This window comes from Pseudorca crassidens, chromosome 8 (genome assembly GCF_039906515.1).
Source record: "Pseudorca crassidens isolate mPseCra1 chromosome 8, mPseCra1.hap1, whole genome shotgun sequence".
Lineage (NCBI taxonomy): Eukaryota > Metazoa > Chordata > Mammalia > Artiodactyla > Delphinidae > Pseudorca > Pseudorca crassidens.
This window is the reverse complement of record NC_090303.1, coordinates 33,582,976-33,689,994: the sequence shown is the minus strand read 5'-3', so window position 1 is coordinate 33,689,994 and position 107,019 is coordinate 33,582,976. Positions and strand designations below refer to the sequence as shown.

The window sequence follows — 107,019 nt, the reverse complement described above, 5'->3', positions numbered from 1 at the left end:
TTTTTGAGGAACCACCAAAATGTTTTTCACAGCAGCTGCTCCATTTTATATTCCTCATTTTTTTTTTGAGGATGAAGTGCAACAATGTGTTTATAGATGCTCCCTTGACTACAAAGAATTACTATATATGAATTATTAGATTCTGTTTAAGTGTAAAACTGTCTTTAGAACTGAAAATCCAGTTAGACATGGAGTGAGAGATGATGTGGATAGATAGATACATAACAAGAGTGAGACGTGAAATAGTCAACAGTAGAACATACTATAAATGTCTGTTTTTAGGAAGATTGGGATATTCTTTGAGTCAGACCTTGAACCTTAAAATTTTATGTCATATAGAGAAACCAGTCATAACACAAATAATTGATGGGAGATTATGGCCATGGCCTCCAGAATTTGTATTATAGAAGTTTGGCTCCCACTTCACTAAAGCTAGATTCCAGTCATTTCTGTTGTCTGTTTTTAGGTCTTTAACAAATTTTCCTGATACATATGGCACCTTATATACATTGTTCAACAGTAAGCTAATTAGGAGAGTGTAACGATGCAGACATGTTTGATCAGGTCACTTAGCTCTGACTGTCGTCTTAGTTGTTTATGAAAATGGAGGTGTATGTATTCAGTTTCAGTGCTGTGGTCAGGTGGAAGATTTAAAAAATCTTTTATGTGTTTCTTAGTTTATATGCTTTCTAATGGACTCTTTATGTTTCCAAGATGAATAAAAGCAAATGTGCTCTTCTGCCTTTTTTCTATAAAAATAAAAGTTTGGCTCACTAAGGTTTTTGCAGTATTGAAAATATTAGGCTTTTCAGTATTTCAGAAGTGAGCCACACTCTTAGCTCTGTGTGTGTCTCGATGTCGGTAATTCAGGCTGGTCAGCAGGAAAAATAAGATATACAGGCAGTTCAGGTTGCTCGTGGAGGATAACAACGTCCCAATTTTGTTTTAATTTAAGCAATTTGTCAGAGTTGCTGTTTCTCCTTCATAATCATTAGCAGTCATAACATTTCCCAAAACTTGCCTGTGCTTGGTTTGATGCTAAAAAAGCCCCTAGGCATGGCTGTGTCCCCACACCCTATCTTTAGTGTGCTCTGAAGCTAGATTACACTTCTGACCTATAGATTTTATCAAGTCCCTTCCCTGTTAAGAAACCTTCATTGACCACCTCTAGCCTCAGAATCCTGTCCAGTTTCTGTAGAGCCCACACGCTCACCCCGTCCTGCATTGGAAATCTTACCTCACAGGATGTTGAGGGGTCTCACCCTCATCTCTGCCTGCGGAAATCCAGTCATTGTTTTGCGCCTCTGATGCAGTGTTCGTTCATTGAGTGGATCAGTATCAGTTCAACTTTGGAGGTCATCTGATCTTTTGGTTTTCAATGAAAGTTTATTTTTATCCAGTGGAAGCTTCTTTGGAATCCCCAAATATAAAGCAGGTAACGGCAGGTCTAGTGTCATTGAAGAAGGTTAAGGTTAAGGAGCCTGAACCCACTGATGTGACCTCTTCATGTCTTCTCTCCCATGGCCCCGAAGGGACTCCCTGTGACATTTAGGTTCCATGGGGTCAATTGGAAATGCAAAGTGACACTCTGGACAGATGAGGATGCAGAGTTTTGATGAGAAGAAGGATGGAAGAGCAAGATGAAAAACAAGGAGCTTTAGAGCTCAAGTCTTTTAGTTCCTGGCCTGGTCGTGTATCGCCGTCGTGATACCACGTTGCCTCCCAAGCATTTTAATTCCATAACATATAAACCTTCTGATCGAAGTTAATACATTCTGTCATGTAGAATAGTTATTTTGTGTACCTCTCATTTACTCCGACAGATGATACAACAGTTTAAATCTCAAGAATGTGTTTTATCTTTGTAGCCCTCCTCCACCACTCAGATACGATTTATACTTAGCACAGCACACTCTTCATAATTGGCAGTTACGAAATCATTCATCAGATATTTATCAGGGCTACAAAATAGTCTTTAGAACCGATTTTTGTGCTTCAGCGACACAAGTAGAGTCCTATCACCATGGGTGGTTTTGTGTGACAAAACAATTTCAGTGTCCTGAGAGATGACACAGAGAAACAATGCTTTCTTAGTCTGGACACAAGGAATGCTTTTCAACAGCAGTTAAGCACAAGGGCTCTTCAAAGAAAGTAAGTTGCTCTTGTCCTAGTTGCATTGTAGTCAGGGACAGCAGAGTCGAGTTGCTACCTGAACAATTCATGGCTGCTTTTGTCCTCCATCAAGTAGGAATTAACCTTCCCTTTCCTCATCTTACTTCAGAAATCTTAGTCATTTAAAATTAACCCAAATGTTCAAACTCTCCATCCAGACCAAGTAAAAACACAGCTTTGGGAGCCAGAGGAAAACGAAGGATAAGATTGAGTCACATTTTCATCTCTGCCCACCAGGTTCAGAGCGTCCTTTTTTCGCTTGCTAAATTGCTAAACATGGCTCCACTTCTAGTTGTTAGATCAGCAAAGTCATTTTCAGAGCACTTTAATGTTATTCCCTTAATAGTAAAACAATTTGGAAATTTCTGTTTATTTTGAAAAGGTTTTCATTTATGCTGAGGTAGATCTTATACCAGAGGACAGCTTTGGTTTACGCTTGGAAGATGTGACTCCAAAGGTGCGAGTGGGATTCAGCCTGGCTCTAGGCCTTTTAGTCCCTTTAATCTTTTTGGGAATAAACTCTTTCTTTTAGACAAGAATGAAAGGATGTCATGAGTTAGTGGAAAGAGATTAGAAAAATTTAATCCTGTGGAGTACAGTTGTTTTAGGTATTGAAGTAACTTCCCATTTGCACCTTTGTGTTTGTAGGAATTACCTGAAAGATGGAAAACTACCAAAAAGATTGCAGCAACTGTCAGACATGAAATCTCACCTCTCCAAAATGCAGAAGTCATTCTTATAAGGAAAAAATGTATTTTGTTTGATGTAAGCTAGCTAACAAGCTTTGTGGTTTTCTGTTTTTTTGGTTTTTTTTTTAAAGAAGGGTTTTATAAGGCTAATTGAAGCTATTTGAGATTCACTTTCAGTTTTTTTTCTTCCTTGATCAGGAGAAGCAGGCAGAGTTCAGAGAGCGATTCAGACTCTATGCTCCTCTTCGTTTTAATGCAGAAAATCCATATGGAGTACTTGATAAGGTAATTCTGATTTCAGTTATCTTGTGTGTTATAATAGCTATTTCAAAAAATAAACTTGGACACTGAGATACTGCTATATTTTGCCTTAGCTTTGCAATTAGTTATGGGTTGAAAATGAACTATTTAAAACCCAGTTACAAACAATTTTCCCCAAGTAAAATATATTGTGATTTAAATGTCTCTCCAGAAATTATATTGTGATTTAAATGTCTCTCCAGAAATTATATTGTGATTTAAATCATGTCGTCATCAAAGTACACGTACTAGTGAAACTAACAAATACTATTATTCTTTATTTTACTTTTTTTTTTTAATTGGAGTAAAATTGGTTTACAGTGTTGTGTTAGTTTCTGCTGTTAGTTTTTTATCTAAGTAACAATCAAGTGAATCAGCTATATGTATAACATATATCCCCTCCCTCTTGGACCTCCCTCCCACCCTCCCCCCGTCCCACCGATCTAGGTCATCACAGAGCACTGAGCTGAGCTCCCTGTGCTGTACAGCAGGTTCCCACTAGCTATCTATTTTACACATGGTAGTGTATTTATGTCAAACCTAATCTCCCAGTTCATCCCACCCTCCCCTTCCCTGCCGTGTCCACATGTCCCTTCTCTACATCTGTGTCTCTATTCCTACCCTACAAATAGGTTCATCTGTACGATTTTTCTAGATTCCACATATATGCATTGATATACGATACTTGTTTTTCTCTTGACATATAAACACTTTATACGTCAAGAACTTTATTAAACATATTATTTACATTATTTCTTTCAGTTCTTGGAATATCTCTCTGATACAGCTTCTATTCGCCTTTTTTTAGATAAACAATCATGTATAATTGAGTAACTTGTTGGAGATAACAGTTAGTGACAGAATCAGTATTAAAATTCTAGCTGTTTACTTTCTTTTTTAGTGAGGAATACTAAGCATTATACTATTTCCCATGTGATACTTTGTTAGTAACTCTTACTCATGGTAAGGAAAGCCCGTAACTTTTTCGTTTTTTTCCTCTGATTTATGTTTACTGCCTCATCCTATACTTTCTCCTTAGGCCTGATTCCGTGTCCTCTCCCTGACCCCCGACGACACATTGCATGTGCCCCCACGCCCACTCCCCAAGTATGTGTTATGTGGTTTTCTGGAGGTGGCTAGTGTTTCAGGGAGTTTCAAATGAATGCCCATAACTTATTCTTAATTCTGGATACAAATATTATTGAGTCATTTAATCCTAGATTATAATGAACTACTTTATTATAATTGACTATAAGAATGACCGTAATAGGCAAATAATCCGAAAATGGTGAATAATTCATGAGGATTGAAAAAATGCTTTAAACTTTTATTAGAAGAATAATATCTTTGTTTCTCTAAGAATTCTTAAGCTAGCAGCCAAAATGAGAAAGTGACTTTGAAGTTTGCATTGGGGGCTGGGAATTTTTCTGAGTTCATCTAGGCTGCCATCCTGATTTGACTTCATGCTGGAGATAGCCTTTCCTCCTTAGACTGCTGTAAAACTTGGAACTGACAGTTTTTACTTCTCTTTCCAAATTTTGGATTGAATTTAGTTTTAACTGCTTTCAGCCATTCAATAGCATGAGGTCTTCTCTTTCACTTGGCTAAAGAAAAGTAGTTAATATATTCACTGAAAAGGGAGTTGGTTAGAGTATGCGAATAGAGTTGGTTTTTTTAAAAAGATTATATCTAAACTGCAGGTGGTCTGAACAGATTGTGGATATGGAGACATTTTTACTTGACTAGCCAATGTGCTGTGTGTAAACATTTACTGCAGTTATCGTTTATTGACTCCTACCATTTGCATGCTATACTACAACACCATATAGTTACATATTTAAAAGGCAGATATTTATCATACCTACAAAATGTGTTGAGGATGTTTTGAATATAGTAGGACTCGGTTACCTTTATCTTGAAGTCATTTTCTTGTGTGTTTGTTCAGCAAGCATATCTAGTGTTTATCTAACTAGATTCAACCAAAGTCATGTATGTGTTTGTTCTGGGCTGGTATGGTAGGTCCTAGCACTCAAGGCACCTCACTCCAAAAGATGGAAACCATTGACCCTCCAGGAACAGGGGAGTGGTGTAAATCTCTCCTCTTATAACTGATACCTTGGTAAATTTATATTATGTGCTATTGTTTCTTCATAGCCAAAGATACAGTGAACAGTTGAATGAAAATAACTGGATCTATATTTCTAGGAATAATTGAATTAGTATAACTAATAGGAAAAATAATTTAAAATAAATAAAAGGGCTGTTGGCTCTGGGGAGCATGGTTGACTAGACATTTTGAAAATCCATCTTGTAAAACAGATGCTGAAACATGTTCACAAATATGTAACTTTAAATCTATTGCTGATCTCCCAAGAAAGCAAGAGGCAGGGAAATAGAGTAGCTGAAACCAGGATGGAAAGCAGCGGGAAACATAAAAGCCTGTGCTGCTGTAGGGGCAAATCAAAGTACCAGAACGCTAGAGCTTTGTGATTAACCCTTTCAGGGCAAACTAGGAGATGCTTTTAAGAGGTTACACCCTTAGTGAATGGGTGGGCTGGGAAAAATCTGCAGCCTGCACAGGGAGCCTATGAGATGACCCATCAGACCTTGCTCTGTATAGGGCGAAAAAAATAGAAAAGGATCCTCTGGGAATTGGTAAACATAGGTCTGTTCTCCCAAGGGTTATGGTGTAATTTTATACTACCCCTATGGTTAAGGAATTTCCAAGCCAGGAAACTGATATGGTTACAAGCAGCTCTTCTTAGCACCTAGTAGAAGCAAATCCAAATCTTCTCTGGGTAGAAGAGAATAAGGTGCTCTTATTCTAATCTCCTCAGGGGTCCAACAGATTAAATTCAGTTAAATTTGAGTTTACAATAAAACAAACACACCATCATGCATAAGGGCCAACAGAAAGAGCAAACCACAGATACAGACCCATATGAAATGTCAGATATTAGAAGACATTTATTGGGACTTCCCTGGTGGTCCAGTGGTTAGGACGCCGTACTTCCACTGCACAGGGCATGGGTTTGATCCCTGGTCAGGGAACTAAGATCCTTCATGTGGCACAGCCAAAAAAAAAAAGAAGAAGAAGAAGACATGTATTCAGGAAATAAAAGTTAACATTGAAAAAAATGAGCAAGTTCTCAGTTTTGAGACTATCAAAAATGATCAACTGAGTTTGAAAAAGGGTCAGAAACTTATGGAAATGAAAAATAAAAGATACAGCTCAGCAGGGGTTAAAGAACTAATTGAAAAAAGGATTAGTGAAATGCAAATGACATTGGAAGAACTCACTTAGAAGGCAGCACATAGGTGAAAGGAGATGCAAAATACAAAAGAGATTAAGAGACACAGAGTAAGAAGTTAGAATGATGTCTAACTGTTTTACTCAGACTTCCTAGAAGAGAGAATACACAGAATATTAGGCAAGCAATAGAGATGTAGCAGCTGAGATTTTTCTAGAACTGGTCAAAGCATGAATCAATAGATTGAGGAAATTCACTGACCGCCAACCAGGATAAATACAAAGCCAACATCTAGCCATATCACAATGAACTACAGAATACCAAAGGCAAAGAGAAGACCTTTAAAGCAACCAGATAGAAAAGAAAGATTACCTGTTAGAAATGATGACTGGACTAAGAGCATATTTGTCATCAGCAACAATGGAAGCCAAAAGGTAGTGGATGATTTTTTCCCAATTCTCCTGTGTAAAATTATATTTCATTAACAAGAGTATATTTTCAGATAAACAAAAATAGTGCATTAACCACCAATAAATCATCACTGAAATAAGTTCCAGTGTGTATATTATAAGAAAAGAGAGGACAAACAAAGCCAAATTTGATTCTCAATATAATTAGAAAAGGCTAGTTATACTGAGAAATCTCTGTTGGAAAATCAACGATCTTAGGAATAAATAGGGAATGATAGTACAGAAAGAGCAGAAATTCAAAAGATCATAGAATACAATCAATAAGAAATTTAAAATTTAAGCAAAATGGATATATTTCTGGAAAAATATAATTCACTAAAACTATCTCAAGAAGTAACACAGGGACTTCCCTGGTGGCTCAGTGGTTAAGAATCTGCCTGCCAATGAAGGGGACACGGGTTCGAGCCCTGGATCGGGAAGATCTCACATGCCACACAGTGACTAACCCCATGCGCCACAAGTACGGAGCCTGCACTCTAGAGCCCGCAAGCCACAGCTACTGAGCCTGCACGCCTAGAGCTGGTGCTCCACAACAAGAGAAGCCACCACAATGAGCAGCCCGCGCACCTCAATGAAAAGTAGCCCCTGCTCGCCGCAACTAGAGAAAGCCTGCGCACAGCAACGAAGACCCAATGCAGCCAAAAATAAACTAATTAATTAAAAAAAGAAAGACCACAGCTGAATAGTCCTATAACTATGAAAAATTAACCAGTAGGAAAATGAAAAGATAAACCATTAATTTAAAACAGAAAGAACAGCAGGCCGTGATAGCATTACAGGTTAATTCCAAGAAGCTTTCAAGAAACAGATATCATTCATATGATTCCAGAGACCGGAAGAAGAATGAACACTCAAAAATTACTCTATGAAGCACGTCTTATTTTTGTGAAAAGACAGTATGAGAAAGGAAAAATAAGCCATTCTTTTTTTCTTTTTATAAATTTATTTATTTATTTTTGGTTGCACTGGGTCTTCATTGCTGCATGCAGGCTTTGTCTCTAGTTGCTGCGAGCGGGGGCTGCTCTTTTTTGCTGTGCACTGGCTTCTCATTTCAGTGGCTTCTCTTGTTGCGGAGCACGGGCTCCAGGCACGTGGGCTCTAGAGAGCAGGCTCAGTAGTTGTGGCGCATGGGCTTAGTCGCTCCGCGGCATGTGGGATCTTCCCACACCAGCGATCGAGCCGATGTTCCCTGCATTGGCAGGTGGATTCTCAACCACTGCACCACCAGGGAAGTCCTGATAAGCCACTCTTTTTGGTACACATAGATGCAAACTAAGCAAAAAGTAATCAAATAATCCAATTTATAAATAGTTTGGGTTCATTCCAGGGAAATGTTTAACATTAGGAAATGAATATAATTTGTCATATTAACAGATTAAGAGAAAAGTCTGTGTATTGATAATCTCTAGGGTATGTTTTAAATCTGAAAGTTCTTTTTTTTAAAGAAGTGATTTATTCTTAAGTGGAAGTTTCTAGAACCTTGTCTTTTGCTCCCCAGCAAAGTCGTCCCCAGCTGTATGATGAAAATCAAGAGGAAAATTTGTATTCATAGCAATTTGATACCAGAGCAGATTTTGCTGAAATAATGTATAGGGAGGGTATTGATAACATTACTGTGTTTCCTGATAGTCTACTCTAACTTTTTTGAGTAGTTGTGAGTTTGTTCCTCTAAAGCCCCCATTTTACCAATAATTACACTTCAGATTTCTTTCTATTTTCTTTTAAAAATCGAAGTTGTACAAGTTGACATAACCAGAGCTACACAACGCTGTGGCTCTTCTTCTCTGGCAGTGCGTTGGATATTAAGTGTGTTTGTGTGCGTGTGTATGTGTTTTCTCCTTAGGCAAATCAAGAGCTTGAGGCGTTAGAAGAAGAACTGTTGCAGATGCAAGAATCTACTCATCTTTTTGAAGTGGCTCTTCCAGAGTACAAACAAATGAAGCAGTGTCGCAGAGAGATAACATTGCTCAAGGGGCTCTGGGATGTCATTATTTATGTTAAGGTAAGACACTGCTTTTTGAAACCATGCTTTTTTTCTTTTAGTATTTCTTTTGTATAAGTATGCGATTTTTAGTGTCTCTGTCATTCTATTTGTGTTTTATAATGTCTTAAAATACGTGGGTATTAGACTTTTTCCCCAGAATTAGAGTTCAGATATCTCTGAATTATCAGTGCTTTTTGTTTGCCATTCTGAATGAAACTTGGTATTATGAGTTGACTGCTTCAAATCCTTCTTGAGAGTTATGTAGGATATAAACAAAAATTAATATGTACCACACACATGTGGTCACTTGTGCATACAAACCGATGTGTATACCCATGGTTATACTTCCATACGTGTGCATATATAAACAGGCCTAACTAAAAGTTACTTTGTCTGTGTTAATTAAGTTGCAAACTTAAGTGCAAAAATAAGTTCTAGAGGCTTCCCTGGTGGCGCAGTGGTTGAGAGTCCACCTGCTGATGCAGGGGACAGGCGTTCGTGGCCCGGTCCGGGAAGATCCCACATGCCACGGAGCGGCTGGGCCCGTGAGCCATGGCCGCTGGGCCTGCGCGTCCGGAGCCTGTGCTCTGCAATGGGATCAACAGTGAGAGGCCCGCGTACCACAAAAAAAAATAATAATAAGTTCTAGGAACTAGGCGTATTGCAATATGTGTTATACATTATTTTCTTTGAAGTTAGTTGAAAGCCAGTAAAGAAATATATTAACAAGGCATAGAATATGGTCAAGAAACTCATGAGAGTTTTGTCTATAACGGATGAAGGTTTTCTTATGAAAGCTTATCTTATATGTAGAATTATAAAAATATGGTATTTAATGGTAACATTATTTATCAATTCATTCAGAGTATTCAGGATTAAATGATAATGATGGTATGTGTATGGAATTTGTCATTGCTTCTAGAAATTATCATCTCACAATGTTTTAGCCTTAGGTTTGACGTGTTCTGACAACTTTTTTGTTTTTGTGGTGGGGAAGTTTTGACAGGTGCAGTTAATGCTTAAATAATTGACTTTCCCCTGGATGATGGAGTTGCTGTGTATCATCAGTTTAGATATTTTGCTGCGGAGACTTGCTTTCACCAAATGTTGTTGACACTTTTATCTGCTTGTGCGTTTTCAGAGAAGCATTGATAATTGGACTAAAACCCAGTGGAGACAGATTAATGTGGAACAGATGGATGTGGAACTCAGAAGGTTTGCCAAGGCAAGTTCCATAACTGTCTGTGACGACGATTTATCTTCCTCAGCACCACCTTCTTCCATCTTCCCTAACCTAGCGTCTGCTGTGCTGGACCGCATGTCCTTATTTACTTCAAACAGGATGATTTGAAACAGGATTTTGTTTTTCAGTCTCAGCCAGTTGCCCTTGTAATCAAGCCTACCTTTCTGTGAATGAGTGGATAAGAGCATATTAGGGCTAATGAATTGATGAGCAGTGGCTATCATCACGCGCTCCCTATGGCTGTCTAGAACGGAGGCTGGGAGGTGAAGCGCAGGGCTGAGGGAGGGGTTAGGCTTACGAAAGCTGTCGAATTCTTTCTCTAGCAGCTGTAAGCATGCTGTATCTTCAAAGGTACCTTTCGGTTGTGGCCTTTGGGGCAACTAGTTGGGGTAACTTGTGGATGTGTATGGAATACTGTGACCTTCGTTCTTATTACTGCCCACTCCAACATCGCAAGGGGGCTCAATGTAACAGAACTGAGCTTTTTTGAATTTCGTGCTTTGATAGCTAGTCCCCACGGCCCTGTGCCCTCTGAAGAGAGTAAAGCCGCTTTGGATAAAGCCAAGTGCATGTTTGGATGAAGCCAAGTGCGTAGCCACGAAAGGCAGTTCAGAAGTAGCGAGGCCTTTTGCTTTCTTCTTGCCCCAGAACATCCTCACCCCGACTCAGTCCTGTGCTCCGCTCCAGCCAATCTTCCCATTTTTTTCTTCCCTTTTTATCCTGGTCCCAAGAACCCGAACTAGAACAGCCCATCATTCTTTTGCATGCCCTGGGGTCACTGTGCCTCTTTTCTGTACTCACTCCCTGTCCGTCTCCTTGCCCAGTGGACTGTCTCACTTCAGAGTGACAGTTTGACCCCCACTCTCAGCTGAAGATATTTTGCCTTTTTCTTTCTTTTTTTTTTTTTTTTTTTTAAAGAAGTAGCGCTGTCCTTTTGTGCTGTGCTGGGATTGTTGTTTTATTAGGGGTTTTCTCATTCACAATTGTTAATGTTGTTCCGTGACCCAAGAAGACAGCCAAGTCAAAGGCCCTATTTGACACGTCTTAAAATCATGACTATTTAGTTCCAAGGAGCAAACACTCAAAGGTAACCAGCATTTCAGGGCTACCATTTAAACAAGCCAGGTCTTCCGAGGAAGGTGTTAGTAATCCAGGTAACAATCTCAGTTTCCTGCTTATTTATGTTTCTAGAGGAAGCACTCTTCATTGCACATGTCCCGTAAACTCTATTAATTCTCTACATTTAATGACCCTTGGGTTTCCTCATGGGACATCAAGTTAGAGCCTGTGAATAGGAAACCAATGTATCCAAGTGGCTTGTACACAGTGGACTCGTAATATATGAGTGAGTGGATCCTTTTCTGTTTCTCTAGTTTTAGTCTTTAACCTGGGGACTTAAATGTTTTTACTTTCTTCCTATCCAGGGAAGTGTAAATTTATTCTTTCAAAGGAGGAAAATGATAAAACATATTATTATTTTGGGGGACCCAGTTTTTTGTCACTTTTCTCTAGGAAATTTGGTCTCTCGATAAGGAAGTCCACGTGTGGGACGCTTACTCAGGCCTGGAAGGCACAGTGAAGGACACGATGACCTCCCTGAGGGCCATTGCGGAGTTACAGAGCCCTGCCCTCAGAGACAGGCATTGGCACCAGCTGATGAAGGCCACTGGGGTCAGTTTCCTGAGTCTCACTAATTGAATATTTTTGTGACTGAAGTGTGATTCCTCGGCTTACATCATTCAACTGGGAAGAAGTGGGATTTGGGAAAAGGTTTCTGGTCAGATGCAAGAGGTCCAGCTCTTTCAGATTGTGACCAAGGGATAGACCTGCAGATATTCTAGTTTTAGCCCCTGCTATGGACGAAATGTTTCCCCCTCCAATGCCACCAATTCATATGTTGAAGGCTGAGTTCCTAATGTGGTGGTGTTTGGAGATGGGACCTTTGGGAGATAGTTTGGTCATGAGGGTAGAATTCTCATGTATGGGGTCAGTGCCCTTGTAAGGGGATGAAGACCCCAGAGCTTTCTACTGTCTACCATATGAAAATAAAACAGGAAGACAGACATCTGTTAACCAAGAACAGAGCCTTCACCGACAACCAAACCAGGCTGGCACCCTGATCTTGGACTTCCAGCCTCTAGAACTGTGAGAAATAAATGTTTGTTGTTTAAGCCTCCCAGTCTATGGTGTTCTGTTAGAGCAGACAGAAGTGACTAAGACACCCCCTGCCCCCGCCAACCTTTTATCTCTTACTGGCCTATATGACCTGAAATAAGACACTTAACTATTCTGTTTTGAGTTTTTTATTTATAAAGTGAGAGTGATGCTATCTACTCTCATAATCAGAGGGATCTTGTAAGGATCAAGTAAGATAATGTGAAGGCATTTTATAGAGCATGACATGGCTGCAAAGAATCTTATATTTTGTGGAGAGGATCAGAGGGTATTAGAAGTGAATTTAGGGGGAGAGAGAATTCAGAAATAGTGATTTTTTTTCTCCCCACAATTCATTTAATAATGACATCCCTCTTTGATGGTCTTTTGATGGTTTTTTTTTCTAATTTTTTTTAAAGATGCATTTTTTTGATTTTTTTTCTGATGTAGACCATTTTTAAAGTCTTTATTGAATTTGTTAAAGTATTGCTTCTGTTTTATGTTTTGATTTTTTGGCTGCAAGGCATGTGGGATCTTAGTTCCCCGACCAGGCATCGAACCTGCACCCCTGCATTGGAAGGTGAAGTCTTAACCACTGGACCACCAGAGAAATCCCAAATGGTTTTTTATTTTATTGCAAAATATAGAGTTATTTCTCATGTGTCTGTACCATTTGAGGTTATATTTTCTTGCCTCTCTACATCTATTTAGGAGCAAATATACCAAACTTACACTTTATTTTTCAGGGAAGGTGACCTTCATGAGTTTAAAATGCATAAAATGCAGCCTGATGTGCGTGTTTTCTGCTAGGCACACATCATGAAGAAGGGCTGTCATGATTTGAAGACAAAGTTTGTAGGGTGGGGAAACTGAGGAAAGGGGCAGCCTGGTGAAGTGGGGGTGGCCTAAGCTTTATCGGTCCAACTCTAACACCTAGTATCTCTTAGATCTTGGGCCAGTTACTTGCTCTCTGTACCTCAGTTGCCCCTTCTATGAAATACAAGTAATGCTATAATGCTGCCATGCAGACTTGGTGAGATGAGATTATATATAGACCCTAGCACATAGCAAATCCTCAATAAATGGTCCCTGAAGTTTTTATTATAATACTTTCCATAGAGTCTTTTAGGCATTGCATATTTAGGCTTTATAGTTGATTAATTTATTCTTTCAGAAAATCTTTATTGAGTCTCCCAACATGGAAGGTATACTTGTGTCCCACTCCCCGCCCCCTTCTCACATTAGCCCCAGTGAGCTTTCTTCTCACCACAGTGTCTTGCCTGTGTCATGCCCTTCTGCAAGCTAGGAAAAGGTAGTTCTCTGGCAATTTAGAAAAAGGCACCTTCCTCCAGGCTGATCTGGGGCATCAGAGCAGTGACTAGATCCAACCTCCAGTTGTCACCTGGGCAGGGGGTCCATATTCACTGCACAAACTATGCAGCTAATCAGGGGGGCCTTGTTATGCATCCCTGCTCATTCCTTCTCTAAGACAGACCTGACTCCCATCAGCTCTGGAGTGAGGTCAAAAGTGATGCAGAGATAGGGTGACCAACTCATCTGGTTTGCTCAGGACTTCCCAGGTTTTAGCCCAGGAAACCCCCCAGTCCTGGGCAAACAGGGAGGTTTAGTCGTCCTGTGCAGAGCCGTGCATGGTGACGAGCAACATGACTGATTGAGGAGAGCCAGAGAGGACTGCACCTTCCGAGAAGCAGGGACTGGATATTCTTAGCAGGGCAGGAAAGGAAATGGCTTCCTTGCAACTGTGTGGTGGGATCAGCTATTCATTTGTGAGGGACATGGGTGAGTCTGGGCACTTAGGAAGAGCTGAGAGCTTCTTAGCAAATATGGAGGTGGGGAAAGTGGGGAGTCAATAAGGTGATGAGGAAATGTGAGTGACTTTTTCACATGGTAAATATCAATAATGACAGTATAAGAATAATTATTTTTTGCCAAGGAACTAAGATTAAGTCAATGATGAAACTAGGTTAAAGCACGGAAGCAACTGGGAATTATGTTCAGTGAATAGAGTACCTAAGGAAGAGAAGACAAATGAGCTATTACCTGATTCCTGGGATTTCAACCAAATTATAATAAATGAACAATGTGATTCTCTTTAAAAATGGGTTTTGTGGGCAAAGGAGGTAAGAAATGAGCTGACAGGGGAGGGTTATGAAACTAAAGAAAGTACTGTAGTATGAACGCGGCCTAAACCTCAGCCCTCGCTTCGATGGGTGATGCCTCAGTGACTGTGAGTGAAAAAGCAACGTCTTTGGTTGTCTGCACATTTCAGAACTCGAAATGTACTCAGCAGCTGACTTGAGTATATTTAGCTGTGTTTCATTCCTCTGGCCATTAGGTAGAAGGAACCATTAATATATGTGGAATATAAATTCTGCCTTTTTTTTGTTCCTAATCAGGTCAAGTTTTCTATAAACGAAGCCACAACTTTGGCAGATTTGTTAGCCTTGCGATTACACCAAATGGAAGAGGATGTCCGAAGCATCGTGGACAAAGCAGTGAAAGAGCTGGGGACTGAGAAGGTGTTGTCCTTGGGCTGTTCCTTTTTACCCTGAGCTAATTCTGTGCACTGGCACGTAAGCAGACTCAGGGAGAAGTCCTCCTGCCATAGTTGTGTGGAGACATGTTTCCCTGGGCAGGAAACAGCTTTCTTCTAGGCCACAGTAAATTTGTAAAACGAGAGAGCTGACCCAGTTGATGATGACGATTATAGCAGAAAACATTTATATATCGTTTACTTGGTAGCAAACACTGCTCTCAGTGCTTTATATTCATTTAATTCTCTGAGGATTATCTCTATTGTACAGATGAGGAAACTGAGGTATAGAGAAGTAATTAACTTACCCAGGTTCAACAAGGGACCTGGGATTCACATTCTGGCACTCAGAGCACTATCCAAAAAGTAAATAATATCTATCAGACCTTTTTTTTTTTTACATCTTTATTGGAGTATAATTGCTTTACAATGGTGCATTACTTTCTGCTTTAAAAAAAGGGAATCAGTTATACATATACATATGTTCCCATATCTCTTCCCTCTTGCATCTCCCTCCCTCCCACCCTCCCTATCCCACCCATCTAGGTGGTCACAAAGCACAGAGCTGATGTCCCTGTGCTATGCGGCTGCTTCCCACTAGCTAGCTATTTTACGTTTGGTAGTGTATATATGTCCATGACACTCTCTCACTTTGTCACAGCTTACCCTTCCCCCTCCCCATATCCTCAAGTCCATTCTCTAGTAGGTCTCTGTCTTTATTCCTGTCTTACCCCTAGGTTCTTCATGACATTTTTTTTTCTTACATTCCATATATATGTGTTAGCATACGGTATTTGTCTTTCTCCTTCTGACTTACTTCCCTCTGTATGGCAGACTCTAGGTCCATCCACCTCACTACAAATAACTCAATTTCGTTTCTTTTTATGGCTGAGTAGTATTCCATTGTATATATGTGCCACATCTTCTTTATCCATTCATCTGTCAGTGGACACTTAGGTTGTTTCCATCTCCTGGCTATTGTAAATAGTGCTGCAATGAACATTGTGGTACATGTCTCTTTCTGAATTATGATTTTCTCAGGGTATATGCACAGCAGTAGGATTCCTGGGTCGTATGGTAGTTCTATTTATAGTTTTTTAAGGAACCTCCATACTGTTCTCCATAGTGGCTGTATAAGTTTACATTCCCACCAACGGTGCAGGAGGGTTCCCTTTTCTCCACACCCTCTCTAGCCTTTATTGTTTGTAGATTTTTGATGATGGCCATTCTGACTGGTGTGAGGTTATACCTCATTGTGGTTTTGATTTGCACTTCTCTAATGGTTAATGACATTGAGCATCCTTTCATGTGTTTGTTGGCAGTCTGTATATCTTCTTTGGAGAAATGTCTGTTTAGGTCTTCCACCCATTTTTGGATTAGGTTGTTTGCTTTTTTGATATTTAGCTAGATGAGCTGCTTGTATATTTAGGAGATTAATCCTCTGTCAGTTGCTTCATTTGTAAATATTTTCTTCCATTCTGAGGGTTGTCTTTTCATCTTCTTTATAGTTTCCTTTGCTATGCAAAAGCTTTTAGTTTCATTAGGTCCCATTGATTAATTTTTGTTTTTATTTCCATTTCTCTAGGAGGTGGGTCCAAAAGGATCTTGCTGTGATGTATGTCATAGAGTGTTCTGCCTATGTTTTCCTCTAAGAGTGTGATAGTGTCTAGCCTTACATTTAGGTCTTTAATCCATTTTGAGCTTATATCTCTTATATCTCTCGTATATGGTGTTAGGGAGTGTTCTAATCTCATACCTTTACATGTACCTGTCCAGTTTTCCCAGCACCACTTATTGAAGAGACTGTCCTTTCTCCACTGTACATTCCTGCCTCCTTTATCAAAGATAAGGTGACCATATGTGCGTGGGTTTATCTCTGGGCTTTCTATCCTGTTCCATTGATCTATATCTCTGTTTTTGTTCTAGTACCGTACTGTCTTGATTACTGTAGCTTTGTAGTATAGTCTGAAGTCAGGGAGCCTGATTTCTCCAGCTCCATTTTTCGTTCTCAAGATTGCTTTGGCTATTCGGGGTCTTTAGTGTTTCCATACGAATTGTGAAATTTTTTGTTCTAGTTCTGTGAAAACTGCCAATGGTAGTTTGATAGGGATTGCATTGAATCTGTAGATTGCTTTGGGTAGTAGAGTCATTTTCACAATGTTGATTCTTCCAATCCAAGAACATGGTATCTCTCTCCATCTATTTGTATCATCTTTAATTTCTTTCATCAGTGTCTTATAATTTTCTTCATACAGGTCTTTTGTCTCCTTAGGTAGGTTTATTCCTAGATATTTTATTCTTTTTGTTGCAATGGTAAATGGGAGTGTTTTCTTGATTTCACTTTCAGCTTTTTCATCATTAGTGTTATAGGAATGCCAGAGATTTCTGTGCATTAATTTTGTATCCTGCTACTTTACCAAATTCATTGATTAGCTCTAGTAGTTTTCTGGTAGCACCTTTCGGATTCTCTATGTATAGTATCATGTCATCTACAAACAGTGACAGCTTTACTTCTTCTTTTCCGATTTGGATTCCTTTTATTTCCTTTTCTTCTCTGATTGCTCTGGCTAAAACTTCCAAAACTATGTTGAATAAGAGTTGTGAGAGTGGACAACCTTGTCTTGTTCCTGCTCTTAGTGGAAATGGTTTCACTTTTTCACCATTGAGGACGATGTTGGCTGTGGGTTTGTCATATATGGCCTTTATTATGTTGAGGAAAGTTCCCTCTGTGCCTACTTTCTGCAGGGTTTTTTATCATAAATGGGTGTTGAATTTTGTCAAAAGCTTTCTCTGCATCTATTGAGATGACCATATGGTTTTTCTCCTTCCATTTGTTAACATGGTGTATCATGTTGATTCATTTGCATATATTGAAGAATCCTTGCTTTCCTGGAATAAACCCCACTTGATCATGGTGTATGATCCTTTTAATGTGCTGTTGGATTCTGTTTGCTAGTATTTTGTTGATGATTTTTGCATCTGTGTTCATCAGTGATATTGGCTTGTAGTTTTCTTTCTTTGTGACATCCTTGTCTGGTTTTGGTATCAGGGTGATGGTGGCCTCATAGAATGAGTTTGGGAGTGTTCCTCCCTCTGCTATATTTCGGAAGAGTTTGAGAAGGATAGGTGTTAGTTCTTCTCTAAATGTTTGATAGAATTCGCCTGTGAAGCCATCTGGTCCTTGGCTTTTGTTTGTTGGAAGATTTTTAATCACAGTTTCAATTTCAGTGCTTGTGATTGGTCTGTTCATATTTTCTATTTCTTCCTGATTCAGTCTTGGCAGGTTGTGCATTTCTAAGAATTTGTCCATTTCTTCCAGGTTGTCCATTTTATTGGCATAGGGTTGCTTGTAGTAATCTCTCATGATCCTTTGTATTTCTGCAGTGTCAGTTGTTACTTCTCCTTTTTCATTTCTAATTCTATTGATTTGAGTCTTCTCCCTTTTTTTCTTGATGAGTCTGGCTAAAGGTTTATCTATTTTGTTTATCTTCTCAAAGAACCAGCTTTTAGTTTTATTGATCTTTGCTATCGTTTCCTTCATTTCTTTTTCATTTATTTCTGATCTGATCTTTATGATTTCTTTCCTTCTGCTAACTTCGGGGTTTTCTGTTCTTTTTTCTCTAATTGCTTTAAGTGCAAGGTTAGGTTGTTTATTCGAGTTGTTTCCTGTTTCTTAAGGTAGGATTGTATTGCTATAAACTTCCCTCTTAGAACTGCTTTTGCTGCATCCCATAGGTTTTGGGTCGTTGTGTCTCCATTGTCATTTGTTTCTAGGTATTTTTTGATTTCCTCTTTGATTTCTTCAGTGATCACTTTGTTATTATGTAGTGTATTGTTTAGCCTCTGTGTGTTTATATTTTTTACAGATCTTTTCCTGTAATTGATATCTAGTCTCATAGCGTTGTGGTCAGAAAAGATACTTGATATGATTTCAATTTTCTTAAATTTACCGAGGCTTGATTTGTGACCCAAGATATGATCTGTCCTGGAGAATGTTCCATGAACACTTGAGAAAAATATGTATTCTTTTGTTTTTGGATGGAATGTCCTATAAATATCAATTAAGTCCACCTTGTTTAATGTATCATTTAAAGCTTGTGTTTCCTTATTTATTTTCATTTTGGATGATCTGTCCATTGGTGAAAGTGCGATGTTAAAGTCCCCACTATGAATGTGTTACTGTCGATTTCCCCTTTTATGGCTGTTAGTATTGCCTTATGTATTGAGGTGTTCCTATGTTGGGTGCAGAAATATTTACCATTCTTATCTCTTCTTCTTGGATCGATCCCTTGATCATTATGTAGTGTCCTTCTTTGTCTCTTCTGATAGTCTTTATTTTAAAGTCTATTTTGTCTGATATGAGAATTGCTACTCCAGCTTTCTTTTGGTTTCCATTTGCATGGAGTACCATTTTCTATCCCCTTACTTTCAGTCTGTATGTGTCTCTAGTTCTGAAGTGGGTCTCTTGTAGACAGCATAAATATGGGTCTTGTTTTTGTATCAGTTCAGCCAGTCTGTGTCTTTTGGTGGGAGCATTTAGTCCATTTACATTTAAGGTAATTACCAATATGTATGTTCCTATTCCCATTTTCTTAATTGTTTGGCGTTTGTTATTGTAGGTCTTTTCCTTCTATTGTGTTTTTTGCCTAGAGAAGTTCCTTTAGCATTTGTTGTAAAGCTGGTTTGGTGGTGCTGAACTCTCTCAGCTTTTCCTTGTCTGTAAAGGTTTTAATTTCTCCATCAAATCTGAATGAGATCCTTGTTGGGTAGAGTAATCTTGGTTCTAGGTTTTTCTCCTTCATCACTTTAAATATGTCCTGCCAGTCCGTTCTGGCTTGCAGAGTTTCTGCTAACGTTATGGGGATTTCCTTGTGTGTTATTTTTCCCTTGCTGCTTTTAATATGTTTTCCTTGTATTTAATTTTTGACAGTTTGATTAATATGTGTCTTGGCGTGTTTCTCCTTGGATTTATCCTGTATGGGACTCTCTGTGCTTCCTGGATTTGATTCACTATTTCCTTTCCCATATTAGGGAAGTTTTCAACTATAATCTCTTCAAATGTTTTCTCAGTCCCTTTCTTTTTCTCTTCTTCTTCTGGAACCCCTATAATTTGAATGTTGGTGCATTTAATGTTGTCCCAGAGGTCTCTGAGACTGTCCTCAGTTCTTTTCATTCTTTTTCCTTTATTCTGCTCTGCAGTAGTTATTTCCACTATTTTATCTTCCAGGTCACTTATCCATTCTTCTGCCTCAGTTATTCTATTGATCCCATCTGGAGTATTTTTAATTTCATTTATTGTGTTGTTCATTGTTGCTTGTTTCATCTTTAGTTCTTCTAGGTCCTTTTAAAATGTTTCTTGCATTTTGTCTATTCTATTTCCAAGATTTTGTGTCGTCTTTACTATCACTATTCTGAATTCTTTTTCAGGTAGACTGCCTATTTCCTCTTCATTTGTTAGGTCTGGTGGGTTTTTATCTTGCTCCTTCACCTGCTGTGTGTTTTTCTGTCTTCTCATTTTGCTTATCTTACTGTGTTTGGGGTCTCCTTTTTGCAGGCTGCAGGTTTGTAGTTCCCGTTGTTTTTGGTGTCTGTCCCCAGTGGCTGAAGTTGGTTCAGTGGGTTGTGTAGACTTCCTGGTGGAGGGGACTAGTGCCTGTGTTGTGGTGGATGAGGCTGGATCTTTTCTTTCTGGTGGGCAGGTCCACGTCTGGTGGTGTGTTTTGGGGTGTCTGTGGACTTATTATGATTTTAGGCAGCCTCTCTGCTAATGGGTGGGGTTGTGTTCCTGTCTTGCTAGTTGTTTGGCATAGGGTATCCAGCACTGTAGCTTGCTGGTCATTGAGTGAAGCTGGGTGTTGGTGTTGAGATGGAGATCTCTGGGAGATTTTCGCCATTTGATATTATGTGGAGCTGGGAGGTCTCTTGTGGACCAGTGTCCTGAACTTGGCTCTCCCACCTCAGAGGCACAGCAGTGACTTCTGGCTGGAGCACCAAGAGCCTGTCATCCCCACGGATCAGAATAAAAGGGAGAAAAAGCAGAAAGAAGGAGGATAAAATAAAGTAAGATAAAATAAAATAAAGTTATTAAAATAAAAAATAATTATTAAGAAAAAAAAATTTTTTAAGTAAAAAAAAAAAAAAAACGGACAGATAGAACCCTAGGACAAATGGTGATAGCAAAGCTATACAGACAAAATCTGACACAGAAGCACACACATACACACTCACAAAAAGAGGAAAAGGGGAAAAAATAATAAATCTTGCTCCCAAAGTCTACCTCCTCAATTTGGGATGATTCGTTGTCTATTCTGGTATTCCACAGATGCAGGTACATCCGGTTGGTTGTGGAGATTTAATCCGCTGCTCCTGAGGCTGCTCAGAGAGATTTCCCTTTCTCTTCTTTGTTCTCACAGCTCCTGGGGTTCAGCTTTGGATTTGGCCCCGCCTCTGCGTGTAGGTCGCCGGAGGGCGTCTGTTCTTCGCTCAGACAGGACAGGGTTAAAGGAGCAGCTGTCTCGGTGCTCTGGCTCACTCAGGCCGGGGGGATGGAGGGGCACGGAGTGTGGGGCGAGGCTGGGGCGGCAGAGGCCGGCAGGATGTTGCACCAGCCTGAGGCGCGCCATGCGTTCTCCTGGGGGAGTTATCCCTGCATCTCGGGACCCTGGCAGGGGCGGGCTGCACAGACTCCCTGGAAGGGAGGTGTGGATAGTGACCTGTGCTCGCACACAGGCTTTTTGGTGGCGGCGGCAGCAGCCTTAGCTTCTCCTGCCCATCTGTGGGGTCCACGCTGTTAGCCGCAGCTCGAGCCCGTCTCTGGAGCTCCTTTAAGCAGCGCTCTGAATCCCCTCTCCTAGCGCACCAGGAAAGAAAGAGGGAAGAAAAAGCCTCTTGCCTCTGACCGAAGCCGGAGCCTCAGCTCCCAGCCCCGCCCGCCCCGGCAGGTGAGCAGACAAGCCTCTTGGGCTAGTGAGTGCCGGTAGGCACCGATCCTCTGTGCGGGAATCTCTCCGCTTTGCCCTCCGCAGCCCTGTTGCTGCGCTCTCCTCCACGGCTCCGAAGCTCCCCCCTCCGCCACCCGCAGTCTCCGCCCGCGAAGGGGCTTCCTAGTGTGTGGACACCTTTCGTCCTTCACAGCTCCCTCCCACTGGTGCAGGTCCCGTCCCTATTCTTTTGTCTCTGTTTATTCTTTTTTCTTTTGCCCTACCCAGGTACGTGGGGGAGTTTCTTGCCTTTTGGGAGGTCTGAGGTCCTCTGCCAGTGTTCAGTAGGTGTTCTGTAGGAGTTGTTCCACGTGTAGATGTATTTCTGGTGTATCTGTGGAGAGGAAGGTGATCTATGCGTCTTACTCTTCCGCCATCTTCCCCCTCTCTCGGATTCTGAGTCTTGAGTGTCTATCAGACTTTTAAGATAACCTTTTAAATCCCCTCCTGCTCTGGCATTGTGTTTCAGTGAAGGATATAAAGCTCAGATCCAGTAAAAAAAAAAATTGATATTGGTGTGACACTTGTTCCTTTTGTGTGGTGGAATTCATTCTCTAAACCTCATCACCGTGAATTATGTGGAGGAAAAAAATTGAGGCCAGTGATATTTGATGTCCCTCTGTTTTTTTTTTTTAAATTGTAAAAACAGTTTTTAAAATTCCAGATGATAGCCTAAGTATTGGTCCTAAATTAAACTTTTGTGCACATAACTAAATACTGTTTACATCTAGGTTGTTACTGAAATCAGCCAGACCTGGGCAACCATGGAGTTCTCTTACGAAGTTCACTCTCGGACAGGCATTCTATTACTGAAGTTTGATGAACAATTGTTTGAAACTCTAGAGCACAACCAAGTAAGATGGATATTTTTATTACAGATTTTTTCATTTTAAATTACGATTTTAGATTTTTCCCAAGTTCCAATACTCAGTATTTCTTTCTTCATTCATTGGGCATCTGCTTGTACCAGGCTCCAGGCATAGTACCATTTGGGCTCAAAAAGTATGAACACTTGTTCTCAAGGAACTTGCACTTGAGTAGGGAGACAGAGACAAGGTTCCAAAGGGTCTTGTAAGGTGGTGGTACTTGTGCTGAACCTTGAAGGATGGGCTGGTATTCAACAAAAAATGGTGATCAGAAAGGGGTGTTATAGCAAAGGGGAGAATGTTAGTGGCATCTTGGAATGCCAGAAAGTACCTGCCATTCAGAGGTAATTTAAAGAGTTTGGTTTCCTTAGAATATAGATTTTCTTGATAGGAGTAATAAAAAATAAGGCTGGAGGGACAGTCGAGAGCGCAGCCTATGTGGTCTTGAATTCTAAGGTTATGAGTTAGCATCTCTTTGGACATGAGACATAAGAAAGATGAAAGAGACAAACTATTCAGAGGAAATAATAACAGTAGTGTTATTATTATTAGACATGGGGCACTTAGGAAAGAACCTGCTCTGAAGAGATGATGTTCTATTATTTTTGGTGTATTTAAAGTGAGGGACATTGATGTAAAGGTGGAAAGTCTGACCTAGAGCTCAGTGCAGAGGTTCAGTCTAGAAATGTAGTTTGGGAGGTCATTTTTGGTGTCTTAAGAATTGATGAGCTAGATAATGAGACGTAAAGAAGATAATCCAGCTGAGAATAGAGCTTTGGGAAAGGCTGCGTGTAGTGAGCAAGAGCAGGAGACATAAAGGAGGCAGAGAGAGAGAGAGTGGGCAGAGAAATCGTAGAAAAAGAAGACTGTATAGTATCATCAGCAATCACAGGATAAGTTTCTCCTACAAAGGAGAGTCGACTGTCATGGAAACAACCTAAGCGTCTATTGACATATGAATGGATAAAGAAAATGTGGTGTATATACAGTGGAATATCATCATTCTGCCGTAAAAAGAAGGAAATCCTGCCGTTTGTGATGATGTGGGTGGATTTTGAGAGTATTATGCCAAGTGAGGTAGTTCACTCAGAGGAAGCAAGTACTGAATATTCTTGCTTATATGGGGAATCTAAAAAAGCTGACCTTATACAGGGTAGAATGGCAGTTACCAGTTTCTGGGGCTTTGGGGAAGTGTGGAGGTATTGGTCAAATGGTCCGGACCTCTGGGTATAAGATGAATAAGTTCTGGGCATCTAATGTACAGCATGGTGACTGCAGTTAACAATAGTATATTATATGCTTGAAAGTTGTTAAGAGAGTAGATCTTAAATGTTATCAGCACGCGTGCACACACACACACACACACACACACACACACACGGCAGTTACATGGGTTGTGGAGGTGTAAATTTACTGTGGTAACCATTTCACAGTATATACATGTGTCAGATCATCACATTGTACACTTACACAATGCTGTATGTCAATAATATTTCAATAAAGCTGGGGGGGAAGAATAGTCAAGTGTATTAAACACTTAGAGATGGAGGAGGATGAAAAGGAGCTGTTCTCAGTGACTTCCTGGAATTTCAGTGTCAGAGAATGATGAGAAGTGCTCGCTGAACTGCACGACCTTAAAGCAAGGCTTGGTGTTAGGAAGGCTGCCAAGTTTGGTAGTAAACTCAAAGAGGAGGAAAACAGGAGCTTAAGGGCTTAGCAAACTGGAAGGAAGTTTGTTTCGTATTTTCAATATTGAAAAAGAAGACCCATAACCTTAGGATGATTCACAGGCAGAGACCCCAAGAAGAGTGAGAGAGGATGAAAGAATAAAGTTTAATTCCTAAAGCTGCACCCTGGTGCACAATATTTTTTCCTGCCTTCCAAGGGACACGTGGCCTTCTTCTAGAAGACGCATTACATGTAGTTGCTTATATTTGTCTTTTTCCTTTTGGAAAAAACATGTTATTATGTAATATTTAATGCCATTAATTCACTCACTTAGCAAATACTTACTGAATGCCTGTTGCATGTATCGTGTGCTAGGTCCTAGGAATCCAGCAATAAACAGAAGAAGTGTGCTCCCTCTTGATATTTACAGACTACCAATTTAGATGGTATTTGAAATTCTTTGCCTTTCTTTTAGGTTCAGTTACAGACTCTGCTTCAAAGCAAGTATGTGGAATATTTCATTGAGCAAGTCATAAGCTGGCAAAACAAATTAAACACAGCAGATTCGGTCATCTTTACTTGGATGGAAGTACAGCGCACTTGGTCTCACCTAGAAAGCATCTTTGTTTATTCAGAAGATATTCGAATTCAGCTTGTGAAAGATGCTCAGAGATTCGGCAGAGTAGATGCTGAATTTAAGGTTCGTGGAAGAAAGGCTGTTTTCTATCCTAACAGCTTTGTCCAAACAATATAAAAATCTTGTAAAGAAACATGATTTGGGGTACTGTATTTAAGAAAAATATATGTGTGTATTTGAATTTCAGGAGACAAGGTCAGGAAACTTGTCTGTGAAGGGTCAGATAGTCCATAGTTTAGGCTTTGTGGTTGTATGTGGTCTCTGTCACAACTCAGCAGGGCTGCCATTGTCCTGTGAAAGAAAACATAGACACTACATAGACAGATGGGTGTGGCTGTGTACCAGTAAAACTTTATAGACACCAGAAATTGAATTCCGTATTATTTTCATGTGTCACGAAGTATTATGCTTGTTTAGATTTTTTTCAACTAGTTAAAAATGTAAAGACCATTCTTAGCTTCAGGCCGTACAAAACCAGGCAGCAGGCCACATGTTTCCCAGAGGCCTACACCAACAGTAAGGCCTGGGAGACAGATTCATCTTCATGAAGTAAGAGACTGAGGAGGGGAAACCAGTAACAAAGTTATACTATCAGTTACTGGTTTGTTTCATAAGAGCCACAGAGAACACATGGAGATGTACATATAATAAATGATTTGAGAGACTTTAAGCAGAGAATAATGGCTTTACTTTTTATCTAGAAATGGGGATGAATTATTGTTGTCTTACTAGCTAAAGCAGAACACCAGAGGAATTCTATTTTATTTAACTTTTAAGGAGGAAAGCGTGAGTAGATTGTTTCATATTCATCTCATTTTCCAATGTGAGTGTATTCTTTAAGATTCTGGTTCTCTGTCTCTCTATTTTTTTGTGCGTTTGGTTTAGAAGAGAGAAATTCTGCCTGGACCCAGAGTGGTGGTAATGTCTATCGAATTTATATTGATAAAAACTATGTGATTACACTTTGTTTTTGATGTTCATCTAAAAGTTTAAAAGCAGAACAGACGTGGTGTTAGAAATCTCATTTATCTTGCTTTCCCGTAGTTTGATTGTTTTTCACTTTTTAATTCCCTAAATGGATGAAAAATTTAGAAAAGTAATTTCTAATATCAATGGCTCCATGTTTTACTTTTGCTCAGGAGTTAATGTTCAGGACAGCTAAAATAAAAAATGTTTTAGAAGCAACAAGCAGACCTAACCTCTTTGAAGAACTTAAAGATTTACAGTACAGGTAAGAATAAAACTACAAAGTGATCAATTTGTTATACTTCTGAGATTTCTTTTGAATATCTAATAGTGTTTAACACCAAGTTATTGTACGAACAACTTCTACTAAATTATAATTTTGCTTATAGTTATCTAGTTGCCTTATACATATTAGGTGGTACATACATTTTGTGAGTTAATGTAAACAGATCCAAATATATTTCTGTCTTCCAAAAAGGAATATCATTATAGTAAAATTAGAATATCCTATCATCAAGAGAATCAGCATGGTTGTTTAATCAATTCTTTTATCAAAGTATCCTGCAAATATTTATTAAGCAGCTACTGTATGCTAGGAACTGGGATTGCACTCATTTTAAGTCCTTTATTTTGTATATAGTTTAATTATACTAGAAATTATCCTTAGACAGCATGTTAGTATTTTTGAAATCCTTGTCCTAAAGGGCATTTGTAGTTTTTATATAAAATTATACAACAGCTAGTGGTCATAAGAATTTTCTGGCTTTTGATTACAAATGGGCAGATCAGCCACTAAAAGAAGAGCTTTGTGTGGAATTGTGATCACTTTTCATTGCAAGGCAGAGGAGCCCTCTAGATAAAAATATATATCACATACAATTATTTCATAATCTGGAAGTTTTTTAGAAAGAAAGTTGGCCATAATTTTAAAAGTGTGGATTTCTGCAGAAGTTAATTATTAGTCAGTAATCTTTGAGGGTTTTGGGGGCTCTGCTTCTGGGTCATCTCTGCTCTGCTAAGAAAATAATGTGGAAATGATTCTGGATCTTATGACTCTTCTGAAAACAAGAGAGAGTTGAAGGTGCTTGTGTTTTGTAGACATTCAGTGGGAAAAGGAAGACCTTAAACCAATTACGTGTTAAGTAAAGCATTTTGTGCTCGAGGCGAGTGATGCCAAATCTGGTCTTCTCTCCTGCTGATGAGAGGTGTCATTAAAAGAAGGGTAAAAATGAACTTACCTACAAAGCAGAAACAGAAGTAGTTACAGATGTAGAAAACAAACTTATGGTGACCAGGGGGTAAGGGGGAGTGGGACAAATTGGGAGATTGGGACTGACATATACATACTACTATATATATAATAGATAACTAATAAGGATATACTGTATAGCACAGGGAGCTCTACTCAATACTGTGTAATGGCCTATATGGGAAAAGAATCTAAAAAAGAGTGGATATATGTATATGTATAACTGATTCTGTTTTCACTGTACACCTGAAACTAACAACTTTGTAAATCAACTATACTCCAATAAAAAAATTTTTTTAAATGTCCACACTTCCCTTCAAAAAGCAGACAAGTGATAAGTAACATCAACTTAAGTCTGATCTATATTTAGTCTCAACTAACGATGGATGTGTGTGTGTTTCTCCTCCCACTTGGCATGACTTGTACACGAGTCATGAACAAGACGATGATGTCAAAGAGAGGGAGGTAGGCTCCGTGTTAAATGGTGAGCTTCTTGTGGTGAATGGACAGATGAGAGGCTCTGGGTTTTGGTGACGTTTTAATAAATGAATGGGCAAGATATGCTTACAATGATTTTTCATTCCTTCCTGCAGGCTTTCTCTTTGCGAAAAAGCTCTTGCTGAGTACCTGGAAACCAAGCGTGTGGCTTTTCCGCGCTTCTATTTCATCTCTTCCGCAGACTTACTTGACATTCTCTCAAAGGGAGCTCAACCTATGGAGGTAAATATTTGTTTTTGAGAGTCTCATATTATCCTATGTTAGCTAAGGAATGTCACAGTTTCTTTATCATTGTCAAATGCCACCTACCATGTCACATGTGCCAGGAGCCAGAAAATATGCAGTAAGAATTCTTAATGCAGCAACAGAGGGATGTTAGAAGCAGTGCTCAAGGAACTGGGAAAGGTAACTGCCTGGTTCTCAACACAAGGAAGGGACAGCAAATGTACAAGGCTTAGGGCCCTGCAAGAAGTTAATGGAAGAAACACTGGCTCCAAACCCCCAGAATTCTGGGACAAGGACTGGAGCTCCATTGCCTGGTTTGCAGCTTTCCTGGGGGAGACTGAGTCACTGGGAATGAGATCATGGCTGGTACCTTCTTACAACAACCTTGACTCCAGAGTAACCTTCATAGTTGAAGCTGGACTAGGCTTCAGTGCTGTCAGAGGTGTATTGGTATATTTTCATCCTCTACCTAACACTCTAATTTTCTCCTATCATTTCAAAAATAATGTAGCACCCATGACAATATGTAAAGCAAATAAAAACAGCTCTTACCTTTTGTAATCTGAGAGCACAGATCAGAGACCAAGCTTCGTGCAAATCCCAAAGCTCTCCTTCCTCTAAACATTTAGTGGATGTTGCCTTTCATTATATCTGTTCAGTTGTTCACATCCATTTAGATCTTAGAATTGTTACAACTGACATAGGCAGTTACTCCTAGACTTGACCATATATCACAGATTATTTTGACGCCAAAGGTTGTGCTTTATCGTTGTGGATTTGTCTCCATGTTCCTGCTCTAGGTATTTTTCTGCCATTTTCTTTGGAATATGTGTCACCTAACACTACGGTTTCCTGAATTCTGTTCTCTGGACACAGTATTTATCTTTTCTTTTTTTTTTTTTTTTGGTACGTGGGCCTCTCACTGTTGTGGCCTCTCCCGTTGCGGAGCACAGGCTCTGGACGCGCAGGCTCAGCGGCCATGGTTCACGGGCCCAGCCGCTCCGCAGCATGTGGGATCTTCCCGGACCGGGGCTCGAACCCGTGTCCCCTGCGTCGGCAGGCGGACTCTCAACCACTGCGCCACCAGGGAAGCTCCCACAGTATTTATCTTGATTATTTCTCTCTCATTCATCATTTCTCTTTGGAGCTAAATTCAGATGGATGGCTGTTCTTGCTGTCGGAAATACAAGTACAATCTTGCTATGAAGAGCAAAGTTGTTAGTCAGCTTCGGCAACATTTTCAGGATTACCACTCAGGTATCATTCTGTATATTTATGCTAACTCCCAGATGGCTTTGTAGATAAAATCCATCTAATTAGATTGACTTGGAATCCAGTATCTCCATCTCTCATTTATGTCAATGACATGTAAATTGGATGTTTTGGGTTTTTTTTTTTTAAGTAGTTTAAACATGGCAGTTACTACCACGTTTAAGCTTCAGTAATCTCCTGAGAACCTCCTCGTGACTGGCAACTGGACCCTCTGCCCGGGGTGATCATATGAGATAGAGGATGTCATGTTCTATTCCAGGTACATGTTCCTAAACACTTGCAAATCTGAAATACTTAGAATCGTGAATTTTCACTATGTAAATTAGATGCATAAATCTGTAAGTGGGAACATGGCTTTTCTTTTATATTCTTTAAACATAATAAACACATATGTGACTGTTTTATTGAACAGTATTAATTATCCAGAATATAGACATGAAACAGTTTTATCTTTCTACAATTATTAAGCTCAAATGTGCCCTGCTGAATGTCTTTACAGTGAGTAACAGGTCCCTTTATAACATCTTGGATAGGTACTGTAATGCTCCGGTCCCTTTTTATTATTAAAAATTAAAGAAACCCAAAGCAACGCAACAAGATCTAGTTTAAAATTCCAACCTCACCTCTGTGTCAAGACCAGACTTTTACATAATGAACTTGGAGTTGGATCTTTTATTTCTCCTCCCTGTCAGTTTACCTTGGGGAGGAAGGAAGGGTGTCATCTGTCAGTCATTGCCCTTTCTTAATGCATATTCCTGCTTCTCTGTTTGGCAGTGGCTGTCGACCTTGACCCTTGACAGCCAGTACCCACATGCTGGGTCTCTTGTGGAACAGAAGCAAGTCCTCAGGGGGCAGGGGGAAACCCCCAGGGGGTATATATTGCAGAGACAAGTCCATCTCAGCACTTCCAGTTCTTGCCCTTGGCAGTGTAATCCATTATTTGTTATATCTTCTTCCTCCTTTTCCACCTAGACAAATGTCTGAAGTAGGGACACATCGCAGATTCACTTGCTGCGGGCATCCGTAGTTTCTGTTAGTGATTCTCCAACCCCTCTCACTGGACAACTTAAAGGGCAGAGGTGGGGGAAACAGCCCTTCACCTTGAAGCCCCAGGAGGAGTGAGGCAAAGCCAGAGCATCCTCCTCTGGGCTGCTAAATCACAGGTGTGAGGATGTCCACCTGTCCCCCCCTCGTCCTTGCTGTACTTTCCCAGAAGGGGTGTATGGAGGCAGATGATGGTAAGGCATCGAGATGTGTCTTGTCAAGCCCTGGAGGGACCAACCTGTCCTCACTCCTGTCTGCTGTCTTCAGCGCATGCACTTGCCCGATGCCTCTTTGTCCTTAATTGAAGTCCTAGGCTGGTGCTCGAGGAGCAGATGACTCAATATACACTTGTCACCCATTCTCTTTATGTCCTTTCAAATCATCAAAAAGTGCTTCAGGCCTTAGACAACCTGTTGGCTCAGGGATATGCATCCCTGATGCCAACATTTTTTTTTCATTATCCTTCCTAAATTACAGGATGAGGTTTTGCTTTTACATATATATATATATATATAAACTTAAAAGGTGTACCTTTAAAATCATTCTTTTTATTTTCATAGCATCACTTCAGTATTTCAGAGTGTTATTGTTAATACCAGTGTGACTTTTCGTGGACATCTTCCTGTCTACCTAATTCATAGTGTTGTAATCATAAGTTCTAAACCCCTGAATCTCAGGTACATTTCTCAGTAGTAGTACTAGTAACACTCTTTAATGAATGACTAGGTAATGTAAGACATTAAAAAGATTTTAAATTTTAATGTAGCTGAATATTGAAGTCACCGCATAGAGAATCTCCAAAATGGCTCACAGCCATGCTGATGAATACTAACAACAGTGCTGTCTGTGTTATATCAACAAAAGGAGGTGGGGTATTTCTGCTTAGGAGCTGAAGGGGTCTGGCTTTGCGGCTCCAGAGTAAATGCGGTACACAGTTCTCCTGACCTGCCAGCTTTGAAATGATTCGATTTTTGAAACATTTGACATTTGAGATACATTATTTTGAATTTTGCTCAAAATGTGATTTCATTGAGATCCTTTTGTTACACGAATTAAACGTTGAACAATTCGATTTCACCTCAAATGCTATCACCCTTTTAGGAAAGGTTTGTCATTAGCGAAACTGTTTAGCTGCCTCTGAAGTGCAAATACCACCTGGGAGCAACTTGTTGGGGTGAAGGATTGAAAAGGAGCTAAGGATGAGTTGAGTCATCTAGAGCCACAGTCAGCTTCTTTCCCTGCAGTGGTTCTGCAAAGTCAAGGTGTGATCTCAGCCCTTGGTCACTTGCTGTGGAATAGTTAATGCTTTTAGCAGTTATGCCAAAGGGCCTAGCCTTGCTACACTCTTTCTTTCATCATCAGAATCAGTTTCAGGCCACCAGACACAGCTTTTCCGTCTCTGCCTTTTGTGCTAACATCCTGAATGTGTGCCCTGTACTGTGACGGAGATAACATGGCAACTGCAGCTTGTGGGATAACAATGCAATTGCCCCAGAAAAGATGACGCTTTGTGGGCAGAGGAGTCATGCTGACATCTTGTGAATGACTTGAATTCCTCAGGCCCCCCTCCTCCACCCGCCACACTCAATTTAAGAGTGTTGGTCCAAGTGAGGGTTTCTGCAGTTGATTGTGGAATTTGATCAGCCTGAATACATCAGCCAGGAAAGTCTGATGATATTACATCCTGTGTTCTATAAGCAGAAATGCCCAATTTAAGATACTTGAGTTGGAATGTCAGAGTGATGAAATCAGTGTGTCTAGAATGCCTTCAGTGGGTTTCAGCTGTTGGTAAGTTTGGTTAAGGTCAAGTTTTAAAGACTTTTCTCCTCCTAGAGTTCACCCTGACCTCCCAGTGGCATAGATTATCTAAAGGACTGAGCATGTGGCTGTGCTGTGTAACTTCCATGGTCAAAATCTCTGGTGGTTACTTATGGAAATACAAACTTAGAGGTATATTTGCAGGATTAATGGTCATGGCGCAGTAGTTATGAAGTTGCACATGATTCAATATTAAAATTCTGTGCTTTCTCCCCCGCCTTAGAAAAACATCCTTTTGTGTTTTTCAGTGAAACGAACGTAGTGGTTAAAGTCAGCCTGGGTAACATCAGTTGGCCCCATTGTGCCCTTCCAGGTTGTGATACTGTACCTTGAAATAGCTGACAACTTGGTGTTTTTAGCCACTGGTTCCTTATGACTTGAAAGATCTTTTTGTCCTAGAAGCGTTGGTGCATTTTGTCTTCCTTCATCTCCTATGTGATGATGAGTGAAAGCTTCCCCATGATAGAGATATACTAAAGAATGACACACTTTCCATGTGATCAGCTGCGTTTGTGTTGTGTGACGGGGGGTAACCATGGGCCACATGTGTGGCTATTGGGCACCTGAAATGTGTCAACTGAGGGGCTGAATTTTTAACTACAATATGTTAGAAAAACTGATCTTTGATTCAGTTATTGGAAAACAAGTTTGAAACAACTAGAACGTGACTCTACTTTCGCAACTGTGTATTTTGTGAAACATAAAGACAGATGAAGTATTTCTGATGAAAAATCCAAATTGAGATAAGCTGTGAATGTAAAATATGCAGCTGGTTTCAAAGACTTAAAAATAAGAAGGTAAACTATCTTATTAGTGATTTTTCTGTTAATTACATATTGAAGTGACAATACTTTGGATACATTAGGTCAAATAAAAATACATCAGAATTAATTTCACCTGTTTCTTTTTATTTGTTTTAATGTGGCTACTAGAAAGCCACTGCTGTGGCAGTTGAGGCCACAATGCATTTTCGAAAATGACAAGATCAGGAATATATATATGCTCAGAAATGTTTAATGTTTGCATCAGAAATATCCTTCAGTGGCATTGGACCGAATCTACGTAAGAAGAAATCTGCCAACTTGTCTTTTGAGAAATCCCCCAAATTGCAGTATGAGACAGATGGCACTCAACTGATACCCTTAATAGAATGTCAATATTGGCACTTGGACAGGTGCTTGTGAGAAATGGGCTTAATATTAGGTAATAAAAAGAACTTCTGGTCTTCAAGGGGGCAAGTATCTAAGATCCCGCATCCCCACAAGCTCAGTATGTTGCTGGATAGTGCTTCCATTTGATTGTCTCCATGGTAGAGTGAAGGTGCCTCACCATCTGAATCTCAGGAATCAGGGTGATGCAGCTCAGCCCTCACTCATAGTGTGTCACAGCCTTCTTGACATGGATTAGTCCTCCTTAGACAATCAAGAGGGGGAATTCCCTGGCAGTCCAGTGGTTAGGACTCCATGCTTCCACGGCAGTGGGCACAGGTTCGAGGGGGAATCCTGCAAGGTGCACAGTGCAACCCAAAATAAATAAGTAAACCAGTAGCTCTTAGGCAATCAAGAGGAAAAAGGCTCAAGATGCAAGTGGTTAGTTGGCTGCATGCAAGAGTGAATGACTTTTAGTTGAAATAAAATCAGTCAAAAATCCCTACTTTTTTATAGTGAGTAGAAGGTTGGAGGGCTCGTAGGTACCTACAGTGGAGGGAGGGGTTGCCCTTGAGTTTAGGTTGCCACTGAGGATGAAATAGGGAAGAGGCAGGAAAAGGAAACTTTTCTGGAGCTAGACGTAATAGGCACATTAGCCATCCATCAGAAGGTAGAATAGTAGGAAAGAACAGAAACCTTGAAATCATGTAGACATGAGTTTAAATCCCGGCTCTGTTGATTTTTTTTTTTCTTCCTTGTATAGATATTGGAAAGACACAAAAATATTTGGTTCCTTTTTACTTATTATCATAACACTTATTTTGTCATTTTGGGGGTCAAAATGAACACAGCATTAGTATTTTTAGGATCATTAAAGTAACGTATAATTCTTTTTTTTTTTACATCTTTATTGGAGTATAATTACTTTACAATGGTGTGTTAGTTTCTGCTTTATAACAAATTGAATCATTTATACATATACATATGTTCCCATATCTCTTCCCTCTTGCGTCTCCCACCCTCCCTATTCCACCCCTCCAGGTGGTCACAGAGCACCGAGCTGATCTCCCTGTGCTATGTGGCTGCTTCCCACTAGCTATCTACCTTATCTGTTGATTATTGACTATGTTACTGCTTTACCTTTCTGAACCTCAGTTTCCTTATATACCAAATGGGGAAAGCAGTAGGTACTATATCTTTGATTTTTGAGCAAGCAGTAAAGCAAACATGTAAAGAACTAAGAAAAATGCTAGCATAGAATATAAAAATGGCCACAAATTCTTCCTCTCCCTTCATCCATGCCATTTCAATGTGAAGCTGCAATTAGCATCAAGGGGTAGAGCTTATTTCTCCATTTGGCTTCCTGTGTGACTTGTTTTGGCCAGTGTATCATTAGCAAGAAGCTTGAAAAGCATTTGTACACTGCGGCTTGCCCTCTTGCTGCTCTTTGGAAACCTGTGGCCACCTCCTCATGAATAAGCCAGGACTAGCCTGCTGGATGAGGAGAAGCACATGCCCATACCCAAGCCACCAGCTGGACAACCGTCACACACATGGGAGAAGCCACCGATCACCAGTGGACTGCAGAGGTATGAGGGTGCCCAGCTGGGACCAACTGAAAGAACCCAAAAGCCCCGACACAGAATTGTGAACTCTGAAATTGTTGCTTTTTTAAGCCACTAAATTTTGAGGTGGTTTGTTACACTGCAAAAACTAACTGATGCACGTTATATATTCACATAGACATGTCTAAGTACAGAATGTACAATCATTAATATCAAGGACTTTATGTGCTACTGATGTAATATAAAAGATTTTACCTGAAATTCAAAAAAACCCCAAAATGATAAATATCAAGTACTAATCCATGGAGCTAGTTTTTTTTATTTTCTTTCTTTTTATTTTTGTTTTGTTTTTCTTCTTCCTGAAGATACCTTCGTATTAGCTATGCATTGTTTTGACATTCGTGAGTGTGAGAGAACTGGTGAAAATATCATGAGTTGGTGTGTTTCTGAATCTTCGCTAGGCTGAAATACTCTGCCTAGTAATGTGTTCATTTCCCCCTCTTTTTTCAATTTGTACAGATATTTTGTCAAACTCTGACATGATTTTTCATTAGAAAAATACATACATTCACATGATGAGCTATCAAGATCAAACCTACCAAAAGCCTAAGATTAAAAAGACTCACAGTACTGGGCTTCCCTGGTGGCGCAGTGGTTGAGAGTCTGCCTTCCGATGCAGGGGACACGAGTTCGTGCTCCCGTCCGGGAAGATCCCACATGCCGTGGAGAGGCTGGGCCCGTGAGCCATGGCCACTGAGCCTGTGCGTCCAGAGCCTGTGCTCCGCAACAGGAGAGGCCACAACAGTGAGAGGCCTGCGTGCCACAAAAAAAAAAAAAAGACTCACAGTACTAAATAATGGTAAGGATGTGGAGCAATGGGAATGTTCCTATCTAGCCAGTGTGATTGTAGATTGGTACAACCACTCAGGAAACCTGTTTGACAATATCTTCTAAATTTGAATATAATAATACATTATTATCCAGCAGTTTCTCTTCTTAGTGTATACTCAGCAGAAATGTATACATAGGTGAACCAAAATATGTGACAAGAATTTTCATAGCTACATTATCCATAACACCCCCAAACTGGAAATAATCCAAATGTCCCTGAACGGTTGAATGCGTAAATACATCGTGTAATATTCATATAACAGAGTACCACATAGCAATGAAGAAGAAAACTGGTGCTATACATAATAACATGAATAAACCTCACTAACATGATGTTGAATGATAGAAGGCAGATGCAAGAATACATATTGTATGACTCCCCTTATGTAAAGGTAATATCCATTTTTTTAAATTTATTAGAGTATAGTTGATTTATAATGTGTTAGTTTCAGCTGTACAGCAAAGTGATTCAGTTATACATATATTCATTCTTTTTCAGGTTTTTTCCCATATAGATTATTACAGAATATTGAGTAGACTTCTCTGTGCTATACAGTGGGTCCTTGTTGGTTACCTATTTTATATATAGTAGTGTCTGTATGTTACTCCCAAGTTCCTGATTTACTCCTCCTCCACAATGTTTCCCCTTTGGTAACCATAGGTATGATTTCAATACCTGTGCGTCTGTTTCTGTTTTGTAAATAAGTTCGTTTTTATCATTTTTTAAAAATTAGATTGCACTTATAGATGTAGAAAACAATTTTATGGTTACCAGGGAGGAAAGGGGAGGAGGGATAAATTGTGAGATTGGGATTGACATATACATACTACTATATATAAAATAGATAACTAATAAGGACCTACTGTATAGTACAGGGAACTCTACTGAATACTCTGTAATGACCTACATGGAAAAGGTGTCTAAAAAAGAGTGGACATATGTATTTGTATAACTGATTCACAGTGCTGTACAGCAGAAAGTAACACAACATTGTAAACCAACTATACTTCAATAAAACTTTTTTAAAAAGAAAAAATTTAGATTCCACATATGAGTGATATCATATGATATTTGTCTTTCTCTGTCTGATTTACTTCAGTTAGTATGATAATTTCTAAGTCCATCTGTGTTGCTGCAAAGGACATTATTTTGGTTCTTTTTATATGGCTGAGTACTATTCCATTGTACATCTGTACCACATATTCTTTATTCATTCCTCTGTCGATGGACATTTAGGTTGCTTCCGTGTCTTGGCTGTTGTATATAGAGCTTCAATGAACAATGGGGTGCATGGATTTTTTGAATTATGGTTTTCTCCAGGTATATGCCCAGGAGTGGGATTGCTGGATCATATGGTAGTTCTATTTTTAGTTTTTTAAGGTACTGCCATACTGTTCTCCATAGTGGTTGTACCAATTTACATTCCCACCAACAGTGTAGGAGGGTTCCCTTTTCTCCACACGCTCTCCAGCGTTTCTTGTTTGTAGACTTTTTGATGATGCCCATTCTAACCAGTGTGAGGTGATACCTCATTGTAGTTTTGATTTGCATTTCTGTAATAATTAGTGACATTGAGCAGTTTTTCATGTGCCTCTTGGCCATCTGTATGTCTTTGGAGAAATGTCTATTTAGGTCATACGCCCATTTTTTGATTGGGTTGTTTGGGTTTTTTTGACATAGAGCTGCATGAGCTGTTTATATATTTTGGAGATTAACCCCTTGTCAGTCACTTCGTTTGCAAATATTTTCTCCCATTCTGTGGGTTGTCCTTTTGTTTTGTTTATGGTTTCCTTTGCTGTGCACAAGTCTTTAAGTTTAATTAGATCCCATTCGTTTATTTTTGTTTTTATTTTCATTACTCTAGGAGGTGGATCCAAAAAGATATTGCTGCGATTTATGTCAGAGAGTGTTCTGCCTACGTTTTCTTCTCAGAGTTTTATAGTGCCCAGCCTTACATTTAGGTATTTGATCCATTTTGAGTTTGTTTTTGTGTGTGGTGTTAGAGAATGTTCTAATTTCATTCTTTTACAGGTAGCTGTCCAGTTTTCCCAACACCGTTTATTGAAGAGACTGTCTTTTCTCCATTTTATATTCCTGCCTCCTTTGTCATAGATTAATTGACCATAGGTGCGTGGGTTTATTTCTGGGCTTTCTATCCTGTTCCATTGATCTCTATTTCTGTTTTTGTGCCAATACCATACTGTTTTGATTACTGTAGCTTTGTAGTATAGTCTGAAGTCAGGGAGCCTGCTTTGGCTATTTGGGGTCTTTTGTGTTTCCATACAAATTGTGAAATTTTTTATTCTAGTTCTGTGAAAAATGCCATTGGTAATTTTTTTTTATTAATTAACTAATTTATGGCTGTGTTGGGTCTTTGTTTCAGTGCGAGGGCTTTCTCTAGTTGTGGCAAGCGCGGGCCACTCTTCATCGTGGTGCGTGGGCCTCAGTGTCGTGGCCTCTCTTGTTGCGGAGCACAGGCTCCAGATGCGCAGGCTCAGTAATTGTGGCTTACGGGCCCAATTGCTCCGCGGCATGTGGGATCTTCCCAGACCAGAGTTCGAACCCATGTCCCCTGCATTGGCAGGCAGATTCTCGACCACTGTGCCACCAGGGAAGCCCGCCATTGGTAATTTGATGGGGATTGCACTGAATCTGTTGAATGCCTTGGGTAGTATAGTCATTTTCACAATGTTGATTCTTCCAATCCAAGAGCATGGTATATCTTTCCATTTGTTGTGTCATCTTTGGTTTCTTTCATTAGTGTCTTATAGGTTTTGTAGTACAAGTGTTTTGCCTCCTTAGGTAGGTTTATTCATAGGTATTTTATTCTTTTTGATGTGACGGTAAATGGGATTGTTTCCTTAATTTATGTTTCTGATCTTTCATTGTTAGTGTATAAGAATGCAAGAGATTGCTGTGTATCAGTTTTGTTGTTGTTGGGGTTTTTTTGGCCGTGCCACACAGCTTGCAAGATCTCAGTTCCCCAACCAGGTATTGAACCTGCATCCTTGGCGGTGAAAGCACAGAGTCCTAACCACTGGACCGCCAGGAAATTCCATTGATTTTGTATCCTGCGACTTGTTGAATTCATTAATGAGCTCTAGTAGTTTTCTGGTAGCATCTTTAGGATTTTCTGTGTATAGTATCATGTCATCTTACAGTTTTACTTCTTTTCCAATTTGGATTCCTTTTATTTCTTTTTCTTCTCTGATTTCCCTGGCTAAGACTTCCAAAACTGTGTTGAATAAAAGTGGCAACAGTGGACATCCTTGTCTTGTTCCTGATCTTAGAGGGAATGCTTTCACCTTTTCACCATTGAGAGTGATGTTAGCTGTGGGTTTGTGATATATGGGCTTTATTAGGTAATGTCCATTTTTGAGAGGAGGGACTAGTGACTGATATGGGCCATGAGGATTTTTGGGGGGGTTCAGGTGTATTCAGTTTCTTAATTGTCTCAGTGGTTACAAGAGTTTTGTTCACTTTGCTAAAATTTATTACACGTGATTTTTTTAACTTTTCTATTTAAATTTTCAAAAGGTTATTTAAAAACTCAAGAGTTTGTATTGTCAGCATATCTATATATATTTACATACACATGCTAAAAATGTTAAGGAAGAAAATGTTAAGGAAGAAATACAGAATCAGCACTGATAATATAGGTATGTCCAAGTTATATTAATTAGTGAAAAATCAACTTGCAAAATATTATGTATACTATGATTTTATTTTTGGTAAAAGCAAACCAAGCAATACCCAATACCTAGGATTGGCTATAATGGTTTACAAAATTTATAACAAATTTAGTCTTTCTGAATTATATAATTGCATGTTCACTGTTGAAAATTTGAAAAATATGAAAATACTAAAGATCAGAATAACATACTACTAGATGCTAGTTTTGAGTGGTTATAGTTTTTCTCTGTATGTCTGTGTTTGTGTAGGTAAGAACATATATACTTAATCAAAATTGAAATGTTCTTCTATAATATGATGTTTAATGTTGATAAAAGTTTTCATTATATGAAAGTGCTATAACTGATTTAACCAACTTCTAGAAAGTTTTTGCATATTTAGACTTTCAACAGTGTTGCATGTCCATATCCCTATACTGTCACCTATACTGAGTATTATTAAAAACATAAAACACAACAATAAACTATTCAATATTGTGACAGACTTAAATTTTTGTACATGTAGAAATAAAGGACTCATTTTTCTCTTGTTCTAGAGGATAATATTCACAATAGACAGGACTGCCTACATTTTGGACATTACTTATCTTCTCACAAATACTATCATGAGTATTACCATCATTATGTATAAATGAGTTAATGACTACATATGAATGAATCCTGAGGTGTTCATCATGTCAGAAGTGATATTAGGACTTTGTGTCTATTTTATCTCAGTTAATCAGCAGCAGCATCTTTCATAGATGGGGCAAATATGAAATGAGATATAGGCAAAAAGCAAGGGGTAAGCTTTGTGAATGTATAGTAGCCATACAGGGAAACTAGGACATAGCAATATATCGAAGATATACATAGAAGCATATGTAGAAACTATATGATTTCGTTTTTCTTCCCTTTCTTTTCTAGGTGACCATAGGGTAGACTGCTGATCTGATTGCTGTATTAGTTTGCATTTTAAATTATAAAATTACCTAGATGAGTAAATATTTTTGACTTTATTTACAGGTAGATAAATGTCAGCTCTTGAAAAGGCAGCTCTCCCTGTGCACAGACCTGAAAAATACGAGTTTCAGTTACCAAGGATCAGTTTAACTCTGTTCCCCCAATAACATGGTTCAAATTTCACATACTACGGTGTGTTAACTGTGAGCGATCTCGAGAGGCACAAACTTCATTGCTGCCTCCTCAGTCCACAAAAATCACCATGTCAGTAACAGATGTACATCTTGACTCGTGACCAGTTACGTCACACCTTTCAAAGTCTGTCTGTGGTCGGCTGTCACACATTTGTTGTTTGATTCTGACGTAATCAGCAAAGAACATAGCGTGTTACCGCTTTGTCCCCAGTGAAGAACCCACATGATGGTTTACAAAAATAAACCTTCAAAAGAGGGAATTAGTAATGAAGTTGATAGTATAGCAAAGTAGTGAAAATTGATAATGCTAGACATGAAATTTGAATCGTAGATGTAGCTATGGAAGAGAAAGGTGACTGTGGAAGTGACACTACAACATTTGAGAGGTTCTAGATATGCAGCCAGAGGATTGTAGTGAAAATGAACTCATTGATATAAATGTAAACCCTGGTTGTGACAGAAAGGATGAAGATGTCCTAGAGGAAGTGATACCAGGAAAAAAAAAAAACCTGACATTAAAGAAACTCTCAGAAATATCAGGACATGGAGACCTCAAAGGATGAAAGGTTGGCAGCCAATCCAAACTTCCAAAGGAATATGGCGACTACACAAAGCATAGGGAAGGTGCTCACTCAGTATTTTACGTTACAAGATGAGAAGAAGGAGGCAAGCACTATTCGAACTACTCTTGATAATTTTCCTATAAGGAGTAAAACACTTAATTTTTAATTTTCTTTTAGTATTTTAAGTTAGTGTACTAAGTATTAGTTTACACTTTTTATTTCTCTGTACTTTTATAACCAAGAGTGAGAGGGATTTTAATGTTTTAATGAAAATTTTTAGCGGCCAAAGCACAGTCGTGAGTTTGCCCATTGATCGTGGAGGTTGCATGGTGGTTTTTACGATCGTGCACTACTGTACAAAGCAGGGGCTGCCTATCTGTCTGTGCACCAGTGGGTGGATGTACCTGATTTACTGTAAACCAGTGGAACAGCATTTCAATTTTTTTTGCTAACCTTTTAGAAACCTACTCAAGATACAACAAAATTATTGTATTTCATGATTTGAAGTGTTCAAATCCATTCTGTTTCTTTAGTGTGGTACAAAGAGGGGGCCTCTGAGGCATTCGTTTTTTAAACTGTAACATAAGTCTTTCCAAAGACCAAACTAGGAAAAAGGAATTTTAATTTTGAGTTAGCAGGTACAAAGGGATATCATTAGAAATGGAACAAATCTGAGGTCAACAGTATCCTTGTCAGTTTAAAAAAATGGTCCTGTTCTCTCAGAAGCTTTAAATGGAAGGCAGAATAGGAAAATATCCAACTTCCAACATGCCAGGCATAAGTCATGGGAGAACCTCAAGCCGTGGGGTTTGCGTTTCCTGGTCACCCACTGAGTGACTAGAGGACTAGAGTTCTTTTGAAATGCTTTCCTCACCAAAGCAATGATGTTTGAGGATGTCTGACGGTCGAGGTCTCATTTATCCCGCAGCTTTGTACCTGACTATTATTTGTACCTGACTAGGCCCATTACACAGTAGAAGCCATTAAACATCTGTGCACTTCCTGGCCACTTCAGCTGTGACAGCGAGTTGTTAGAGGATTGGAGATACTTTCTGTGTATAATGTCCTGTGGGTTATGTAACAGGGATGTGGGAGACTGTGGTAACGCAAGCAGTGATCATCAGCTGCCACTCTGTCTACACTGAAAGTGAGAGACTCAAAAACTCATCTATTTTAAACTCGGAAGATTCCTTGCTGTGCTTTTCTTCAGTACTAAAACTGTGAATACAGCAAAAATGTTAAGGCTAAAAGCTTCAAAGATTAAATCACCCTTAAGGAGTTCCTTACCAATATTGGTACTGGTCTTTTCACATGGGAAATGTAGGCAGGTTGCTGTTGTTTGTAGAAGCTGCTATTGGTATAGTTATCAAGTCCAGTTAAACTGTGTTTCAAGAAACACTCATTGCAGAGATGGCTTTAATGCTATGTGCTGGGAAATGTCAGCACCTTTTATTATTATTATTTTTTTTACTGAGGTGAAATTCAGGTAACATAAAATGAGGCATTTTAAAGTGTATGATTCATTGGCATTTTGTCTGTTCACAGTGTTGTGCATCCATCACTTCTGTCTAGTTCCTAAATATTTTCATCACCCCACAGTAAAACCTCGTGCCCATTAAGAAGTCATCGTGCATTCCCTCGTCCCCCTGTCTCCTAGTAGCCGTCAGTCTGCTTTCTGTTTCTGTGGATTTACCTATTCTGGCTATTTCATGTACATGGAATCATACACTGTATGATCTTTTGTGACTGACTTCTTTCACGTAGCATGATGTTTTCAGGGTTCATCCATGTTGTGGATTGTACCAGTACTTACTTCCTTTTGATGGTTGAACAATATTCCACTGTATGGATATGCCACAGGGCACAATGTGTCCATTCATCCATCAATGGACATTTGGGTTGGTTCCACCTTTTGGCTGCTGTGAATAATACTGCTCTGAACTTTTGTACAAGTATTTGAGTACATGTTTTCAGTAATTTGGGGTATATATCTAGGAGTGGAATTACTGGGTCCTATGACAAGTTTATAGTCAACTTTTTGAGGAATCACCAAACTGTTTCCCACTTCTCAGGTTTTATAGTAATTTTGCCAAGTGTAAGGAGGGTGCACTTGTTCCCTTTCCTGATACCTCCTGTGGTTCACTCTGCCCTTTATTCAGTCCACCCCAGGGGCAGGTAGAGCGGCTTCCCTTACTGATAGCCTGCAGAACACGCGTCTTCCTCTCCTTTCCTCCTTGCCAGTCCTGCTGGATGGAGAGGCCGGTCCCGGTCTGTGCTGATATGCCCAGATGGATAAGTCTTACTGATTCTTGTGTTCTGTTTGGAGGCCAGTTGGGCTTTCATCTCTGAACTGGCCTCTAGCAGAACAAGTGCTGCTCTTTGTCTTTTTAACTTGGTTTTGTTTTTCAAGGAGTCCAGAACCTGCACAGGGTTCAGTATGCTATTTACTGGGGGTTCCTTTGGAGATCCCACAACTTAGGATGTAAAAGGTTATGATGCTCGAAGAGTTTGAACTTTGTAGATGTGGCTTGGACTTGGAGGTTTAAGATCTAACTGCCACTTATTCTTAGCAGTGTCAACTTGATGAAGTCACCTAATACTTTACCTTCAATTTCTTTATCAGTGAAAATGGGGGAATCCCATTCACCTTTCTGATGTAACAGATATGCTCTGGGGCTCATGTAAATAGCAAAGCAAGTGCACAATAACATAGGACCTGACCCAAGAATAAGACTATCTAATTTACATTTTTGTTTCACATATTTTAACACAGCTTTTTTTTTTAAAACAATATAAGGTCTTTTATGGTGTAAGTAAAATACCGTGTCTGAATTTTAATAACCTGACCACAAAATTCCCAGCAGCATGATTGCTACAGGAATATGGTACAGATAGAGAAGTTGGTAAGTCTCCAGCCTTTAAGGAGAAAATAGATAACCTAGCAGGGTAAGTATTCACCTCCCAACACCTGTTGATGTGATCAGAGTGCCTGGCCACTTCTCCATCTGGGTCACTTCAAACTCTGGAATTGAAGAAGTGATTTTTATTTGGAAGAAAAACATTTTGAGGCATCTCTGTAACGATATAAAGACAGTTTTGTGAATTCATTTAGCCACATCTGCAGATTACCAGAATATATATGCAGTAAGGAATGCTCTTATCTCTTCTTATTATCTTGTCTTAGGTTACACACCACCTTTCCAAACTCTTTGACAGCATTGTAGATCTGCAGTTTGAAGGCGATCAGGATGTTTCCGCGCACAGGGCCGTTGGAATGTACAGCAAAGAAAAGGAATACGTCCCATTCCCAGCTGAGTGTGAATGCATAGGCCATGTAAGATTTGCTTATGAGGTTCTCTATGCCAGAGAAGTATTGGGGGGATAATTTTAAAAAGTTGACCAAGAAAAAAATCAACTCATGTCAAATGAGGCTCTGGTTAGTTTTGTGCTCAGAGATTCCCGTTTACCTGTGTCCGGTGTGACAGAGGGCTCCTCTGCCATGCTTCCCACTCTGATCATCAGGCTTCAGCACCCTGCAGGAGCTCACACTTGCTCACAGTTGAGCCAGACGGGAGGGACTGTCACAGACTGAACGAGTAAACCCCAGAATTAGTAGCAAATGCCACCCAGTGACTGAGTCTCCTACAGAGCATATTGTTTTCACCCCTGCTCAGAGTACAGGGGAGGGTTAGGGTGAAGCAGCACCTTGCAATGAAGCACGTTTTAAAGAGGCTGTGGTTCAGGATTCTGACATGGGTGTTGTAAATGGCTGCTCGTAAATAAAGTTGATTGAGTCCGCTAAGCTAATGTCATGTACACTAATTACCGTGTGCACAGACAGTTAACATCCTCTCTTCTCTCACAGCCAGACACCTCAAACACATTCTTAACAGTTATCTATAAGAATGGCTCTTAACGATTTACGAAGCAGCTCTTGGTGTTTTCAGATGATTTACAGGAGTTGCATCTTTTTACGACGATGTTTATATAGGCTGAGTTAATCCACAGGGTAACTGAGACAGTAGCCTCTATTGCAGAACAGTTTAGGTTGAGGCAGGGGGTTCCTTAAAGGGTCCCTTGCAGAAATGTGATGGCAACCTTTTTTTTTTTTTTTACAAGGGTTTCCTTTATTCCTCTCTGTTGCTTTTTAATATTGTACCAGAAAAATCCTGCCAAATGCAAATGCAGGGGAAGCAGATGGTGGAATACTTTGATTAAAATATATTTGTGATCTCTGGGGCTCTTTAGGATATTATTACAATGATTAGAAAAAATCACCATAAACTCTCTTGACAAAAGTGTGTTGCTGTCTGCCTCCCCCCGGCAGACTGCTAGCTGACTGGCATAGTGCCCAGAAGGACAGTCCAACCATAGATGTGGGTGTCACTAGCAGGAACCCGTGGTACTGAAAGTTTTCACAGTGCTCTAACTTATTTTATATAAGCAACTTATGCTAGAGACTTCTGGGCATGTAGCACATTTACCCTCTAATTGCCTGTTTTATAAAAAGATGCTTTTCCTTTAGGTCTTCCCCCCCGGCTTCCCCCCACACTTTTATGATTGGTTCCTCCCTGTTTCGGCTCTTTGCGTTTTATTCGACAGGTGTTTATTGAATACCTACTATGTACCAGCTGCTGGGTTTGGCTTTTGGAGATCCAGAAAAGAATAAGACATGGCACCTGTCCTGGGGGACCTCTTAAGCTTATTGAATAAATGGATATTCACATAATTAGTGATAATGGGAAGTGATAATTCTTGTTATAGAGGGTGGGACAGAAGCTGATGAAAGACCAAGAAGTGGGAGATCAAGCAAGCACCTCATCAGGGCTTAGTTCTCAAATTATATTGAGCTGAGTTGCCGTCGGTGGCATAGTCTCTGAACACGGGTTGATGTGTCACCTTGTATGTGTGTTCGGTCTTCCCAGATGGACTGGAGAGTCCTCGAGAACAGGTGGCCATACTAAGGACATGGATCCCAGGGTATCTGGGATATGATCAAGTGATCCCTAATTTACTAAGAGAGCTTGCTGCTTGGTGACATTAAGAGTTGTGCGGAGTGACTACAGTAGTGATTAGGTCACCCTCTCTCAGGTATCTGAACAAAGCCCAGCTAGGAAGCCAGGAGAGAAGTCTTTTAGGATGTTGGGGATGGTTCTTCCCTTTTTCTTCCAATAGGGAAGGCTGTCAGCTCACTGACCACGTACCGCTCCTTCCCAGTTCTCCAGAGATAGAGGTTGTAGGAATGAATGCTGTGTCATCTTCACAGAGGCGGGGAAAGAAATCAGTTGTATAATCTTCAGGATCTCATATAGTCCTTGGAATTTATTTATTATAGTTATTTTTTATTGATATGATCAATTATTTGCAAGTGGTATAGGTATCCTTTTTGTTATATAATATCATCCCGAAGGAACAGATATATGGATAAATATAACAAAGCATATTTGAATAGGATGGAAAACTGGCTGAAATATATTTGTGGGAGCAAAATAAACTTCAAATGAATTTTTTAAAAAAAGATTTTCACAAGTCGGCAGTTGTCCTATCATACTCTCTTGCTGTGTAATTTATGACAAGTGTGAGGATGAGAGCCAGTAGGGAATATAATTAAGATACTTGCTGAAAACACTTTGGCTTAAGACTAGGAACTATGTAGATTTGAGGGTAGAATCTTTAGTAGATCTAAAAATTATCAAAAGATACATTTAAAAAATCAGTTTCCTAGACTCACAGACATAGAAAGCAAATTTATAGTTACCAAAGGGGAAAGGGGGCAGAGGGATAAATTAGGAGTTTGGGAGTAATGGATACACACTGCTATATATAAAACAAATAAACAACAAGGACCTACTGTATAGCACAGGGAACTATATTCAATATCTTGTAATAACCCATAATGGAAAAAATTCTGAAAAAGAATATAACTGAATCCCTTTGCTGTATACCTAAAACTAACACAACATTGTAAATCAACTGTACTTCGGTTTAAAAAATCAATTTCCTATTATTTCCAAACCTCTAGAATTTTACTCTAGCATATTGGCTGTGATGCTTGGTTTCTCAAAACACTGTGTGTTATCAGAGGGGATCTTGGTCTAGAACCATCAGGTCTTCAAATCTGAAAAATGAATAATGGAGAACACCTTGTCTGTTTAGGATGTGGAATTTTATCAGCCAGCTGGTAGGTGAAATAAGATGAGCAGTATCCCAGTAGAATCCAGGTTCATGTAGGAAGGACTTCATTAATCAGGAGTTCACTGGCTCGTTATACGTATAACTGTGTAGCCTTCAAGGCCATGAGAGGATGGAATAATCCCTTTTCCATAGTTAAGCCTGTGTTACAACACTTCCATTTGCTTCAAAAGGTGGAAACGTGGCTTCTGCAGCTGGAACAGACCATGAAAGAGACAGTGCGACGTTCTATCACAGAAGCCATCGCAGCCTATGAGGACAAACCCAGGGAACTGTGGATTTTTGATTTCCCGGCTCAAGTCGCACTAACTAGCTCACAAATCTGGTGGACTACAGATGTAGGAATAGCCTTCAGTAGGCTAGAGGAAGGCTACGAAACGGCCCTAAAGGATTTCCATAAAAAACAGGTATTTTATAAGATTTATGATTTTGAGATTTAAAGGGACTTGAAGAGGTAAGCTTCATTCATTCATTCTTGTTTTATGGGGTGTCTTCTGTGTTCAAGGTATGACGCTAGGAAGATTTTAGCAATCATTTGTTTAGCTTTCCATTTTATAGTTTGGTGTTGTCCTTCTTGTTTTCTACATGGGTTTAAAACACATCCATCCTTAAACAACAAGGTCCTACTGTATAGCACAGGGAACTATATTCAATATCCTGAAATAAACCATAATGGAAAAGAATATAAAAAAGAATGTGTATATATATATATATATATATATATATATATACACACACATACATATATATAACTGAGTCACTTTGCTGTACAGCAGAAATTAACACAACGTTGTAAATCAGCCATACTTCAATAAAAAAATAAATAAACAAATAAAAAACATCCATCCTTGTCCATTATCTCCCAAGGATCTAGTATACCACCCACACCTAGATACTGTACATGTTTTTTTCCACCTATGTAAGACTCTCCAATTACGCTTTCAAAGGAAGTTGCAGATGTCAGTCATCTTTACCCCTAAACACTTTTATTAATACATACCCATTTCATAAGTTTAATTTCAGTTACTGTATCTCAGTTTACCAAAGTTCTTTTTGGTTCTTTAAAAATCAGTTTTATAATGACATGTCTTCATTATGGTTTTTATTCTTCTATCTGATTAATAGTCTTATTTAGGTGGTTCTGTTCCTTTGAGACTGTTTTTTTTTTAATTTGAACTTGTTTTTTGTATGTTTATTTTTAAAGGTTATCTTCAGGTTGGCTTTTTTTTTCTGGAGGAATTCTGTGTGTTCTACACTGAGCAGATGTCCCTACATGTTTTTCTCCTTGTTGCCTCCAGGTTTCTACAGGTTTTGTGAGCTCGGGATTAATTTTGTGGTTAGTTACTCAGTCTGGGATTTACCGATCATAGTGGCAAGGTCATTTTGGATGCCATAGCTTCACATGGCTTAGGCCTGAGATTTTGATTTCTTTTAGAGGACTTTTTTCCTATCCAAAGCCCCAAGATGTTTCACGCTTTCCTCTTGCTTCTCTGAACTGGTGGGTAGAGTTTTTCTAGAACCTTTTATTGGACTGTGTAATACTCTGAGGATCTTGGCTTTATGTCAGCATCTCAGTTCTAACTCCCTGCCTTGCTCAGGGAGTATAAGAGGCAGAGAACAGAAATGTTGTGTTGCCATGTGGGCAATTTAAACTTCAGTCTCCGATGTTTGGGTCTCTACTCAAATTCTCCTTTCGGCAGCCGTGGCATTAGCCTGTTAACCTCATTCTACTGCTCTAGCTTGGATGCACATCCTTGGCATTAGGGACTATCACCCACTCTCCCCCAACCCTTTCCCTTTCTTCCTTCCCCCTCTCTGTTTCCCCCTCTCTCATGTTTGGCTATGTACTTTGCATGTGGATGTGTTTCGTTTTACTCAAATATCCTCTGTGTTAATAAAGGAATTGTCCATTCAGTTTAACCCAATATGTTATAAGACTGCCTGTTGTTATTATCACTGCTATTTAGGTGGTTTTTATTTTTGGCTCTCAATAATAATACTGTAGTAAACAGCTTTGCATTTACATCCATGTTGCACATATTTTTCTTTATTTCTTCAGGATAAACTTCCAGATGTAGAATTGCTAGGTCAGAGACTGTACCTTCTTAAGCCTTTGAAACATCATGCCAAGTTTACCTTCCCAGTATCAGTGCATGAGAATTGTCTATTGCCTCCCCTGTCATCAACATTGGGTTGATTCTTTTTTTTTAACATCTTTATTGGAGTATAATTGCTTTACACTGGTGTGTTAGTTTCTGCTTTATAACAAAGCGAGTCAGCTATACGTATACGTATATCCCCATATTTCCTCCCTCTTGCATCTCCCTCCCACCCTCCCTATCCCACCCCTCTAGGTGGTCACAAAGCACCGAGCTGATCTCCCTGTGTTATGTGGCTGCTTCCCACTAGCTATCTATTTTACATTTGGTAGTGCATATATGTCCATGCCACTCTCTCACTTTGTCCCAGCTTACCCTTCCCCCTCCCCGTGTCCTCAAGTCCATTCTCTACGTCTACATCTTTATTCCTGTCCTGCCCCTAGGTTCTTATGGAACAGGTTAGAAAGCCCAGAGATAAACCCACGCACATATGGTCACCTTATTTTTGATAAAGGAGGCAAGAATATACAATGGAGAAAAGACAGCCTCTTCAATTAGTGCTGCTGGGAAAACTGGACAGCTACATGTAAAAGAATGAAATTAGGACGCTCCCTAAAACCATATACAAAAATAAAATCAAAATGGATTAAAGACCTAAATGTAAGGGTTGATCCTTTTTATTCTTAGAGCTAAAGTTATTTATATTCCAGTAGCCTTAGGTTATTCAGCTAATTAAGAAAATTTAGCTTTTTTCTCCTTTAAAATAGTTTTAAAGTTTTCCATTTTGTTCAAGTTATAATAATGCTTCTTTTTCGTGTTAGATGAGAAGTAGACAAAGAGGGTGGTTTATGAAGACAGTATTTATGGGCTTAATTATGAAACACTTCCAGCATGAATTGAAATGTTTGACAGACCAGCCAACAGATGCCTTCAATACAGCATTTCAATGTTGCCACTGGTACTAATATGCACACCAGAGCAGCTAACGTTTGAATATTGTTAAAGCTGCAGTTTGGTTCATGAGAAGTGTGTGCATCTAAATTGAAACCCCATTAGTTTTCACTCTTTAAAAATGGTTTTAACAGTCTGTTGGAGTTTGTTTTTAATTAAAACTACTCCTGCTAATACTGTGAGCAGTTTTTAAGGTGAACTCCAGTCCTTTAAAATAGCTTAATTTCAAAACTGAAATCAGAGTTGGCTGTAACTGACAATCTACCTGAACAAGTAATTTCTTTCCTTAGTTCTCAGTTCCAAATTGTAGTGAGGTAAACGAAGATAATTATTTTAAACTTTATTTCCCACCAGACATATTGTAATTGCATGTTAGGTAGTGTTGGGATTAAAGGCAAAAATACTGCATTTTGAATATATATCCCTGCCTCGCCAGAGTCTTTGAAAGTAAAACAAATAAAATATAATTTCTCAAATTTGAGCGTTCCTTGGCAAAAGTATTTGGTTAGGCTTGGGATCTGATAAGAAAGTTTTTCCATTCTTCCTTTATCATTGAGCTGTGTGCAAATCAGCGAAAAAGAGATGGAAGCATTTTGGATTCAAAATATTATTTACAAGTGTGCTGGGACATTGCCTAGGGTACTTTTAATAAGACTCACAATAAACAATATAAAGCTTTTCTTATTTAACTATTTATCCTTTCTGACCACAAATATTCAGAAATATTATAGGTATAAGAAAGAGACTCTCATTTTCCTGCTTAGGGTCAGTTTTTGGCCTCATTTTTAATCGTTGAGAAATTTTTCAGAAACAATTGCATACCGTGTTGATAGTGTTCTTATCTCACCCTGACCCTTTGACCCAAATAGGGAAGGCTGTGAAGGCTGCAGTTACACAGTGTATATTGGAAATGAGTTTTTTGTTTGTTTTTGTCTTTATAGAAATTTGTGACCTGATAGGCTCATGCTTCATAACAGCAGGAAGCTACAAGATGATGAGTAGAGCACATATTCTCTACCGCCCCTCTCATCTGTTAACAGAAAATTTTTCCACAGACAATTTACTGACCTAGTAGGCTTTTATTCAGTGATTCATCAATCAGGCAGCATTCAGTCTACAGATGGAAAGGAGCTCCAAAGAGCTGTAGAAGACGAGAGATTTTTATAGACCAAAGTAAGCAGGAGCAAGGAAGGGGGCATTTGCTGATTAATTAAAGCAGGGTTACTTTCCTTGTAAGGAGCAAAGGGAAGCCTAGGAGCCAGGTCAGGTAACGTGTGCTGAGCAGGCAAACACTGCTTGGTTGACCTAAGCCCGCTTTTTCTGGGAGAACCCAACATAGAAACAGTTAAGTTTTGGTTTGCCGATGTGGGTAACGTGAGCGACTCCATCTTAGGCCCAACCTGGTTACTTTAACGCATCAAAAATTATGTTGAATGACAAGGTATAGGAAAAAAAAGTCATATTGTACCTGGAAATACTGGACCGGATAATTTAAGGAATGCCTAGAAGTTGATAACAGATGGAATCAAACTGATAGATGACTAAGAGCAGAGAAAATCACAGTCCAAACATATGAAAAAGAAGAAGCTATTGCCATGATAAGCCTATTTTATCCCAGTGAAACTCCAGAGAAATTACAAACTGAGATTCAGTAAAGGTAAAAAACATGTGGGGCTCATGGCCCATGATCAGTGATAATTAATGAATATGTAAGAGGTGGACAGTTGGAACCAGTCCTGCCTCCTGTACATCCCAAGAGATTATCAGTGAGAGTGTTTGTCCCCAGGATAAAGGCCTGAGAAATACTTCATAAACAAAGTGAGACGTTTATTGAGGACTTCTGCCATGACTGTGTCTTGACTGTAGATCTTGGGTTGGACACCTTTTTCTGTGCAGGATGGAATAGTAAAGATTTTAGTCTTTATGGGCTTTGTAATCTCTTTCACAACCACTCCTCTCTGCTATTGGAGCAGGAAAGAAGCCATAGGCAATTGTTAACCGAATGGGCATGCTGAGTTGCAATCAGACTTTATTTATAAGAACAGGTGGTGGGCCATACTTGGCTCATTACCTGTAGTCTACCAAGTCCTGTTCTAGAGGAAACAGCAGAACAGATCCTGAAGTCACTCAAGATCCCCGCAATAAGTGGAGGTAACAAAAGAAGAGATTTGTTACCCATATAGGCCATGAGTCCAGTCTGATCCATTAACTCAAGCGTTGGTTCTTTGAACAGATCAAACACTGACAAAGATTTGCAGTTCAGAGGAGCCAGCAGAAACAATAAAGGCATAGGGAAAAGAAAAATCTCTTGTACGACAAAGAGATTCTTTTAGAAGACTGTACAACACTACATGTGATTTTATACTAATAGTTAAGTTGAAAATCTAAATTAAATGGATAATTTTCTATGAACACTGTTTCTAAGATTAATTCAAAATGAGGTGGAAAACTTGAGTAGACCAGTAACCACACAAATGATAGAAATGGTAAGAAAGTTTAAATTTAAAGATAGGTACCTTGTAAATAGAGCCCTGTTCCAATGGTTTCTTTAATTTCTCTGAACAGTGTTTTCTGTAGTTTTCAATGCAGAGGTCTTATACATTTCTTGCTAGATTTATTTTTAGATAATTGATATGTTTTGATGCTGTAAACATATGCTAATTAATTTTAAATTTTCTAATGTTTGTGGCTGGTATACAGAAATATATTGATGTTTTAATATTTACCTGTGTCTTGAGACTTTGCCACATTTGCTTGCTAGTTGTAGTAGGTTTTTGTTTTTTTTTTTAGTATAGTTTCACAGGCTTTCTATGTACATGAATATACCATCTGTAAATAATGACAGTTTTACTTCTGACCTTCCATTCTCTTTTGCCATTTATTTCCTTTTCTTGAGTCATTGAATTGGCTACGACCTTGAATATAATGTTACATAGAAGTAATCCCACTCTTAGGGAAGAACAATGTTTTACCATTAAGTACGATAGTAGTTCTAGATTTTTGTAGATGACCTTTCTCAAATAGAGGGGAATACCTTCTATTACTACACACTGAGAATTCTTATTTTGAAGAGGAGTTGAACTTTTTCAAGTCTGCTGAGATACTCTTGTGGTTTTTCTCTTTTATTCTGTTACTAAGGTGAATTTTTGAATGCCAAGGCAACTTTGCATTTATGATGTGTTACCATTTATAGATGTATATATTTTTTGCTGGATTCTATTTGCTAATTTGTCCAGAAATTCTGCATTTATATTCATAAGGGACATTTATCTGTAGTTTTCTTTTATTATAATATCTTTGCCAGTTTGGGGATGAGGATTATGCCCCTTAAAAGGAATTGGAAAGTATTGCATTTTCATGTATTTTGTGAAAGAGATTATTATAAAAATCACTGGTAGTGCTATCTGGGCTTGGGGTTTTCTTTCTTTATAAATTGATTTCTTTTATGTACATGCTGTTGTGTAGCTTTTCTGGTTTCTTTTTTTCTTGTGTCAGTTTTTGGAATTTCTGTTTTTCAAGATATTTACCCATTTTTTCCAAGTCCGGGTTTGGCAAGTTACAGCCATCTGGCCAAATCTGGCCCGGTGCCTGTGTGTTTGGTAGTTTTCAGGCTTCACTGGCTAAGTGGTGTCATTGCACTAGAGACCATGTACCCCTCAAAGCCCTTTACAGGAAACGGTCATCCACCCCTGATCTGCGTTTTCAAACTTACTGATGTGAGTTGGTCTTCCTATATCGACATTATCCTTAGCACATCTGGAGGGTCTGGCATCGTGTCCCCCTTTCATTCCTGGTGTTGGTGATTTGTGTTTTCTCTCCTTTATTTGTAATCAGATTTTCTATGTGTTTATCAATTTTATTTAAGTTTTCAAAAAACTAATCTTGGATTTTGTTGATTTTCTCTACTGTTCGTTTTGTATTTCACTGAATTCTGCTTTATCTTGATTACTTCCTTTCATCTACTTACTTTGAGTTTAATTTGCCTCTCTTTTTCAAGTTTCTTAAGGTGGGAGCTTTGATTATCAATTCTTATACCTTTTTCTTTTCTCACATAGCATCTGAAAGAAACTTGATAACTTGATGAAGATTATCTACCAGAAACCTACAGAGAAAATCATGCTTAAAAGTGAAACATTAGCATCATTTCCATTAATGTCAGGAATGGGGTTATTATGCTCACTGCCTCTGACATACATCACTCAATATTGTGCGGGTTTTCGCAATATGACTGAAGGAGAAGTAGGAAACGAACAGTGCAAAGGGAGGCGGTAAACCGAGATCCCACAACCCATGACCTGATAGTGTCAGAGAGTGTGGGACCTAGTCTCTTTGGCAATTTTCTTTGTTCTAGCTGAAATGAAAATCCATTGTTTCTGATACTGCTTAAGTTGAAACATTGATGGGTTTCGGGATTAGAGATCTTGTTACTATTGTTAAGAGACCCAGAGAGCATTACTTCTGTGTATGTCCAGATGGAAAGAGGTTGAGGGTTCTGGTAGCTGACTCCCAAAGTGCTGTAGTAGTTACCTTGTAATGTTCACTTCAGTTTGCTGAGCTGAGGACTACACGCTCCAGATCTTAACATTTCTACTGAGGGGCGCTTGCGGCTTCTTTGCTGCTGTGGCTTGGGTGTGCCTAAGATGGGAAATCTGCCATGCCTTGATCCTGGTAAAATTGCAGTGCTTCTGCTACTACAAGGAAAATGTTCTTTCTGTGTAGCCTTATTTAACCTATAGTATTTAGGGACATGTCTCTTTAAGTTCACAGACATAGCCTCTTTATACCATACTGCCGTAGGAGCTGGGTGAGGACAAAATTGAGAATCAACCACCATTATGTATCGGGAACCAGCCCTTCTTTCTGACCTTGAGTATGTTACTGTGTATGCCTGACACCTTCCTTCATGGTGAGCACACCATCGTCCCACCAAGCAAGCTGGTCCTCTTTGGAAGAACGCTGTGGTGTCTTAGACATTTGTAACATATAAACCTCAGTGATCAAGATTCATGTAACTTTCTTGGGAATTGTTTCCATGTTTATCTAAACATGAGAATTTATAGGAGGGGGATGCCTAGTTACCTCTTTCCATGCACCAGAATCATTAGAGGTCAACTCTTGTCTGGCCAAGGTGTTCTGTTAATGAATATGTTATCCACATGGGAAACTTTTGGGTTTATAAAATATACAATAAAATCCTAGAATCCTGTACTACATCGTGACTCCACCATTTATAACTGTGTGATCTTGGGCAAATTACCCCGTATTCTCATACATAAAATGAGAATAATAATAGTACCTTCCCCACAGAGTTATTGTGATGATTAAATTAGAAATATGTGTATGTATTTATACATGAAGATAGATATTATACACACACATACTATATATATATACATACACATGTACACATATATAATAATGCTTTTTAGATATGTTAGCTAGTAAGTGCTCAATAAATGTTAGTTCTTATTATCTGCTGATGCCATCAGAGAGGAACTAGATCAATGGCAATGGGGCTGGTGTTCTGCCCTCTGCACCGTCCTCTTGTTAAAATGGAAGGATGGCCTCTGACCATCTGGAGCCTTGTCTCCATCTGTGCGTTGGGTCTCGTCCGCAGGATTTCCGTGACTTCCTTCTCTACTGTGTCTTCAAATTCTTCCACTGGCTCATTCCCATCAGCAATTAAACATCCCCATCTCTCACATTGCTTAAAAACAATACAACCACCAAAAAGTATTCCTTGATGTCACACCTCCTTCCATTTCCTACTCTGTCGCTGGAACTTATATTATAACCAAGCCTTTTTTTTTTTTTTTTTTTTTTTTTTTTTTGCGGTACGCGGGCCTCTCACTGTTGTGGCCTCTCCCATTGCAGAGCGCAGGCTCCGGACGCGCAGGCTCAGCGGCCATGGCTCACGGGCCCAGCAGCTCCGCAGCATGTGGGATCTTCCCGGACTGGGACACGAACCCGTGTCGCCTGCATCCGCAGGCGGACTCTCAACCACTGCGCCACCAGGGAAGCCCATAACCAAGCTTTTTGAACTAAATATCTATACTTACTCATTACATTTTTTCATCCTCATCTCTCTCCAAGAACCATTTCTAATCACTTGACTGAGTATATTTCTGTTTTTTTAACGTTAGAAATACTTCCTTTTCAAATGCCCTCTTCCCTTATATTCATCTTTATTTGAATTCCACTTTTCCACGTACTTCTTGGGTTATTCTTCAGTTTTCTTTCCTTGTTCCTCTTCCTCCTCCTGCCTCTTAACTGTTCCTTGTGGCTCTGACTTAGATCCCTTTTTCTTTCCACCACACCACATATCCCTGGCTAATCTCATCTGCCCTTATGGCTGCTCAGTTTCTATTGTAATATGCTGGTGACTTTGACCTCCAGCTCAGACCTTTCTCTTGAAGTGGAGTCAGGGGCATATTGGACTTGTCCACTGGAAATTTGACAGGCACGTCCAGCGTAGAACATTCAAAATACATTTACTTTTCTCAAACCCGCTTCTTCAGTGCTTCCCAAGTTCATTAAAAAACACCAACACTCTTCACCAGTTGCTCAGACTAGAAGCCCATTTGACTCCTCTTTCACCTGATACCCGGCCAACCACCAAGTCTCTTCAGTTGCCCTAAATATATTTATTCTTACTGTTTCCTTCGCTACTTTGTTAATAACCTAGTCCCAGCTACTCTTCTCTTGCCATGAATGTAGCATCCTCTTCTCTGGTCTTTTTTCTCCAATCCTGTTTCCCTCCAATTAATCATACTAGAGGCAGAGAAATCTTTTAGAAACACACATCCGATTATCACCCCACCTCCCTAAACCCTTCACCAGTGTCCTCTTGCCCTTGAATTGAAGTTCAGACCCTCAGAAAGTTGGCCCAGCCCTGCGTGTTTGGGACCCTGCTTCCCTCTACAGCATCCTTACATACCTGGTCTGCCTCTCCGTTTCCCTCTCACCATCCCAGACTTCTTTCAGTTCCCTCCCAGGGCCACCTGCCATATCCTGAGCTGCTTCCTGTGGCTTAAACACTGCCTCCCTGGGTGGGAAACCCCTAAACTCTCTACAGCCTAAATCGTACTCACTCTTTAGTTCTCACCATAAATACTCTTTCCTGTAAAATGTCTTTCCAAGCTCTCGATTAAGCAAGGTCCTATTTCTGTGTGCTGTCATAGTACTTTTGTACTTGCCCTAGCAAAACAATTGTAATTATTTATCTGCATTCCTCATTGACCTATAAGCTCTGGAAACAGTAACCACGTTAGTGTTGTGTGATTGAGGGGATGAGAGAACAAAATGTTGTTCAGGTGTGTATTATTGCTGTCATTCATTTCTTCCTTTGTTTATTCATACGAGTGTTTCCTGAGGACATGCTTTGTGCTGGCTGCTATGCTACATGTGGGAGTGTAGTGTTGAATAAGACAGATAAGGACCTTGCTCCTTGAGAGCTTACAGTCAAGCAGAGGAGACAAACAGTAAACAATGAAGTAAATAAGTGAATGATAAGATACTAGTAAGAACCATGAAGAAAATAAATTAGGAACATGTAGAATAACTGGGTAGGTGGAAATAGGATGGCCAAGGAAGGCTGATCTGAGGAGGTGAACTTAAACTAAGACTTGAATAATGAGAGGAGGCCAGCTCTACAAAGATCAGAGGGAAAATGCCTCCACACAGGTGAAACAGTCTCTGTGACCTTGAAGCAGCCATGATGGAGAAACAAAGAGAAGGCCAGGATGGTTGGAGTGATGTCAGGTGGGAAAAGAGTGATGGGAGGTCATGGAAGGCTTTGTGTTCATGGATAGGAGTTTGGACTGTAAGTGAAGGTAGGCTTCTTTCGGGTTCAAGATACACCGTACATACGCTCCAGCTAAACCAGGGTGTACCGGGAAAAGAGCCACTTGAGTTTCAGAGGTATGTTTTTGACCTGAGACAAACATCCTTGATCCAGTGGAAAATCATGTGACGTTTCTTTAATCAAGGGCAAGAATAAGTGCTGATTACATGATAAGGTATATATTTCTTAAAAGCTGCTGAGGAACATTTTATATATGTCACAGGCCATAAACTTGTATGCAGTTACAATATGAATGTATAGTAATTGCTGCCTGATGCCACTGTCCAAATGATAGATATTTTATAACTACTAGTTTTGTGTGTGTGCGGGTACAGAATTTTATTACTTAGAAAAGAGCATCATTGTTTAATCAAGTTTGATCTTGAGAGACAGTGTAAGATCCCCAACATATAATGCTGTCCAGATAATGTTGATGAGCTGTATTTTTAATCATCTGTCACTTGACAGAACTTCTGTAAAAAAGGAATCAATAATGGAGAAGTCACAGGGAAGCTCACACAAGACATTGCTTGTGAAAGCACTTGAAAAATGTTCTTAAGAGACATAAAATATTATTACTGTTGTTACAACCAACCCTTTCTAACCAAGTACTGGTACTGGTGTAAGATTTGTGACTCTTAAGACTGGATATCTTGACCGAGATAGAAAATATCCAATGCCGAAGTACCTTCTTTCTAACCCACATGCCTGTAAATTTTGTTGAGAAACTTACATGTGCATATGCTATTCCTGTTCATTCAGTCATCTACTCAGTACTCAAGCATGCATTGAGCACCTGCTTTTCAGTTTTGTTTGTTTGTTTTTTGGCTGTGTTGGGTCTTTGTTGCTGCGCGTGGGCTTTCTCTAGTTGCCGTGAGTGGGTGCTACTGTTCGTTGTGGTGCGCAGGTTTCTCATTGCGGTGGCTCCTCTTGTTGCAGAGCAGGACTCTAGGCGCACGGGCTTGAGTAGTTGCAGCATGCGGGCCCTAGAGCACGCAGGCTTCAGTAGTTGCAGTGCACGGGCTCAGTAGTTGTGGCACACGGGCTTAGTTGCTCCGCGGCATGTGGGATCTTCCCGGATCAGGGCTCGAACCCGTGTCCCCTGCATTGGCAGGTGGTTTCTTAACCACTTCACCACCAGGGAAGTCTCTGAGCACCTACTTTTCAACAGCTAGTGGCTTTGGGGACAAAGCACTCAGCTAGATGCAGACCTTGCCCTCATGGAACCGAAAATCATGATGAACACTGAACACGGCATACATGAAATAATAATCGCCTCTGCTTTTCTTCTCATGTAACTACATTTTATAGATAGATGTAGGATATTGAAAGTAGAATATACAACAACAGCTATAAGGCTGTTGTATATGCTGAATGTCTAAAGTATGTATTTTTTATTCCTTTGAACCACTCATTCATTGTGTTTGATTTTAAGTCTCTCTGGAATACTTTCTGCATAACTACCATTTGTCCAACTTGAAAGTGGTGGGTGGATTGATCTTGTGGAGGCTGGTACGGGAAATCTATGCGATGTGATCAGTAAGAACTCAGGCTCTGAAGTCAGAGTGTCTGGATTTGAATTCCCCCTGCCCTGTTTAGCAAGTGTGGTTAACATGCCTACGAGTCAATTTTCTCATCTGCAAAATGAGGATAATAGATTGTTGTGAAGATGACATGAGGTGATGCAGACAATACTCCTAGGTAGTGCCGGGCACGTTGTAGACTCTGATTTAATGTGAATTGTGCATGCGGTGGTTATGCCATCCTGCCTGCCTTCTCCATGCTTACTGTAACTATAGAATCTTCTCCAGTGCAGCTGCACAGCCGCCTCTGGGCAGTCTGCATTGTTTGGTGTTTTCTGGAATGTGGTACTAGTACTATAGGGAATATGTTTGTGACAGTAGGTACAAAGGTTTGAGAGCCTTTGATGATACGATATATTCGCTTGCAACCAGTTCTTTCAGGATCTAACAGTTTGTCATTGACTATCCTTTGCAGAACTAAACAGGAAAGGGGACAGTATAGTTTTACAATATGATACCCTGGAATAAGGCAGAATTTTGTTGTTTGTTGTTAATAAGCTTTGAGTAAGACAGGAATGTTTTATGTAAATAAGCATGCTAACAAAATGACCACCTAAGAGTATCCTTCAGAACTTTCTGGCCACAATTAACAGTAAGATATATTTTATATCAGATGAAGTTTACACACATACGTATACACTCCAGTATGAAACTGAAATAAACTCTCACAAAACATTACATATTCTTACTACTGTAGTGCAGCATTTTTATTTCTTTCTATTCCATGTCATTCCATTCCATTGCATTCCTTTCCATTCTAGGAAAAGAGACCAGTAGTTTGAAAACTGTTGATCTCAGAAATTGGTGGGCAAGACAATTCTTGTTTAGACAAGAATAGGGGTATGAATAAGAATTAAGTGGGTTAGTCATCACCTGTACTGTTGAAATCTTTTCTCAGTTATCATCCTATATCCCATGCAAAAACACACGAACAAAACCCAAAACCAACCAAACAAAACAGCGCTTGGTATTTAGTTCTTCTTATACTTTGACAGACATTAACTCAGTTTGATCTTTTAAAATTTTGCAGTCATTTCTCTTCCAGCAAAGTTGCAGACCAGATCGTGGTTACCTGGAGAGTGAGTTCAGTGCAGCCAAGAAACTTTGCTTCTCCCTCTGGCTTTGTCATTACCTCCGGGTTGACCTGTCTTCTCTGAGTCTCAGCTCAGAAGGCGGAGGGGGGGGAGGGGCAGTAATAATATTTATTCTATTTAAATTAAGTAATTTAATTAAATTCCTCCCTCCTGCTCCTACCCCCAGGGTGGTTTGACAGCCAGCTGGGACGATGTATTTGAAATAGTTTTGTAAACTAAAGGGACTTTTACAAATATAAAGACTGTTGAGCTGTAAGGTTCTGTATTTGTAACTATTACCTCCTTTAAAAAATATGCCTTCTAGATTTCTCAGTTGAATACACTGATTGCACTTCTGCTGGGAGAACTTCTACCTGGAGACAGGCAGAAGATCATGACAATTTGTACCATAGATGTCCATGCCAGAGATGTGGTGGCAAAACTTATTTCTCAGAAGGCAAGTTATTTGTAGAAATTTCATGTGTTTTTCGCTGTTTCCTAAAAGTGGTATTTATTATCAAGAGTACTTCTAAGAAAGTCATTTTTTTTAAGGTTGTATATTTTAATTAGTCCTAAGAAGCTGAGTGCATTTACTTTGGGTATTTTTTATTTGGGTTAGCGAATATATTATCCTCATGAGAGTTATCCCAAGTGATATTCCAAAGGGTTTGGCCAAGTCAGGAGCCTCTAATTCAGATCATCCAAAAATTAAGTCAGGATGGAGGAACCACAGGAAGTCACGTGTTCATTTCCCTGTCTTGCGGCTTCTCTACACATAATTATCCATTGGCCTGTGATAACCACCACTGTGGCTTATCCAGCCAGGAGCAGTAAGATTGTGTACGACCTAAACCATCTCTGTGTGCTTTTGATTATTTTCCTTTTGAAGAAAGAGAAATGTTGGCCACCCCTTGTCTTTTCCATTCAAAGCTAAATTACTTTCTTTAAGGAAGTTATTTTCTAATCCTTTCAGTGTAACCTTCTTATCTCTTTAAAAAGTCCACGTGTCTCTTAGATACCGGCAGTGTTTAATGCGGAAGGAGAATCTCTCACCCTTTTTCCAAAATACAGTGCTACTTAAATACACTGTTCGCTTGTCTAGTGAACAAAATTGACATACCATGCCCATAACCTACTTCTTCCAAATCCCTTTTGTTTTTTGAGGGTGGCATTTCCTTTCACAATTTGAATGCATGCTTGTATTGTGAGATGTTTGCTGTTGTTTTTCTAGTTCCTTCTCAACTTATTAAGATCAAAGTGAATTTTAATTCTCTTCACAAAGTGCTAGCAAATGCTTCCTTATGTAAGCAAAAAGTTAAAAAAAAAAACTTCTTGATCCAGGTTGAGGACCATCAGTGAAGAATGTTGCTTAATTGCTAATCTGAAACTGATCCTTGCAAAACACCATTACCATGTATTCTCATTTTGATGATGAGCCATTGATAACTACTCTTTGAATATGACCTTGCATATTTTATTATGTTTTATCAGTGGTGATTTGCTTGCAGCAGGATAAATTTTGATTTAAAATATGTTCTTTATTTTGTACTTAAAGAGGTAGAGACTGTCTAATTCCTGCTCATTTGGTATGCATAAATATGCAATGTCGAGACTTATGTAGATATCAGACAAATGAGTAGATAATAATTTTGGTAACTTCCAGTGATTCCTAAGAAACCCTTGGGTCAATTGGATTTTGAAAGAGACTGGAATTATTTTTTCAAACTGGGAAAATAATAGATAGAATTGAGCAAAATAAGAAGGAATAGCAACGAAAAAACCACTGTTGTTTGGTTTAATGAAAAATGACCTGGAAATCTCTACTAAAAGCAGAACAGTTTGAGAATGGACTTGGTTGAAAGGATAGTTTATTTATACCTCTAACATGCAGAAATAATGGATTATGTGCTATTTCAATACAGAGTGTATTTTTCCATCTGATTTCAGTAATAATGAATATAAAGTCACAAAAGTGATCAAATCACCTGGGGTGATTCATAAAAGGGGAAAAAGCATTGCTTCAACAAATTGATGTTGTTTTACAGTAATAGGCTTCTTAAAATGAAGACGTTTATTACACACGTATTTCTGATTAAGTATTCAACCATCTACATGCAATTACAATTTGCAGTAGCATATAAGAGACTTACCTTTTGTGAGATTTTTTAAGAGTAAAATGCGACTCAACCGAGTTGATTAGATTAATAGGTTACATTTGTGGCCTTAAAACTATCAGCGTCCCGTGTGTGATCATCATGTGATGTTTTTAGGTCGTCACTCCCCACGCTTTTGCTTGGCGCTCTCAACTTCGTCACCGGTGGGAGGACACCCAGAAACATTGCCTCGTTAATATTTGTGATGCCCAGTTGCAGTACTTCTATGAGTATTTAGGAAACAGCCCTCGACTAGTGATCACTCCTCTAACTGACAGGTAACAATGATAAGTTGGAGTTAGATGGGAAAAACCAAGCCAAAAGTTCCCCAGCATGGGTAAAGATGTCTGAGATTGAAAATAAAGGACTGTGAGAAAATGATGAACAAATTGCGAAACTGCATGAAAGCAGAATGTAAATGCACTAATTGAGTGACATAGCAAATGTTGGTGTTAGAGACACGTTAAAGAGAACCAGATTAGAAAAGCAGAATTACAGATGCTATGTGGTATCCACATCATGAAATCATGAGCAGTTAATATGGCTCAGGGCAGCATCTTTGATCTCGGAGTCCATTCTCTCTGGTTATTTATGGCTAACACCCTGTTATTAGAAGTGTAAAAACTGCCTCCCTTTATTAGAAGTGTAAAAACGGGAACTGCCTGTATTGAATTCATTTTTGAAGGATTACATACAGGGAAAGGAAGAAAAGAACAGAAATGATTCCATCAGATACAGTACTTCTGAAGCACTGTGCTGAGAACTGTCCCAGTGTCAAGCAGGTAGGGTTCCTGCTCTCTCAGAGCACACTTTCTAGGGGAGTATGGTGTGTGAGTGGCTGGGAATGAAGAGGAACAGTAAACAAATTAACAAAGTTGTGTTAGGTGGTAATATATGGTGTGACAAAAATAAAACAGGATGATAGGTTAGAAAGCATCTTGAAGGGAGAGCCTGCTATAGGTTGTATGAGAGGACATTTGAGCCAAGACCCAAATGATAACAAGGAGCCAGCTATGCACACATCCTGGGCCAGAAAGTTACAGGCAAAGACAAGTACAAAGTTTCTAAGATGGAAAGGAGCTTGGCAGGTTCAAGGGGTAGACACAGAGCCCAGTGTGGCTCAAGCCTGTCAAGGGAGCAAGAGATTCTTAAACGTTCGTTGCCACTTGACTCCACACGGTCAGAATGTTGTAGAGGTAAGGATATGTCACATTGACGTGAGATTCTTTGTTTGTATTCCAACCTCTGCTGAATTATTTGGTGAGAGAAAGCATATTTAGTCCTTGGTATTCATGAAAGAGAAATCACACCTCAAGATCATGTGCGTATTCCCAGTTATCCAGTTGCCACGATGCCGTATACTTTATCTGGGAATGGAAGGGCAGACGGTTGCAAGTCTGTCTGGCGAGCTGGGTAGTGGTGGCCCTGGGAGGCTGATGGATTTCCCTCACTAGCTTTGTGATCTTTCTTGCACACACTAATCTGCTCGTGATGTTGTCCTTGATAAATCGTATGGCTTCTGCAATTGTTTCTCTAATTCAGTTCCCTTTAACTCGTCTCTAACTAAAAGTCAGCGTTCACTATCTTAATTAGTTAATTTATGTACTGCTTTCAGGGTGAGAGATTAAACTTTGTAGCTTGACAAAATCGCTTGAAGAGTCAAAACTGCAAATGCCAGAGTCTGCTGTATACGTGCCCTTGCACATAGAGAAGGGGGTGGGGAGAGGCACAGCGTACAGGAGAAATGGGGAAGAGGCATTTTTTAAAATTACCGGTGTGTGAGGCCAATAGCTTATTAACTTTTTAATTTAAAGATCACTATGTGGTTTATTTGGAAGTTAAAAGGAAGATGAATGTTCCTTTTATAGAGTGAATAGGGCTGTATAAGATGTTCGCACTAGGTACATTTCTTTCCCATTTCATTCTTTGGATTGTTTACTAATTGTTTACATTAACACGATGCTGCCTTTCAAACACTTTAACTACGTCTTGTTTGATGCCAACCTTCCCCTTGTGTGGTAGACTAGACAGAGAGCATTTCCTTCTCCCCTATGTGGGAAGGTTCAGAGAACCAAGTCAACCAAGCTTGTAATTGAGAGACTTGGGCTGGAACACAGGTGGATTGGTTTGGGGGTGCTAAGCTGCTGTTCCAGAGAGACCCAGAATATAAGTCCTTCGATAACATGGCAGCTGGGGCCTCAGTTGTGTGACATTCCCGAGGAGGATGGTCCAGCTGTATAGGCTTCTGGGTGGCCGACATGCTGCACGTGGTTTGCACATTTGTTTCAGCCAGTGGGAAAGGGGAAAACGTCTCAAAGGAGGCATCCCAGGGTTAGCACACTAGTTTCAGTACATAGCACGTTGGCTGGAGCTTGGTCACTTGACTGCTCCTGGCTGGAAGGCAGGGAGGAAACGTGGTCTGCAGCATATAGGTGGTCCTATGTCAGGCAAAACTTGGAACCACAAGAAAAGATTAATAGGGGATAGTCTGCACCATAAAAAGTGCTATAATTCCTAGTCCAGGGGTCTTTCAATTCCATATTCATTGTAAGATGCTCTGAAACGTGATGGCTGTAAAATACAGAAACACTCTCCATTTCCATAAGTAACTGTTTCTATCTGCATGGTACTTCGAATTTTTTAAGGCATTTACCTTTGGCCTTCTTAGCAGTCCATTGCCGTCACCACTTGGGCACCGTGTTGGGTTGGCTTTCTTAATAAAGTCCTACAATAAACCTCATTTCATGGAGGAGAAAACTGAGGCATGTTGATGTCAGAAATGTAATTTAAGATTATCTGATGAGTGGCAGAGTAGACACTAGTCCTGGGTCTTCCGTGTGTGTGTCTTCCCACTAGATCCACTGTCCGTACTAAGACAAAAATAATTCATGAGTCTGCAGAAACCTCATGTTAGGTCCTCACCGTTTATTAGTTTTCCTTCTTTTACAAGTATTAAATTCTGTCTTTGCATAATTTTCCTCAGTCTAAGAACCTCTGAATCTTTCCTGCAAAAATAAGTATTATCATAATCTAAACACACGTAGCGACACGTTCAAAATGAATTCCTGAATACATTTTAACATAATAAATTGTTATCTTTGTTATATTTGCTTTTTACAGTGAAATAGGTATCTATTATTTGCATACTCTGTATGTTTACATATCTCATCTCAATGTATTTATTAAATAACAGTTTAATGCAGTTAGTGTTTCATTCATTCATCATCCAAGATACCTATTTTTCTTTTATAAACAGTAGTTTGAGATGTCTGCCATATTAATAATATGTTTACCTAGAAATATCAGAAATTCAAGGGCATTGCAAATTAAGTGTCATTTGTATTCAAATATGCAGCTCTTAGGAAATGAGACAAATAAAGCAGTACGTTCTTCTCTGTTACTTTTAAACAGCCAAACTAAAATTAAATTTGATATTATCCTGACTCTTACCATGAACGAATCAGAGATGTGTCAGTATTTTGTGTTACAACCAGATTCTTAGACCATGACTTCTTAAACTTTAAAAAATATTGGATTGTCCCTTACATCTTCTAGGAATCTCATAGAAGATCGTAATATTTGTGTTTTCTTTTGCTTAAAGGTGTTACATTACTTTAACTCAGTCACTTCATCTCACCATGAGTGGGGCTCCCGCTGGCCCGGCTGGTACAGGGAAAACAGAAACCACCAAAGATCTTGGCCGTGCCCTGGGCATGGTGGTTTATGTATTCAACTGTTCTGAGCAAATGGACTACAAAGTAAGTTAGTTATAAAATGATACATCCTAACAATATTATTCCTGACCTGGAATGTGTCAAACTAATAGCTAAAAACCCTTTTCTGTTACATTCTTAATGCCTCACTCCATCATTAAGTCCATAGGAAATATCTATAAGGGATTGGTGCAGACAGGAGCTTGGGGCTGCTTTGACGAGTTCAATCGAATTTCTGTGGAAGTTCTCTCCGTGGTGGCAGTACAAGTGAAGATGATACACGATGCCATCAGAAACAGGAAGAAGAGGTGAGCGGCGTGTAGCTTCTTCCTGTTCTTACAAGTAGAAGAAGAACCTTAGAGCAATGCAGGAGACCTCATCTCCACAGTCTCCAGCTGCCTCTTCCTGTCCCAGGAGATGGATAAAATGAGAGAGACTGGTTAATTGTGAAGAATTATTTTGAATAACCTCCTGTGTTTTAGCCGCGTTTTTTAAGTGTTCATTACAACAAAGGTGTATCGCATACTTTAATCGGTGGAAGAATAAGCACCCTCTACAACACGAAATCCAGTTATCAGTTCTCAGTCCTGATCTTACTTGACCTTCAGCAGCACTTGACACAGTCACTCCCTCCCTTCTGTGTGACACGCTTTCTTCACATCGGTTCCAGGACTCTACATCCTCCCGGTTTTCTCCCACCCTCAGGGCTGCTCCTTTGCCGATTTCTTCTCATCTATGAAATGGGGAGAAGTACAGTACCCACCTTATGGATTACAGTGAGAAGTAAATGCAGAACGCTTGGGCAAGTGCCTGACACATAGCACCATGTCAGTGTTAGCTATTATTTTTTATTGTTATTTCCTGACCTATTAATGTTGAATGTCACAGGCCTCAATCTTCAGGTGTCTTCTTTTCTCTATCTCTACTTGTTCCCTTGGTCATTTCATTTAGTCACGTGGCTTTCAATACCATATTGATGGTGCTGGCTACCAGCTGCCCAGACCTCCTTTCTGTGATATCTAGACTTACATATACAATGTCAGCAGTTGTCTTGGGGCATCTGAAGACTCCATTTGATGTCTCATTGGCCTCTCATATTTAATATAGCCAAAGTCGAAATCCTGGCCTTTCCACTAACGCTTGCTTTGTTAGTTGCCCTGTCCCAGTAGAATACACCCCCACATTCTTCCAGTTATTCAGGCCAAAACATTTCCAGATGGAGCTAGAACCTAATCGCTTCCCTACTTGGTGCCGCACTCTGAAAGACAAAACATGGTGCTTAGGGTTTGATGGCTTCATTTGAGAAATCAGTATTATAATACCCAGTTGTGGTTTTCTTTGTAACATTTTTGTATACAGTGAAATCTCATGTATCTGGCCTACCCATTGACTCCCATTTCTTAGGGTATTTTGCTCAGTTAGCTGTCTTATCCATAAGAACGTGTCAGTCTCCCATCAGGGGAAGATCATCCAGCCCTTTCAAACTGTGAACCTATTACAGGAGCTTGCAGTTATTGTAGATACATCTGGGTATTTCTGCCTTCTAGAAAAATTCTCAGTCCTTCCACCACATGGCTCTGGGAAACCAGTTTCCTGTGACCAGACGTCTGCTGCCTTAACTACCCCTGATCTAATGTCATGTTACAGAAGTTAGATTCTTCGCCTTTGATCCCCAGACATACTTGATTTAGCTTTTAGTCAAAATCTTCTTATTTGATGTAACCCAGGTGCCTTTGAGGTCATCCTTTCTTACGGAGATTGAGATAACTGATCAATGCAAGGATTTCTGAAAATTTCCAACCATGCTTCTCAACAGTCTCCATGTCTGCACGTATGTGAGTTGTACCTGTTCATCATCATGCTAGCCCATGTGCAAACTGCTAGGCTCCTTCATGAGTTCATGAGTTTTATTACATTCTCTTTCCACTCAAGAATTTAAAAGATGGGACAGTGCCTCACCCACAAAGCTTTCCAGCATCTTGCTGGCTCTGCCCCCTTGAGGTCCATGCCTCTGGCTTATGGCTGTCCCTGCTCTGTTTAGTGGAAGAGTGCTCAGCTACCCTGCTGCCCTAGCCACCTGCCAGGCCTGTTTGCCTTCCCCAGCCTGATACTCTGAGAATGAAGATTTCTCCATTCTTACCTTGACTAAACACAATCCACCTTCTCTTCATTGTCAAGCATCTAAGAAACTCTTAGTCCTAAAAGCTGTGGCTGTCTCTTTTCCCTCCCTAGTCCGTGTTGGAGGCCCAGCTCCTTAACCGCTTTAGCCCTCCCCTTTCTCAACAGGAGAACGCCTTCTGTTTGTCTCATTTCCCTCCATTTGGAAGTTTCCTTCCACATGTCCTTCAGTTTGGCTCCTACTGCCCTTTACCGTTCCATTGCCCTGGCCATCAACAGGCTAATGGCCCTTTCAAAGCTTTCTGAAAATCCTTCACTGCTTCTCCAATACCTTCAAGTCATGACAATAGGCATAGTCATAGCTAACATCTGTTGAGTATTTACCAGGCCCTAGGCACTGTACTCTTAGCCATTTATATACATAATCTCTTTTAATCCTCATGTAATCCAATAAGGTAGGTAATATCATTATCCTCCATGCTTTTTCTTTTTTATTAGATGAGGGAATGGAATATGCATAAAGTGATATAGCTGGTCTCTGAATGCTCCCAGTCTGGCCCCAGAGCTAGCTGTCACAAGCACCACACTAATCTACCTCTCAGTGGTGGTCAGTAGATATTTGTTGACTAAATGGGAGGGAAGGAGAGATGGAGGGTGAGCAAATGGACAATATAACAACAGAACAAGGAGTCCCTTTTTTCTCTTAGCATGGACATTCTGCATCTGTACGGTATCCCATTCAAGAAACTGCAGCCCATGTTGAAGGCAAAAATGGCATCACCTTTCATTAACTGTTAAAGTAGTCAAGTCCTCATTTTTATATTCTAGCATACTGCAGCCATGCTAAAACACAAAGGAATACTTGCCATACTTGTAATTCCTTTGGGGGAAGGGAATGTATTTTTAATAAACATTCTTCAAAATATGTATGCTTATGAATTTTAAAGAAAATTACACAGCATAAACAGCTTCCTAATAATAATTTGCATTTTGCATTGGTTTGCATTTGTCAATGTGCATTCATATTCAGTGAACACATTTAATTCCATCAACATTCTTTTTCTGGTAGATTTGTATTTCTTGGGGAAGCTATCACACTGAAGCCATCAGTTGGAATATTTATTACTATGAACCCAGGATATGCTGGTCGAACCGAATTACCGGAAAATCTCAAAGCTCTTTTCAGGCAAGTGTTATGCTTTGTGGGTTAGCATCTGGAGCACTCATGTCACCTAACGTTGCTGGTTTGCACTGTTAAATGATTTGTTTTTACTTGGGAATTTCTGTGGAAAACCCTTTATTATATCTTTGGGATCCCTTTATAGAGAGAACTTTCACCATGATAAATTAATTCTTTTGAAATATGAAACCAGGACTGAAAATCATTCCTTAAAAGTTACATAGTACGTTTGAACATTTAATACTAGCTCTTTTGTCATGATATTTTTATTATAAATATAATCTTCACAAACTACAGAATATTTGGAAAATACGGAAACGAATAAAGTTACCACTTTACCACCCAGAAGTAATGATCGTTGTATTTTTATCTAGTCTCTTATAATTCCTGTTCTATGAGGTTAAGATATTAGGTTAGGTTTTCATTAATTCTCATTTAATATGTTGACATAAGTAGTTTGTCATATTGTTGAAAATTCTCTGGAAATACCATTTTTTGTAGCTCCAAACTGGTCTCTCCCAGGGCCCCTCCATAATTCTCTTAACCACCCCCTGTTGTCTGACGTGGAGGGCTTGTGTTTTTCTTTTCAGTTTTTTATGATCATAAAGTAGCCAGCCGTACACATCCCTCCACATGAAGTGTTATCCTTATTTCAGGTTATTACCCAGAATAGATTCCTACATGTAGAATTACTTGGTGACTGATTAAAATCTTGATCGATGATCTGCTTTCCAAATGTACTCTGACGGTTTATATGCTTATTAGCAGTCTGTCGGAGAACTTGTGCTGTTGTATACAAACCTGTTCTGATTTAACTCAACTTTGTTCAGGTGTAATTTCATGTAATAAAATGCACCCACTTAAGTATCCAGTTGGTGAAAACACTACCACAATCAAGATATGGAATGTTTCTGACACCCCCAGACATTCTCTTGTGCCTCTTTGAAGTTAAGCCCTCACATCACTGATGTCCTTTCTGTGACTGGAGGTTAAATTTGCCTCTTCTAGAGTTCCTGTAAACGAACCCCTACCGTATGTTCCTGTTTGTGTTGTCTGCTTCCCTTGGACATTGTGGTTTGCGGATTCATCTGAGTTATCCAGCATATCGCTAGTTCCTTCCTTTTTGTTGCTGATGAGCATTCTATTGGAGAGACATACTACAATTTATTTATCCATTCACTAGTTGATGGACATTGTTTCCAGTTTGGGGCTGTTATGAATAAAGCTGCTATGAACATTGATGTACAGTCTTTGTGTGAATATATGTTTTCTTTGGGGTAGATATCTATGAATGGAATTGCTAAGTCACATGGCAGGTGTACGTTTGACTTTATTAGAAGCTGCCAATATGGTTTCCAAGATGGCTGTACCCTTTTACACCCTTACCACTAATGTATGAAAATTTCTGCTGCTCTACATTCTTGTCAAAACTTGGTATCTTCAGTCTTTTTAGTTTTAGCAAATCTGATAGATAGGTAGTGGTATGTCATTGTGGGTTTAGCTTGCATTTCCACGACGGTAAATAATGTTGAAAATCTTTACATTTAACTTACTGACCATTCCCATACCCTCTTTTGTGAAGTGTTGTATTCTGCATACAGTTTCTTTTTTTGTGTGTGTGTGCAATACGTGGGCCTCTCACTGTTGTGGCCTCTCTCATTGCGGAGCACAGGCTCCGGACGCACAGGCTCAGTGGCCATGGCTCACGGGCCCAGCCGCTCCACGGCATGTGGGATCTTCGCAGACCGGGGCACAAACCCGTGTCCCCTGCATCGGCAGGTGGATTCTCAACCACTGCACCACCAGGGAAGCCCTCTGCATACAGTTTCTTTGTTAAATACACATATTGCAAATATTTTTCTCTAAATTTGTGGCTTGCCTTTTCGTTTTCTTAATGGTGCCCATCAAAGATAAAAGTTTTAAATTCAATAAAATATTATTTATCAATTTGTTTCATGGTTTTTAAAAATATCCTGTTTAAGAACGCTTGACTTGCCCCAGGTTGCAAAATTTTTCAACTATGTTTCTTTTAGAAGTTTTTTTTTTTAATAGGTTTTATGTGGACCCCCCCCCTTCTTTTTGTTAATGTGCTAAACTGTACTCATTGATTATTCAAATGCTAAACAATTCTTCAACGTTGTATTCCTGGGATAAACTCCACTTGGTCAGGAGATATTATTTTATATGTATTGTTGGATTCAATATGGTACTATTTTGTTGAGGATTTTAAAATTGATGTCATGAGGGACATTGCTCTGTAGTGTGCTTTCTTGTCATATCTTCATCTGGTTTTGGCATCAGGGTAATGCTGACCCCATGAATGACTTGACATACGTTCCCTTCTCTGTTTTCTTCAGAGTTTGTGTAGGATTGGTATTATTTACCCCCTAAATATTTGATAGAATTAATCATGAAGCCATTCACCCATTTGGGCTTAGATTTTTCTTTGTGGGAATCGTTTTAGTGATCAATTAAATTAATAGATACAGAGATTTTCCAGATTTTTTTCTTCAGTTAGTTGTGATGATTTGCATCATTTAAGGAATTTCTCTATGTTATCTAAATTGTTGAATTTATTGGCATTAATTTGTTCATAATATTCTCTTATTATCTCTGGTGATGTCCTGAGATCCATGTCTGGTAAGAGTAATTTGTGTCTTCTCTCCCTTTGTTTCCTTGATGAGCTAGAGGCTTATCAGTTTTACTTTTTAAGAGTTCTTTCGTGTTTAAAATATGTGTCTTTGTTCACGGTCTACCTCCAAAATAATATGCTACTTCACATATAATGTAAGAACCTCTGTAGTTTTTAGTGTGATGTCTTTAAATTCTTTTAAGCTTAAAATTTGCTTGTCTATCCATCTAGATGTTTAAGCATATTTCATTTGTATTCTCTTTTAATTTTTATATTATGACTTTTCAAATGTACTTCATCTGTTAAGGGCTTATTTTGGTAAGTAGCATGAAATGAGTATTTAAACAGAATTCTTTTCCGTTATAGTCAATTATTCTAGCAACTTTTAGTGAACATCTTCCTTTCCTCATAAAATAGCTTTCTCTCTAGCATAGCAATTTTATAATGTTCATTTTCCTTGAAAAAAACATTCTAGAGAATAACTATCCTAGAAATAAATGTAATGATTATAGAATATTTTCATTTGAAAATTGTACATCTCTGCAGTACTTTTACATTTGTATACGGTTCATCTTGCATCAATACATGTTTTCATTTGGGTCTTAAAATTGGGAATTATTTTGTGAAGTTTTCATAAATTTGGTTTAAGTAAGTGCAGACTCATTTGTGTATGGGGGTCAGGACTGGTGTCAGCAAAGTTTGAAGGACAACTGGTGATGAAAGTAATGTTCATGAGCAGAAGCAGCATGCCTGAGCCTTGAGAGTATCATGACCCCCACCATGTGGCCTCAGCTGTGTGCTTGTACTGCTCAGAACCTTAGTCTGCACCTCAGTACAGTACAGATAAGAAGAGTAGCCACATCAAAGAGTTGAGAGAACTGAGTGAGAGTGCCTGAAAAGCTTTTAGCATCCCTTATGGTATGAAGAATACTCATTGAATATCAGTTGTCAGTGTTAGTGGAAGTACCAGTGAAGTAAATATGCTAGCCTCTTCCCTCCCCTATTTACATAAAAAACTGTGGGAAAAAATGTGAGGCTACTTTAGGTAGAAGCAGTGAATAACATAGATCCAGAGACTCAGGAATGTTTAGGATAAAATTAGATAGGCTTGCAGTAGACTGTAATAATATTTACAAAAAATAGATGGGTAAATATTACTGGAAAAGTCTAAAATGACAGACTTATTTACTCTGGCTCCTTCTTTGCACTGGACTTCAGTTGAGTGGAAGTTTTTCAAATGTTGCTTTTTTTTTTTTTTTTTGCGGTACGCGGGCCTCTCACTGTTTGTGGCCTCTCGCCTTGCGGAGCACAGGCTCCGGATGCGCAGGCCCAGCGGCCATGGCTCATGGGCCCAGCCGCTCCGCGGCATGTGCGATCTTCCCGGACCGGGGCATGAACCCGTGTCCCTTGCATTGGCAGGCGGACTCTCAACTGCGCCACCAGGGAAGCCCTCAAATGTTGCTTTTAATGGTAATTGTCCTGCAAAAACTTTTTGGAAGTCTCCCTCCAAAAGGAAGAGAATTTGAAAGTTATGTTTTGATAAATTTTCAGCTTAAAAGTCTAACCAAGCTGGCCACAGGCAGTGTTGGAGATGGCTGGTATGCGCTTGAAAGCGCTGATGGTTAACTTTTTGTTGCTGTTGTTGTTTAATTTTTTTAATTTATTAATTTATTTATTTATGGCTGTGTTGGGTCTTCATTGCTGCACGTGGGCTTTCTCTAGTTGTGACGAGTGGGAGCTACTCTTCACTGCGGTATGTGGGCTTCTCATTGCAGTGGCTTCTCTCGTTGTGGAGCATGGACTCTAGGAGTGCAGGCTTCAGTAGTTGTGGCACTCAGGCTCTGTAGCTCTGGCAATGGGCTTAGTTGCTCCACAGCATGTGGGATCTTCCCGGACCAGGGCTCGAACCCGTGTCCCCTGCATTGGCAGGCGGATTCTTAACCACTGCGCCACCAGGGAAGCCCAGGAGCTGATGGTTAACTTTTCATGAATTTTGTGAGGTGGCTGTAAAGCACAGGTACTAATAAAAAAAACAAATTATATAAACTTTTGATTAACATCTATTAAAGACAAAGGTGATAAGCATTCAAACTCATGATTTCCTAATTAGTTTATCAATACTTGCGCTCTTAGGGTACTTGTGTCTATTGTGTCTGTATGGTGGTGTACAACCTCACATCTCGTGCCAGCTGCAAGTTTAGTGATACCGTGTTGGTAGATTGAAATCAGCCACGGTGGAGGTATTGATTCCATGGAAGTCAGCAAACATTATTTTTTGGAGAGCCAGTTGTTGTTAACTGTTCACCAGCACAGCACTGGCCACAAATAAAGGCTGGTCTCTAAGCACAAAACATCACTCATCTTTGTGCAGTGATAACTTAAAATGGAAGTTTACCGATTGTACCCACAGATTTCCCTTCAGCTCCTACACCCGTGCTTATGCCATTTGCATATTTTCCACCTTTTTCTATGTGTCTAGTAACTCCTGGGCATTTTTTAGTTGAAGTGAAGGGTCTTGTTAGCTATGATTGACAGAGGTAATTGTGACCTGCTTGGGAATGGTTAGAATGTTGGTACACATTAATCACTGGGTTTCAGCCATTTGTACTTATTACCTTATTGCATTTTAAAACAAAATTTCATATTTACTTTGTAGACCCTGTGCCATGGTGGCCCCTGACATCGAGCTAATCTGTGAAATCCTGTTAGTTGCTGAAGGTTTTGTGGATGCACGCTCACTAGCCCACAAGTTTATTACATTGTACACGCTCTGCAAGGAGCTCCTGTCCAAGCAGGTGAGGGGTATTATGTTACTTTTTCTGGGTTTTTACACCCCATTAGAACAGCTTCTGAAGTATGGACACTGGGTAATTTATCACTCAAATTATAGTTAGACATTTAGGAGTAGTTTTATATTTTCCCCAAAATTTTGAAAATCTGAATTTTACAATTCTTCATTTTTTTTGAAATTAAAATAAGACTAATAAGAACCTGTATAAAAAAATAAAATTCAAAAACAAAGAACAAAAAAAAATCATATACTCCTTGTGCTAAAAAGGATATGGCTTTAGTCCCTAAGTGCCTCAATTTCCTCATCTTCAACTTGGAGCCAGTAATGGAGAGCACATATAAAGGTTGTTAAAAAAAAAAAAACTTGAGACATTTTAAGTTGAAGGCTTTATTTGTACTTAGTATAGCTTTTATTAGTGGGCTATGTGATTTTCTTTAAATGTTATCAGTGCTGTAATTAGATATGAATTTTATGATGCCTCCCTTTCCTGGTGGGAATATTATTTTCCAGGGAAAGATGGCGGGAGTGTTCATAAGAGCCAGGGAAAGCTGATTTTCTGAAAAACCCTTGAGAAATGCTAAATGAAAGATTTTCTCATTTTGTTGGTAATTCTTTATTTGAAGGTAGACTTGGCTTTTTTGTTTGTGTTTATTTTTGCTCTACAATTCCTTTGTTTCTGAAATGGGCCAAATTAATAAATGCATTACTCTCCAGTTACTACCTTCTTGCTGTCTCGTTGAAGCTGCTGGTGGGCCACAAAAATGCCATCTATATCAGCATCACTGTTTTTAAATTTAGCTTTTTGGTCACCTTTGACTTCATTCTTTTGGTGACCTCTTGTTAATTCCTGGTGACATTATTTTGCAGTTGTTCCAGGATGAAGGATGAAAGTATTAAAATATCACAGCTAGAACCACTCAGTTACCTGTACTGCCAGATGTACTCATTTTAAATTACCCTTTGTTGGGGTGAAATTTGGAATCTGAGAGGCAAATTCATATTGTCATTTTAACAACTGTGAATTTATATTCTGGGGTAAAACATATCGAATTTGATAATGTGGAAAAATGCTTGTGACAATGTTATATGCAAAAAACAGCACAGCAAACTGTCGATGTGATCTACAATTTGCGTGTGTTTTATTCAGTACATTTTATATTACACTGTGTGTTTTATATACATATGAAGCGACTGGAAAATACATTGTGATTTTTAACATTTGTTTCTGGGTACTAAGATTGTGAGTATTTAAAATTTTTTTCCTATTCTTGTTTGTGATATCATTTTATTTTTTTTCAATGAGCCCCTTTTAATTTTATAATGGGAAAACGTCAGAAGAAAAAAGTGTTACTGGACCCAGGATACATGGAGTTGCAACCATACCCCATTCCCAGTACTAATACTTAAACACATTTAGTAAGCATTTACTGTATTCAAGTAATATAGTTATTGCTCACAACGACGAACGGGGTAAACACAGAACAAATGAAGCAGACACTTAGATTTCTGACTTCAAAGAACCTATGTAGGAGATTTAGTTTACATGCAATAAAAATTAGAAGGAAATGGAGGATGAAAAAATTATCATAGTTTGAAGGGGGAAAGGAACCAACATTTACTGAACAGGCACCATGTGTTAGCTTTTTATCTTGACAAAACTACTATGAATTTGGTCTTATTTGTTCCATTTTACAGGTGAGGAAACTGAGTAAATAACCTATCCAAAGTTCCCAACTAATAAATGGTAGGAGCAAGATTTAAATCCAGTCCTTTCTAACCCTTTCTAGGACATCTGTAACCACTTACAGGAGGGAGAGGGTGCGAGGGGTAGAGTAGTTGAGGAAAGGCCTCTCCAACTCAACAGAAGTGTCAGAGATGAGATGAGGGGAAAGAAATTTGTCCCGGACAGAAAAGCTGAGTTAGGAACACAGTCCAGTGATAGTTTTCTAAGCTGTAGGAATGGATTTGAGAAGAATCAGTGGACATTTTTGACCAAAGGAATAACCTGATGAAAATGGTGAAGATTATGTTAGCAGTTGTTTGCGCTGTTTAAATGTTTAGGAGTGTCACCAAGTCGTCTTTTTTTTTTTTTTATTGAAGTATAGTTGATTAACAATGCTGTGTTAGTTTCTGGTGTACAGAAAAGTGATTGTTATATACACACACATACATATATAATATTTTTCTTTTTTTTTTCTTTTTTTTTTTTTTTTTTTGCGGTACGCGGGCCTCTCACTGTTGTGGCCTCTCCCGTTGCGGAGCACAGGCTCCGGATGCGCAGGCTCAGCGGCCATGGCTCACAGGCCCAGCCGCTCCGTGGCATGTGGGATCTTCCCGGACCAGGGCACGAACCCGTGTCCCCTGCATCGGCAGGCGGACTCTCAACCACTGTACCACCAGGGAAGCCCCATATATAATCTTTTTCATATTCTTTTCCCTTATTGGTTATTACAAGATATTGAATATAGTTCCCTGTGCTATACAGTAGGACCTTGTTGTTTATCTGTTTAATATATGGTAGTTTGTATTTGCTAATCCCAAACTCCAAATTTATCCCTCTCCACCTTCTTTTCCCCTTTGGTAACCATAAGTTTGTTTTCTATGTCTGTAAGTCTGTTTCTGTTTTGTAAATAAGTTTATTTGTGTCATATTCTAGATTGCACATATAAGTGATATCCTGTGATATTTGTCTTTCTCTTTCTGACTTCACTTAGAGTGATAATCTCTAGGTCCATTCATGGTGCTACAAATGGCATTATGCCATTCTTTTTATGGCTGAGTAGTATTCCATTGTATATATGTACCACATCTTCCTTATCCATTTGTCTGTCGATGGACATTTGGGTTGCTTCCGTGACTTGGCTATTGTTAATAGTGCTGCAATGAACATTGGGGTGTATGTGTCTTTTTGTACATCCTCTCCTTTAATAGTGTTACTGCGATGACTTAGCCCCTCCCCAATCTCCCTGGCCTCCTCTTTCCCCTCTCTTTCTCTCCTCTCAAGCCCTAGTCTTCTTTGTATATCAGTGGCTTTCAAATGATTTTTACCATGACCCACAGTAAAAAATACCTTTCTGTTGAGAGTCAGTATACACATACATGCATATACACATACATGCATACGCACACGCACCCAAGCACCACTGAAACAAAAATCTTCGCCAAACACTTCTTACCCTTATTTGCAGTGCACCCTGGTATTTTTCATTCCATTCTGTTCTATTTTAGTACCAACAAAAATGATGGTTAAGACCCACTAAATTGATTTTATTATCTATTAATGTACTGAAAAGCATATACATTTACATGTGTTGCTTCACTACTTACAAAGCATTAACTCATTTTTCTTCAACAACCTTGTGAAGTGGGTGGATACTTTAATCTACCTTTTTAGAGATGATGGTAGTAAGGCTTGGAGAGGTTAAGTGACTTTCCCACACGCACAGGTGGGAGATATTGAGAGAAGGGTTGTTACTATGTGGATTGTGGACAGAAGACAAAGGAGAGAAGATGGGTTACATACCGTCAGTCAGCTAATAGAGTGTATCTTTCCTGAGCCTCCTGCCCTGTGCTGTGTGCTGTGCTAGGACCTAGAAGGCAAAAAATCAACATGGGGTATATGCTCCAGGAGCTCGGAGCCTGTGAAGGAATCTCGTGTAGGGGTAATGTGGAAGTCTCGAAGAGGTATTGGTTTAATCACTGAACTTTTTTTTTTTTAATTGGGGTATAGTTGATTTATAATGTTGTGTTAGTTTCAAGTGTACAGCAAAGTGAACCTGTCATACATATACACATATCCTCTCTTTTTTGCATTCTTTCCCATATAGGCCATTACAAAGTACTGGGTAGCGTTCCTTGTGCTGTACAGTAGGTTCTTATTAGTTATCTATTTTATATACAGTAGTGTGTATATATCAATCCCAATCTCCCAATTTATCCCTCCCCCGCTTACCCCCTGGTAACCATAAGTTTGTTTTCTACATCTGTGACTCTGTTTATGTTTTGTAGATAAGTTCATTTGTACCCTTTTTAGATTCCACACATAAGCAATATCATATGATATCATTACCAGGGGGTAAGGGGTGTGGGGGAGGGATCAACTGGGAGATTGGGATTGACATATACACACTACTATATATGAAATAGATGACTAATAAGGACCTACTGTATAGCACAGGCAACTCTACTCAATACTCTGTAATGATCTGTATGGGAAAAGAATCTAAAAAAGAGTGGATGTATGTATATGTATAACTGATTCACTTTGCTGTACACCTGAAACTAACACAACATTGTAAATCAACTATACTCCAATAAAAATTAAAAATAAAATTTAAAAAAAGAGTAATGAGGGAAATTAGAGATGCAGGGCTGGGAATGGGTGGAATAGCAGGGCTGCCGGTAGAAAACGAGGAGTGTGCTTGTGGTTGGAAGTGAAAACACTGGAGTAATTGAACCCCTGAGTTAGCAGGCTTACTGAGAGAACAGAGGGAGGAAGGTGGATGGAGCCTTGGGCAAATACTGCAACTAAAGGCTATGGAAAGAAGAGATTTGCTGACAGAGGTGGAGAATCAGGCAAAAGAAGCAGGACGCTGAAGGGACACGGTTTTTACAATTTCAAGGAGGGGAAGAGAATATTGTTTTACATCATTAAGACACATATTTATCTGAACCCCTTTTTTTAGCTTTTGGCTTTTACTTCTGGAATGAGAATCTGATTCCCTCATAAAATCTTTGAAAAAATGTATCTGTGTTTTGATTTTAGGATCATTATGATTGGGGACTTCGTGCTATTAAATCTGTCTTGGTTGTAGCTGGCTCTCTGAAACGAGGAGATAAAAATAGACCTGAAGATCAGGTACTGCAATGCTAATAGGATTTTGTTAAGTGAAGAGCTTAATGGCTTTGTACAAATAAAAGTATATATATCTGGATGGTGGGTCATACATAGCATGACTTTTTAAAAAGCATCACATCTATTTTTAATACAGGATATTTTGAGGACTGGCATTTCTTATGTTATAAAAGACCACAAGTATTCTTGAGTAAAAGGATATGAATATATGAAAGAAAATGTGATTTTGTAAGTGCTTCTGAAATATCAGCCACAAAAAATATTTTGGCGATCATAAATAATTCAGTAATCAATGTTTGATTTTCTCTGAGGAACATTTAGAAAATCTGATTGAGTTGGGATATTAATCCTGAAAAAGTCCATGAAGACATAATCTAATGGAAGAAAGTATGTCCATTTCATGGGTTGTGAGATGAGTTTAAAGAAAGCAACAGGGGGGATGCTCACCTAACACCAATGATATATTTAGTTGGTTATTTAGAGCTACTAGGGGAATGTTCCAGTATCCTTCGTGGGGAAAAACAATAACACCCACATCATGCATTTTTCTCTATTAAACAAGTAGTGAGAGTAATGCATATACAGCCTGTGTGAAGATGCAGTATGGCTTGAGATTTTGAAAAAGGTCTATTCCTGTGAGTTTCTTTACATGTTAAGGGATATTTATCATGTGATTTTCTACTTCTCTTTTTCCACCTTTCTCCCTCTTCCTCTGAGTCACAATTCATGATTGGGTCAAGATTTCATACATTTACCTCTTTCTGTAAAAGTCATTCTGATGTTCAAGTTACTGCTTTTAAAATCTAAAGGCCTCTTTGGTTTTCAGCCAAAATAGAAGAAAAACCGAAACTAAAAATGGGTTGAGTTTATCATTCTGAGATTCTTAGAGTATTTTGGACAAAACGGTCTCATGGCCTTGGTTAATTTACATCCTGGAGTTTGAAGATTACAGAGAGAAGTACCTCAGACCCTTTCTTAAGATCAAAACATTATCCAGGGAGGCACGGGGCCTCTTTGTTGGTTTTAGTCTGAGGTTCTCCGTGGTATCAGCAGAGCTTTCTGCTGTTCTGATATATGACCTTGTAAGCAGTTACCCTCCCTGTAGATAGAATGCCATTCTAATAGAGAACAGTGTCTATCTCATGATTACATCTTTAGCTGTTTCGGTGTTTGTTAGACCTTGTATTGGCTTTTTTAATGAAACGTTTTCTCTTTTCCTTTCTAGGTACTCATGAGAGCATTAAGGGACTTCAATATGCCTAAAATAGTGACTGATGACATCCCGGTGTTTTTGGGCCTGGTTGGTGACCTGTTTCCAGCCCTGGATGTGCCCCGGAGGAGAGTGCCCCACTTTGAGCAGATGGTCAGGCAGTCCACCGTGGAGCTCCGCCTGCAGCCCGAGGAGAGCTTCATCCTCAAAGTAAAAGGATCATTTCCTTGTCATGGCAGCCCTTGGGAGGTGCACTGACAATAGCTGTGGTTAAGTGATACTCAGCCAAAACATTAACTTATATGTTACACTGACCTTAAGATGCCCTTAGTATATACATCAAAGCCTTCTAATATAGTCCCATTCTGTGAGAAGGTGAAAACACAGAGAGGGTAAGTCATGGTTTTCAATGTAAGCAGACTTTTCATTAGTTTATAAAACTCCTTGGTTCTTCTCAGTGATGTGCACCAAAAATTAATTTTGCTTTCTTTTCTCTCCATCTTAGAGAAAGTTGGAAATAAAGTCATTAGCACATGCTTGTAATGGGGGAGAAACGTATGATATCACCTGAGTTATCAAAGGCTTGTGCATATACTCACTCGTCTGGGGTGTAGTGAATACATGGATGTTAAAATACATACAGATTATCTGTTATAGGTATTTCAAAGGATGTAAGTCATTAGTCAGTTGTAGATGATGTTGGCCGTATGCTGTTTCTGGTCCCACTTCATGAAGAGTCATTGATTTTTGTAACTAACCCCTGCCATGTACCAAGTACCTCTGTACTTCACTTCTGCCTGTGTCACTGACTCACCAAGTAATGGTTTTTCTTCATCCTCATCCCCGTACTCTACGTTGAGAGATCTGGGAGCAACTGTACTTTGCACTTGTCATCTTTTCTAACTTTCCAGGAATGTAATGCTGTCAGTGGGGGCTGACTCAAGTTGTAAGGAAAGAACTGGGTGAAAATGGGCAGATTTTTTTTTTTTAATCACAAACTCATTAAAGGAAACTAGTGTGTGGTTGTTTGGTCTGCAGGTTGTCCAGCTTGAGGAGCTGTTGGCCTTGCGACACTCGGTCTTTGTCGTTGGAAACGCAGGCACAGGAAAGAGCAAGGTATAGTAAACGCCTGTTAGCTTTCAGCCATGAAAGGAACAAAATTGCGCAGTGTGGGAGAGCTACATTCACTTCCATTTGAGAGTTCCCTTCAGTGAAGTTGCTCATAATTTTGGGTTAGGATCTGAGACTCTAGCATTGCTATTTGATCAGTTGAAACCCTTCCTTTATACTGGGAGCAGGGAGAGAGGAGCTAGTAGAACATTGCATTCAAATAAGTAAACTGAGGGAAGATTGGGCTTTCCACGTGAGATAGCATCCTATTCGCGAACTTAGATGCAGGCCGTCCTGCTCTATTCATCTTTCGATAATGTACCTGAATTCTTTTATCCAAAGTAAACATATTGAGAGACTCTAGAGTAAGATACCTGGCTTATAGGATTGGTGTGGCCCTACCCACATTGACCAAAACTATTTTCTTATATTTCCCAAGTTATCCTAGTGTCTCCTCCCCATATCATTAAGAAAAACCCAAATAGTTTTCTTCAATACTCCCCCAGAAATATAGCCCTCTATAGGGCGAAAACAAAACTTGAAAAGAAAGGGAGGAAGTAAAAACCACATACTTATTATGTACTCTGCTAGGTGCATTATGTGTGATTTACTCTGCACAACGATGATAGGCCATGGGTGTTATTATCCCCATTTTTAGTTCACTGCTTAATTTTGTTTGGTCTTACTGACAGTCCTGGCAACATACTCATTTTCTTGCTTGGCAGACAGTATAATGCAGAACCGCATGCAGTTTAACTGAGGGTGTTTGGGTATAAACATATTTAGTAACCAGCAACTAAAAATAAGCAGAGTGGGCATATGAGACTTTAGAGCATGGGTGTCTATAGAACTTGCCAGTATTTAGGTCAGAATCCAAAGTGGAATACATGTAAAAGGAAGCCCTGTATAGGGCTTTTTCTACTGAAAAATGTGATCCTTGAAATAGTAAAGTAGATTACTGATAGACCTGTAATTATTTTGTTAAAAGTAAGTTTCAGATGTGAGCCATGGTGCAAGGAAGGATAAAATTAAATTCTATAATTTTCAGTAGATTAATGGTTTCTAAAAATAGAAGCTTAATATTTCTAAGACATTCAATTTCTTTCATCTAGTCTTCATTGATTCCGTCCTATTCAACCTTTGCTTAAGCTTATAGAACTAGAGCACCAAAGCTTGGGCCATATTATTTAGCAACTGATTATTCTAAAGTATTTGGCAACTGTTTATCAGTCCTTTAAACCCCTGTGAGAGGAGATCAGGATGATAATATCTAAAATAAAAGCCATGGCTTTTCAGAGAAAGCAGAAAGGATAGTTGGGCAGATATTTGCGTTAAGGTGTCAATTAATTAACTACACATGTATTAAGCACCTATCCTGAGAATTCTTTTTATTTAATTTTTTACTTTTTAAATTTATTTATTTTTTATTATTTTATTTTTTTTATTTTTTTGCGGTATGCAGGCCTTTCACTGTTGTGGCCTCTCCCTCAGCGGAGCACAGGCTCTGGACGCGCAGGCCCGGTGGCCATGGCCCACGGGCCCAGCCGCTCCGTGGCACGTGGGGTCTTCCCAGACCGGGGCACGAACCCACGCCCCCTGCATCGGCAGGCGGACCCCCAACCACTGCGCCACCAGGGAAGCCCTATTTTTTATTTTTGTTTCCTTATTGGCCGTGCTGCGTGGCATGCGGGATCTTAGTTCCCCAACCAGGGATAGAACCCGTGCCCCTGCAGTGGAAGCACAGAGTCTTAACCACTGGACCCTCCAGAGAGGACCTATCCTGTGAATTCTTGTCACCAAGCCTTCTTTTCCTCAATTACCTAGAACAGGGCTTCCTAACCTCAGCACTATTGACATCTGCACAGGTTAACTCTTTGTCCTGGGGGCTGGTCTTTCATTGCAGGATGTTGAACAACATCCCTGGCCTCTGCCCACGAGATGCCCAGTAGCACGTCCTCTTCCCCCAAGTCAAGATGATCTCCTCCTGAGAACTGTTGTTCTAGGTCGCTAGGTCTCAAAGCATGTCTAGACCAGCATCCTAGGCATCACCTGGGACCGTCTTAAAACTCAAATCAGTCGTACGCCAGATCTGCTAAATTAGAAACTCTGAGATCGGGTCCATTAGTCTGTTTTAATACCCTCTAAGCACTTTGGATGCAGGCTAAATTTTAAGAACAATCTAAGTAATACAGGCAGAGTGGATTTTAATAACATGTACAGGAGCACATTTACATATAGTCCTTTACTTTGCACACATGGTTAAAAATCTCTGTTGATAGTGACTTTCTTTTGACAGAATCAGGTGAACTGATCCTCAGGGATTGTGGGATTCAGTTTTTCAAGATGTGAATGAAAATGTGCACATGTAAATTTTTTCCCATTCTCAATATACACAGAATATCTAGGAACATATAATACCTAAGGAAGACTCTTCAGAAATCTTTTGCTTCCCATTTGGCTTACATTAGTATTAATTTTCTTAGCGTTTTTCCTTTTTTCTTTTTCAGATTTTGAGAACACTGAACCGAACATATGTTAACATGAAACAGAAACCCATTTGGAATGACTTAAACCCCAAAGCTGTGACAACAGATGAACTCTTTGGTTTCATACATCATGCTACCCGAGAATGGAAAGATGGCAAGTAGTATTTCTCCTTTTGAAGTGCTAAAATTTTCCTTTTTTTTTTTAATCCAGAAAATCATTTCTCAGTTCAAGCCAATTTTAGTCATGGTTGTAGATTTACTGTTTATGGGTTGGCGTTATTGGAAATACAGCAGCTCACAACAGCATTTATAACCTATAAATTAAAACTAGATTTGATTAAGTGGTCGATTAGCATTCAGCAGGTTTGTGCTCAGAGCTGTGTATTTTATCCCCCATCAACTATGTCAGGGCTCCCTGTAAACCAGCAGAGAAGTCAACACAGATGCCTCAGGGAACATTTATAAAGTACCTGATACAAGATACTGAGTTTCAGGCATGTGCTATTCTAGGTGCCAGGGCAAAAGTCAGTGGGACATGTTTCTTGCCCTGAAAGCTTTTGTGGACAAGCAGATTCCTTTGTTAAAATCACTTGTAACATTCTCATTTCTGTAAATGCACTAATCTGGACATCATCCTTGAGTCCTTTCCCACATTTATACCATACATTTAACCTCCCAGCAAATCCTATAGGCCTCGCTTACCTTTAACATACGTATTGTATTCCAGTACTTCTCACCTTCTCTGCAGCTACCACATGAGTCCAAGCCACCAGCATCTCTTGCCTGCATTTGCGGTGTCGCACCTCACGGGTCTCCGTTAATTCATTTTCCATGCAGCAGACAGGAGGCGGTCTTCAGAATATTAGTTCTCTGCTTGCGGTTTCCAGTGTTTCATCACCGTTAGAATCTAACCTTTATCCATGGCCTACAAGGTTCTATGTGATTGAGTCCCTCTTCCCCATCTCTGATCTCATTTCCTGTTCTCTGCCTTTCACTTACACATACACTCGGGCATCCTTGCTCTTCTCTGAACCCGCCAAGCATCTTCCTGTCACGGGCCTTTGTACTTGGTATTCCCACCATCTGCAACACTGGAGATATCTGCATGGCTTGCTCCCTTATGTTACTAGAATGTCTGGTCAGACATCGCATCAGAGAAGACTTCCCTGATGACCCTGTCAAAGGAGCAGAGCTCGTCATTCTCCATCCTAGTATCATGTACACCCTGCTTCCTTAATCTGTGGGACAGTCAAAATTTGCTCTCTTAGGCTTTCTTTTTTTATTTTAAGGACTGTGGCAGGAAGGGAATAATATCTGTTTATGCTGAAAATATGTAGAAGTCTTTCAAATTAGTGTCCATTAGAACAGGTTGCTGGCTTTTTTATGAATTATGGTAGCAGGTTCTACTATAGACTATCACTTATCTTTGCACAAAATCCTTCACAGAGGAAACAAAACCTTCCACATACCTGCCTCAAAACAGTTTTTTCACCATAGTATTATATACTTGAGTTTTGAACAGTCAGCAACTATTAAATGTGCCATGAAACACGCATAATACTTAGCAAAAAGGACTCTGGATTTTAAATGTTTCTATCTTTACATCTTGTGAGATAATGATAACTTATTATAATGCCAGTGAACACACTTCCCAAAGAAATGTATCACACTTCTGAATACTTTAGCTTTATAATGATCTCTCTCGAATAATGTTACAGAAAAATAGAGAAAGGTGGAATAAATTAATATTTGGCCTAAAATAGATATTGAATATATGTGCATGAAAAAGGTTAATATTTTCATTTGGTGTAAGTTTTGAGTTTCATGTACGTCACCGGCTATAAATCTCCACAGGTGTTCTTCAAGGAAGGTGCTATCATCTTTATTTGACATTTGGGGTTGCTCAGTCTGAGAAGTTAAGGAACCTTCTCATGGAAGTAAAACTTGTCCATTGGTCTAGATCTCAGGGATAGCTCAAAAAGTAGTGCTGTTTGCCCACCTGAAAGAGGTGACAAACTTATAGCAAATTTACTTACTGAATAAAAGAGCTTCCAGTACAAATAAGACAAATTTATTTTAGAAGTAAATAGCACTCAACTCCATTATACATTAGGATTGCTGACTCTTAACTTATAGGTCTGTTCTCATCCATTCTGCGAGAACAAGCAAATCTTAGGCATGATGGACCAAAATGGATAGTGCTGGATGGCGATATTGATCCCATGTGGATTGAATCACTAAATACTGTCATGGACGATAACAAGGTGAGTAATACCTCAGTGCTAAACCTTAAATGTAACACCTGGAGTGTACTGCGTTCCATTCACTTGTTGACTTTAATACCAGTTTCAGGCATTAACCTGATATTCTTTATGTAATTACTACTTTGATGTGGCACCTTCCTGGTAATTCTCTTAATTTCACTATTAAAGAATTTAAGGGAATACATTTTTTCTTGTCTATAAATTTAACCATCTTTAAAGAGAGATATGTATCCAAGGATTTAGTTCATCCAATCTTAACATTTTCTAAGAGCTAGGTGTAAATTATTATTATATCTTCTCTTTAAGTATGGACTACTTGGATAATAAAAGAATGAGTTTGTGCCCTATGTTAATTGGCTAAATTTAGCTCTTGAAATTAAGTAGTTCCTATGGCTACAGATTTGAGTATGCATTCCTAAGCATTTTGCCGTGGTTAATCCAGAATTTCCAGCAAAAATAAAAGGTGAAGATACAGGTCTCTGAGACACCATTGAAGCAACCCAAAGCCTACTGTTAGGGTCAGGAGAAAGAAATCATTAATTGTCATTGCTATAGAATAGTAGTAGTAACCCCCTTAACCTAAGAGTAATTACTGTTTTCTGAACCAAGACATTGTCTATCATAAAATATGGGTCTAAGATCTTTATACTTGCATGAGTTTCTACAGGAAAATTTAAAATTGTGATAGTTCAGATTCTAAATAAAGTTTATTTCTTATGGCATTCAGGCCTTTTTATGTAATCAACTCTTAAAACAAGGGTCTTATATTTAGTAATAATTACCACAGTTATTTAAAGGTTGGCATGAGTGAGTCCATGTTGGTGAGTTTGTTCCTCAGGGGTTAACGAGCTCCCCTGAGGATGAACCGAGATCTTTATTCAGACTGCATTTCATTGTTTGTTTTTTATTTGTTTTTGTAACAAACAACATTTTTAAAATGGAAGGATAGTTGAGTTACAATGTTGTGTTAATTACTGCTGTACAGCAAAGTGAGTCAGTTATGCATACACACACACACACACACACACACACACGCACGCACGCGCACACACACACACACACACACTCTTTTCCATGATGGTTTATCACGGGATACTGAATATAGTTCCCTGTGATATCCAGTAGGACCTTGTTATTTATCCATCCTATATATATTCCGACTGCATTTCTAGCTCAGGCAGTGACCTCATAGCCTTTGGCACTTCTCCTGGGGGAAGGACTTTGTGCTGTTTTGGAAAGTTAGCAGCCTTGCCTTTGCTCCCTAATGAAATGGGCACTTTTGTGCTGTGCTGCTCTGTCCAGGTGCTGACCTTGGCCAGCAATGAACGCATAGCTCTCACTCCCTCTATGAGGCTGCTGTTCGAGGTTCATCACTTAAGGACAGCAACCCCAGCTACTGTTTCCAGAGCTGGTATTCTATACGTGAACCCACAAGATTTAGGCTGGAATCCGTGAGTATTGCTTTTATTTTAATTGTGGTAAAATATGCATGAATGTCGAATTTACCATTTTAACCATTTTTAAGTGTAAAGTTCAGAGGCATTGAGTACATTCACGTTGTTGTACGACCATCATTACCATCCATCTCCAGAACCTTTTGCGTCTTCCCAGACTGAAGCCCAAAGGCACTAAGCAGTAGCCCTCCCAGCATCCCCACCTCCTTTCTACTTTCTCTCTATGAATTTGAATACTCTAGGTGCTTCTTATAAATTGAATCATATAGTAATTGTCTTTTTGTGCTGGGCTTATTTCACTTAGCATAATGTCTTCAAAGTTCATGCATGTTACAGCAGGTGCCGGAATGTCCTTCCTTTTCAAAGCTGAATGATATTCCATTTGGTAGAGATATATATATCTCATATTGTTTATCCATTCATCCTTCTGTAGATACTTGGGCTGCTTCTCCCTTTTGACTGTTGCAAATAATACTTCTGTGAACACGGGCATAATCTCTTTGAGTCCCAGCTTTCAATTATTTTTTGATATGTACAAGCTGAACAGCTAGATCATATGGTAATTCTGCTTCAAATTTTTGGAGGAACTGCCATACTGTTTTCCATTAGTGGCTACTCCATTTTACGTTCCCATCAGTAGAGCACAAGAGTTCCAATTTCTGCATGACCCCACCAATACTTGTTATTTTCTCTATTTTTTATAATAACCATCCTAATGGGTGTGGAATGGTATCTCATTCCAGTTTTGATTTACATTTTTCTAATGATTAATCATTTGAGCATCTTTTCATGTGTTTATTGGCCATTTGTATATTTTCTTCGGAGAAATGCCCATTTCAGTCCTTTGCCTATTTTTTAATCTAGTTGTTTGGGTTCTTTGTTGTTTTTGTGAACATTTCTTTTTTTAATCTTAGGTTTCTAAGAATGCTAAACCTGTATTTGATTATTTGAAGAAAATGTTAGCAATTAAATTTAAAGTTAATTAGGCTAACTTAAAAATCACTAAATTAGCACCCGTATGCAGTTGTCATTTTTAGTTGGACATTACCCTGTTCACACCTTGCGCATGTTAAGACATATTTGTTGACTAAGTGAATAAGTAATAATAATAGCTCGTATGGAGCACATAGATATAAGTATATCATTTAGTGAACATTTGTGTGTTTGTATGTATACACATAATATGCATACATGAACAGTGGTGATGCTTTGATTTAGAATAAAGAAGTTTTTTGTGCCCACTTGCTTACTCTTCAGATGCTTACACTTTCCATAATTCGTTCTGGTGGTCCCTTGTCACCCCCTCTCGTATTCCCACTCTGCGCTGTAGAAACATCTGAGCTCTGCACATGAACACGTGCTGGTGCCTGGCATGCTTCTTGTGTCAGATGTCTTCTCTTTACCCCTCCACCCTGCTCTGTGCCCCCAGCGGCCATCCTGTGTGGACCACATCAGTGGGCTCCTTGCCCTCTGGCTTCTGGTTGGTTTGGCCAGTGAGGAGCCCTGGCAGGAAATGAGAGGGAGAAAAGAGAGTGAGGTTAGGCTATTCATTCCCTTGGCTCCCTCCCTGCAGGACCACATCAGGGTGACCGTGACCTTCATCAGCAGGTCCTCTTAAATGTCTCCATGAGATTCTTTGCTTCCAGGTTTTGATAGCCCTTCATTCTCTTGTCCCTGCAGCCGCGGGTGCTCTCACCATTTCTCAGCCATCACCCCATGACATGGCGCTCTCCAGTTTCCCTGCTTCTGCCCACACCTTTGCCAATAGTCCCTTTATTGATCCTTCTCTATTATCCTAATTTGAGGATGACCTCTGTTCCCTGCCAGATGCCTGGCTCATGCACTCCTCCAGGCTACTTTTCTGTGTACTGATTTATTTACTAAAAGTCTCATCCTCTAACTCAGCAGCCAAGTAGAGCCATACCCAGGTTTCTGTGAAAGTAAACTTTCATTGGCTAGGGGAGGGAGTGATTTTTAAAACTCTAAAATGGAGAGTACTCCTTGAGCTAATAGCTCCTTTCCCCAGCTAGGATTTTGACTATCTCCTAGGATGCTTCTGTTGATCGGGAGCTAGCTGACGGAGAATCTCCAGTGCCCCTTGACTCCCCCATATGGAGAGCAGAGGCAGTCTTGTACCACTCACCCCCACTGGTGTGGTCTGATTTCAGTAGTGAATCTCACAGTTCCCAAGGTCTCTGTAGTTCAGTTTTAATAACATACGGAGATTTGTGCTAACAAAAGCGGTCTAAATCCCCATTTAAAGAAAGACTTTTATCTCATAAGTCAAAGGTCACAGTTTGGCAAAAGAGTCACCCAATTTACATTCTTGAGAAAGTTAAACCCCTCTTCACCATTAGGTTTTAATTTTCATATGTGTGACCAAAGGGTCCATCCAGGTCATTATCCAAAATAATGGGAATCTTCTGTAAAGGGTATTTTTATATTTTTACCTCCTACTGCCAGAAACTTTCAATGAACTACCAAAAAGTGGCTATTTCAAGTTGGGGGTGGTATATTTTTAACTCCATATTTATTGGATAATTTATTACCTTACTTTAATGTCATAATATTAAAAATGTGATAGCTTTACATGTATTGACTCATTTAATCCCTAATTACCTTCTGAGATCGATATAGTTATCAACCTAATTTCCCAAACCAGTATCTGTCTCAATTTTCCCTGACTTTTTAATTCGAAAGTGTTCAAAAATATAGAAGAATTGAAAAGGTGGTAGGTAGTACATTGTCCAACCATGCACTCTTTTCCTGCAGTCATCAATTTTTACAGTTTTACCCAATTTAATTTCCTTTGGCTGTACATACACTCCCTCTCACAGGCAGAGAGAGACGTATATTTTATTTTTTTATATTTATTTTTTTATTTGGTTGCACCGGGTCTTAGCTGTGGCTCACGGGCTCCTTAGTTGCAGCAAGGGGGCTCCTTAGTTGTGGCATGTGAACTCTTAGTTGCGGCATGCATATGGCATCTAGTTCCCTAGCCAGGGATCGAACCCGGGCCCCCTGCATTGAAAGTACGGAGCCTTATCCACTGCACTACCGGGGTAGTCCCCTATATTTTCTACTTTTATTTATTTTTGCCGAATTATCTGAAAGTAAGTTGGAGACGTTGACAGTTCATCCCTAAGTACTTCAGCATCTCTCTCCTAAGAACTAGGGTATTCTCCTATATGAACATAATTCAATTAACATACCTAAGAAATTCATCTTTGATATGATACTATCAAAACAAACAGTAATTTTTCACAATTTCCCAGCTACCCTGGGAATTTCCTCTGTAGTTTTAAAAAAAAATCCAGCATCAAAACAAGGACCATGCATTGCATCTACTTATCTCTGTTTTCTCCTTTAATCTAGAATATCCACCCACCTTTTTCTTTCATGACATTTACAGTTTTGAAGAGAACAAGCCAGACATTTCGAAGAATAACCCATTGGTGGTTACAAAGTGGGTCAACCCTTCTGTCTCCATATATTAGGTGACATTTTCAGTAAAGAACTTTTTGTCTTCTTCCCTTCTACTCTCCTTCCTCCCTTCCTTCCTTTCTCTCTCTCTTTTTCACTCTTCCCCCTTCCTTTGTTCTTTTTGAGGAGTGTCATTTTCTATTCATGGCTTCTTTTGTCTTAGTTCAGTGGGTTATGATTCATTGCCAACAGTATTCTTTTGCATGCTCAAGTTGCCCCAAATTTTGCCAGCAGGACCCCCTTCAAGCCAGCCTCTTGCATGTTCTTTTGTACTTGTTCTCCTAAGTCTGAGCATTTTGCTTTCTGACTAACGCAGATGCTTCTGGCTCATCTCAGACTTTACTTCCCCTACGCTTCTTTCACCCATTTCTCTAAGCAGCTGGAAGTGACTGCTTTCTGTATAAGGAGTGGTATTTAGAATCCAAGATAGGGATGCTAGGAGGGCTCATTGCCACTGGTATGTCATTGCTTCTAGACCCTTCAGTGAACAGAGTTAGGAAATATATTTTCTTAATTCATATTATGGGAACTGATAAGATATTTTGGATAGAAGAGATTATGAAATACTATGTTCATAGTATCCCTTTGGGGTTCATAGTATCTCTGTGGGACTAAATAGAATGCCATTATTGCTTAAGCTACTTGGAATATTTTTGTTAAAATTCACTGAGCTATTTAAAAGCATAATTTTATGTCCACATTTTACAGGTATGAGGTCAAACAACATCCTTAAAGTTACATCATTATGTGACTAGCTCTAGAAATCAAATACTATTTTAATTCTGAGTTCTAAGTAAGTTTACCGGAAGAATCCTAGACAGTTCATATATATCTGTTGAGATCTTGAGACAATAGAGAAAGCAGGAGTTAGAAGAAAATTTCTGAAGATTATGATCAGTGAGAAGTTTTTCTAGTAGAAAAGAATAAAATGCACGGAGAGGGAAAAACAAACAGGTAATGAATTAAATTCATTTATAATTATTTAAATTATTAAAATTATTTAAAGTGAGCATAAGTGAAAGTGAGATCTACCAAACTGTGTATCGCATGGCTTGTACATAATGATAGGAAAACGCAGGAGTATTTCTGGAATTTTGTCTGATTCCTGGAAGATAACTTTTGGTAGCCACAACTTGAGATCATACTTCCTTCTCTATTACTTTAGCTGAAAATACTCCTTTTTTAAAAATTGACTTTATTGAAATATAGTTGATTTACAATGTTATGTTAGTTTCAGGTATACAGCAAAGTGATTAAGTTATACATATATATATAATAGTTTGCCTCTGCCAATCCCAAACTCCCAATCCATCCCTCCCCCATGGCAACCACAAGTCTGTTCTTTGTGTCTGTATGTTTCTATTTTGTATTGATAGATAAGTTCATTTGTGTCATATTTTATATTCCACATATAAGTGATATTATATGGTATTTGTCTCTCTTTCTGACTGACTTCACTTAGTATAATAATCTCTAGGTCCATCCATGTTGCTGCTGCTGCAAATGGCATTATTTCTTTCTTTCTTTTTTTCAACAGCTGAGTAATATTCCATTGTATATATATACCACGTCTTCTTTATCCATTCACCTGTCTGTGGACATTTAGGTTGTTTCCATGTCTTGGCTATTGTGAATAGTGCTGCTATGAACACAGGGGTGCATGTATTTTTTCGAATTATATTTTTTTCCTGATATGTGCCCAGGAGTGGGATTGCTGGATCATATGGCAATTCTACTTTTAGTTTTTTTGAGAAACCTCTGTACTGTTTTCCATAGTGGCTGTACCAATTTACATCCCCACCAACAGTGTAGGAGGATTCCCTTTTCTCCCTATCCTAGCCAACATTTTTTATTTGTAGATTGTTTAAGTATGGCCATTCTGACCAGTGTGAGGTGGTACCTCATTGTAGTTTTGATTTATATTTCTCTAGTTTTAGCTGAAAATATTCTTTTGCCTTTGTCTCACTCATTGTCTCACCTGCATTGGATAAGCTTGTTGTCTTCTACCCCTTCAATCCCATCCTTTCATCTTTGGATATTGTTTATATGTGTAAACATACAGATTCAGAAATCATCAAAGTACACTCCTGATCTGTGGGTCCTTTTAACTTCTGCTATTTTCCAGGCCACTGTGAATAATAGAAAACCCAGCTATAGCTGTGAGGGGCAAACTATAGAGAACTCTGATGAATTCCTGCTATCCTGTATGACAGGATTCCGACCGCAGACTACAGAGTAATACATAAAAAAGTCTTCAGAAGCCTGAAGACTTTGGCTACCTATATAGTTTCCAAACTGCTGGACTTTAGACTTCCTGTGATGTGCCTATAGCAGTTCTAGAGAAGGAAGAAGAGCAACACAGCTGCTTATATGGAATATATTTGCAAGCACTGATGAGCCAAAGATTCTCTGTTAGTGACCTAGACGTTGGCATTAAGATGATGCATTAAGGCATCATAATGTAGCTATTTCCTGAGGCAGGGGCAGCAGTGTGGGTGATCACTTATGTAGGTAAGGAATAAATAAGTATGATATTTTCACTTGTGTGTTGTATGATAGCAGTGTGTTTCATTTGGCCATGTTCAAATCTACAGCATCTTTTAAAAATCAGGAGAAACTTTTATATGAAGTAAGGTGAAAGGAATTGCCAACAGTACAAAAGTATAGCTTCAGTTTTTGCCGTTGCTGAAGATAATTTGCTGTCTTTTAATGTTTACTAAATTTAGCAGTAATTTATACATGAAATTTAAAACTGTCCATATTTAACAATACAGACTTTTTTTTTTTTTTTTTTTTTTTTTTTTTACTTCCAGTGCTGTGTGGTGTGCTTGACCTCTAGCAGAGGTCATTTTGGTTGGTTGTTTTTTTTCCCCCGGTCAGGATCAGCTCTTACCACGTCTCCTGGTTTGATAGAACTAACTTTCTTATTTGTGGACGTAATTGGTACAACAGTATCATTTGCTCGTGGGCCTGGTCGGCTCTCCCTTTGAGACTTTGGCTACTGCCGACGTGGGTCAATGAAGTAGCTCTTACATGTCCCCTAAGTTCAAAGACCAATTCCGCCTCTTGGGGCTGTGTTGACACTGCAGCTCCTAGTTACCCCTGCACAGCCTTCTGACCCCACAGAGACCAAAGACAGGGGTGGGGAGTAAGGGTAGAATTTGCTACATGCATCAGGGCACTGCCTACCAACCCTTAAGCCCTACCGAACATACTGTCTTTAGGCGATGATCAGAGAGGCAGAGCCAGGATCTGAACTCAGTTCTCTCAGTTCTCCCAAATCCACCAACTCTGTGCTAATGAGTAGCACTGATTGAGAATTTGTTATATGCCAGATGTTAATGTAAGCACTTAATACATGAGAACTCGTTTGCTGCTCACAACAACCCTAGGAAGTGCATTTCATTATTATCTCCATTGACAGATGAGAAACTTGAGGCACAGAGAGGTTAACTGACTTGCCCAAGGTAACAGAGTTAAAAAGTGGATAAAGACCCAGGCAGTCTTAGAGCTCCATCTCCCTAAGCAGTTCTCTCCCCTGCCCCCCTCCCCGCAGTAAGCTCTGGATACTAAGATTCCACTTCTGACAGCTTATGAAGAGTAAAATGAGTAGCTGAGTGGTAGGTGTAGCCTTCATTCCCACTACCTAACACCTGCATTCCATTGTTCCATGGTGCCCACTGGATGCAACTCGTGGAGCCCCAGAAGTGGTCTCTCAGTTGCCATCATGCAACTGGACTGCAGCTGATAATCATTCCTCTTGGACCTGAAAAAGTTTTGACAGTGGATATTTTATAAATCTAGCAGCAGTGTATAGGTAGTTGAATATTTAATAAAACCCTATTGTGAAGGCTTGTGAATATCAAAGGGAGCCTTTTCTAAGATAATCATCTCGCCTTAATTTCTTCTGATATTAAAAATATGAAATCTGGGCTTCCCTGGTGGCGCAGTGGTTGAGAGTCCGCTTGTTGATGCAGGGGACGCGGGTTCGTGCCCCGGTCCGGGAAGATCCCACATGCTGCGGAGCGGCTGGGCCCGTGAGCCATGGCCACTGAGCCTGCGCGTCCGGAGCCTGTGCTCCGCAACGGGAGAGGCCACGGCAGTGAGAGGCCCGCGTACCGGAAAAAAAAAATATATATATATATGAAATCTGATTTGCTTAAAGCAAGGTGTAGCTGTCATGGGTCTGGTCGCACTGCGTCTCTGGTGGCAGCTATATGTATTTGTGATCACTGCTTCCTATTTGATGAGAACTCTGAGCAGTTGTTTTTCACGTCATATCATACAGTTTCTTTCCAGAGACTACTGTGGGTGCTACTAAGTCATGTTTCATTTTATTGATAAGTAGTGTTTTATTAATATGTTAGAGATATGAATGTATCAAAATTCGTAACATTTTATAAGCTTCAGATTCATACGCATGTACCCAAGTGTGAGATACCATTTTAGAGCCACTTACTGGAACCACATTATCAGCTATCAGGTTAGAGTTACATTCAGTCCAGTGAACAAGGAGGGACTTGGAAGTAGCCCCTATGGAATTTTCACCTTTTTATTTGTAACTGATTTCTCATTACTAAGTAATTGATGCCAGTTTTCATCAAGAAAGATCCCAAGCTGTTTTCATAAATAAAGCCTACCCTCTGAAAATACTTTCAGTCCTCTAGGAAATGACAAACTGTACTTCCTTATAAATGCTCAGTAATGGCCTACTTACCGTCTATTATGTTGTGTTTCTAAGTGCTATTAGGAGTTTCTTTTACATTCTTTTCATTAAGGTAAAAATGGCCATTAAAACAAGTTTTTAAAGGGTCATTTTAAAATATTTGCCATTTGAAAAATAGAATGAACCCACTCAATGTTTCCCTGAAGTGTTGGACCAAGCTGTGTTGAAGGGGGAAGCTTTTGAGTTGGTGGAATTTTCCTTTTCAAGCCCGGTGCCCCATAAAAGCTTTTCTGTGTTCTTCATCAGGTATGTGGCCAGTTGGATAGACAGAAGGCAGCATCAGTCAGAAAAGGCCAATTTAACGATTCTTTTTGATAAATACATTCCTGCGTGCTTGGATAAGCTGAGAAGAAGCTTTAAAACCATCACTTCAATTCCAGAGAGCAGCCTGGTGCAGGTTTGTCCTGGGTCACACCGTTTCACACTCTAGTCCTGATGTGGTAGTGTGGCTTGATCAAAATAGAAGTTCTTGCTTGTTCAAAAAGATGCAATGGTTTCTGGCATGGTTATGTTGCTCCAACCCTCCCCCACCCCAGCCCCCGTGTTCCCCAGTGCTTTTTGCAATCGTCTGTCACACGCCTATCACATGCTATGACCATTTGGGTTTGTGGTCTGTTTCTTTCACAAGACTGTGAACCAGAGGACTGAAGCCACCTTTTACCATTTTTATATCTCCAGAGATTTCCATAATGCCAAGCACATAGTAGGTCCCAATACATTATTGAATCATTGCGTTCTTCCCAAGTATATTTGCGTGGAATAAGAAGAACAGGATAGTAACAGCCTCATTTATTTTTCTGTTTCCTAAGTAACTGGCCCAGAGAAGGTGCTCAGTGTGTTGTTTTTGAGTACAAAAACATTCATGCAATTAAAGATGTTGGCCGGTGAGTAAGAGAAAGCTTCTGAACTCCGCCTCGTCGGGCACCACCCTGCCAGGCCTCCCACTCTCTCTTCCCTTTCTTTTCTCCCCCTCCCAAAAATAGTCCTCAAGTCAGGTCAGTGTAGTTCATAGTATTTCAGGGTCAGATTTTTTTTTTCTGATCCTCATTGTGAGACAGCTGGTTAGAGTGAAGAGTATATATGATACATTGTCATGGCAGCAAATGAAAATAATTCACAGCACACAGAAATGAAGGTTGTGATCTTAATCTCAGCGTGAAGAATAACTATCCCCAGCCTTTACAAGTCTAAAACTTGACAGAAGGTTAACAGTTAGAAACCTTTATTTGTGTCTCTTTAGGAGCAAAATTGGTTTTGAAGTACTTTGTTACCGTGAAGTTACTATGATACAGAATTTGTTTGAAGCTAAATTAGAAATAGTCACAAGCATAATAAGAAGAGAAAGTTCAGGGTTTCGGGTAATTCACACACCAATTAAGAAAACGATAGTCTTCAACAGTAATTATCTGAGGTATAATTTATTTCTGAAAGCAGGTCTGAATTTATTCATAATGAATTAATTTTGTGGTTAGCCTAATTAGACGTCCTCTGGTGTAATACTTGCAAAAAAGCAAGTGTCGAGTTCCTTCTCAACTTGACTTGTGTATTTGTGTTTCTCTGTGGTGTGAACTTTTTCATTCAAGAGTAGTGTGAAAATAAGTCAGTAGGAATTAATATGATTTTTGCTCTCACTTCCTCCTTTTGTAGTACTCAGAAATGGCATTTTATCCTTAACTCCTTTTTTGGCTGCTGTTGTATAAAGTCGTCTCTTTGCAGTGATTGCTTATAAGGACAAAATTTGAGACAAAAATGAGCGTACAGGAGAATAGCTTAAGAAGACTACCTTATTTTTATTGAAGTATAGTTGATTTACAATGTTGTGTTATACATACTGGTATACAGAAAACTGATTCAGTTATGTATATATGCACACACATATATACACATATATATGTATGTATATATATTCTTTTTCATATTCTTTTCCACTGTGGTTTATGACAGGATATTGAATATACTTTGTGCTATACAATAGGACCTTGTTGTTTATCCATTCTACATACACTAGTTTGCATCCGCTAATCCCAAACTCCCAATCCATCCCTCCAGCCCCACTTCCCCTTGACAACCACAAGTCTATTCTCTATGTCTGTGAGTCTGTCTCTGTTTCATAGATAAGTTCGTTTGTGTTATATTTTAGATTCCACATACAAGTGATATCATGTGATATTTGCCTTTCTCTGTCTGACTTCACTTAGGATGATAATCTCTAGGTCCATCCATGTAGCTGTAAATGGCATTATTTCATTCTTTTTAAAAGGCTACTTTAAGAAATTAATGTACTGTGTTTTCCAGTATATGAAACTTTTTTGCTTTACATTTGGTAAGGTGTTTTAACTCATTCAGAATATGCACCAGGGTATGCGTTTATTAATTGCTGGCACAGAGCTTAAAATGTTTTCCAAGTACTGTGTTTGGGAGAAAACAGAAAAAATCAGGTGAGTTATCAGCAAGTTCAAATCAGTGGATAATGTCATATGCAGACCTTTCAGTCTTTTTCATTTTGATTTTAACAGTTCCTTAGACTCACATGGCTTCTACTCAGGAATAGCAAAGCCTCAGAGTTTTACATTATTTTTCTTGATAACAAATCGGTGAGTTTTATTCCATTAGAAGATTATTTTAAATTGGCAATCACGGCACAATATAAAATAATGGAAATCAAGAGAGACTGAAAAATATAACAGGCGCTCAACTATTTAAATTTTGAAAACATTTCCAAATTATGTCCAGGACCCAGTTTCCATGTTACCATGGATTTTCCCCACCTCTCATGGTTGGGAAGGAGAGGCACACACATGACGTGCTTTGTTATAGCTTCCGTAGCTGTGTGTATGATAGTGATAAAAATCTACTGCTGCCTCCAAAAACTGGGGGAAGGGTATCATGAGTTTTGAGGGTCTATGACAGTACTAAGTCATGAAAACCAGTTTTGTGCTTTAGAGCAGGGGTCCCCAACCCCCGGGCCTCGGACCAGTACCGGCCCCATGGCCTGTTAGGAACAGGGCCACACAGCAGGAGGTGAGCGGCGGGCCAGCGAGGAAGCATCATCTGCCTCTCGCTCCCCGTTGCTCCTCCGCATTGCTCACATTACCTCCTGAACCATCCCCCCCACTGCCCCCGCCGTCCTTGGAAAAATTGTCTTCCACGAAACCGGTCCCTGGTGCCAAAAAGTTGGGGACCGCTGATTTAGAGAACTAGCTCAAAAACATGTTCATTTTGGTTATGATTTCACATGACAGAGGTGTTTGCAGCAGCCATGTTCCCTCGTTGCTGACCTGATTGCCCTGGACACGGAGTGTGTTTCAGACCAATAGAGCCGTTTCACCCGGAGGTGAAGAGCAAGTTCCTGAACAGCCTTTCTTCCAGGGTTAACTTTAGTGTCCTGTCTAAAAAATGCCAGAGGCTAAGGCTGTCAGTCCGGCTTTCTAAATTTATGACAACAGGTGGGGGAAACAGCTGCTGAAGTACTAAGGGAAAGTCGGTTATCTAAACGTCCAACCGTGGGAAATGGTTACATAGCCTTTCCATCTAGTGCCTTCATTCCCAGGGATATTGTAGGGCAACACTTAGGGAAAAGGAAAAATGCCTTTAGTTTGTTTTTAAGTGAGAAAGTGGTCTATGGAATATACCCACTATGTGTAGTATGTAGTAGTATGACTCCCTATTTATAAAAAAGACAGCACAGCTATATCCCCATTATTTTTTTCTTTTTGGTTTTATGTATTTCTCTTTATTACGGTGATTGTTGGAGGATTTATGATAATAGGGTTTTTTTTTTAACAGTTTGTTGTTACCTAGAAGATTAGTTTGGTTGATGGTGGCCAAGGATGTCCACTGCTGACTCAGAAACCCAAGGCCGCCATTTTTGTGTCTCACAGGGTAGCAAATCACAGAATCTCTTAAGGGTACAGTGGATTTGTTAATAAGCCCTGTGAACTTACTTCAGTGTTTTAAAAAAAGTTTCCCTGAAAGAATGGCTTTTTCTTTTTCTTCAGACTCTTTGCACTCTTTTGGAATGTTTGTTGACTCCTGAAAATGTACCTTCTGACAGCCCGAAGGAAGTTTATGAGGTCTATTTTGTCTTTGCTTGTATCTGGGCATTTGGAGGCATTCTACTACAAGATCAGGTATGTGTAGAAATAGTTTATAGAACCAGTTTTATTTGGGGGGAAATATTATTCTGTGTGATCCCTATGGGGTTTTTAAAAATGTGTATTATCATAAATCTATCCTACTTGCCCTATTCTCTCCTAAGCCTGTAACGTTGTCAGCAAGCTCGTTCAGGCTGGTGGTGCTCTCTTTGGCTGATAAGGTCAAATCCATAGCCTTCCATCAGATCTGTCTTCTGAATTCAAGGTTCCATGTCAATACCAGCAGTGTTTCAGTGTGCCTGAGACAGGGTGCTTCATCTGCCCCACCCCCATATTTGCTCTTCCTCTTTCGTCTTTTCCTCAGTGATGCATTTCTCCCAGTTGCTCTAGTTAAAAACCTGGGAGACATCATCTTATTTCTGCATCCCATGGTCATCAGATTCTTTCAGTTAGAAAATAGCTGTCACATCTGTCCCCTCTTCTCTATCCCTACAGCCTTAATTCAGGGGTGTATCATCTTTAGATTGTTGTGGGCTACCACATTGTTTTGGCTTGGACTCCCATAACAAAGTATCATACCCTGGGTGGCTTAAACAACAGAAATTTACTTTCTCTCAGTTCTGGAGGCTGCAAGTCCAAAGTCAAGGTGCCAGCACGGTTGAGTTCTGGCGAGGACCCTCCTCATGCCTTGCAGACGGATACCTTTTTCTGTGTCCTCACATGGCAGAGAGAGAGAAAGATAAAAAGTCTTCTTATGTCTTTTCTTGTAAAGTCGCTAATCTAAACATAATCACCTCCCAAAGGCCCCATCTCCAAATACCATCACATTGGGGATTAAGCCTTCAGCATATGAATTTTGGTGGGGAGATAATTCAGTCCACAGCACATAATAACATTCAAATTGGCTTCCAGGTCTCTAGTCCTCTTACCCTCTAAGTAGTCTCACACATGATTCCTAGGGTAATTGTTGTGAACCACAGTCAGCCTCAGGCTGGTTCCTTTCCATTGTTCTTTCCTTCAGCCTAAAGTGAAGCTATCATTCCTACACAGCATTGCTAGTACAGTCCGTTTGTGGCTTCTGAGTTCTTCTGGGCAAACACTTGAGATACGAACTTGCATAGATGTGGGCACACACACGTGCGCTCACGCCCACACACGACGCATACCACACACAAACTGCTTAGACTTGCCGAAGTACAAAGGGGGAGTTTTTCACCTTTAGAATTTGCACATCTAATCTCTCCCATGCACCTCTCTGTATAGATTTTTTCATGTAATCTTTACAATAATTCTTCAAGGTATCCTCACTGTGCAGATAAAGTAAAGCTCAGAGAGGCAAAGTAACTTGACTGATGGGAAATGATGACATCAGGATTCCCACTCATGTATCTCTCTCTCCACAAGCCATCCATGGTACACCAGGATCTCTTATGGTCATAGTGCTTCTATGGGTACCTCTGAATCTTTGAATTAAAAATAGATAGCATATGTCTTCCAGGCTTCCCTAAATGTCTCCAGATGTAAACAGGGAATTTAAATTGGAAGGCATCACAGCCAAGAATGACCCAAATTTGTTGGTTTACTCACTGTAGGTTCTAAAATCCATGGTTGCTATAACCTGAGGGCCAGTTCCTCTTCTTGTTACTAGGTAACCATAAATTATATCTATAAATAAATCTGGCATTCACTTGGCAGTCTATATCTTATTCTGACCCTTCTCAGAAGCCACATTTCCTTCAGTAATCTCCAAGTGCTTTCTAAAGAATATAGCCTCTGTTGCCTGAGTGAGAATATTGGGTGACTTCACATGGTTTTTCTCAAAGGCAAAATTTACATGTGTGGATTTCTCCTTCATGGAGACCACATGCAGACTCTCCCTCTCTCCCCCTCTCCCCTTCTCCCCCAAAACCTCATGGGTTTTGTCTTTTTTCCAGTGTTCTCCAGAAGGGTTTTCCTTTTCCAGGGCCTACAACCAGGTAAAAATCACATGAGTAGGAGGTTGACAGCTGAGATCTTTCTACTCCTGATCATAACAGCTCACCTTCCTCCCAGCTGATCCTCTTTTCATCTTTGCAGTTTCCCAACCTGGCAGCCTTCCAGCCAGTTATTCAAGCTAGCAGCTGGGCATCGCATGGTCCCCTTCCTCTCCCAGACACTCTTTCCCCAATTAATAGTTATCATCATCATCATCATCATCTTTAAACTTTCAAAAAGACTTTAACTGTGAAGCGTTCAAAAGAGAGGCTATGAAGTTGGAAACATGAATGAAGCAGACCCCAGAAAGAGTCTTAGGATAGCCATTTATTCAACAAATTTGGGTGCCTACTGTATGTCAGGGAACGTGCTCAGGGCTCTTAATAGGCTAGCTCGCTGAATCTTCAAAAAAATAAATCCTGTCTATATAGGTACAACTATTCTTCTTTTACAAAAAAGAAACTGAAACTTAGATAAGTTAGCCTGCTTGGGAACATGGCTAACTAATGTCTGAGGCAAGTTCAAGCTGCAGCAGACTGACTCAGGACCTGTGTTCTTAACCCAGGCTGTTGCAAACACCTTCCAAAATTGGCCCCCCATCAACCCTCCCTGAGCCTCCTATAAACAGCCGTTATCCTTTCTCACTTGGCTTCTGAAGTAAGCTCCTCACTGGTCTTTCCGCTTCTATACTTGCCCCATAATCCATTATTCACTCAGCAGCCAGAGTGATTTTTTTTTAATGTAAATTGGATTATATGATACACTACTGAGTTTACAACACTTTAATTGCTTTTAAGATAAAACTTTAAAATTTAATACTCTTTACACAGCCTCTGGATCTGGCGCTGCCTCTCTCCCTACTTCTTCCTCTGCTGCTGCCTCCCCTCGCTCCCCTCCAGCTGCACCGGCCAGTTTCTGGAACACAGGTTGTTTCGTACCGTAAGATATTTGCACATGCTGACCTCTTCCTGCTTCCTGGAATGGTCTTCTCTCTAATATGTGCCTGTTCTCAGAGATGGCTTCCCTGAACATCCAGTTAAAACAGATTCACCCATTTCTCTCACAACGTCGCCTTTCAAGGCGCCTGTTTATATATTTGTCCTTTTATTGGCTTCACCTCTGCTTGCACCATGCTTCCTCATGGCTTCCCCTTTCTCTTTCCCATAAACTCTATGAGGGCAGAAACCCTGTTTGTTTTCTTCCCCACTATAGAACAAAATGCATTTCAGTGAGAGAATGAATGATTCAAAATTTGTCATCAAAACCACTTTGCTGATGTAGCGGTTAGGTGAAGCCAATTTTGATGTAAAGTAGAAGTCGTATGTATCCTGCCTACAGAGAATGGTGCCAGATAAGGAATACCTTCTGAATGAACTTGATTTCAGACCAACTTCTGTAGGGTGATAAAAAAAATCTCATGACACCAATCTGAACGTAACTGAAATGAACCTAAACTCATTGACATATGAGTGGTGGTGGGTAGGAATATGAGCTCGGCTTGTTTGGAAAGTGATGGAATCAGCTCCCCCTGCTAAGGCTGATCACCCCTCTCAGCCCCGACCACATTCTCCTATCCTCCAGCCATCCTGTCTGTCTCTATTTGTGTGTGTGAGATAGTGTCTTACAAAAAGTGGGCCGTAGTCCACGGACATAAGGACACCAAAGTAAAAGCAAGTTTAAGAATTCTTCTGGAGAAAAATGGGACTTGAAGTCTTAGATAAGTGAGATTGCTGAATGCAATGGACCATGCACAGTGTTCTTAGAGTTCACCAAAACTCACTTTGCCAGCTCATCCTGGGGATGTAAGAGTCTAGGCCAGGTCATCCTGTAGATACAGAAGGGGTTGTTAGTTGCTAGTACGCAGTTGGAATTTCCCCTCCTGCATCTTCCAAACCCTAATCTAGCAGCAAAGGGCTTGTACCTGTCGTCGTATAAAAGCAGGCACCTTCGGGTTTCCCTGGTGGCGCAGTGGTTGAGAGTCCGCCTGCCGATGCAGGGGACACGGGTTCATGCCCCGGTCTGGGAAGATCCCACATGCCACGAAGCGGCTAGCCCCATGAGCCATGGCCGCTGAGCCTGCGCATCCGGAGCCTGTGCTCCGCAACGGGAGAGACCACAACAGTGAGAGGCCCGCGTACCGAAAAAAACAACAACAACAACAACAAAAAAAAAGCACCTTCTAGCAAGGAGAACCTGTTTCCTACGCTGTCATCTTCTCTGGAAGATTCTCTTCTAGGGCAGGGATTTGTGGAGTTTTCAGCTAGACCACTGAGTTCTGCTGTGCTAGAAAACCAAGTCCAAGTTCTTTCCCTCATGGCAGAGCTGCTCAGATTTCCAATTTCAAAGACCAACAACATTTCAATAATGATTTGGAGGAATGAAATAGGGTTACCAACTGTCTGCTTTTCTAAATAAGGGCATTTATTTTTAAATGACCATTTATTATCACCATAGCTTTATAAAGGGAAGGATATTTTAACGCCAAAAGTTCCAGGAAGGCTATAAGCTCAAAGAACAGTATTTAAATCAATAATATTACTAATTTTTTAAAGTATTCCTTTGTTCTTACTTTCCTCATTTTACCCTCAGTTCATGGAGATATTAGTAGAAATCAATACCACCATTTGCTAACCACTGTCTTATAGCATGGTGATTTGCATGATAGCCCATTATTGAATTGAACAACCTCGGGGTCATTGAAGGTTCATCTAAGCTTACCTTGTTCTTTAAGTTAATAATTACTCCAGAAAATTTGTACCTGATGGACATATGGCAATTATAGCTTTCTGCCTTGATGGTATTGTCATTCATTATAGCTTCCTTCTAGTTATTTATTTTTTCTTGGGTCAGTTACTCAATCCCATGTGTAATTATGAGCCTGTACAGTGCAAACACTGTGTGATCAGCCATATTTGCAGGGGCTTTCTGTGTGTTCAAAATTACTTTTAAGTCCGCAATAAGAATTTCTCTTGCTCTCCTTAGGTTTCTGGTTGTCAAGCTGCATTCAGTCAGTGGTGGCATAAAGAGATGAAAGGAGTGAAGTTTCCATCCCAGGGAACAATTTTTGATTATTATCTGGACCACAAAACTAAGAAATTCTTGCCTTGGGCTGATAAAATCCCCCAATTTACTATGGATCCAGAGGCACCTCTGCAGGTAGGTGTGGGGAACACAGTGCTCTTCAAGCCACGTGTGCTGGTTTGAGCCTTGTTTGTTTGTTTTTGAGCAGTCAGTCTTTTTTTCCCTCCCTGATCAATAAATTACTGTTGGCATGGTCAGCATATAACGTATTTCCTTGGAGAGAAGAATCTCAAGTTATAGGAATGACTAGTGGGATGGTTTCTATATTTCTACAACTTCTTTTTTTAAATTTATTTCAGTTTAATTCTGTGGTAACAGCTTTCTTTAGATTTTCCTAGAAATTGTGTAATTTTATAAAAATCGGAAGCACGCTTCTATTAGTTTAGTGAGTCTTACTTCTGACCCTAGTGTGAATTTCTTAAACAGTGCTTTTCACATATAACTTCTTTCCTTTACTCCTCAAGCCATAAAATGAATGTTTGATCTTCTTACTCATATTTTCAAATTCACATGGCAGCTCACAGATCTCAATGAATCTTTATCATCTTTTAACTGTTTGTAACTTGTCCTACATTTTTATATATCAAGTTATTCTTTAACCATCTTCTGATTCTGCCTCAGTCTGTTTTGCTTTTCATTATATTTCTTTCTCAGCATCACGTCGTTTTGATTGATTTTGGAGCTTAGTATTTCAAGTAGTGCCGTATGAAATGCATACAGGTGATTTCTACACTAACCAGGAGGCACGTAGTGTGAAATAAAAGAAAATCCAGTGCGAGTTTCTTGGAGCTACAGTAACCAAGTACCACAAACTAGGTGGCTTCAACAACAGAAGTTTATTGTCTCACAGTTTTGGAGGCTAGAAGTTGAAAATAAAGGTGTTAGCAGGATTGGTTCCTTCTGAGGGCTGTAAGGGAA

At 39.5% G+C, this 107,019-nt stretch overlaps 3 protein-coding genes across 3 annotated transcripts; all 3 read left to right on the top strand.

The window, feature by feature from the left end:
* Window positions 1-11,626: 11,626 nt before the first annotated feature.
* LOC137228695 (dynein axonemal heavy chain 11-like) lies at window positions 11,627-74,199 on the top strand. The gene is made up of 14 exons (XM_067745588.1): window positions 11,627-11,780; window positions 14,681-14,803; window positions 22,529-22,651; window positions 24,807-25,031; window positions 26,108-26,199; window positions 27,777-27,903; window positions 44,221-44,370; window positions 47,402-47,635; window positions 61,103-61,234; window positions 63,048-63,208; window positions 66,532-66,688; window positions 66,806-66,951; window positions 69,831-69,947; window positions 74,073-74,199. Exons 1-14 carry the CDS (start codon window positions 11,697-11,699, stop codon window positions 74,197-74,199), a joined length of 1,998 nt encoding a protein of 665 aa, XP_067601689.1. The 5' UTR covers window positions 11,627-11,696.
* Window positions 74,200-75,237: 1,038 nt separating this feature from the next.
* LOC137228694 (dynein axonemal heavy chain 11-like) lies at window positions 75,238-85,187 on the top strand. The gene is made up of 5 exons (XM_067745587.1): window positions 75,238-75,368; window positions 80,130-80,222; window positions 81,445-81,639; window positions 82,468-82,545; window positions 85,047-85,187. Exons 1-5 carry the CDS (start codon window positions 75,240-75,242, stop codon window positions 85,185-85,187), a joined length of 636 nt encoding a protein of 211 aa, XP_067601688.1. The 5' UTR covers window positions 75,238-75,239.
* A 1,979-nt stretch (window positions 85,188-87,166) lies between these two features.
* LOC137228693 (dynein axonemal heavy chain 11-like) lies at window positions 87,167-106,224 on the top strand. The gene is made up of 5 exons (XM_067745586.1): window positions 87,167-87,289; window positions 88,592-88,740; window positions 97,199-97,349; window positions 100,951-101,082; window positions 106,003-106,224. The coding sequence occupies exons 1-5, from the start codon at window positions 87,248-87,250 to the stop codon at window positions 106,222-106,224; spliced, it is 696 nt and encodes a 231-aa protein (XP_067601687.1). The 5' UTR covers window positions 87,167-87,247.
* Window positions 106,225-107,019: the final 795 nt, after the last annotated feature.

Coding starts and splice junctions, on each gene's coding strand:
- LOC137228695 (XM_067745588.1), top strand. CDS start 11,697: ATGACCTCCCTGAGGGCCATTGCGGAGTTACAGAGCCCTGCCCTCAGA. Junction 11,781..14,680: donor AGCTGATGAAGGCCACTGGG/GTCAGTTTCCTG, acceptor GTTCCTAATCAG/GTCAAGTTTTCTATAAACGA. Junction 25,032..26,107: donor GAGTAGATGCTGAATTTAAG/GTTCGTGGAAGA, acceptor ACTTTTGCTCAG/GAGTTAATGTTCAGGACAGC.
- LOC137228694 (XM_067745587.1), top strand. CDS start 75,240: ATGGTGGCCCCTGACATCGAGCTAATCTGTGAAATCCTGTTAGTTGCT. Junction 80,223..81,444: donor AAAATAGACCTGAAGATCAG/GTACTGCAATGC, acceptor TTTCCTTTCTAG/GTACTCATGAGAGCATTAAG. Junction 82,546..85,046: donor CAGGCACAGGAAAGAGCAAG/GTATAGTAAACG, acceptor TTTCTTTTTCAG/ATTTTGAGAACACTGAACCG.
- LOC137228693 (XM_067745586.1), top strand. CDS start 87,248: ATGTGGATTGAATCACTAAATACTGTCATGGACGATAACAAG. Junction 97,350..100,950: donor CAGAGAGCAGCCTGGTGCAG/GTTTGTCCTGGG, acceptor CTTTTTCTTCAG/ACTCTTTGCACTCTTTTGGA. Junction 101,083..106,002: donor GCATTCTACTACAAGATCAG/GTATGTGTAGAA, acceptor TGCTCTCCTTAG/GTTTCTGGTTGTCAAGCTGC.